We start from the raw sequence: 144,179 nt of genomic DNA, 5'->3' as shown, positions 1-144,179 counted from the left end.
CCTGGTCCTCATCAGTTACAGCACCCTAGAGCGTGGCCCCCAGCAATATAATAGAGCTGGCCCTGGTGGTTTAAGTGTGGGTAAGATGAACCTGAGCTCATGAAAGCGGGAGAATTGGTTCTGCCCCGCCCCGCTTGCTCCTAGCAGCATGGGTGAACTAGCCAGGGGCAATGCTGGAGAGCTCCCCCTGGTGGTGAGGGTGGGGCACAGGTAGCAGGCTGACTAACCCAGCAACCACAACCAGGGCTATGAGTGAACCCACACCACATCTACCCCGTCGATGATCTACTGGAGCACATGAAGGGGCTGGTCCTGCAAACCCAAAACTGCAGGATCCCCACAACACAGGACAATGACCAGATATCCAAGGAGAGTTCCAGGGAGGCCCCAGAATTGATGGTGTAGCCAAAACCAAAGGCCTTCAACCATGACTCTTTGAAAAGACCACTTGCCAGTAAAGATGTATGGACTAAAGAGTATACTGTATGACCCTATGGGTCACACTACCACTTTCACAACAAGATTTTCCCTTCTTTCTCTCTCTCTCTCTCACTCTCTCTTTCTTCTTCTTCTTCTTCTTCTTCTTCTTCTTCTTCTTCTTCTTCTTCTTCTTCTTCTTCTCCTTCTCCTCCTTCTCCTTCTCCTTCTCTTTCTCCTCCTCCTCCACCTCCTCTTTTCCCTTAAATTTTATTTCATTTTATTTGAGGAGGAGGATGCAAGGGCAGAGGGCAAATACAAAGGGGCAAGAAGATGAATGGGATTGAGATGCCTGGTGTGAGAGATAAAGAATTAATTAATTTTTAAAAAACCAACCTCAAGGGCAGGCAGCATTCTCCAAATCACTGGTATTCCTACTGCTCTGGCTTGTGTCTTTCAGGTCCCTCTCAGCTTCTAGATCTGGAGGCTGGACCTGGGTGGGCTCTCACTGTGTCCTGGCCACCTCTCAAAAGCTAGAGAGTTCTGCTTCTGAACCTTCTCTAGTAAGGCTATCATCTCTGCCTCCCCAAAAACATTTTCATCAATGCCATCAATGTGTGAATACAACTTCAAGACCCAGTCTTCATTTCCTCTTCAATAATCCCCCAGAATGCTGACCTTCTCCCTGATACATTTTCACAGTCTTGGAGTGTTTCTCCACCTTGCCACCTTCCTCCCTGAAGTCTCGTCTCCTGGTTCCTCCTCAACCAGAGCTGTTAATATGACCATGTCTGGGGATTCAGTCTTTGTCCACTTTTCAAATGGTCCTTGCTTACTGCTGCACACTTATCCTATCTCTGAGCTCACAGCTCACACGTCCAGTTGCCTGTATGACATTATTCATGGCTGTCACATACTTCAAACTTAACACATCCTCAGCTGGCTTCCTCATCTCCACCCCAAGCCCTCTTAGAAACCTTGACCCTGTTTTCCCATTTCAGCTGGTGAAGACTCCTCCACCTTCCAGGTGTGCAGTTAAAGAAAGAGTTATAGAAAACCTTTGGGCAGAGAACACAGCTCCACAGTTTCAAGATCTTGGATCTCACCAAAGATTTAAAAAAAAAAAGTTACAAAGCACTCTAACCTAACTTATCAAAAAAATAAAGCAATGAAAATGAACTCTAAATGGGAAATTGCATTTTCTATTATATTTATCTCCCCAAATATGTGTGTGTAATATATAATATCCAAAAAGACATATGTCTAGGACATACAAGGAGGTCCTAAATATGGGTAAGACAGACAACCCAATTTTGTTAATGAACAGAGGAAGAAATTGACTTTTTTTTTACAAAGATAAGCATATCTGAACTGGTCAGTGCACATAAAAATCTAATCTAACTGATCCCTGTTGTTGTTGTTGTTGTTGTTATCAGGGAAATGCTCATAAAAATATTATGGGATGTTTCTGTGCACCCATTAGAAAAGTTAAAATGAAAAGAGACAGTACCAAGTGTCAAGCAGTCTGTGAGACAAGTGAAATGATCGTCTGCTCATAGAAAGATGCTAATGGCACCAACACTGGAAAAGCGCCTGGCAGTACCTACTGAAGCAAAGCCAGAGCTGGGGATGCCGCTTTTGGCAGAGAATCTATCTAACATGCTCAGGGTCTTGAGTTCCATCGCCATGAAAAAAATAAAAAACAAAACACTTGCATATTCTATAACCATGTTGTTCCATACTTTAACATATACCTGTCAAACAGTGTCTACATATATGTATAATAACGGAAGCATACAAGGACGTTTGGGGGATAATCAATTGCAATAGTTAAAACCGGGGAACAATCTTGACTGCTCACACAGTGCAGTTCTATACAATGAAAAATGACTTGCTGATACATGCAAGACCGTAAACAAATGTAATTTCAAGCAAAGAAAACCAGATCAAAAAGAATACATGGTGTTTGACTGCATTTACATTAAATTGCAATGCACACAAAATTGATCTACACTGTTAACAGCACAAATCAATGGCATCTGGGAACAGCCCTGCAGACTGGTGGGAGCTGATCATGTCTCATTTCTTGATGTAGATGGCAGGTTTGGGGCTTGTGCTATCTGAACCGTTCAGCATCTTTTATTTCCAAGACGGTGTCTCTCTAAGTTACCCAGGTTGTCTTTGAACTCACTCTGTAGCAGCCCACACACTAAAGTGACAACGCTTTAGCCTCCCAATTAGCTGGAGCTACAGACCTGATTAACTTTAGCATCTTCACTTGGGTTCCTTCAAAGTATAGAATGAGATGGGCACCCTTCAGAGAGTGACTTATTGGGGGGAAGATACTCAGAAGGACATGCCAGAAGCAGGACAGGGGGGCAAGACACCAAACAAAGATGCGGTCCTCTTTCTGTGGCTTATGCAGCAATCCCAACATTTACTGGGGGATGGTCTTTAAAATCTACCTGTAGTTCTCTCCTTCCTTCCTATACTCTGCCAGCAAAGCCTGGCAGCCTTTAAAAGAAAAAAACAGCCAACTCGGATGCCTCCCTGCTTCAGCCAGCCCTCCTCATCCTGGCTTACTGGGTTAGCTTCAGAAGGGGGTCTTCCTGGTGACCCTCCTCAGCCCGGCCAGCAGCACAGGCAGAGAGCACTTTAAAACAGTTCAGGTCCTGCCTCACCATTGTTAATGGTCCCATGCTTCACTTCAGAGGGACAGCCTTTCAGGCCCTACAGCAGGCTCTGCCTGTCACAGCTCCAGCATCCCCTCCCGGCTTCTATTCTCCACCCAGCCCCACCCACTTTGCCCTTTTGTCTTCCAATAGCTGTGGGCGGTTCTCACAGGTCACACCTACTCCCATCTTGCAGCTTTTACCCTGGTGCTTGCTCTCCCTGTCAGGGTCTCACCACAGACAGTCACAAATGGAAGGCAGGCTTCCCTCCTCGGATATTCGGATATTCGCTAGGATGTGCCATCCTCCTTGAGTCCCTGGCTGCTGAATTCAAAACCCTCCCCTCCATTCCCACCAGTGTCCAGGGCCCCGTCTTCTCATACTGTATTCTCTTCTAGAGCGCTGATTCTTCTCTGGACATGGACAAACACACACACACACACAAACGCACCCCACAAATCTATGCTACACGGAGCCTTATTCCGTTTTTGTGGTGTTTTCTTTGGGTCTCAAAATCCCAGAACTTCCTGGAACTATCCTGATACCAGTTAACTAAAACCAAGGCTCATTGTTGGCTGTTCAAGCAGCTTCTTCAAAGGGCTCCTGGGTTAGCATCTCAAAGTGTCCCTCCCAGGTGACTCTATCCTTATAACCCCTGCTGTGAGCGATGTGTGCAGCAGTCACCTCCGCCCCTTGCCCCATCTTGGTCTCAACCATTGAGCTGGATGCCTCCCCATTCAATGCTGGCTGCATTGCTTGGCAGGCAACCCCTGGGTTCAGCTCACAGTGAGCAGAGAACATAGCTAGCTCATCTCTCCCGAGTGTTCGATGTGGAGTAAGAGCCCAGTGAGTACCTATGGCAAAAAAGGAAGAAATGAACTGAATTGAAAAGATAGCTGTAGCAGTAACTTCAAATTACTAACGGAGGTGAATCATCCTTGCCACCAAAGAGATTTCAGAGGGGGAAAAAACCCTCCTCCCACCAGCAAGCCGGTCATAGGTAGCCAGTAATGGTCATTAACTGTGGGCAATTCGTTCTACTTTTAAAAGTTCAGTCGGCGCTCAAGGAGGCTGGCCATAGATAATGAATGGTCTAGAGCAGAGGTCAGAGGTCAACAACCGGTTCTCGAGGCAGGCAGAGATGGCGGCCACCTTTCCATGATGGATGGCGGCAACCTTCAGCTCCTAATTGCTCCAAAAGACCACGCGTATGGCTCCAGCCCCAAATCACACACATGGGGAGAAAGAGAAGGACAGAAGCCCAGGCAAGTGGGTCAGTCAGCAAAAGCGGACTGTCTTGAGAAATGATGGTTGTTCCCCTCCCCACTGACTCTTCTTAAGTGTCTCTTTCTTAAGTCATTAATAACTAATTTCACAATCTCTGCATCATATGACAGTCATAAAATATTGCTGGTGCTTTTCCCAGCAAATTTTAGTATTGAGCCAATAATTGAATCCAAATTATCTATTAAGTTAATTCCTTGGTAGACAATATTTTACACTTGAGGTCATTTTTCACAAGTCCGCTGGTGTGAAGTAAATGTGGAAACAGGGATGACGCTTCCTCTCCTGAACAAGTAAAAATAAAATTGCCGGGTTCCGCCTGGAGGGTGTCAAGCTGTTGTGAATTCTTTTTTATTTTTCCTCTTGCTGATTAGAGCTAGCTCTGTGTCCTCAGACATCACCAGGCTGTGCGCCGCTTCTGGGTGGTCTGTGTCCCAGCTGCAGCTGTCTTAGGCCATTGAGTCACATGTCACCCTCTTCAGCCAAACTTTAGGAAGACTTCCCTTTTGGTATTTTAGTTATTTTAGATGAAGATAGATTCAGATTGCCCTTGTAGAGTCCAGCCAATCCACGTTCCCTTTTAAAGGGGCCAGTCTCTCACTCAAATGGTCCCTGAGACCATGTTTGTGCCAGCGGCCCCACCTCAACCCCCTTGCCTGCCACATGGCTGGCCAACTCTGATTAGACTTGGATAGTTGCCTGATGGGCGATGAGTGTTGTGATATGATGGTTTTTACTTTCTGCTCTTCTTTACCCCCCCCCTTTCCTGCTTCCCAAAGAGGCTGAATATCAAGCAGCTCACCTAGCTCACCTCCTCACATCTCCCAAGAAGTCCTCCTGCTTTTCCTTGCCCCCTCCTTATAATCCCTGCTCCACCTGGCTCCTCCCCACAGCTTCCTGTCAGCTAGTTGCTGATGCAGCCTCCCGACCACAGGTGAATTTTGTTTAATCAAACACATTTTTACATCATTAAACAAATGTTCCAGAGCATCAACAAAAGTAACACACCTTCAAATAATCTTCTACAACAACCGGGTAGTTCTTACAAGAATCTGAACTTGGAGCAACCAACCAGATTGTATTGGTTCCTTGAGCGAAGGATGTTGACACACATCTGGACTTTGCTTGGAATAATTCCTTCCCTGCCCTAGGTTCTCATGGTCTAGAAGGGTTCGAAAGAGAAGAGAACAAAATAAGAGTGAGAGGGCTGACAGAAACCCAGATGTGTCAGAGGGCTCCCAGGAGGGAACACAGAGGCCAAGAAGAAGGGTCAGAAAGGGCCTTGGAACCCTGGTTCCCACAGAGGGGACATTCTGCTGTTAGACGTCATTCCACCTTTCATCCTTATGTGGTCAGAAAGGAAAATAAAGGAAAGGAGAGGGAGGAGAAGAAGAAGGAAAGGAGAAATAAGCAAGACTGAAGAGGAGGGGGAAAGGAGGAGAGATGGAAGAGGAGGGAGGAGGAAAAGAAGAAGGAAGCTGGAGGGGGGAGAAGAGAAGGGAGAGGGTGGAAGGAAAGGGTAGCTTTTTGATCTGTGTTTAATTATGTGAGCACTTGGAGGGGAGAGCCAGACATGTCTATCAACAAAAGAACTGAAAGATAAGAATGGAACTCTGAGCTGAGTAGTGGTGGCGCACGCCTTTAATCCCAACAGAAGCAGAGGCAGAAGTAGGCGAATCTCTGTGAGTTCGAGGCCAGCATGGTCTATAAAGTGAGCTCCAGAACAGGACAGGCTCCAAAGCTACACAAAGAAACCCTGTCTTAGAAGAAAAGAGAGAGGGAGAGAGAGAGAGAGAGAGAGAGAGAGAGAGAGAGAGAGAGAGAGAGAGAGAGAGAGAGAGAGAGAGAGAGAGAGAGACTCTGAGCTAGACTTTGAGGACAGGCCCAGGGTGGGGTGTGCTAACAAAGCAAACATTTCTAGACTTGCTCCCAGCCATTTCTGTTCCCTAAGTCTCACACATCCTATGGGATCGTCACCTCCATCTCCCAGACTCTTGGTCTTTCTCCCTCTACCAAACACCATCCAGATGGAGCCCAGCTCTCCAAGAGCCCACCACCATCCTCCCTACACCATGAGCCACCTTTCCCAAAGACCTAGCAACATTCGACTTGGCTTCTGTAATTTTCGTTGCTGTAAGTTGCAAGTCATTTATGTCTTTAATCTTTCCAGGTAATACTTCCTACCTCTGAAGTGTTTTGTGTACTTTCCCAGGCTGCCCCCCCGCCCCCCCCCCCGTCTTTGGTTGTGGGCGTGGTTAGCAGGTAGAGTAGCTACATATCTTCATGGAGCACCATGTGATGCTTAAGTCCTTTCAACATTGTGTACTGACCAGCTCAGGGTATTTAAGCTACCTTTCATCTGTATCATTTCTTTGAGAAAAAAACATTCAAAATCCTAGCTTCCAGCTATTGGTGTTTCATTGCATTTTTGGTCAAAAGCCTTCATGTGATGTTTATCCTTCAGAATTTATCAAGGCCCCCTTTGTACAACAATTTATGAACATCTCTGTGAACATTCTACATCTAATCCCAAAAAGGCGTATTTTCTGTTAGCTATAAAGTTACACATTTGTGTGTAACAATACGCTTATTTCCAAGTTTATTAAACAAGTTGTTCAAATCTTCTATATAGCTAATAAATTTGTCAGCCTGCTCGGTAAGCTTGTGAAGGGAATATGTTTAAAATATTCATATAAAATGGTTGATTTATCTATCTCTCTCTGTGTCTCTGCACCTGCTTTTTATAAGTGCTTGCATGTATATTAACCATACACACACAGATATTTGAGGCGATCTGGCTAAGTATATATTTTTTCATCATTTTATAGGGTTGTGATCCTTGTATTCCTTTTACCGAAATGACATCTTTTTATTTCTTGTAACTTTTCTTCCGGTTCACATTAGCTTGTCTCTTCTGGTCGTTACTGCCAACCCTTTGCATGTGTCGGACAGAAAGCAGAGTCCCAGATCCTCTGCTCTGTCTGAATTCCAACTTCAGAGTCTCCAGTGTTGTGTTCTGATGGTTTTCCTGTGTGTGACAGTGTGTCAGTGTGTGTGACAGTGTGTCAGTGTGTGTGGAAGTGTGTGACAGTGTGTGTGTATGACAGTGTGACTGTGTGTGTGGTTGTGTGTGTGACTCTTTGTGTGTGTGTGTGTGTGAGACTATGTCTGTGTGTGTGTGTCAGTGTGTGTGACAGTGTGTTAGTGTGTGTGACAGTGTGTCAGTGTGTGTGACAGTGTGTGTGGTTGTGTATGTGACTCTTTGTGTGTGTGTGTGACTATGTCTGTGTGTGTGTCAGTGTGTGTGACAGTGTGTCAGTGTGTGTGGCTGTGTGTGTGACAGTGTGTGTGTATGACAGTGTGACTGTGTGTGGTTGTGTGACTGTGTGACTGTGTGACTGTGTGTGTGGTTGTGTGTGTGACTCTGTGTGTGTGTGACTGTGTGTGTGTGTCAGTGTGTGTGACAGTGTGTCAGAGTGTGGCTGTGTGTGTGACAGTGTGTGTGTATGACAGTGTGACTGTGTGTGGTTGTGTGGCTGTGTGACTGTGTGTGACTGTGTGTGTGGTTGTGTTTGTGACTCTTTGTGTGTGTGTGACTATGTCTGTGTGTGTATCTGATATGCACTTTTCAGGATTTTCCATTTTCTTTTTTCTTTTTTGCTGTTCATTTTATTATATTCTGATTTATTTGGTTTTTTTATTTGCCTGTTTGTTTTCTAAAGAGAGAGAAGGAAGGCATGGAGTTGGATGGGTGAGGAAATGGGGAGGATCTGGGAAGAGACTGGAGGAAGCAAAGCCTTGATCATTGTAAGAAAAAATTTTTCAATTAAAAAAATGAGTCTCTGTAATTTAAAATGTGAGCCCAACCCATCTACATTTTTGTAAATCGATATGATCTTAAAGTTTGCTGTCCTCAAAACACACCCAGTCTCTGGCCTCTCCTCCCCCCTGCACCCACACCTTCCTCACCCCAATTCAGGCCGTGGCTTCCCGCCTGTCTGCAGGCTTCCAACCTAGCTGCTCATTATCTGTTCCCAGAAGAGACGCAGAAGCCTGTCTATTAAATGTGAGGATCACATCTCTCTGCTTACACAACCCAAAGCGAAGCCGAGTCCTCACCCTGGCCTCTGGGGAAGTCATCTCAAATGCCCCTCCTGCCTGCCTCCCTTCCACACCCTCCACACTCATCACCATGGCTTCTTTCTGTTCTACACAAACACATACACACACACACTCACACTCACACGCAGTTACATGCACACACGGTGTTGCTTCGGGGCCTTTGTGATGAGCTCTCTTTCAGAATACTCTTCCACCAGGCAGGTCTGAAGCTAACTCCCTCCCCGCTTTATGGTTCAGCCCAGAATGACCTTCTCAGTGAGACTGGCTGTGCCTAACTTACTCAAATTGTAGCCCTGCCTGTACACTTGACTGCCTAATCACGATTCACCCACCCCACTTCCTATAGCATTTGCCAACTTCTAGCCTGCTGTCTTCTCACTTCAGCCAATCATCTATTTCTTTTCTTGTGTTTGTTTCATTCTTCTCTCATACATTACATTCTGATCAATTTCCCCTCCCTCCACTCCTCCCACTTCCCTTCCCTCACCTCCTCTTTTCTCAAGATCCACTCCTCTTCCATTTCCAGAAGAAAAAGGAGGAGGAGGAGGAGGAGGAGGAGGAGGAAGAGGAGGAGGAGGAGGAGGAGGTCTTCTTCAGTGGATATCAAACAAATATGGCACATAAAGTTTCAATAAGACTAGGTAGGTGCAGGCAAGAGTCAGAGACAGGCCCTGCTCCCTCTGTTAAGAGTCCCACAAGAACACCAAGCTACACAGCCATAACTAATATATATGCAGAGAACATAGCTCAGACCCATACAGGGTCCGTGATTGTCACCTCAGTCTCTGTGAGGCCCTTTAAGACCTGCTTAGTTGATTCCGCAGACATGTTCTCATGGTGTCCTTGACCCCTCTGACCAGTTCCTTTCCTGGCTTCTATGACCAAACACCTATCAAGAAGCAGCTTGGAGAGGAAGGGTCTGCTTTGGCTTACGGTTCTATGGAGTACAATCCATCGTGGAAGAAAGGCATTGCAGAAGGATGAGACAGAAACAGAAAGGGGACAGGAAATGGAGCCAGACTGTAAAATTCAAGGCTCACCTTCACTGACTCTTTCCTTCACCAAGACCCCCACTTATGAAAGGGTCCATAAATTTCCAAAATAGTGCTACCAGCTGAAGACTCAATGTTCAAACATGTGAGCCTGTTCAAATGATGAGGCTGACCTTGACTAAATGCCACCTGACTCTCCTCAATCCACAGAACTCTCTGTCTGCTGTGGTGGTCATTAAAATTATTATTTTTTAAAAACTATCTTTTCTCATTCGACATGCTAAATTCATTTCCCACTTCCTCCCCTCCTCCTTCTCCCTCCACCTTCCCCCCTCCTACCCCATCCCACCCCTCCCCATCCACTCCTCAGAGAGGATAAGGCTTCCTATGGGAAATCAACAAGTCTAGCACATTGCTTTGAGGCAAGACCAAGCCCCCCCCCCATCTAGACTGAGCAAGGTATCCCTCCAGAGAGAATTAGTTCCAAAAAGCCAGAACAAGCAGTAGAAATAAATCGTGGTCTCACTGCCAGTGGCTCCACAGTCTGCCCCAGCTATACAACTTTCACCCACATTCAGAGGGCCTAGTTTGGTCCTATGCTGGTTCCCTCACTGTCAGGCTGGAGTTGGAAGGCTTCCATTAGCTCAGGTCAGCTGTTTCAGTGGGTTTCCCCATCATGGTCTTGACCTCTTTGCTCATATTCTCACTCCTCCCTCTCTTTAACTGGGCTTTGGGAGCTCAGCCCAATGTTCCACTGTGGCTCTCTGCATCTGCTTCCATCAGTTGCTGGATGTAGGTTCTATGATGACATTTAAGATAGTCATCAATCTGACTACAGGGCAAGGCCAGTTCAGGCATCCTGTCCACTATTACTTAGTGTCTTAGCTGGGGTCATCCTTGTGAATTCCTGGGAATTTCTCTCGTGCTAGGTTTCTTGCTGGCCACATAATGGCTCCCTCAATCAAGATATCTCTTTCCCTGTTCTCCATCTCTGTGCTTCCCCCATCTCGACCATCCCATTCCCTCTAGTTCTCCTCCCCCTCCCCTTCTCTCCTCTTCCTCCCCTGTCTGAGATCTACTGTCTCAAAAAGGACCCTCTTGCAAAACCCATTATAAATACCACTGCTCTTATCTCTACCGTAAGAAAGTGTGTCTCAGCCCTAGCCTCCGTCACCACATTCGCACTGCCCATGGGCTGTGAAGCAGAGCATAGTGAGGTCCCTGAGGCAAGTCCATTCTGCAAGACTTCCTTGGTGATGACTCTAGTTCAGGAACTCCTCTCTAGCCCAGACAAACCATCCCTGGAGTCACACTTCAAATATCAGGGCCACTGTCTGAGGCTCTGCCACCTGCCCCTGCTCCTTCCACGGGAAGCCAGATCCCAGCATGACATCTTCTTGGTGGGTCTTCCTGGACCAACGCATCTGTTTGATTCACCAGTTTATTCTAACTACTTAGACCTGGAGCGTTTGACCTGTAGAAAGAATGCTAATGGGGACTTAATGAAAACTAGTATCATTCATATCACAGTCTCAAGGGCCTACGGTCCCCACCCATCATCCAAGGGAACTAAACGACATGCTACCCCATCTCTGGCAGTTCTGAGTCACAGAATCTGTCCCTCTGTCCTCCACAGTCTGCTCCTTCCTCCACCATATTCCAGCAACTCGCCTTCCCTTAACCATTTCTTCAGGGCACTTTGGGATGGGAAACCAACAGGCCCAGAGCCTTCTCTGGTTAGCCTTGTATGTCAAAAGCTTGTTTCCTTGAGACCCTTGGAAGAGTTGGATTTTTGTCTCAGAGATATGGGGTTCTCAGATGCCCTTTCTAAACAGTATTGCCACTGGCACAAAAGGGGAAAAAGAGACATGTCTGAGAAAGCCAGATGGTGGGAACAGGAATCCCCCAGCGGCAATCTCATGGATGGGTGACTAAGGACAGATGGGGACAATGGCATCTCAATGGATACCAGCATGAGCCGTTGATGTCAAAACCAGCTGGGTCTTCCCCCTCCTCCACCCTATACCCTACAGTTCTCGAGCATCTCCCTGGGCACCTAGGATGCCTAGTATAAAGAGGAACTATTGAAATCTATCGGGCTGAGAGAGAGGCAAGAGAGGATTTGATCAGAATGGGAGGGTCATGAATGGGATGACCTCTCCCCAGTAGGGCCTAGCAAAAAGGGAAATAAAGAGGAGAAAGAACCAGAAAATGTCTCCCCGGGGCATGATTTAGCAGCCAGCCAGATGCCCTGTTAGATTCTCAGCTGGGTCTCATCTATGGCCAATTCCTCTCAGCCCCACACCCTGCCTCAACTCAAACCCCATCACACATTATTCTTTCTAGCCGAATCCTTAGTCTTGGCAATCCTAAGGGCAACCTACCATCTCTGCCCAGGATGTAGCAAGAGTCAATACCCTGCCAATCAGTCAGCATGGGCTTCTTACTGGGGTGTGGGCGTAGCAACTCCAGTTCACTCTGGTGATGACAGGCAGATGCTCTTTTTCCAGAGCCACTCCCTACCCCTGGCCAGGATGCTCCTGCTTCCATCAGCCCTGATGCCCTGCAGCATCCCAAGGGCAGCCCTCGTCCCACCCCATCCAGAAGCTCATTCAAGCCCCCAGGGACTGCCTTATCTGTCTCTTGACCTCTCTGTGTGGTTCTGCCTAACATTTGCTGCCCCATTCCTCCTCCCCACCCCCGCCCTCCAGGCAAAGTCCCCTGGAGAATTACTGGGCACTTAGGGGAAGAGCGTTAATAGGAACCAGTAGGTGAACAAGCGCTGGTGCAGGCACCTCGCTTCCTCTCCTTAATTTACAACAAACCACCTCTGTTTATTGAGCCCGTAACATATTTGAACACTGACTCATAAGAGGCCCTTCTCTCAGACGCCGTATATCTGGCAAGTAATTCCCCTTCCACTGAGGTGTGTGTAGAATCCAACACAGGCAATTTACAAGGCTGTGTGGGGAGAAGTCGGAAGGAAACACTTGAGCTGTGAGCTGTCGGCCCAGCAGCCAGGAGGCTGGTCCTGCAGAGAAGTGGTCACCTATGCATGAGCACTAGTGCCCTGGAAATCCCCATGCTTGCATCCAGGAAGGCAGGCGGAGGGGCAGAGTGAGTCTCTGGTCTTTCTAAGGGACTGCTTGGCCATTGCTAAGCCTCTTTCTGCACTCTCTCCCTGCCCTCTACTTAATCCCATAAAAGGCCATGTAAGTATGGTCACCTCCATTTACAGATGGGGAAACTGAGGCCCCAAAATCAAATGATCCCTAAATCTTCTGTTTATTGCTTGTCCAAAGCCCCAAACACTCACATGTCCTTTCTCATGAAGGGACAAACAGGTTGTAAATGTTCCCTCTTTTCTCTGCCATGGTGGATGGAAGAGGAAGCAGGCTGTCTGTCATCTGATGAGAGATTTTCCCTTGAATGAGGAAAACAGGACAAAAACCATCAGCCTACAGTTCAATGGACATCAGATGAAGAATCTAGCTTCTCTCCCCAGTTTAGCAACTTCCAAGTCTTGAAAGGTAGTCACTAATCAAGCCTCAGTGCTAGGATAGGATGCTCAATGTTCATTACCCTTCACACACACACACACACACGCACACACACACCACTAACTTACACACTCATGAACACACACATACTCACAGATATACTCAAGGATACACAAATACACACACTTGATGTGGGATTCCCCTCTGTACGCTGTGACTACCATTGGTTAATAAAGAAGCTGCTTTGGGCCTATTGCAGTGCAGAACAGGGCAAGGAAGAAATTCCAAACAGATAGAGGAGGAGAGAGTAGGCAGAGTCAGGGGGATGCATTGTAGCCACCCCTGAAGGAGAAAGATGCCCGCGGGAGCCCACTGGAACCTTGCTGGTAGGCCACAACCCTCGTGGTAAAATATAAAATAATAGAAATGGGTTAATTTAAGATGTAAGAGCTAGCTGAAATATGCTTAAGCTATTGACCAAACGGTGTTTATTTAATACAGTTTCTGTGTGATTATTTCAGGTCTGGGCAGCCAGGAACGAACAAGCAGCCTCCATCAACACATACTCACAGACACACTCATGGACACACACACATACACACACACTGCCCTCCAGAGGAAAACCATAAGACACCCAAAGTTGACCTTGGCCATGAACAGGCTACACTAAGACCCAGGGGCACCAGTAAGAAACACCTTGCTCACTAGTGTCGCTCAGTCAGGCTCAGGTTCTACAAACCCCAAGGAGGCAACAGAATGATGTAGAAAGAAATGGAGCCTGAGTTCAGACTAACTCCAAGTTATGTAAGACCTCAGGTTCTTATCTGTGAAATGGGAATAGAGCAAGCACATCAGTTGGTTTTGGGTTTTGTTTGTAATTTTTTCTTTTTTTTAATCTTTAGGATCATGTAAAATGTGTGTGGAGTGGAGTGGGTAGAGGAGAGAAAGAGCTATATTGTGCCAGGAACACAGCACAGTAGGGGCTTAATAACAATGCAACTGATTATATTTCATTCTCTTTTCCTTGCTAAAATATAATAGTCTATCTCTCCGGAGGAGTTTTTGTCCCAAAACCCGATGCCCCAGTAACAGACGCTGACATTCTAAGGCTAAGACTTGCAGACCTTATCCCGTCCCTTCAGACCATAAACCCCTCCAAGTAACTCTACAAGCCCCTTCATGTAGGGAGTGAAGGGGCTCTAACATACCAGAGCATGGCACATAGACAGGTCTTGCCCTCCCCCTGCCTTGCTAAGTCTTTAGATTGCATCCCTAAAGTTGGCCACCAAGGTCAAATCCCTTATTTGGCCATTTTCTCCTCCCCAGGCTGACTACCAAGGTCCAGCTCTCAAAATATTGAAGTCCAACAGTCAAAAGCCCCTTTTGGCTACCCTAATTAACATGCCCACTTAAAGTAAAACAACTTATCCTAAATCAGGGGTTTCCCGCTTTTCCTTTATAAACTGCCATTTTCCTGTGTCACATCTGACTCCCCTCTATCCAGAGGCTGTCCTTCATCCCCCTGGGATGAATATCCCTGTACCCTCTCCTGTGTTCCCTTCCCTTCTCCCTATCTTTGTCTCTTATTCCCTGTCCTTTGTATCTCTGGAGCAAATAAATCTCCTTTGTGCTGAGAACTTGGTCTTGGGGTGTCTTGTTCAGGGAGAAGTGACTAGGAGGGGACCTGTTACAGACATCCAAACATTAGTACATCTTTTCTTTCTACTTGCTTTCCAAATATGCAGGTTCTGTGGGACACCAGCTTCAGATAGAAAGAAAGGAACCGTTATATCTCTTCCTTCTCGAGATTTTTCTGGAACCTGTATTGAAGACTTACAGCAGTGAAGTCATTGCTCTAGGAATTCCCCTGTCCCCCCTTAACTGATGTTTTTCAAAGGAAGATCCACAGTTCCTAGACAGCTCTGTTCCCAGTGTGCCTTGGCACACGAGTCATTCAATGACATACACAAGGGCCTGTCCTTCTGAGTGGGAACATGTAATAGGGAACTCACAAAACAAGGTACTGATTCCAGCAAATCTAAGGAGCAATAATGAGGATCAAAAGGAGGAGAGACCCTAAGAGCGCCAGAGCCCAGTCACCGAGGAAACTAGAGGAAGTTTCCAAAGGCAACCTTGGCTGCCCACAAAATTGTCCACTGTGAACAACTGTTACCTGGAAATGCCTTCCAGGAGGGTCAGTCCAACCATTTCCCCTTCCAAACATGAGACCCTTCCTAACAGCTTGGGTCTTCCCAGACGACAGCCCTCTTTGTTCCACTCCCACCCCCAGCAAAGTGAATGCTGTAGAAGGAGAAAGGGAAGGAAAAAGAAGTAAAGGGAGGGTAAACAGAGCCCCATTGGTCCCCAGAGTGTGCGGGAAGGCCAAATACCCTTGGAAGTGAGAACCTAAATCTCGCTGCAGATTTGGCTTAAGACCTGGGAGCACAGCCAAGAGAGGGCGGGCGGGGGCAGCAGGAAGTGGGCCTGCCCTCCTACAAGCCTACAGAAAAGAAACTGCAAATCTCCTTCCAGATGGAGATGAAGGTTGACACAGCCTTTTGTTCTGCTCAGGTGCTGATGGAGCAAAGTCACACAGGACAGCCAGGCGGAGTGGGTGGAGTAGGCATGAGCTTCATTCTACCCCGGGCTTCCGGATACCCACTCTGCCCTGCAGTCTGAGCTCCATGATGCAAGCACTCCGGTACAGCTGGCATGTAAGGCACCCCAGTTATTTAAGGCATTCTTCAGAAGCAGTTCCACGTTCTTCACGGGACAGAGATGCTATATTTTGTCTGAGGGGCTCCCCACCACCCCAAAGGTTTCTGAGGAGAGGATTCAGTGCAGTCGAGAGCAATCAGGAAACAGTCCAGGCAGTAGAGACTCTGGAGATGCCCCAAGACAACTTCCATTTTACTAGCGGGGGAATTGAGGTCAACAGGGGGAAGGGGACCACCCCAGATCTCACAGCTCCTTCTCCTTTCTCCCTGAGGTGTCAGGGCAACACTAATATCAGTCAAGCAAGGATTGGGGGACCAAGAGGGTGCGATCCAGGACAGGCAGGGTGGTGGGGAGGCATGGAGCTGTTCTTGCCAATGCCTCCCACTAGATACCTACCACAGACTGGGGCTTGGCAAATCCCATCTGCCTCCCAATCTGGGTGGTTAGCAACTTCTTCCAAACTCCCAAGCCTTTCCAAGACAGACTCCCATGAGTCCTTCAAGACCTCCAGGAGAAGCAGGAAGGACACAGACATTTTCCCTCACACAAAGAACAAGAAAGAAACAATAATCAGGAAAAGCAAAGACGATGAGAGTGGGGCCAAAGGTCAAGCTCTGGAGGGTGCAGCACCCTGAGCAGCTGGCCTTGGGCTCAGGACACAGTTCCCCCATCCCTTGGGCACAGTGAGCCTGACTGGAAGGTTCCAAGGCCTAAGCCGCTCCCTAGTCTCCTTGGCAAAATGCCAAGCTTCTTAAGAATCTAAGAGATCGATGCTTGGTGCCTGGTTCCTTAACAAGCACCCTCTCAATTAGATACCCTCTCAACAACAGCCACAAGACCATTGCCCAGTGACCAAGACCAGCCTCCTTCTCTCAGCCACTGGGATGAGACATTAGCCCTGTCATGACCTAAACAGAAAAGAGCCTGTGTGCCTACATCCAGGGTCAAGGCTGACACAGAGGAGAAGCAGCAGATACAGCGACTGCCACCCAGCTGTACATGGGACAGATAGACTAGATCAAGAAAGAAAAGGAAGAGGAGCTATTGGAGCAAAAAATGTCCTTAGAGTCCCAGGGCTGTCCTGCCAACTCTTCAGCTGGGGTGGGGGCTGTGCTCCTGGGAGGGGAAGCAGGACGGGGAACTCACTCCCCTGAAAGCCCCCACCATTCATTCGTCCTGAATAAGGTCAAAGGTGAGAGCTGAATATCTCTAGGTGGGTGCAGGAAGATGTCCGCAAAGTTATCAAGACCCCAGAGGAGAGACGGGAGTTGGCAAAGGTGATCCAGGGCATTAATACCGTTACACAGCGACCACAAAGTGCACCGGCTCTCCTTCTCATCCTGTCAGCTGAGGAAGACTGAACCCCACAGCATCCACTGGCTTGCTGGAGCAAGCATCGTGTACTCTGCAGATGGATCTTAGCCCGTAGCTGGTGCTGATGGAGGCCTACAGGGAGGAGTAGGATGTTGCTATAGCTGTGTCTGGAAGGTTCCCCAGTTTCCCATGTTAAAGACGCTTTCCTCAGCTGAAGGCATTGTGTGGAGGCAGTGGAACCTGTAGGAGGTGGCTTCCTGTGGGAGGAAGTTAGGCCATTGGAGGTGTGTCCTTGAAAGAGATATCAGGACTCTAAGCCTTAATTCTGCCTTTCCTTCCAGGTCTCCGTGAGGTAGTCAGTTTTTCTCTGCTGCCCACCCCCTGACAGTCGTGACAGTCTGCCTCACCACAGACCCCAAACAAACAGAAACAGAAACCCCAGATACCTGGAACCATAATAATAATGTTCTCCTTATGATATGACTTCGGCATGCCTTTTGTCACAGCAAGAGAAAGCTCCCAGATGTTCACATATCAGTCTGGGATGTAGGACACACGTAGAAGGATCATGATGCTGGGGGAATTTCTTCTATCTGGTCCCTATGGCCTCGTGGGCCTCAAGGAATGAGCCTTGGTAATTTCTCATTATTTTCTGAGCCTCAGTCAGCTGGTACTCCTGGGAAAATGCAAGTTTATGGGACCACTGTAAACGGGGCACTGGGACTCTGGATTCATTTCAACAAGGTTCAAGTGTGGAGGTCAAGTGTCCTAATATATCCCTTTCTTCCATATTCCCTTGTGACAAGGGCTCCAACCAAACCTGGAGCAAGGCAGTCAGCAAACCCTCACCATTCTCCCATCCCTACCCTTCCACAGTTGCTGGGATTACAGGAGCATGTCAACACCCAGAGTCTTCCACCGGTGGTGCTTCGGGTCTGAACTCCAATCCTTATGCCTGCAGAGCAAGCTCTCTTACCCAGTGAGCCATCTCCCCGGGGTGCCTTGGCTTATTTCCTCCTTTTATTTTACAAAATCAGTGATGTAATTTACATGCTGTCCTCCGTTGGTTCTCTCATCTAATAGGATACTCTGGAACTTCTCTTCCTTTCCCGCCTCCGCAGCAATTTCCCAGTTGTTCCCAGCAGTTATCCCCTGTTGACAGGAAGCTCTGGTCGTCTGTGCTATGGAATGACTTTGCATATATGTAGCGTCAAACCAGGGCAGGTGCACACTATAGGATGGATCCTCAGCAATGAGACCCGAGGGCAGACACATTGGTGACATGGTAGACATCACTGTCGTTCTGCCATAGAGGTCTTCGATTGTACACTCTGCAATAGGGGAAACTCAGGCTCCCCCACAACTTCACCAACATTGCACTTTGTCAGGAGTTGGGGGGCTTTGCCCACTGGAGAGGCAAGAAATGGCATCTCTTGGTGTCGTTTTGATTTGCATTCCTCTCATCGTCAATGGGCTACTTGCCTATTCATGGGTGAAGGTCATTTGCATTTCTTTCTTTTTGATTTCAATGTTCGTGTCCTTTGACCATTTTCCATTGGGTTATGGATCTTCTCAATTTCTCAATCTTTTTATACTAAAGGGATTAGTGCTTTGTGATATGAATTGCAAATACTTTTTCCTCACATTGTCAAATGCCTTTTGACCGAATATGGTATCTCAGATATGCAGAATATTTAATATATATACATCTATTCAAATGCAGCCATCATTTCTATGGTTGCTAGATTTTACACCACACTTACAAAGCCCATCACTATCCATCGGGACTCCAAGTGTTCTCAGGTTACTTTTACATTCCTTGTTTTTAGCTTCTAATTCTTGGCTCCATTTGGAGGTTTTCTCAATGCAATGGGGTAAAGTACAGAGCCAAAGTATTTTTGTTCCCGAAATGACTTCTCTGCTCTCCCAATAGCATTGATTAAAAATTCCCATTTGTAGGACCTGTGGGGAGGCAGGATCGAATGCCAGCCACATAAACAAGAGGACATGAGTTTGGATCCCCAGTACCCACAGGCACAAGTACAGCAGCTGTACCCTTTGCCCTGAAGAGGGGAAAGGTATAGGTTCAGGTGAACCCCGAGAATTCATTGACCAGCCAGCCTAGCCAGATCCGCAAACTCCAGGCTCAGGAAGAGATCTTGTCTCAAAAGACAAGGTAGTGAGCAATCTAGGAAGAGATTGAGCAACGACCTCTGGCTTCCACACACACAGAGACATGCATGCACAGACACGAGTTCCCACCCACCACCACCCACTCCCCCACACAAACACATTTGTCACGCTGATAGAAGATATCATCCGAACCACTACTTTCTTACACATAAACTGGACTCGTCTTGGCTCTGCTATTCTCCCCCATAAGCCTACCTAGCTGCCTATGCTGATACTGCAGGGACACAGAGATTTCTTGTCCCCTAGGACAAGTCTCTCCATGTTCTTCTCTCTTTTTCACAGATATGTTTCATATGTATTTCCAGATTACTTTCCAATACAAGCTTTAAAATATTTTTGCCTAACTCTGAGAGGAGAGGGCACTTGTGAGAGAAATAAACTTCTGCTATAATTTACCCCATCTAGAGTACTCTGTCATCGTAGCAGAACACTTAATGCTGGTCCATTCAGCACTATAACAAAATACCACAGACTGTAATTTATAAACAACAAACATATAGTTAGTATAGAGGCTGGAAAGCTGCCAAAAGATTGCAAATCTGGCGGGGGCTTGAACCTCATAATAGCACTTTCTGTGTCCCTCACATGGGAAGAGAATGCATAAAAGCATGAATTTCAGACCCCCCTCCAAGAGACCTCACCTTTTAGATCATCACTTTGGAGACTATGTGTCAACATATGAAATTTAGGAGACATATATTCAAACCCAAGTTCAGGGAGTGGAACCATGTAGTACTGATGTTGAAGGACTAAAATATCAAAATAGGCTTTGAGTCTTAAAGGTCAGAGAGAGGGGTGTTCATGAACTGCAGAGGTGAGACTCACCACAGCATTGCGGCTCGTGAACTTTTTCCTTGTCTTTGCATTTAGACCATAGCTCCCACCTAACAGGACCTTCTCCCTGGCATATGAGCTTCCTGTTGGCTCAGGGTCCATGAGATTCTAGCAGCATGCCAAGGGTGGCAGTTGCCCTCGGCTGTCTACACACTTGCTCATCACTTGTACCTGGTCCTTCTGCTGAGATGCCACCCATCAGGCATCTCTTGCTTCTTAGCCCAGCTTCATATCCAGCACTTAACAAAACTCGGGAAGCTACTTGAACCTTTCCTTCCACCAGAATTCACTGACACTCAGCCAACGGAATGATTATTTTTATATCGCAACTTGACTAGGCTAGAGGGCACCCAGCCATCTGCCTATTTCTGTGAGGGTGTCTCCAAAAGGCCTTAGTTTTTAAGCCAATAAAGGAGTATTCTGCCCTTTCCAATAGGCGTCGGCACCATACACCCCATCGAGGACCGTCAAAGACTAGAGAGGTAGAAGAAGGTTAAATGTATGTCATTCATGCATGCTGCGTGTCTAGAACTGAGCCATCGAGGCTCCTGGTCATGAGCTCAGACATACTATGAAGACTCCCGAATTTCAGGCCTTTGGACTTGCATTATGATTACACCACAGGATTTCCTGATTGTCCAGCTGCCCGAGGGTAGACCATCAGACTTAGCCCCCGTAGCCACATGACCTTATTCCATATAATACATTCTGTTTCTTCTCTGCTTGCTGTTGCTTGTTTCTCTGGGGGACCCTAATACAGCACCTCCTTGGAGCACCCCATGCAGTGCACTAGGCCCATCTCTCTGTATTCTGTCCACATTGCAAAGAAGGCCTCCTCCATTAAATTCAGAGCTTCCCTAGACAAAGGCTTCATTTGTATTCTAATAACGGCACGCAGGAGATACATGGTATGTGTTTGTTAAAAAAAAAAAAAAAAAGGAGCAAGCGACCAAACAGATGAGAAGGCCCTGGTTGCACATCTCCCCCTTCCACCACCATCATGCACACTTGCTACGATGACCTTGGACATGGTGTTTCCTAAGGAACTCTGTCCTCAGCTATGACAAGGCCATGACTGACTTACAATCAGAACAGCTATGGTTATTTTCATGGGATCCTCACAAGACTGGGCCCACTAACCTCCCACCAAGGACACAGAGAGGACGGTTCATGAGATGATGTGCACGGTCCCACATCCCTGGGTATACAGATAGCTAGCGATGGCCGAGTAGGGAGATGCATTCCTCTTGGGTGATGTAGCTGTCTTAAATCACCCATGTTCCTGTAAGGAATCCCAATTAAAGCCAATTGTTCACCAAGCTAGATGTGGGTAGAATGGTTGCTTCTGTCCTTTCTATGTGCCCGATCCAGAGTAAATAGATATCTGTTCACATCTCCCCCAAGAAAAGTCACCTGAAAACATTAAACACATCTCAACCTCAGTTTCCATGCCTATACAATTCATAGAATAATAAGTCCTCTGCACTGTTTATACAATTAAATAAGATAACATGCGTTAAATGCCTGCCCTGCTATTTGGTGCCTAAAAAGCACTGAATTAATAGCTACTGCCATCGTTGCCGCTAACGATAGTCCAGTTAATAGAGTTCCCAGCTTGAGCATTATGTCTAGCAGAAAGGTCTGCAGCTGGGCTCAGGTGTCAGGGACATTTGTTATGGACAGGAGACAGGTACTTGGTAGTGGGTATACCCTGCTCCTTGCCAACAAATGATCCCCACTCCAGATGTGTCTAAATCCCTGCCTCTGCAGATGACTTGGGGGGGGGGGGCGTTCCTGGTGTGCCCTCTTCCCAGGAGGTGCGCACTCACAGGGTGTCTGAGGACACCGGGAAGGTTCTGCAGTGTGAATTAGTACCCCAAAACCCCGGACACCCTGCAGGGAAGAATCGCAATCACAGCACCAAGAACTTTCCAGAGCGTTCATCAGAAATGCTTGCTGAACAGCAAACCCCCAGCTTCACGTCAGGTCCCGCTGGAAAGCTGCTGACAACGGCCCGGTTATGTAACTGAGACTACGGGTAATTAGCACGAACGCTCCCCAGCAGAAGTGGGAGAAACAGCCCCTCGGGCCCGCTCTGTCTAGAAGGAGACCTCAGTAAAGTTCCTGTGTTAGGCCAAGTATCGGGCAAGAATTTTGCTCCCTAGATCTATGGCATTTGGAACTTCAGACGACAGCCTACCAACTCACTGGAAAGGAAAGCAGGTCAGGGTTCAGAGGTCTTCTGGGAGGGGCTTCTCGGGTGCCGCTTCAGTCTCTGGATGGGGGGGGGGGGCGCGGAAATGGCTGGCTGTGGGGTTTATGGGTAAGACTCACATTAAGAGGAAAAGCCCATGCTGGCTTTAAATTTACTATGTATAGCCGGCTAGATTTCAACATGCGATCATCCTGCCTGTTTCCTGGGTGTTGCAATTATAGGTGCACACCATCATACCCAGCCTCCTTAGGTACTTCAAGGAAGCATTGCCGTGGGGTCCACAGGGATCAGCACATAGGCTGTGGATAAAAGATTCTGAATAAATAAAAGTTTCCCTATGTCTCAGGTCAAAAGGGATTTCCAAAGGACCAGGAGGAAGGTGGCCACCAGGGCCTGAGGGATAGGCAGGTCCCTCCCAGCAGACAGTGTGCCCACACGTCTCCTGGACTCAGGACTATATTCCAGACCCCCTTTGTCACCGAATTCCAGGAAGCTAAGACTTCCTCCATCCATGAAGCAAAAGATGCCTTCCTCCTAACCACGAAGGGTGAGCGGAGCGGCCAGCTCTCAGCCATGCAGAGTGACTTACAGCCCTGATAATAAATTGGTGGAGCGATCATAAAGAGAGGCTGAATAAATAGGTTATGCTTTAAAAGCTCTTGAGTATGGGTTTAATTTTGTACTGAGATTCACATTTTGAAGGCTGATAAATGCCATTGGTGCATATGTCCAGGGTGCACCCGGATGGGACCTGGGTGTGGACCTGCTCAGACTTCAGAGGCTGAGGTCTGTCTCCCCTCGCTGCGTGCACCCTCGTCCCACCACTTCTGTTTTTCCAAGCCTGCCTGTTGGAGTCTTTGGCTTTAAACTCAGCCTTACAAACAAACCAAAGCCTTCAAAGTTGACTCCCAGTCTTCCCCTGGAGCCATCAGACCATGTCGACCAAGGCCAAAGGTGCCCTCACCAGAAAATGAGGCCCTTTCAGCTCCTGCAGGCTGGACCGGTTGGGGGTCAGACACTGACCATCTTAAAGGCCAGCCTCAAAGAGGCACTACCTGCTCCATGCAACCCTTTGCAGCGTTTCTCCAGATGCAGGGTAGAGAGCACTGACCAGGCCCCAGGCTACAGTTCCCGTCCCAGCTCCATCATTGACTGTGTGAAAAAGAAAAAGAAAAAGGAAAAAAAACTCCCTGTTTTTCAGCCTCTCTGGCCCTCGACCATCTCCCATAAAATCCGGCTGAAAACCCCTGCCCAGTCAGTCTGCCATCATCCCTGTAAGGATGAGATGAGATCAGACAGTAAAACCATACTTCGAAAGCAGAGCATCTCCACCTGCACGTGATTCCTCACTTTTTCCTATTCAGACCCGGCTTGAATGCCACCATTACCTTCGCTGCTTCTGCATCCTATCAGAAGCCTCTACTGTGAGGACAGAGCCAGGCTCCGCGTGCCAGGCGAGGGTTCCTGCTGGTAGACAACACTGGCAACACAAAGGAGGGAAAACAGTCTTGCCCAAAGCCAGGGCCCCAAATTCAAGGCCAGCTGGGTCAGTTCAGCACCTCCCACACACGGGGAGCCAGAGTCAGGCCCCCTTCATGTCCGCAGCATTGACCCAACTCTGCTCTCCAAGTCAGCGAGGAAGAGTGCTTGCCAGCACCTTCTTATTCTGGAATCCAAAAACCAGATGCCCAAGGTTGCATTGGAGGAGTAGCCTTGCTCCACCGAGCTAACATTTACATCAGAGGGCAGGGACTGCCAGTGTACAGCACACCTTCTCTGATGGAGACATTCTGTTCCATCATAAAAAACGGCTGAGCACTTCCTAAGGGCCAAGTATTCTGTCTTCCATGTTCACCTGGTTTTGTATCATCTTCCACTGCCTGAAGAAAATATCATTACTGCTACTTAATAAGCAGGGCGACTGAAGGTCAGAGAGGTGAAGGACTCGACCAGGTTCTGATGAAGGTTAAATAAGAGAACAGCACAAAGGTGTAAGTTCTGTTTATTCCAAAGTTTATGTCTCGAGCCCCATTGACCTGCTGGCTGGAAGCTGCCAAGAAGGTTTAGTGTAGGAGATAGATATGTAGTTACTTGTTTCTGTAGCAGGTCACAACCCTACGGTATTAGTTACATTTCTTAGTACTGTGCTAAGATATCTAACAAAAGTCAGATAAAGAGGATGGTTTGTTTCCCTTCCCAGGAAGGTGCAGCCCAGCACAGTAGGAAGGCATGTCTTGGGGGTGGGAGGCATCTGGTCACACTGAGTCTGCAATCAGCAAGCCTAGCTACATTCTGGCACTATAGTCACTTTCCCCTTTAGATTCTTTCTGAGACCCCAGCCCATTGGTTGGTGCTATCCACACTCAGAGTGGCCTTCCCTCTTCTGCTGAACCTGTCTGGAAATCCTCACAGACACGCCACAGGTCTTCTTGGGCAATTCTAAATCTTGTCAGGTTGGCAAGATTAACCATCCCACCTGCATCAATCCTAAAAGCTTTAAAATGGTGTTTATAATAAAAGGTAGGTACCTGTAGCTACATAGCCCAGGATGGCCTCTTGATCCTCCTGCCTCGGTCTCCTGAGTGCTAGAACTGCAGACATGCGCTTTCACTCTGGGCACTACACTGATTTAAAAAGATCGAAACCCACAGAAGAGAAAGGAAAGGATTGCTCAGGAAAGCTGAAGTAAATGTTTTCTTTAACCGCCTGATTCACTCAGACATGTATTGACTCAGCAAGCATTTCTTAAGTTTGTTATACACTTTCAGATACTTCATGTTTTATGATAGGTGATAAGTTGGAAGGCCCAATCCCCAGCCTCAAGGAATGTGAAGTTGTGTGTGTGTGTGTGTGTGTGTGAGAGAGAGAGAGAGAGAGAGAGAGAGAGAGAGAGAGAGAGAGAAAGAAAGAAAGAAAGAATAGACAGAGGCAGAGAAACAGGGAGAATTCTCTCTGTGTTGATGAACAGAACATAAAACAATCATCCTAGCTGTGTTCAGACAGTGGAAACCCAGGTGATCCAAGGGCACTGAAGTGGTCCTCTCTCAGCCCTTGAGAACGGAAGGAGGTAGCTAGAATGAAGTGTGACTAGAGGTTGGATGAAGCACTATAGTTCTAGAACCAGCGTTTAATTTGAGTTTCTCAGCATCAAAGCACACAGGGTAAATACAATCTGCTCCAAGGTGCTCTGACATCAACCATGATGGCCTTTCTCGTACTGAGTCTGCCAGCACATACATCGAATTGAAGGAGACACTACCTGGAATGGTAAGTGTCCTACAGGATGGGTTTTCATGCAGTGCGACCCTTCAGGAAATGACCATGACTTACAGCATCTCCCAGCAGGACCAAGAGTAGGACCTGGGATGATGGCAGGTACACACCGATGGAGGAAGTTCAGCTAATAAATCCCTACTTGGCTTCCCAGCGGTCAGCACTGACTCAGCAACTGAACAGAAGAACGGAGGAGTGGGCAAAGGAAGATTGAATGCCGAAGGGAATCGGAAGGGAAACTGTACTAAGCGGCTGTTTTGCAGCCGGCGCTGCGGCAGGTGTCTCACATATATTAGCTCATTTACCATCGCAGCTCCTCAAAGTTCATGTCGCCGGTAACAAATTGAGATTTTTTAAGGTCACTTAAACACTGAGTTGATCTATGTGGCGAGCTGACCCTCAGCTCTCATCCTCCCCCATGCATTTCAGGTTTTCTTTGTCCCAAACCACTTACTTGACAAATGAGGAAACTGAGGCAGCTGAAAGATATGTGACCGGGATCTTTCTTTCTTGAGCTCTTGGAAGATCACTCTCTCCAGCAGGCCTTGTCCATCTCTAAGGAGTGGGGGTTCCTGGGACTTCTGTAAATGCTCCTTCACCAGGGAAATTGTCAGGATCCATGCCTGTTCCCAGCTCAAAGGCGTGGCCACTTCCAAATAGCACTAAGGACCACATCTAGAAGACCGCCCCCAAAATGGACACATCCTGGACCCCATCTGAAAGAGAATGTGGTGTCCCCTATCCATGGATTTTCAGAGTTTTTGTTGTTGTTGTTGTTGTTGGTTTGGTTTGGTTTGGTTTGGTTTTGGTTTTTCGAGACAGGGTTTCCCTGTAGCTTTGGAGCCTGTCCTGGAACTAGCTCTTGTAGACCAGGCAAGCCTCAAACTCACAGAGATCCGCCTGCCTCTGCCTCCCGAGTGCTGGGATTAAAGGTGTGTGCCACCACTGCTCAGCTCCTATCCATGTTTTATTAGAAGGTATCTGCCTTGTGCAGGGAGGAAAATGAGCTACTGGGGGATGGGGAGATGGACAGGCCCCGCCCCCTCAGGATGTTTCTGTCTTTCCAGCCACTCCCTCACTACCCCCCACCCCCGTGATTTCTCTCTGAGTTCATGTGCAAGGAGTTAAGGACAAAAGACTTAGCAAAATTCTCCACTAACCGCAGAGGGGGCCATCAAGGAAGATGGACCAGACTAGCACGCTCTTTGCTGCACCTGAAGCAGGAAGACAAGCTCACAAAAAGTAGCATCCATCTGCAGGGTGGATTCTCTCAACCTCTGCCAGACTTTGTCGTGGTCGTCATGGACACCTCAGGCTACAAACAGCGGGGTCATGGCATGGCCTGGTGGAGCGGGCCTGGGTTCTCTGATCCCGTCATTTTCTAGCTGCCTTCCCTCTGGCTTGTTAGTCAATCAGCTTTCCCCAAAGCCATTCAGATTTGGTTCAAAGGATCACCAAGGGTTCTACCCACTCTCTAATGGTTGCCACTGAGAGGCTTCTACCTGTGTACAGTCACACCAGTCCACACACCGCCCACCATTGTTCCCTCACGGCATACTCGACACGCAGGAGGCCAAAGAGACCTGTGGTCCCTCAGTCCCATGGAGCTGCCTTTTCTGCTGTAGAAGACAGTGCCTTTAGATCCCCACGTAGGGGACAACACAGTGTCACACATACACTGAACACATTCAAGAACATAACTATAAATGATTCTAGAAAACTACAGATGTGGAGCTTGCTGCCCCAGCTGCACCCCCTTCATCTTCAAAACATGGAGAGCAGCCCAAAATCTCCTTTGACGGTTTTGTCTTACCCCTTTGCCTCCGACTCTCAACCCTTGGCCCCAAAACGACACCCTATATGTCCCATGATCAGTTGCCAGCAGGGGGGGGGACATGGTTATTGTAAGGAGCCTGTTCACCCAAGAAGTCTGTTTATGAAGTTTTGTTTGCTCGCCCGGCACGTTGGAATCTTTCATTCTGATCGTCCTCCCGAGATGGTGTCTATTTCCTTTCCATTTCAAGAGGCAGCTGTTGATGTAAGTTAGAATGGCCCGGTGATTTCTACTAAGTGCCTCGGCCCTCTGCTGATGGCCTGGCTCAATCACACACCCTGAACAAGTAAGACATGATGTTTCCCTTCCATGGTCATTAGGAAATAAAACCCAGCAGGTTTCCCTCTTCCTCCACTGGCAATTTAACCCTTCCAGGTCCAGGCACAGCACTAGCCTCCCCGTAAGTTTACTAAATAAAATGACTGGGATGTGAGGCAAGAGCAACATGGGCCTTTGGGGATTCAGGATGCTCGGGGCTATGTGCTTTTGGCCTGGAACATGGTGCTTTCTCTCGTTTTTTTAAGTAGGAAGGTGAGGTTTGGTCAGAGGGATGGAGCAGGGCAATAGGGTAGCTGAGAGCTTGGTTGTCAGGTGGGCTCTCGGCAGCAGAACTCAGCAGACCTTGCCTAAACGGGTATCCAAGGTCAAACCAGCAAACATCCTCCCACCCTGGAGGGTCTGGTCCAACCTCATTCCTATCCTGAGTCTAAACTGATGGAGCTTGGCTGGCCACATTTTTTTGTCTATGTGCAAGAAAAGTTTACTAAGCACATTAATCATATTCTACAAGATGGCACGGTTTCATGCGGCTACCTATGAGATAAAGCCATTTTTCAGGGCAGGGGAAAATGGAAATAGATCCAGAGTCCTAGTTTAGTCCTGGTGTTAGCCAGAGGTGGGATAGAGCTCTGGACTAGCTTCAATAGTTTTTTTTTTTTTAAAAAAAAAAAAAAGGCTAGTTCAGAGTCCCTGCTCCTTTCAACATCTTCCTGAATGCTAGGCTGCAATTCCTGACTGTCTATGCCTACCCTCTTCCAGTCAAGCAACAAATATTAGCCGAGGCCCTTCTCTCTGCTAAGGACTCCTGGCCTGGGAGCTAAGCATAGATCTTGGAAGAAAAAAAATAACATCCTCTTGGAACTTACATTTTAGTGGGAGAAGGTAAGACACACACATATAGACACACACACATGCACGCATACACACACATGCATGCACACACGCTTACACACAGAGCAGAGTCTTGCATTATACCGTGATGTTAGGCAATGATGGACTACATATGTGCTAACGGAGGTACCACGAGACTCCAGTGAGCTGAGATAGCCCTGCCTCCCGATGATAACAGCTGTCATGATGCCAGAGGGCAATGCATTGCTCCTGCTTGTGGCTGAGGTATAAACAAACCTATTGTACCATTAGTCATATAAAAATGCAAAACATACAATTGTGTGCAGCATATAATATCTGATAAATGAGACTGAGCAATGGATGCTGGCTTATATGCTTGCTGTCCTTTTATCATTATTTTAGAGTATATCCTTCTGATAAACAAAAACGTTGGCCATAAATCAGCATGCCCTGTTGCTTCAGCAACAGCCTCCCACAGCTTCCGATTAACTGGACCTCTTGATTGTACCAGAGGTCATGATCACCAGTGACCGAGACTGTGTAGGGGTTAGCGCTAGCATTCTGTGACATTCACACAAGGAAATTGCCTCTCACCACATTTCTGAGAGCACAGCCCTGTCATTAAGCAGCATGTGCCTGCATATAAACACATATTCATACATGATCTGCGTATAAAAACATATGCATGTGTGGTATGCATAACACAGATGCATACATGGTCTGCGTATAAACACATGCATACATGGTCTGTGTATATAGTCACATATGCATACATGGTCTGTGTATAATCACATATACATACATGGTCTCTGTATAATCACATATGCATACATGGTCTTCATATAAATACACATGCAAACATGATTTGTGCATAAATACATACACAGTCTGTGTATAAACACATATGCATACATGATCTGTACATGTTGTACTCTACATACATGGTAGTACTCTAGAGAAACATTAGGAATAGGAAATCCAGAGACAGAGAAAAGGGGTGTCCTGGACAGAGAAGACCTCTTAGCTGACACTGAGGGGGACCTGCAGGAAGTGAGGGGGCTCACTCTCATGACTAGAAGGGTACAACAGATGGATGGCATGGTCACAGCAAAGGCCAGGAGGTGAGTGCCCCAGGGTGTTCAGGAATCAGTAGGAAAGCCACCGCAGCTGGAGCAGAGCGCACAGGGAAGACGGCTAGAGAAGAGGTCAGCAAGGTCACCAGAGCCAGAGCAGAGAGGGCATCACCGGATGTCATGAGGGTTGACTCTCACTTCAGAGATTTGTATTCATTTTAGTGGGCCTCCCTTAAAGCTCCCCAGTACATTCAAGTTGAGTCTGGGAAGTTTGGCCCCAGAGCATCGCCCAGGTACACAGTCAGTGAAGAGGCTGAATACTGGATATATCCATGGGGCAATCACTGGGGAGCGCTTGTTGGTAAAGGGGGCCTGCCTTGCTGATGTGTGCCTGGTGAGACTCTGCTCTTGACTCCATTCCCTTCCAAGGGCAGGATTGCAATGGGCAGTCGAGTGAGAATTAAAACTCTGCTGGTTCTGGGTAGATGCTCCCCTAGCCGGCCAAGGGGAAGAACGAGTCTGACCTGAAGCAGAAACTTAAAGGCCAAAACCCCCTACTTCTCTAGGGCCTAAAAACACGGATCGCAACACCTCCAGCAGAAAGGGGAGAGCTGTAGACAACCAGGCAGACAAAGGTCTGCAGGAGCAAGACAGAAGAGGAATTCCAGGAAGAGAACCATTTCATTCTGAGTCTATGATGAGCTGATTGTGCAATGAGCCTCAGCAAAGAAGGGAGACTTGATCATACAGCTTACAAACAATCCTGCACCTCTGGGCTAGGCCTTACAAGGAATGCCTACGCATTCGGTAGCCTGGCCTGCTAGCAGTAGATACAGAAAGATAGAGGAAAGGGGAAGGCTTCCAGGGTGGCAGCTACCAAGGTCTATATGACATGCAGACCCTGAGAGATCCCTCTGAGAACTGGTTCAGGGGGTCCCTGGGAGCAAGCTGTCATGCTGCCAAAAATCAACCAATCGATCATACTGATTGCAGAGAAAGTGATGGTCCTGTGATCTGTGCCACTATCCAACTCTATTTTGAAGTTGAAGATCCTGGGGTCCACACAGAAAGGCCTAGGGCCTGAGTCTTAGGATCTTCCTAAGAGGTATCTGGAAGCTGCTAGGCCTGTTCTTTCGGTAGAGTCCATTGCAAGACGCATCTTCAGTGATGCAAATCCAGGGGGGATACGGACTTACTATCCTTCCAGCTAAGACCCAAAGAGACATAAGTCTCACAGGGCTCGCTCATATCCAACTTTCCACTTACAACAGGACTTCCTAACAAGGCTGGCCACATGTACCAACACTCCTCAGATTGCTCTGGGCTATATTTGTCCCTGGCCCAGATCCATGCAGTAAGACACAGAAAGGCAAGTTTGAGGCGCCAAATAGGGTGTCATCAGTGTTGTAAACCAACAGTGCCCCCTGGACCACTTTGAACCACCAACGAGGTCAAATCTCCACTGGAGAGAGAGAGTTGGTACAGAAGCCCCCAAACGCTATGAACACAGGTCCCAAGGTGGTGTCGCGTGCTGATCCCTTGCTGCAGTGGCTTCGCCATCAGCCAGCTTCCTAACAAATTGAGAATTATGAGTAATTTCAGGCCACTGGGGGTCCCTCAAAAAGCCCTTTCATCTTCCTTGGTGGATAAACGTGAAGGGTGGATGGAGCCAGCAGGTGTCATCCTGTGAGATCTGTTCAGCCAACCAGGCCAGATGCGGGTTTTCAGATGGAACAGGGCGAAAGCAGCTGCTCTGTCTTTAATTGTCAACCCTCTATGGATTGTGACCAAGGAGAGAACAAAGCAGAGAGGTGTTTTCCCAGAAGCCGCCCTTGGCTGCAGGTGCTCCCTCAGCCCCAATCACACTCTCAGGCTGACCTCAGTGGTTGTGCAAATTCCTACCTACAGAGGTGTGCGAGAGGAACTGGCCACGCTCTGAGTGGGCCACAGGTGAGAGACATTGTGATCTCTGACCATTAGGTAGTTTACCGGCTAAGGTGGAGACGCAGGTGTGCATTCCCCCAGGGAACGACGCCTCAGAAGGCTCAGGTGGTTCTCATCTCCAGGAGACTCTGGGGTTGGCTTCCTTAGACAAACCATCCTGAAGGAGAAGAGGCCAGTGAGCGAAGTGTGTAATTGCCACCTCTACCTACAGTGAGCACTGTGGCAGCTGTCTAGAGCTCAAGACTCGTGGAATAAAAATTGAAACAGCCAAGCAGAGTGTCAGTGTTTACCGAAAGAAAGATGAATTTTGTCTCCTTGCAAGTTGTTTTGCAATAGACCAGCAAGTTCTGAAGCAGCCGGCGACATAGATTCAGAGCCCTATTGTAGGGGAAATCTGGCAAGCAAGCATGCCCTCTGCTCTCTCCCTTTGCAGACCAGGAAGGTGGGGTCCAGGAGGTGGAAGGGACTTGCTGAGAACCCTGCAGGCACACCCGGACATCTCTGAGCATGCAACTCTGCTCCCCTCCAATCCCTAACTGGCAGCTGCTCTTGCTGTAGGCATTCGGTCCTGTGCCAGCACATACAGAAGCCTCTGTGCAAACTAGGAAATGATGCTCTTCCTATCATGAGGCCGAGAGCAAGTGCACAGATGGATGAGTTGAGTGTGGCTGGATTTTAGCCTCATCCACCCAACTGGACCAATGTTCCAGTACAAGGGCACAACCTCACAGCGCTGTGTGCAGTCAGCCCCCATGCTCCCGTTTTGTTTGTTGGTTTTTCTCTTGCACCCCGGCTGCACTATAGGACCATTCCTCCCTCTCTTTCTCCATCACCAGCATGCCAGTATGTTCGCATCCCTTTCCATGCTAGCTGACCCACTCCTTCCCTTCCTCCACCTCCCCAAACTCATTTCAGCCCAATTGGTTGTCAGCCATTCCCTTCTAGCAGGCACTCTGTGCTCCAGCTCCTTTGGATTGACAGCTTGCACTCTGAAAATGTCTTGAGATATGATTGGCAAGCTACAACCCATGGATCAAAGGGAGCCTGTGTCTGTTTTTGTAAATAAAGTTTTATTGGCACATGGCCTAGTCTGGTCTTTGACACAGTGCCTGTGACAGCTGTTGGGCTACAGCAACAGAGCTGACCAGATAACAAGGCCCACAGAGGAGGAAAAAAAAATGCTAGCCAAGCTTGTTGACACAATCCAGTAATCCTAGATCCTTAGGAAGCTGAAGTGGATCAAAAGTTCTGGGCCAACCTAAGCAATTCAGTGAGTCACTAAAACGGTTCAAAAGAAGCTTAATTAAATATGACTCAGAGATATGGCGCCTGCCTGGCCTGCATTAGTCCCTAGGTTTAATCCCCAGTACAAAAAAATAAAAATACAATTTAAATGCTAACGTATTTATCACTATCTAAAGAAATGATTAAGGGGCCCATAAGCTCACCGACTTAGTTGATGTTACTAGCCAACAGATGGCAAGAGCCGACTCAAGATCAAACCTAGAACATCCTAGACTCCTAAAGGACAAAATATCCTTTGATATTTTGATATCTTTAGACCTTACCTTTCTTCCAGACTTGAGAAAAAGCACACAGACAAGTCCTCAGAAACTGGATTTGGAAGCTCAAAGCTGCCTTCCCGTAGCACGCTCCTGAAAGTTCGTGGTCTTGTAGAGACATCTCTGTTCTTACCTTGGGCCCAATGGGGGACGGCATGGCAGCCACCCTCCCAAAGGTGCTGACCTTCCCAGCGGCTCAGCCCTGTGTCTAATCGATGCTTCCTGTCCTCAGTTCTGAGCTACTGCACTTGCCCTGGCAGCATGCTTAGAGAAGGAACAGCCAATCAAAGGAGTCCAGAGAGCATGACATTTAGACGCTCTGCAGCCACTGTCCCTGGTGACTCTCAGATCAGCTCAACTGCAATTTACAAATAATACAAGCATGTCTGCTCTCTGATGTCCCCACTCTCTCTGCCCTCCCAACTCCTCCGCTTGGCAGGGTTTCTAAGAGCAGCACCCTGGAGTGGAGTGACAGTCGTACCCCGTCTATCCCAGGGAATTCAGGAAATCCTCTTGGGATGTAGAAGGAAGAGAGGGGAGAAGCTCCAAAGGTAACCAGAAGCAGACAAGCCTGGGCATCAAGACAGGCACTGAGGGAATCAGAGAGCCCCAGTATATTGACCCCTGGGGGAGGCAGTGCATGGTTTAGTGGGCACTATATGCCACACACAGAGAATAGCCCACGTATTCCTGACCATTCCTAGGAAGACAGCTTGCTGTCATCATTTTCTATGTGAGACAATTCAAGGGTACTGGACATGAAATCCTAGTTGGTCAGGGGCATATATATATAATTCAAATCACATCACTTTAAGTCCCAAATTCAGCCTCTCTCCTCTCAAACATCGGGCCCCCAAGGCAAGAACAATCTGGGGTCAGTAAACTAAGATCCCAGGTGGTCACTTTCCTAAAGGGTCCATCTTCCCACAAAATCCGTTTCCCAACAAAACCATTCATCTACTCCAGGAAATTTGAGATGGTGATGCTTCTGTGGATTACCCAGCTCCATCCTCCCCTGACCACCAGCAAGGCCTCCAGCCAAGGTCCTTTGTCACTGAGTAGCAGCCTTGTCTTCTCTTTCATGTATACACCATGCTTGATTTTATGAAACTGCAGAACTCCCTCCCCACTGCCCTGCAGGCTCCTTAGGGTACACTCAGCCCTCTATCTGCCAGTGGTCTGGTACCCTTAGTCATACAAATGATGAGGATGCTGAAGGGGAGAGAAGGATGCAGCAACAAGCTCAGGGAAGTGACTATCCCTACCTGGGCAGCTATGGGCCAGCACAATAGGTCATCTATACAGCAGTTCAGTTCAAACTGGCTGCCTGGTGGGAGGCATACGTCTGGTACTAGCCACTGAATTAGAGTCTGAGACCTACCACTCACCTTCTTCAATATCTGAGATAGATTGGAACATCCTTATTTCAGTGTCTGCAATAGGAACATGGCATCAACCTGCCTGAGTCTCAACAGAGGGAGGATTGATTTTACACAATTTCAAAACAGCATCTTGCACAGGGACACATGAGCATTTGTAATATCTTAGATGTGCACATTTCAAAACAGCCTCACTATTTCGGGTTTTGTCTCCAATGATCCTATTATGATCCCTTCAAAATGCAGGATTATCTTTTCCTGCCATGGGCAGGTACAGAAAAAAAAACCCTACTTTACACTGACATATGGGATGCGGTAAATGACATTCTCAGGAATTGATACTCAGCATCATTTGTGATCTGTTAGGTATTTGTGTGTATGTGTATGCATATTAGGTATGTGGTGTATGTGTGTTCACATGGGTATGTGAGTACATGGACATGTGTATACATGTGTATGGAGGCTATAGGTGAACGTGGCGTCTTCCTTGATCACTTTCCACCTTACCTTTTCAGACAGAGTCTCTCACTGAACCAGGTACTCACTGACTGGCCAAACTGGCTGGCCAGCAAGCTTCAAGGATCGAACTATCTTCCCGAACCTCAACTATGTGTTATAAATTCACATCGCAACACACAGGGTGCTTGGCGATCCTTATGTATGCAGGTATGGCGGGATTATAGCAATGCTCCGTCTTCCCAGCCTCTTGCTAATGTCTTCGAGAAGACCTCCGGGCCCTTTTTGTTTACTTACCTATTTTAATATAGAAGATGTTCAAGGTCGTACAGCTGGGTTTTCAGATCAAGCCATCCCTCAGCAAACTGGATATGCAGGCCTTGTCAAAGGAGTGCCTCGGGGAGCAGTAGACACACTCGTCAGGAAAACCAAGCTGACTGCTTTGCATCAGCCTGGGAGTTGGTTTCTGTCCATCTCTCACCATCTCTGGGCCTTTACCCTCTTCCTCGGAGCTCATTTAAGATTGAAAAGGATGCCTCAGGTGCTAGTCTAATAGAACTTCACAGGTGAGGCTCCCAAGGTTGAACAAGATGACAAGATTTCCCCCCTGTGTCCCAAAGGCAGCTTTTCACTACTTAGACCTACCACAATGAATAGTACCTGTCTTATTTGTCACTATTGGTTCCAAATTACTTTGACTTTTCCTTAAAAATTTCATCATTTTTAGAAGGCAAACATCAACCCCCACAGAGACCCATAACAGTAGAAAATTGGCCATGAATAGATTCACCTGTATTAACATGGAGTGTGTAGTTTTATCCCTTGGCATTTTTAACCCACTTGGTAGGGGCTGCTTGACTTAAATCCACTCCACAAATTAGAAAAGTCTCGGCCAAGAATTTCTCCAGCCAGCACGTAATCCTGAAACTTTGCTCTTCCAAGAGCAGGAGAAAGTCTATCTCATTTGGGCATTCAGCAGTCCATGACTAGAGAGACCAAGGTACACATGCATGCATACACACATGCACACATGTGAAGAAGCAACTTTGGAGCCAAGTCAAGCTACAAGAGGTGAGTCAAACCCACGAGCTCCCAGAATCAGCAGGCATCTCAGTGACTAGGATATCCTTAGCAAGAGCCTAGAGCTGACACAAGGGTCCATCCTGGCTTACTGGTATCAGGAGGGTCCTTTAGATGCATTTAGGCCTAAGGATAACATGCAAAGCTTGTTTTCTTGAAATAACAATAAAATCAGGCTCAAGCCCATCCTGGGAAACCTGCTCTATTTTTCCTTGTAAATGCAGGGTTTGAGGACTCGGGAATAAGACAATGCCACTGTGACTAGTCTCAACATAAGGCAGAGACCTGGCTCTGAAGATGAGCCCAAGTTCAGAGTGAGACCAGCAGCACTGCTCCCACGAGGTCCAGAACATTGATCACATGAACACGGGCCTCCTTAGACACCCACTGCAGGCTTCCGCAGACCCTCTTCCCAGCCTGGTGTTCCTGCTGCAAGAAAGGATGCCTGCAGAGGCAAGAGCCAACAGGAACCTGATGTCCAGGCTCTTATCTGAGCATAACCGTCCATAGCAGATGTTCCCAGCAAGTAGAAAAGCATTGAGAGATGCCTTTAGACTTGCCAAGGTCTTGGAATAGGAAACAAGAGCTATTGCAGCCTGGCACACGGACATCTTCCCTGGATGAGGAATGTTCAGGAGCCAGTGGCTAAGGGAGCTAATGTCATAACATCTGATGACTAAGGTAAGCACACAGGTTACCAAATAACTGCAAAGTAACTGAAAATTGCTCTCTGTGGGTCCCCCCAGCCTGCTCCTGGTCCTACTGTTTCTTTGCCTTTGTCTGCCCCCAGCCTCCAAGGTCTAGGCCCCAATGTTTCTTAGATGTTTTATACTTTCTGCTCCAGCCTTCTTTGGATCCCCTTCCAATTCTGTGAACCCCCACCTCCCAGAACCTTCCAGGAAATCCCTTCCAAACCTATGGAGTCTTTGCTGATTACAAGAACAATGTATTCCAAGCGGCCAGCTCAGTAAGGCTGAGGAGACTGGGAAGAGGACTGGCTGGCTCACTGTCCTTCCTCCAGGCTGAAGCTGGAGCATAACATGTCAATGTCACCACTGTGAACAGATGTTACTAACATGTGTACAATCAATAAGAGTCATTTGAGCAGAACCAGGACAGAGAAACTGAAAAATGACATCACTCCATAGGGTGACAAGGCAGGATCACAGGCAACCCTAAAGATGTAGATCAGACTTTCCCTCTCCATCCTGCCTACCTCGTGCGTGCGTGCGTACGTGCGTGCGTGCGTGCGTGTGTGCATGTGTGTGTGTGTGTGTGTGTGTGTGTGTGTGTGTGTGTGTGTCTGATGTATATGTATATGTAGTCTTAGTATCCTAGTAGGGTCTGTGTGGCAAATGGAGAAAGATAGAAGAATGGGATAGAGAAAATTTAAAAAATGGTCTTTTGTACCCCTCCCCAAACACTAAGAATCATCTTCTTTCTATAGTGAGACTCAAGGATTAAAGTTCCAGTCACACACTTCAGGTAGACCAGAAAGCCTAAGGAGACACTACTCCATTACATATAAGGTAGACAGGGCCATCCGGGCTGCATAAAAACACAAGCATCAGGGCTGGAGAGATGGCTCAGAGGTTAAGAGCATTGTCTGCTCTTCCAAAGGTCTTGAGTTCAATTCCCAGCAACCACATGATGGCTCACAACCATCTGTAATGGGGTCTGGCGCCCTCTTCTGGCCTACAGGCATACACACAGACAGAATATTGTATACATAATAAATAAATAAATAAATAATAAAAAAAAACACAAGCATCACACAGGACTGATGCCAGGCGTCTCTCTCAATGCTCCCACCCCACTTCTGTCTCAGTTTTCTTCTAGTCTTACAGCAACAGACATCAGTGCTGACCAGGAAGGTGACACAGGAGGGGAAAAGATCCCACAGACTCCGCAGACCTCAGACCCACCAAGTTAAAAAACCAAATATCCTATGTGAGTTCCATCCATCAACCACAACAGGACACATGGACCAGATACACCAGTGCATGCACACATGCCCAGTACACACATACAAATACATACGAACATCTGCCAGCCGAGCAGGACCCTCAAGTAAGCATTCGATGGGTGGTACCTGGCCAAGAATAAAGCACAGGCGAAGTCACAGAGGTGAGTCAGAAGGCAACTCGCTTCCTAGTACATTTATTGGAGCTTGGTTAAGAGTGAATGCAATCGGGAGTGCCCGGCCACAGCCCCATCAGCCCAACCGGACCAGAGCTCAGGGGGCCTGGTACCTTTCTTCCCATCATAGACAACATTATTAAAAAAAATAAACTTTACAATAATACATTTTCGCTCATCTGTAGGGTATTATTTCCATAGTTTTGCTTCTTAAAAAAATGAAAGAAAGAGGAAATCACAGGCTATATGTATATGGATATACACATATGTGGAGAAAGGAGGCCCAGTATGTACAGATGGTAGATGAATGCCTCAGAAATAAGGAAAGAGAAAAATGGAAAAGAGGAGAAGAGAGAAAGGGCAAGCTTGGGACCCACCAGAGTCCATCTAGGGTCTCCCTAGCCCCCACTCAACAGCCCTTCTCCCCAAGTGAGGTCCACCAAATGGACCCACAAAAAAAAATCCAAAAAAAGCCAACAGAGGATCGTTTCTCTTTGACTTCAGGATTCCTGGCAGGAAGGAGGAAGGAGCATCTTGGAGCTGGTGCCCAACCAAGGCTTGCTCCTTCCCTGGAGGAGCTTCCTCCTGTTAACAGCTCCTAACCCATCTACGCTACAGACACAATTGGCCTGGAGCAGCCATGGGGGTTCCCAATCCAGACTCAGACCCACTAGGCCACCTAAGAGCTGGGGGTGGCAGCAAACCATCTCCATCTTCGAAGCCAAGAGGAAGAGGTGACAAGGTCCTTATGGCCACCCCTGCTTCCTTGTTGACTGACACGCTCTGCTAGTCCCTGGGCGGGTCGGTCCCCAGAGTAGGCAGCTCAAGAAACAGCTGCCATTGTCCTTTCTCCAGTTCACACCAGGCACAGCGAAGTCCCTTCCACAGCAGGCCGTCATATGGTCCCGAGAGAAAACACCAGTGAAGAGAAAAGAGTCATCGCAGAGCCTCGAGCCCTCCTTAGTGGTGCTGGGTGGCCCTTGCCGGGGACCTCTAGGCAGGCTTCGGGCTGCCTGCCTGCTTGTCTGTTTGGTTTAGAAAAACTTCTCCAGAGAAGAAACTTGAACGGAGAAAGGTTCAGAGACAATGTAGGAAAAACAAAAAACAAAAAACTTTTTTTTGCAAGGTGTGTGTGTGTGTGTGTGTGTGTGTGTGTGTATGTTTCCATTTTGTCAGGCGGGAGTCACATCTGGGTTGCTTGAAGAACTCTTGTGCAGGGTTCCGAAGGCCTACAAGGCCAAGGTCGGCATCAGAAGTGGGAGTGCCATCAAGGCAGCCGACAGTCTTGCCCTGCTGGAGCCTGAGTAAAGTTTGATCACCTTTTTGCTCCCTGGACTGATGTTTGTCGTGAGCTGATCCATGGCAGAGGAGGTGACACACACAAAGAAAACAACAAAAACCCATCAGTAGGGCTGTGGTCAAAGAAACACATGCCGAAAGCTGTCTTCCCCGACCCCACCTCTCTCGCTGCCTAGAACCCATCTTTTGCTTCCCTCGCCCTCTGAGGGTAGAACTGTGCCTTCAGGGAACTGGGGAAGACAGGAACAAATGGGAGACTCTGTCTCTTCTAAGCCTCAAGGCCATGGGTAGCAGTCCTCAGTAAATGGACCTGTAGACCTCCACACTGGCAAACAGGCACGCTGGCAGGAGCTTGTAATCCCAGCATCCAGGAGGCGGGGGTAGGAAAACCGTTAAGTTCAGGGGTAGCCTTGAGTACAAAGTGAGTTCAAAGCCCGTAAGGACCCTAAGGTAAGGATCCTATTTCAAAAGCGGCAAGTAAACAAGAACGATTCCAAACAGGTGGTTTATCAGGGCCTGATTATTGATAGGGAGATGAGAAGGCCACCTGCTCCCTGCTCCTGACTGAGGAAACACTCTTCCTCCACAAAATCCCATCGCTGTACATCTGACAGAGCTTCTCCCTCGCCCTTCGGCAGACTGGGGTGCCACTCTTTGTTATCCTGGGCCTGTGAGTCACTCCTACAGTCCTAGGCAAGGGGCTCCACCAAGAGTCCGAGTCCTTCTCGACTCCCATGCCCCGTAACTAGAGCCAAGCAGTACCCAACCCAGTCTTAGAGGGGACTGTGGGAGGGGCCTCCGCTCAGAGCAGCTATTGGTCATCCACAAGGAGACAGCCACAGGCTCTGGCTGGAGGCTCCGCCACCCCAACAGAGTGAGTTCTCACTCAGGTCCAAAACGGGGTCAGAAGTTTGGTTGACCCAGGGGCTCTGAGTTCAACTGCTGCCTAAATAACAGTTCCTGTGGGCCCAGCCTCAAGTGCCCACCCCCCCCCACTGTGCCCCTACTCACCTCTGTGAAACACATGCTTAACTCTTTGGAGTTGTTGGCCTTCAGCCCTTGCTCCTGGGGAAAGAAGGCACGACAGGTTAGCAGGCTGTTTGGGTCCCATGCAGCATGAAGCACCCAGCTTCCTCTGAAATGCTCCGCATTTTTTATCCTGGCTCCTGTGGGCTTTTGAAGGAAACTTTGATCCCCAGCTTGCAGCATTCTGTGGTCAGTGGCCATCTACCTCTCCCAATGCTCCTCCCAACTCCCCAGAGACAGAGAACAGGCCTTTTCCTTGCACTGAGCAGTGTTTGGCTCCAAAGGCAACTCAGCTAATGTTTTATTAAGTGCACACAGGCACAAACGAGGAAATGCCACAGAGAAAACTGACTGCTGGGTGCCAGCGCATCGCCTGCCATTGCTGCTGAAGAGTTGTGGAGCGAAAAAGGATGACGAGCCCTCATCTGAGTTCAGGAGAGGAGAGAGAGCTGTAATTGATTGGTGCTGCCTGTCACGAATGTTAGGGTTCTAGCAGCTGTGCTTGGCCATTTAGACCCCAACAGATGTGTGCACCTGAACCCTCTGCAGATGAGGTAAGGGATGAGAAAGAAAAGCCGGTCTGGTAATGCTCCAAAATTCTCTACCTTGACTTAACTACTTGGCAGCAGGACCAAAGGATATGTGCAATCAACAGTTCTCTGTTGCCAACACTGTGATAGAGTCCCATGGGAACAAACTGGGGACATGGCACGTCTATCCTGGCTTCAAATAGCTTGGTTCTCACGGCCATTGTGCGGACACTCTGGCCACTAGAGGCACCTAGGAAGTCCTAGAAATTATGAGGAAGTCACTGTTCTCAGCCAGAATTATCAATAATCCCTTGGACTCCATAGGCAACCGATCATCCTGGGCGTCTGATCAACTGAGTGATGCCCCAGCTGTCACAGTGAGATCCAGGCCAGGAAAGTGTGGTCATGATCCAGACTGGAGAAACAAAAGAAATCAGACCCAGGAGGAACCTGCTCAAGACCACAGTACCAGTGTCCCCGGGTGACAAAAGCTGGCCCAACCTTCAGAGGGTCATGGGCTCTAGGGCCTTGTATCCCCAAAGATGGGCTGCTCCTCCTCAAGGCACAGTCCCAGTCCAGCCAAGCTCTGGGTGGCCACAGGGAGAACAACGTCATCTCATCTTGGAGGACGTCTTGTCTTCCAGTCTCCCATCTGGCACCCTCCCCTACTCAAATCCTCACCATATCACATCTATCCTTCCTGTGGACTGCCAAGAATCTACCTGCACCCAGTACCACTTTCATCATTCTAATCATGGGCTGTGGCAAGCCTGGCCTGCCCTCGGTGGCCCCATGGCTTAGTCCTATGTCAGCCTATTTCAGGGCTTACTAGATATGGAATTCCAGTAAATCAGAGTCAGACAGCCCCACAGCATTCAAGGACCTTGTCTCATGCCAATCAAAGGTGCCCATCTTTGTTTCATTAATGTATTTCAGAGTTACACATAAAATTGTTTGAAAATAGTCTATTGCCTTAAGAAAACTAAGATCTGAGAGAACAACTCCATTAAACAGTTACCTCAGGTGGGGCAGCCACAGCACCCTGTGACTGGACAAATGCTCAGGCAGCCCATGCAGGCTCCGTGCATCAGGACACTGATGGGCACACAGCATTCTACACCAAGATCAACCACAAAGAAAAGCCAAAAGCGTTCCTGAGCCTCAAGCCAGAACCTCACTCTCCAGCTCAACCAGAAGTATAGAGATAGGATCTGAACACACAAGCTCTATGGGGCCCCTGACCTAGGCCTACATTCCTCCCCAGAGTGACCAAGAGCCAGCAATGTCTCCCAATCAGGAAGAAGAAGCCTTCAAAACCTAAGGACAATAGATTCCGGGGCTACGAGAGCCTACCCACATGCAGTGAGGATTGCCTGTCAGATCTGCCCATGTGGCCATGGCTACAAGATCTAGAACTAACTCTCCACCTGTCTAATCCCTTTGGTCATCCGCACGTCACAGCCTAAATTCTTGTCCCAAGGTGGTCTGGAACAGAGTAAGAAGCAGGGACCCAAGATGACAAAGTCCTGGGCTCAAGACTTGGCTCTGCTGATTACCCAAGACAAACTTACTGAGCCTGTTTCTTCAGGTATAAAATAGCCTGGACAGATGTGCATGCACCCCTAAGTGGTGTTAAGGTGAGACACTGGACCCCTCAGATCTCAAAATTACCTATTCATCACACAAAGCAGCACCAAGTAATTTTTTATCAGGCAGAACCCAGAAGCCAAGCACCCAAGTGACAGGTGACAGGGAAGGCGCCTTAAGGTGAGAAGGCGCAACCCAACTCAACCTGTGGTCTGAGGCCGGTAAGGAAAGCATAAGTTGGGCAGCACCCCGCTCTCTCCAAGGACTCCCCAACCTCTCTGCACAAGGACAACTCTAGAAGCAAAAGGCTGGAGGGGGAAAAAAACCCTCTGCCCTCCTGATTTCCAGGAAACACAGCAGCTAGCAAATGGCTTCAGTGACCTCCAACAGCCAACCCGAGGCCCCTCCATCCAGTTCTAGTCACACAAAACAGCAGGGGGGAGTTCCGGTTTTTCTAAAAGCGGCACGTGGGTGGGGAGGAAACAGAGAGCTGGAAATTCTAATACCTAAGGCCAGAACACTGACTCAGATCCACTGCTCCCCTCCCTCACGGGCTGGAGCTGTGCCCTTAAGTTTCTCAGCCCCAGGGAGATGAGATGATTCACCAGGTAAGGGTGCTGGTCACCAAGACTAGTAACCTGAGTTTGGTCCCCAAAAACCCACAGTAGAAAGCTGACTCTCACAAGCAGTCCTCTGATGTCTACATTTGTGACATGTCACATATACACACATAAAAATGAATAAAAGCATGTGCGTGTGTGTGTGTGTGTGTGTGTCAGCCCTGCCTCAAAGGGCTCATAAAGACTCAGATAAATAAACCTATACACAAGGGGCTCTCTACAGCCTTAATCCCAGGAAGGGTCCCATCTTCCCCAGTCCTAGGAGAGGGATACAGGGTGGGAAGAAGCAGAGCCTCAGGCCAGCCCCCAGCTGAGCCGGGACAGACAGACCAGCTTGGCATGTTAAAGGGGGTTCCCTACAGAATAGCAAGATTCGGAGGCACTCCCCTTGCATTTCTGAGTGGGAATCCAGCAGGGAATGGTGAACAGGTCTCTCCTAAATACCTGATTTTCTTCTTTGCCTTCTGGAATGGCTGTCCCTAGCATCCTGCTCAATGACTTAGTCAACGGGTGCCAGGCTGACAATCCCTGCGGCCAGCCCTGCAGGAACTACCTGCTAAGGAGCCTCCCACCCACCGGAGCTTCATAATCCCTGCCTTTGAGCAGCATCCCTGGGTCTACAAGGCGTTTTCACATCGCCTCCCATACAGATCGCTCATCGTCTCCTCCAGAATCAAATCAGGATTAAGACAGGCCCCCAGACTGGAGCCTGTGAAAGCCCATGTTGTCAGGGTGAGGGGAACTAAACAAGGATGCTTTAGAAACTCAGAACATGAACAATGTGGGCCCATGCGATGACATAGCCAGTAAAGGTGTTTACTGTGCAAACCTGGCCATCTGAGTTTGAGCCCAAAAGAACACACAGTGGCGAGAGGAGAGAATTGACTCCACAAAGCTGTCCTCTGACATCTACATATGTGTTATGACATGTGTACCTGTGTATACACATCATACACAAACAGGCTCACTTATAGCAATAATTAACTGACTAGTCAAGATGTGAAGAATGAATTTCTCTAAGAAGAAAGAATGAGATTTGGCATTGTTAGGCACTGAAGAGCCTGGAGTGAGAGCTCTTACCATAGCATTGAGCTTCTCTGTGCCCACAGGGGATCACAGAGAGAGTATAGGCATACCAGTCTTCTGCCAATGTAGCTTCTTCACAGGTGAGCTGTCCCCAAGAAGCGTAAGATCAAGGGTACCCTTTGGGGTCATGTAAGGCATGAGAAGGGCAAATTGTGCCTGAGTCTGGTCATCTAGCAGGTAGCATAACTCAGGTCAACCTAACTGTCTACCACATCAGCATGGAATTGAGCTGACAGCTGTCTACGGAGCAGGAACCTGAGCCCTCCCCTGGCAGTAAACCAGGTAAACCCAGTGTAATTAAAAGGCAGCCAAAGATGACATGGGTATCTTCCCCCAAACTGGGGAGGGTGACTCAATGAAGGGATTAATCCTCTAACTGAAGGCATTTAAAGGCATTTGTCACTGATAATGAGACCCCAAGGTTCAAGGTGCAGAAGGAACAGTGTCTTCCCTAATCAGGAGGGTCACCAGCACAGATTGGTGAGTGGCCAGGAGGAACCCGCTCAAGTTCTCATCCTGGTGCTATGAATGTTACGTACTACTGATCAGAGAAGCCCATTGCCCACCATCTCAGCTCCTCCCAAACCTTCTAGTAATCTGTGCCCCTGCTGATGATCTCCAGACCCCAGCAGTGTGTCCAGCCAGTCTCTGAGAAGTCCTGCCCGAGCCATCTCCTGTGTTCTCCACACACACCTCACTGTTTATCCTTTGGCATTCTGGACTAAACTTTCTTCAAAATATTTTGTTCTAGGTGTGTGTGTGTGTGTGTGTGTGTGCGCGCGCGCGCGCATTTGTTTGTGTGTGTGTCTGTGTATCTGTGTCTACATCTGTATCAGTGTGTGCATGTGTGAGTCAGTATGTTGTATGTGGCCTGCTTAGGATCAACCTCTTTAGCAGTTAAGCTACTACAATGAAGGATATCACTGCTTTTGACCTTCAAGGCCATAAAGACTATATATCTTAGTTAGGGTTCCTACTGCTACAATGAAACACCATGACCAAAAACAAGTTGGGGAGGAAAGGGTTTATTTGGCTTACATTTTCACATTGTAGTGCATTAAGCCCGGATAGGAAACTCAAACAGGCCAGGAACCTGGAGGCAGGAACTGATGCAGAAGCCATGGAGGAGTGCTGTGTACTGGCCTGCTCCCTGTGGCTTGCTCTGTCTGACTTCTTATAGAAACCAGAACCACCAGCTCAGAATTGGCATCATTCATATTGGTCTGGGTCCTCCCCCATCAACCACTAATTAGAAAATGCTCTACAGGCTGGCTCACAGCCTGATCTTAGGGAGCTATTTTCTCAATCGAGGTTTCTCCTCTAGGATGACTACAGTTTGTGTCAAGTTCACATAAATCTAACCAGCACACTGCACAACCCAGAGTAGGATCAATCTCATTCACCAATGTATCTTTCCCTAGAAGCTCGTATAAGATACAGCATACAGAGTTTGTAAACCATATTGCATGGATGGATGGATGGATGGATGGATGGATGGATGGATAGATGGATGGATGGACAATTCAATGAACACTGTAAATCTTGGAGGCAAGAGGAAGGTCTCATGCCAGCAACCATCAGTACATGATCATGGGTCTGTCACCTAAGACCTCTGGGTCAGGTTCCTGAATGTTGAGTAAGAATGTTGTCACCTCCCCCAGCTAAGAAACTAAGCAATAGTGGAGAAGATGCCTTAACTGACTTTCACTGAGATCAGATTGAGGACTATCTTAATTGACATCATAGTACCCTCATCCAGAAACTGATGGAAACAGATGCAGAGATCCACAACTAGTCACTGGGCTGAGTTCCCAGAGTACAGTCGAAGAGAAGGAGGAGCGATATGAACAAAGGGGTCAAGATCATGATGGGGAAACCCACAGAACCAGCTGACCTGAACTAGTGGGAGCTCACTGACTCTGAACTGACAACTGCAGAACCTGCATAGGACCGAACTAGGCTGTGAACGCAGGTGACAGTGGTGGGGCTTGGGCAGTGTGTGGCAGTGGGACCAGGATCTAACCCTAGAACTGACTTTGTGGAACCCATTCTCTACAGAGAGATACCTTGCTCAGCTCAGGCCTGGGCAGGGGGGACTTTGATCCTCCCCCAACAAGATGATGGGACAGACTTAGTTGACTCCCCAGAGGAGTCCTTACCCTCTCTGAGAAGCAGATTGGGGGTGGGGTGGGGTAAGGTGGGGGGAGCAGGAAGAAAGGAGTGGGGGGAACTGGGATTGGTTTATAAAACAAACAAACAAATAAATAAATAAAATTTTAAAAAAGAACACTGTCACCTCATTGTGAATTTAACAAGATGAGAATTCCCAGCATGCTCACTGATAATTAGCAGACAGCAGCTGAATGGCAACTATTACATTTCTCTTGTACCCCAGTCTGTCTACTGCAATATTGTTAGGTAGCAAGTGTTTTCACGGCTGCAAAGAAAATGCCTACATGAACAAAGAGGTGAAAAAAAATGTTCTTTCCCAACTCCTTGGCCCTTGGGCTCCTGATCTTAAGGAACCTTTGGCGTTCCTTCAATGGTTCCATTTCAGTGAATTCCCATATGCTTGACCCTGATGCATTCTGAGCTCTTGAGCTATGCCGAATTCCTGTTCCCAAGCTTCAGAGGCACAGCCCTCACCTGGATAGATGTGCAGGTGGTGATGACACTGGTCCCAAGGCTGGTGCTGTCACTGAGATCATCGGGCAATGAAGGAATCTTCTCCACCCGAGGAGCCTGGGTAGCTGGAAATGAGGGACCTTTGGGAGACATGTTCACATCTGTGCCATTGCCAAAGGCCTGAATGGCATTCCCTGGAGAGAGGGCAGATAGAAATAGCAAGATCAGAGCCTGCTGCCGTCATTCCTGATGAACTTCCTTCCTAACTACTGCTCTCCCAGAGGAGCCTACAAGCTGGAGACAAATGGTTGGACACTGGAGTTTGACTTTGCTAAGGCTCCTTTCAGACAGAAAGTGTTCTCCCAATTGGTGAGGAAAATAGCACAGAAAAACTAGAAAAGACAGAAAAATCAAAATGGAAAGAAATTAGCAAAATGAGAATTGCTATAAGAGTGGAGCCATGAAGTTTAGAGACAGTTGGCCAGGCCAAGATGGCAGGAGCATCTTCTTGGTGGCCAGCACTGGAGACCTCTCTTGCAGAAGGCCCTATCCATGGCTTCCTGGGCACAGGCTCTTCCAACTCCTTTGCCAACTCAGGTACTACCTGATCCCCACCCCAGCCTCAGCCATTTTCCCTCTCCACATCACTGACTTTTCCTGGACGGCCTTCCTATCCCATACCACCAACTAGCACTAATCCACTGGGGCAATCTAATTGGACTTCTTGAACAAAATTATTCCTAAAACTCAACAAATATCTATGGAAATATCTACCTCCAAAGTCATGTCTCATTGTGGACTATGCATATCTTCCTACTATCAACAATGCTTTCTCCCCTTTATTGCCAGTCCTGAAGATGTCTTCGATACCTAAGTAAGTCCTCCAAGGCAGAACCTTGGGAGCCTATGGTGCCTTCTAACCCATCCACTAGATGTCATCTCAGACTATCTCCTAGCCATCTCATGGTTCCACCTCTAGTTCCTGTCTTCTCCTACAAGCACCTACTACAGTATGAGACTCACAGTATTAGGCCACCCATAAAAGCCATATCCTCCATAACCCCAATGACACCTACTCACATCCCGGTTGAACCGGATGCCAACACCAACTGCTGGTCAGTATCCTTTTACCACTCTGTTCTACCTCCCAACCACCATGACTTTCAGGCAAGAAAGCCCCAATGCCTTCAGATCTGCAGGAGGAGTACGCTATCTTCCAGTCCAGATACAGGCCACTCTGGTCACTTTCAATGCTGTACAACAAGGCTCTCTGCCCTGCAATCTCCTCGTCAGTCTGTGTCCTTCTAGGGAGCCCTGGGAACCTGTCAGAGTAGACCACCAGATGTCCCTACCTTGCAGCTGGCTAATATCCAACTGTCCTCAAGAGATACAGCCTCTGAGAAACCTTGAGTCCCCCCTTGTCCAGGAGGACTTGGGTATCTTAACTCTGGCACCAGAGAGAACTGCAGCCTACAGCTTCCATCTGTGCTGGGATCACAGATGACTCCAATTTACCTCCACCTAGTTACGCACGCTTTAATGACAGGCACTGAAATCTGAATCCCCAATGCCAGGCAAGGGAAGGCAAAAAATAGATGAACAGAAGGAAAAAAGGAGAGAAAGAAGGGGGGAAGAGATTTGCCAGTGTCATAATCGACAAGGGATGCCAGGCTGCAAAGACCAAAGGCAGGCCAAATTTAACTGTGACTGCTTCTCTCTGAAGCCTTTGGACCAGTAGTTAAATGATTTTTTTTTTAAGTCACCAATTCCAAGAGGAAAGACCCACTACAAGGAAAGGGTGCCTGTGGTCCTCATGGGAACTCTCAGTCTCCAAAGGAAACTGGTTGATGCTGTCAGAACAGCCAATGAAAATCATTCTATCTTGGCATCCCATGAGCTTAGAGACTCTGATGGTAGGCTCAGGCAGCCCGCTGACAGTTCTGGTATGAAATCTCCAAGAGCTCAAAACTTCAGGTCTCTAGGAACCCCTATATGGTACAGAAGCCCCACGGGTATCATTGGCCATCCCAAGAAGATGAGAGGAAAATGGCCAGAGCAGCTCTAGGTTCCTTCCCAGGTAGCATAAGTGTATTCCAACTACAAAACAGAAGGGGAAGTCTTCCCAGACTTACGGAGGCATGGGTTTTCTGTGAAGTCTCGGAGGAACTTCTCACATTCTTCCTCCTGGTTCCCACTACCACGACAATTGCACCAGGGGGACACCACAATACCAGTGGGGTTGGAGTCCACATAGTTGGGTGTCATATCAAACCCTGGGAGTGAGAAAGGGAAGGAAAAAAAGATGCGTAGACACAATAGGACAAAGGTTCATGTTTGCCCTCCTCCCCAACACCAAACAAAACTCAGGTTCCTCAACTTACAATCCTAACTCTGAGCACAATGACTCCTAGTGACCATGGAGTCAGCAGGACCAGAAAAGTCAAAGGCCTAGAGAAGACCAGTCTCTATGCTGTCAGAAGGGCAGAAAAGACCCCAGCAGCTCAGCCCCAGCCTTCAGGTCCTTGCTTTCTCCCTCACAAACGTGCAGAGTGATTCTTCTAGAATCTAAAAGATGAAGGCACCCATCCTGGGTTGGATCTCAGCACTAGGATTTACCAACTAAGTGAGCCTGGTCAAGGAACTCAGATTCTCCTAAGCATTAGTTCCTTGTCTGTGAAATATGGAGAGATGGCTCAGCGGTTAAGAGCACTGGCCGTTCTTCCAGAGGTCCTGAGTTCAATTCCCAGCAACCACATGGTGGCTCACAACCATCTGTAATGAGATCTGGTGCCCTCTTGTGCCAGGTATACATGCAGACAGAACACTGTATGCATAATAAATGAATAGATCTTTAAAAAAGAAAAAAATATCAGCTACTTAGTGAAAGTTTCAGTATAAGAGTCCCGATTGACTGATTAGCAGGGCCTAGAAAGCTGTAGCTTAATTTCCAAGGCCTTGTAACCAAAAAAAAAAAAAAAAAAAAAAACGGTCCCCTCCTAGTAAGGAGTAGCCTCCCTCTGCTTCCCCCTGGACACTACTCTGAATCTGCCACAGGCAAGGTTGTGCCTTGAGTCTTTTTCACTGACCTTGGACTGGACTGCAACACTCCCCACCCCAGTGAGGTTGGGGGGGGGGTGCACTGAAAGCACAGAAAACACAAGGAGAGCTTACCAATCATGCCAGCATAGGAGCCCAGACACGCCTGGTAGTTGTCCGCAGGGCAGCTGGTGAGTGTCCGGTAGGAGGCTCGACAGTTGGCGTGGAAGTCTGCCAGGCGGGACCTGGTGTCAGGAAAAGACCCAAGGAGGAAACAGTTTAGTCTGGCAGTCTGCTCCAGCCTCCTCCGCACTGCCTGGGGCATAGAAGCTCCACACTGCAGATCCTAGAACCTGAGGAAGCCAGGAGAGGAGGGAATAGAAAGTGAAGGGAGACGGGCAGAGGCAGGCACAGTGCAATTTAAGAAAAGCCCCAGCCACGCATCTGTAACACCAGCACTTAGAGAGCTAAAAGCAGGGAGATTATCACAAGTTTGAGACCAGCCTGAGCTACATAGTGAGTTCCAGTGTCAGCCTGGAATGAAGTGTGAGATTTGTTTTTTTTTTTAAAAAAAAAAGAGCAAAACTAAAGTCAGAGACACTGGCAATGCTCTCTAACTGGTTCCTGCTGTCAGAAAACAGAGAAGAGGGAAGGAGTGTGTCGACAGACAGCATCTAGGACCAGGGCAGGAAACTAGGTTCCACTTCCTGTCAGCCAGAGCCTTGGAGAACACTGCCCAAATCCTGGAACACATTGCGCTTCCCAACCCAAAGTGGTTCCCATGATTGCGACCCTAACCTGAAACTTAAACCAGAACTCAGGGACAAGGAGGAAGAGTCCCCTTAGGGTACGACCTCTCCTCGTTCTGGCCTGGACTCTTCTGCATTGTGTCAGAACAAAGGCCAACAGGCTGCCCCTCTCCTGCCTCCCAGGATCACCAGGCAGAGCCCACCTTGTAAAATTTTCTCTTCCTGACCAGCACGCCATTGCCCGCTGCTGTCAGTTCCTGTGACACCGTGCACAGGACCCCTCTGTGCACAGCTGTGACACACTCAGCCAGGAGCAGGACCAGGCCTGTTCTCTGCCCCTACCTCAGAACTGGATGTGAAGCAAAGTCTAACGCCCACGGCTAGCCCCCTTCCTTCTCCCTCTTACCCTGGTGCTCTGGCCGCAGTGCCTGAACTAGAGGGGATTCCTCCCTCCCTCCTTCCCTCCCTATCATGCCTATGGCAAGCATCACCTCCTACAGGTAGTGTCCTGACTGTGTGACCTCATTTATCAGCTCATCCGAGTCTATGACATTGCAAGAGAAAGCATGGTCCCACTGACACTCCAGACTTGTGGCTTTTAGAACTGTAAGCAAGGGTCTGTCTTCAGTTGCCTAGTCCCTAGTACTTTGGTACATCCCTGGAAAACACTAGGCTTTTCAAAAGTTCTGCTTTGGTCAAATCTTCCCTTGCTTCAGAAGGAAGCAAGGGCAATAGGAAAAGATAAAGGCAGAAATGGAGATCCTGCAGAATCCTGCATTTTAGAGCAATCACTAGTTACCATCTTCCATATGATGTTGTTCTGTATGACATCCCCCCAACACACACACACTCGTGCATCCACGTGGGAATGTATAGAATCTGTCTCCCACTTCCGGCGTCCCCAAAGCCACCCCCAACACTTCTCCACAGAGGACTTTTCCTATGACCACATAGTTCTGCTCTTTTTCTATCTGCAACTACACAGAAAATCTGCACCAGGTGACTCGACAGCACAGAGGCTCGCTGGCATTGTCTTCTTTAGTCTCTCCAATGAGAACACCCATTGCTAACACGGCAATTTTATTTCTTTCTTCATCCATATCCTCCAAGGTCCTGTTAAACGTGTTAAAGGATATGGTAGCTATATCCCTCATCCTTGCTCCAACTGGATTAGAGCATCTCCCCTGACTTGTGACTGACAGAGTCAAGATGGGAATGGTAAGCACGTCAATACAACATCAGAAGGGAACCCCGATGGTATGGTCAAGGCAGCATGCTCCCCACCCCCAACCCCCCCAGACTAGGGCACAGGACTTGGGTGGAATGTCACTATCTGCTTATTTCCTTACAAATCACATGATCTGCCCAAAACTGAGCTGGGGGCTCCAGCTAGACCTGTAGCTGTTGGAGCCTCCTGGACTGCTCCAGTCACCGCCAGCAACCAGAGCAGCCTTCTCCTCTGTAACAAGTTTGACTCCAAAATCAAATGGCACTGGGAACTTGGCGTATCTTTCAGCTGGCCTGGAAGTCCAAGGAGCCTCTCAAAATGTCACCAGCTCAAAGGCTGGAGAGGAATGGCAACATAAATGAAAGAAGAGGAGAGCGGTCCTTTGAGGGATCTAGGACATTTCCCTAGCAGACCATAGATCAGCCAGGCTCTGCAGGAGACGCGCCGGTGAGGATGCAAGCCAGGGAACAGACGGTAAAAGAGGACAGACGTTTTCAAGAGTTGTGGCTAGAGGGGCTCCTGAGCTGGTAAGGAGGAAGGCAGTCCAGCTGCTTTGAGAGCCATCTGTCACATGGCTGTGCTCAGTCCCTTGCCCTGTTATGTGACCTGGGGCTCACTGGCGTGTCTCTGGTACTCAGTGTCCCTGCTTAACAAACAGAAAGCTTTGTCTGCCCAGAGCTTCAATAAAGCGATGAGAGGTAACAGACAGAGCAGCCAGCTACCAACGTAGACAGGGATCATCATCTTTGTTGCCTTCTCTATGCAGATGTCTGGTCCCCAGCACTATGCCTGGGTCTGGCCAGTACAAACAAGAAAGAGCTTTTCAGGACCCACAGAGAAAACACACCACTTTATCCTGTGTCGAGATGGGAAGGGAGGGCTCCATAGACAGCTTGCTGGGTCCCAAGAGACCCTGCCCCACCCTGAGCCCACTCTCCCTTTCCATGCCATGAAGAATGTATCAGGGAGAACAGGCCCTGGAAGCTGGGAAATGTGCAGAGAGCCCCCATGGCCAGGCCCCAGAGTGATGTGCAAGAAAAGCAGCATCTCAGCCCTATGTGGCTCCAGCCTCCTGCTCTTAAAGAAGCCTGGGGGTTAGAGCCAGGACCCCAGACAAGAAACTGTACAGAGGAAAGAGAAGGGGAGGATGTGGGTTTGGACCAGCAGTTGGTGAGGGAAAGGAAGGGAAGGGAAGCAGCTAGGCCTTCTGCTGTCAGCGTTACCACTCTCGGCATTATGACATTCTGGCAAGCGAAGGGGACAAATGGGGCCATTTAGGAGGTTGCCAAGTCCAAGTCTCCAGGAGGCCTTTGATTGCTCAAGTTTTTCTCTGCCCCTCAATCTGTGATAAACCCATAGCAGCGGGCTCCCTCCGCCCGCTAAAGGTACCAAGTGGAGTCAATTTCCTTCCATGCCTGTACAAACTCCAACAACCCCAACACAATGAGAACCAACCACATGAACACTCCAGCCTAACCCATAATATGTGGGGTGCCAGCTGGTGATCTCCATCTCCTCCAGGCAAAATGTCACTCATCCCCTCCACCCTGGGATGTCATTGGTCTCTAGGATTCTGTACCGCTGCCAAGAGTTGATCTTTGGCTGGGATAAGTCTTCCACATCACAGATTTCTGCCTTTAAGTCACTCCCATACACACACAGAAAAGAGATGGGGTGAAGAAATTGTGAGCGGCAAAGACAGACAGACAGATAAACAGAGAGAAAGAAGCAGAGAGCCAGCAAGAGCACTGAAATGGACACAAACCAATTCCTATTCACTGAGTTCAGGGGAGCAGGTGGATTGCCCCAAAATCACAAGTCCTCTGTGAGCAGGCTTCATTAAGAGCTCTGGCCTATTCAATCACAGGGAAGCAGCAGGAGAGAGGCACTTGACCCTAATTTGATGAAAAGGTGGCCATATTCGATGCTGGATGCCCATCTCATTTGAATTTCAGATGAATGTGAGTTTTTTAATTATTACTATTATTATAATACATCTCAGACATACTTGTACTAAAAAAAAAGTTTTCTGATCTGGAATTCAAATTTTACTGGGAATCCTCTTATTTTTATCTGTTAGCACAGGTGCCCCAGCAAAAGGAGAAAGAGCAGAGCTGGGGATGCAGAAAACAACCCAAATAGGAGCACTCACCCAGACTGGGGGGTGGGGCACTTCTCAAAGAAATTCTCCAAGTGTGGTAACCAGGCACAGACTACCTGCACTGTCATTGGCCAGAAATTGTTGGACATGCTAATTCTCTAGGCTCCGCCCCAAACACACCCTTCCTGAAACTGTAGCAACAGAGCTAGGAATCTCTCCACTAGGCCTCCAGAGGGTGGGGTGGCAGGCTCCAGTCTGAAGGGAGGCCATCTGAACAGGCTGCAGAGTTGAGCTTAGCAGTGCTTTTCAGGTCCTGCTTTCTGGTCTCAGCTTTCAATGCTCCTACTTTACAGCCCAGCAGAAGAATTAAAATCCTAGGAGACTTGTGGCTACATGCAGAATATGCATGCTTCTGTACACATAAGTACATACGTGTGCGCGCATGAACACGTGTACACACATATATGTACACACACATATATGCACACACATACACACACACACACACACTCCTGCACCCAAAGAGACACACAGTACACAGTTAAATGAACACGCTCTTCTAACTACTTTGTGTGTGGTGTTATCCAAAAGAAAGGACACAGATCTGTGTTTTATCAGTGACATTCTGTCTTGTTCCAGGCTGTAACACCTTGTCAAATCTCTTAAGGAGTGCTACATTTTTGAATCTGAAGTATCTCCGTAGACCCACGCTTTGGGTGTATGTACGTTCCATAGCTATTGGTGCCTGGAAGGGGAATGTGGAGCCTTAGGAGGAAGGAACTAGCAGCCATCCAGAGGTGGGGCTTTGAAGGCTTTAGCCTGGTCCCTAATTCTGGCCACTCCGCTTCATTAATGATGTGAGAATCCTCTACCACATGCTGCCACCACCATGAATTCTGCCATGTCCTCCCTGCCATGACAGACAGACTGAGACTCGGGATAGACTGTACGGACACCATCTTTGGAATCAGGTGGACACCTGGCCTAGACTGGATCAACTCTGAAACCCCTTTCTCTTGGCCATTATGGTCCAAAGAGGGATCCCTGACTAAGGTTTTCCTGATGCAAGAAAGAGCATTATTTGCTTTCTGGTTTCCAGACTAGAGCACAAACATACCAGCTCCACAGTAGTGGCCTTGGGTCACATTCAAAACACTTCCATAACAATTCGAATGAAGAAAGGAAAAAAGGAGAGAGGGGATAGAAAGGGGAGAAGAAAGGGAAGAGGGGGAGGGAGGAAGGGAAAGAGACTTCCTTGCTTCCTAGAATACACCTCTATCACTCCTATATTTTATTTTGTGAGCCAATCAATTTTTTTATTTTTAACCTAGCTGTGTCTCTGTTAGTTAATTTACTTTTTGATTATTGACTACTACTTAGCTTCACTCTCTGCTATTAAACGGCTTTTTCTGGCCAAGCTCAAAACCACCAGGAAAAAGCACGCCATGAAAAGGTTAAGCAGAAGCCTAGGAAGACAGATCAGTGGGTGAAGCGCTTGCCTCATGAGCATGAGGACCCGCTTCCAATCCAGCACTCACATAAAATACTAGCATGGTGGCATGTGCTTATGATTCTAAGGCTGGAGTACCGAGACAGGAGAATTCCTGAGGTTCACCGGCCAGCCAAGCCCAACAGTGATGAGAGACCCTATCTCTGATGAAGGGACATTGTGGCTGGATGACACCTCATCTCATCCTCTGGCTTCCACATTTACCATGTGCACACACCGCGGTCACGCCCCAAACAGAGACACACCAAAACATAATATCAATTAAAAAAAACCTGCCCTTGGAGCTCACGCCTGACAAACTGTCATGCACACCCCAACCCGCCCTGGACCCAGACTGGAAACACCTCAGTCCCAACCATCTGTAACCTTTCCCCTGGCTCAGGAGCACGCTCCAGCCAAAGTAAAGCCTATCTAAGGCAGCTTCATCCCTCCTGCTCCCGCAAAATACCACATGAAACACAGCCAGCAGGAACCTGGACAAGCCGCTCCCCTCCCCCGCAACTATACAACTACCATGTTTATCAACTGTATACAGCTGCCATCCCCTGTTTACAGTCCTCTGAGACTGAACCAAAGCAAACTGGCCTGGCTTGGCACAGATATGGACAGAAAGCACTCCCCCAACTGACCAGCTATGAGCAACCCAGGAAATCATATGCACACACACATACACACACATACACACACCCTCCCACGCCTTTACCTGCCTCTTCTTACCTAGTCTTCTCTGAGTTGCCCAATCCTCTGCTTACCTCCAGGCTCCAGCTTTGTGGGCATTAAACATTTAGCAAGACACATTGAACAACCACCTAACTCCAGATGACCAGGTCTCATCAGGAAAACAAATGTAAGCAATACAAAAAAAGAATAAGGAGAAGGAGGAGGAAAGAAAGAAAGGTAAAGAAAAAGAAAACACCAGTCCCATAACCATGGTCCCCAAGAAGAAATTCAAGCCCCAGTGCTAGAATGACCTCTGGACAGTAATAAACTGACTGTAGCCCAAGTAAACACAAACACACATCTGAATGAAAGAAGGACACTCATTCAGGGTATGAAAATAGAATTCAGGGAAGAAGTAGAAATACCAAAGAAGAAAATTAACCTGAAATAAAGCTGGAAATGAAACTCTCCACTAGTCCAATAAAAAGTTCAGCGGATAGTTTCGCCAGCCAAATGGATCGTGCAAAAGACAGAATATTTGGGCTTAAAGACAAATTAGAGGAACTGGACCATTCAACCAAAGAAAATGGAAAAATGAAACTTTAATGCATGAGCAGATGATGCAGGGTCTGCGAGACACCAAAACAGGCCAAATCTGTTAACTATAGGCAGAGAAGGAGAAGACTCCCATGTCAAAGTCAGAGAAAACATCTTCAGTAAAGACATAAAATAAAAATTTCTAAATCTTGGGAAAAATAAGTTCATACAGGAGTAAGAAGCCCAAAGAACACCAAATAGGCAGGCCCAGAAAGAATATTTATTCACAACAGCATGATTAAAATACAAAAAAAGAACACCCCACAGAATAAAAAAAGGACATTGAAAGCTCCGAGGGAGAAATGCTAAGTCACATACATACAAAGGCAGGCCCATCTGAATAACAGTTGATTACTCAGAGAAATCTTTAAAGCCCGAAAATCTAGGAAAGATAGATTCCAGGCTCTGAAAGATCATAACTGCCAAGAGAGAATATTAAACTCAGGAAAGCTATCTTTTATAAGTAAAGGGGAAATAAAAACTTTCCATGATAAAAACAAACTAAAGGAATTTATGACCATTAAGTCAACTCTTCAGAGGATGCTGGAGAGAACACTCGAGACCGAAGAGGAAGATAAATACATCCAAGAGCCTATAGAGAAAAATAGACAATACCAGAGCAATTCATCATCGAAACTAAGAAAATCTCACAAACCCATCAAAACTACAGAAATTAATATACACCTTTCAGTAATAAGTCTGAATGTTAATGGTCTCAACTCCCCAATAAAAAAAAATACAGACTATCAAACTGAATTAAAAAACAAGATCCATCTTTGCTTCTAAGAAGCATACCTTACCATCAAGGGAAACATCACCCTGAAATAAAGTTATTGATGGGAAAGACTGCTACAAGTACTGGACTAGGAAGCAAGCAAGCAGAGCTGTTCTGATACCTTAGAAAATCGACTCCAAACCGAATCTGGTCAAAGGAAATAAAGAAAGACACTTCATGCTCACAAGGCAATGCTTATTAAGAGGACATCAATTCTAAGCATATGTGCACCAAACACAAGAGCACCCAATTTTAGAAAACAAATTCTACTAGATATAAAACAACAAATTAGCCCCAAAACGGTAATCGTAGGAGCTTTGATACCCCAATCTCACTCACAGACAGGTCATCTTAACAAAATTTAGATAGAAAAACATTGGAATTAAATGGCACCAATAATCAGAAGGACCTATTGGACATCTATAAGACATTCCACTGAAACAGTAAGTAAGACACATTCTTCTCAGTAGCACGTAGAAGAGTCTCCAAAACAGACCACAATTCAGGACACAAAGCAAGCCTTAACAAATATAAGAAAAATGGACTCTGGGAAACTTGGCCCCGTGGTTAGTTGTAGATCCCTGTATTGGCTTCCATCTGTTTCTGGATGAGAGTTCTAGCTTCTGTGGGGTTGTGGACTATAGGCTGGTTATCCTTTGCTTTATGTCTGATCTCCACTTACAAGTGAGTACATACTATATTTGTCCTTCTGGGTCTGGATTAGCTCACTCAGGATGGCTTTTTCTAGTTCCATTCATTTACCTGCAAATTTAAACATGTCATTGTTTTTTACCACTGAGTAGTACTCCATTGTGTAAATGTACCACATTTTCTTTATCCATTCTTCGGTTGAGGGGCATCTAGGTTGTTTCCAGGTTCTGGTTAATACGAATAATGCTGTTATGAACATAGTTGAGCACATGTCCTTGTGGAGTAAGTGTGCCTCCTTTGGGTATATGTCCAAAAGTGATATTGCTGTGTCTTAAAATAGACTGATTCTTAATTTTCCAAAAAAAAAAAATACCATACGGATTTTCAAAGTGGTTGTACAAGTTTGCACCCCCATCAGCAATGGCTGAGTGTTCCTCTTACTCCACATCCTCTCCAGCATAAGTTGTCATCAGTGATGGAGGAGCAGTAATATGAATAAAGGGGTCAAGACCATGGTGGGGAAACCCACAGAATCATCTGAGCCGAGCTAGTGGGAGCTCAGTGACTCCAGACTGACCCCTGGGGAACCTGCATAGGACCAAACTAGGCCCCGTGAATGCAGGCGACAATAGTGTGACTTGAGCAGTATATGGAGGCCACTGGAAGTGGGACCAGGATCTAACCCTAATGCACGAACTGACTCTGTGGAGCCCATTCTCTATGGAGAGATACCTCCTTACTCAGCCTGGGAGGGAGTGGGCAGGGGAGACCTTGGTCCTGCCTCAACAAGGTGATGGGATAGACTTAGATGACTTCCCAGGGGAGGCCTTATCCTCTCTGAAGAGCAGATGGGGGTGGGGTACAGGGAAGGTGGGGGGAGGAGAGATGAGGAGAGAGGGGAAACTGGGATTGGTATGGGAAAAAAAAGTTATTAATTAATTAGTTTACAAAGACTAAAAAAGCAAATATAAGAAAATGGAAATAACTTCCTCTATTCTGTCTGACCACAATGGAATAAGTCTAGATATCAAGAGCAAGAAAACTTCACCAAGTCCATAAGCACATGGAGACCAAACTACTCTATTAAATGATAATTGGGTCACTGAAAAAAATCAAGAAGGAAATAAACATAAAATCGAATGAAAATGAAACCACATCATACCAAAGTCTATGGGAAGTAATGAAGGCCGTCCTAAAAGGAAAGTTTGTAGTGCTAAGTGCCTATATCAAAACTTCTAAATGATTTCAAACAAACAAATTTAATGATGCACTGTAAGGCCTTGGAAAAACAAGAGTAAACAAATCCAAAGTTAGTAAATGGGTGAAAATCATCAAGATCAGAGCAAAAATTAATGAAATAGAAATTACATAAACAATATAAAGAATGAAATAAAGATCTGGCTCTTCGGAAAGATAAATGAGACTGACAAACTGTTAGCCAAATTAACTAAAGGAAAAAGAGAAACACCTAAATCAATAAAATTGAGATGAAGAGAGAGACAGAACACATACCAATGAAATTCGGAAAATCACAAGACATATCTTAAAAACATACATTCCACTAAATTGGAAAATTAAAAGAAATGAATGAATTTCTCAATGCATATGACCTACTAAATTCATACCAAGATAAAATGAAGAATTTAAACAGATAAATAACCAACAATAAAGCAAAATCAGGAACAAACAGTCTCCAAACCAGGAAAGCCCCAGGATTTCTCCTGGGTTAACACAGATGCAAAAATCCTCTGTAAGATGCTCGCAAACTGATTCACTGCAGATTTTCACCAGACCTCTGAAAAAGAACTACAACTAATGCTATTTAAATTATTACAAAAAACAGAAAAGGGGGAAATTCTTCCAAACTCTTTTTTCTAAAGCCAGCATTACCCCAATACCAAAACCAGACAAAGACACAATAAACAAAAAAGTACACAACAAACTCCACGATAAACACGGTAGCAAAAATTCTCAATAAAATACTTGCAAACTGAATCCCAGATCACCTCCAAAAAGATCACCCGTCATGATTGAGCTGACTTCACTCCAGTAGTGCCAAGATAGTTCAGCATCGCTAAATCAATAAATATATATTCATACAAATACTGCAAACCTGTTAAAAAAAATACTATGAAGAGCCTCTGGGCCCCAGGGAAGAATCTACTGCTGCTTGGCCAGACTGACATAGCATCAAGTCACCTTCTAAATGCATATGCTTGTACCCACAGTCAAGGCTACTCGTGCCCTTAATTAGAGAAGCCTTTCTTCGCAGTAAATGGATGCAGAAACCCACAGCTGCACACGATGCTGATATTAAAGGATGGTTAAGGAGTCAGTCCTAAACAAGATATTAATGCTCTTTTGGTTAGTCTTATCAATGTGGCACAGCCTGGAGGAGACTCAGTTGACGGACTGACAAGATCAGATTGGCCTGTGGCCATGTCTGTGAGTGATGATTATTGATTGACTTAGAACAGCCCAACCCACTGTGGGCGGTACCATCCTTAGGCAGTTAGGCCTGAGTTTCATAAGCTGTGTGAGTGTGAGAGCAAGCAGTGTTCCTCCATGATTCCTATCTCAAGTGTCTGACCTGGATGACCTCAGAGATGGATTGTGTCCTGGAAGTGTGAGTTAAATAAACCCTTTCCTACCCATTCTCTTGAGGACCAGGGAACATTGTAGAGGGGGCAGGGGGTGTTATGTAAAAGCCTTAAGTGACAACTAACAGATTCTGGGAGAAGGGATCATAGCAGACATTTGTAAACCCCTTGATGAGCCCACCAGGCTCTGATAGATAGTTCTAAGCCTGTATTCACACAGACAGCCCTGGCTAAATTCTACTATACACAAAATAAAACAAAAGTCATGAATCTGGAAGACAGATTTATAGAGAAGTGGGGCTTGCTAAGAAGGGAGGTAAATAAGAGAAAGTGTGGGGTTAGGGGGATAACCAGGATGGTGTGTGTGTGTGTGTGTGTGTGTGTGTGTGTGTGTGTGTGTGTAATGGGTGTGTGTGTATATATGTATTATATATATGTATATATGTAATATATATATATATGTGTGGTGTGGGAAGTCCTTCTGTATATGTGTTGCTTTTATTGGTTAATGAATAAAACTACTTTGGCCTAAGGCAGGGCAGAATAGAGTAAGACAGGAATTCCAAGCAGATAGAGGAAAGTAGGCAGAGTCAAGGAGACACCATGTAGCCACAGAAGGAGAAAGATGTGAGTCACCAGCCAGAATCTTACTGGTAAACCACGAGCCTCATGGTAAAATATAAAATAATAGAAATGGGTTAGTTTAAGATGTAAGAGTTAGTTCATAAAAAGCCTAAGCTATTGGCCAAGCAGTGTTGTAATTAATATAGTTTCTGTGTGATTATTTCAGGTCTGGGAAGCTGGGAAATGAACAAGCAGCCTCCGCCTATACACGCACACACATATATATAATATATATTAAATTATTAAAGAACAAATTTTATTAAATAAAAAATGTTTACATGGGGATACAGCTTAGTGGTAGAACACATATCTAGAATAGACAAGGTCTTGGGTTCTATGCCCAGCATGGAAAACAAAATAATCACAGACCAAGAACAAAATCCCCAGAGGTCTGTAATCCATGCAAAAGAGGAGGATGCTAGGAACATTTCAACAAGAAGTAGACACTAAGCTGAGTTCTGCAAGAAGGCAGTGTGGACCAGGAACTCTCTGGCCAGTTTAATCAGGGAAGAGCTACTCGGAAAGCCCCCAACACTGCTAGAAGATACATCACTATCAAAAATGACAAGAATGTGGGTTATGCCTGTATCTAAAATTTTAAATATGTGATCACATTAAGGGATTAAAAAGCAGCAGCCAGCATGGTTTATGCCCCCCGGTTACAAACAGGGAAAATGTTAAGCTGAGAGTTGAGGAAACTCATAAGGAAATTTCAAAAGACACTGTTCATTGTGTTCTTTTAATAAACTTGCTTGGAAGTTGTAATTATTTTTTGAAGTTTAATTGAACAAAGCCTTGGGAATCCTGACTTATTATAAACAATAATTTTTCTTGGCCTTCTCTTAGAGAAAATGTTCTCAGTTCTGAGACTATCAGCAAATTCAGCCCATTCTACCCTGAGATGAAGAATCAGAAAGGCCAGCTCTTGACCCTCAAGCAGCCCCAGTTAATGGGAGGAGCCATGTTGGAGAGAGACTTGGTGCTGACCACGGAAAGGCTTCCAGACATTTCCAGACATGAAGCTGCCCGTGAACTTTTCTCTTTTCCTTGAGATCTTCCATCGAAGGACCCAGTCATGGCACCCAGTCTCTGACATGACCACCCACCGGGTTTGAACCTTGGCTCAGCTGGGTCCGAATGACCTACTCAGGTCACTCAATGAGGCCTTATTCCTCACCTCCTAAATGGAGGTAGCAATGGCACTTAGCTCATGTGGGCCTTAGGAGGATTCAATGAACTACCTGATGAGGGTGTGGAAGTGTCCAGACAATGTCTGGCATAGTGGATACCCTGCCAGGGTTTGCTAGTGTGGGGATAGATGTGATGGATGCCACTAGCCTGGGTAGAAGTTCTGTTCCTCCACGCCACTCACAATACCCCTGACCAGAAGGTACCACACAGCACTTCACTGGCCTCTCTATGATGGTACCCTGACAACAGTGCTCCAAAATTAGCCACAGCAGCACTGTTTTCCAGAATTCACTGCATAGCACTGTACCAGGCTAGGAGACTTAAGTTCATACCCAAACTCTGAAACCAGTAGGTTTTCCTGCTGTGTTGTCCATCGCTTGCCCACTTGTCTCAGCCCCTCACTTCCACCCTACAGCATTCTGAAGCCACGGGGATATAGTTCTCTTCCAGAGCCATGCCAGAAAATGACTGGGTGCCCCCTTCCTCCATCCTCATCCAGCCTAAAGGGCACGCCATCTCTTCTCCAGGTAAGGCAAGAAAGTGTCCTTGGGAAATACTGGCCTGGAAGAGGCTGTGGGATGACCGGGAACACTCAATCAGGCCTAGTCCACCAGCAGAAGACCTGGATGCCGACCCCGGCAAAGGACCCACACCGTCCCTTGGAATGAGTCAGCAGGACCTAGGAGGGGCAAAGGCTGACCCACGTCTACCTGGGTCTCCACATGGGGATGCCCAGGTACAGCCAGCATTCAGGTCACACCTTTCTCTTAGAGACTGACTTTAGATACAGTCCTTTGTGTCCTTCAAAAACATACCCTTGTTTTTTCACTTCTTCCCCATCCCTTCACCTGTGTTCCAAACCTATTATTACTGGGTAAGAGGAGAAAGGAATTAAATGTATGCATCATTTGATTTTAATTGAAGGACTGTTCTATTTCATTGAACTGCTAAGTAAGCCGAACAGGAGATTGTGTTTACATAAGCAAACCCCAAGTCACTATAGACTTGCTGTCACATTAAGTCAATACTTATGAAGGCTCCCTATTTAATTATTCAGTGAGGATTGACTTATTATTGTGTTAAGAGTGTGGTTAGCCTTGAGCTAGGTAGCCAGCCAGCTGAAAGATTTCTTTCAACTTTCTCTGAATGCTGATATGGTTCTTGCTCATGGGGTGAGGTTAGGTTTCTTCCTCTTTCTCTCCGGGCCCCTGCCTCCCTCCAGCTTCAGAGCAATGCATTTCAAGTCCATCTCTCTTTAGTTGGGGGTAGCAGGTGATTCCGGGTGGTTGACCTTTCAAATGGTCTCCCTAGGATGGGTAATTTGCCCTACAAGCTAAATCCTCACCCAGTTAATGCGTCTCTTCTTTGTATAGCCAACTCCAGCTTTTATTCTTCCTATTTCTAACCGTGAGGGGCTCCTACTCCAATCCCAGAGCCTTTGCCTGCCTTGTTGTTCCCAGCATCTACCCTCCCTTCAGCCTTCTCAGAATGCATCTCTCCACTTTGCATCCCATACAAACCCCATTCATTCCTCCACAGCACACTGCTTTAAAGGGACAGAGGTTCAGACGTGTTCTTACATCAACTTAACATGGGGAGGGAAATCCAGATGTGCATACTTCACCTAAGCTTCAGACCAACCAGAAACACAAAATGACACAAGAGCTGAGAGCCGCTTGAACCCAAGTCACCCTGGTTCATCCCCTTTCTGTCGGTCACAAAATCGACATCCTTGGATACTGAACTTATACTTCTTTGTTTAAGCATCCACATCCGTGAAAGGATGCTAGGGGACTCTGAGAAGAGTAACAGAGACTGTCTAGGAGCATCTGGGATTAATGCTTAGCATGTTGGCCTCAGCTTTTGTGAGTAGCCCTCTGTATATTGAGAGTAGCAGCCCGGTGGAGGAGAAACCCCAGGAGTTCTGTGGCCCAACATGTACCACCCTGACTCCCGACCGTAACTGGAGTAACCTCCATCACCTCGCCTTTCCTCAGCTCCTCCTCCTCTCTCCCACCCTGAAGCTAGGTAGCAACATCAACGGTACATTTATTTCCCAACCTTGTTTCGTAAACCTCCTTTAACATTCCCCTTGCCAAAAATACCTTCCTCCAGCCATGTCCTCCTTAAAGATCTCTCCCAGTTTCGAAAATTCCACATTCAGGTCACATTCCATCTCTTCCAGAAAGCCTGAATACCTTCATCTATCTCTGACTGTGCTCCATAAACTCCAGTCATGGCTCGTATCATCTACCATAATTTACATGTTTCTTTTTCTATGTACCCAAGGCTGGCCTCAAACTCTAATCCTCCTGCCTCTGCTTCACCAAGAGTCATTCATTTTTCATTTTTCACTTAAACAATGGGTTCTTCCAGAACAGAACCCACCTCCTTCATGTTCTTCAGGGCCCAAAGGTCTCTGTGACGCACAGCAGTGACTCATCGGCCATTGGGTGGAGGGAGGGCTAGATGGAGGAATGAATGGAGATGAAAGAATGAATGGACAAGCACAGGGGTGGGTGGGTGTGGAGATGTGAATGAGTAGCTGGGGGTGAGCGAGTCGGGGGGGGGGTGGCTGGATGGATAAATGAAGACTACATTTGAAAGAACGAAGGGCTTCCCTCTATGCAGCAAGCAATCCGAGAACACTGCTCCCCTCGAGAAAGAAAACCACAGGCGGATCCCTAGTTGTCAGCATAGCAGAGTGTGTCAGAGCTGCATGTCCTTGGGCACTAAGACAGCTTAGGCCCGAAACACTCCCTGCACTGAGTTTGTCTTCCCCCTTCCCGTGATCCTGCCTGGTGGCTGTTACGACTTAGAAATGTCTCTCTGCCGTCTCTGGTAATAGCCATCCACTAAAGGAGACCCCAGCGGCCTACAGGAATTAACACACATTCTTAAGCACCACTCTTAACATGAAGAAGTACCTTGGGGACCTACAGAAGAGAAGCCAATGTGTCCCTATGGGAAAAAAGGGAGCTAGTTAAAATATCCATTCTCCAGCAAGCGGAAGAGTAAAGGGGCCAGTGATGGAGCAGAGTATTGAGGTCAAACACCTGCGCTTACATACCACGAACCCTCAAAGCATTGCTGTGCCTCTTAGTGTCCTGGTGGCTGTGACACATATGTCCGCAAGATATACTGGGGGAAAAACACAACCATATCTACTAAAACCTTCTGCAAAGTAAAATGTACTGTGTGCACACATATCACACTTCCCTTCTAGGAGAAATAAAAAGAGAACATGTGGTTGAATTCTCAACTTTGCCTGGCTGGACAGACAAGATCCCTGTGCAAGAGATGGAGGAAGAAGGGACAGGTGAAAACAGAGCGTAGAAGAAACCTGTGTGGTGCAGCATGAAGCCACCAGGAAGCAAGAAAGAGCAGGTATGGCTGGAGTCTGCTCTGAGAACCCTTGGGCCTTCAGCCCCCTCCTCCGGGGCCTTCAGTCAAGCCTTTTAAAATGAACGGCATAAACAAATATTTTCCAATCAGGCAAATATCCGGGCAGCTATGCCACCACTAGGCCTCCTTCTCATTATATAGACTAATGAGAACACGGTGCTTCTCAGGAGCAATTTATCAAGGCAACATCTATTATAAATGACATTTTTCCTGAACTAACAAAGGATGTGAGGCTGGAGAAACTGGTTAAAAGGAAATGTTTAGCTGATTCCAGAAACCATTTAGACATTAATTACCAACCCCTTGGCTGGCCAGCACTTTCTCCTCTTTGTGCTATTTTTCTGCCCCGGACCCCCCATCCTGTCCACCCACCTCCAGGTGCCTAAGCCAGGATCCTGGGAAACGGAGCATCGCCAGCTCTGGGGAGAGAGCTAGCTGCCTTTTGGGAGGGCAAAGTCTTAAGCAGCAGCACTGGAGCATAGGAGACCAGATTATTTGTGGTCCCAACTGCTGATGCAAGAAGAAAAATACAGCAAACTGCAGCTGCTGAACTCAGCTTTTTTTTCTTTTTCTTCCTTCTTTCTCCTTCGCTGAGGTTAGTGTTTTACAAAAAAAAAAAAAAAAAAAAAAAAAAAAAAAAAAAAGGCTTTGAAACAAAAATAAAATCTATAAACTAGGGGGCTTCTAACCTGTCAGCATAAGGTCAGGCCCACAGACTGCTGCATTCAGGATGCATGGAGCATGGGCCCTTTAGATTACCTGCATGCAGGAAGTTCTCTGTCTCTGTCTCTCTCTGTCTCTCTCTCTCTCTCTCTCTCTCTCTCTCTCTGTGTGTCTCTCTCTCTGTCTCTCTGTCTCTGTCTCTCTCTCTCTCTCTTTCTCTCCCCTCTCCCCCCACACACATAAAACATACACATACATTCAAGCATGCGTACACACAACACATGCGTACACACACAGGCCCTGCTATCCTGACAGATGCATATAATGCATACAAGGTCACTTACCCTTAGATCAAAAGCCTTCATCCCACCCCTGCCCCTCACCCACCCCACCACACACCAATCAGGAGCCTTTTTCCTAGGTCCTGCCTCTCAAGCGTTATCTCCCTATCTCCCCTTTAGTTCGACTACAGATCTCCTTCTGACATCATAGGGCTGGGTTCCAGGTTGGCCCAGGAAACACCATGGGCTGTGTGTAGTGATGACCACATGGAACAACAGAGAGTGTGGCAACTGATGGTCAGTGCCCATCAGAGAGTGGACTTGATGCAAATCACGGGGGACACAGCAGATTGCTCAGGCCAGAACAGCAAGGAGCCACTGAGACCCAACAGATGAAGAACTATGTTAGTTTCCTCGTCACTGTGATGAATTCTTAACAAAATCATCTTAGGGGAGGAAGGATTTATTTGGCTCACAGTTCAAGAAATATAGTCAATCATGGTGACTGGAGTGTCAGTCCACGGCATCAAAGATCTGTGACAAGGTTTGCCTCTATGTTACCAAATAGGAATTAGACCAGAACCAGAGCAGTCCTATAATCCTCAGAGCCCACGCCTTTCGGCCCTGAGTCCACCAGGACACTATATACATAAGATTTTGCAAACTCCCAAAAGGGTGCAACTGGTTGGAGACCAACTGCTCAAATACATTTGGGAGACATTTCACATTCAAACCACAACCTTTGTCCTCTAGAAACTTCTGCTATTCGGAACTAAGCATCAGGTCCCTGGAGCTTCTGAGGATTTGGACTAAAACATCTAGCTTCAGCCAAGGAGGGTTCAACTGTGGGCAGAAGAAAGATATTGACAGCTACGTCATGATACAACATCATGCAAGGTGAAGAAAGCAAGGAGGCAATTCCTTAGCCTATTAAGTATTCGCTCACATTTATCTTAATGCCTTCAGACTCAAACCATGCAAACTTCTCATTTCCACTGAGGTCCTTCATACATGCCCCCTAATACCCTGCCATGCCTAAGGTTTACGGGATGAATGTAGAACACAAGATTACAAGGTACAAATGAAAGAAAACCCCAGGTGGAAACTGAGTCAGGAATGTGGATGGGGCCCCGAGGAAAGACGACAGACCAGCAGGGCCAAAGGAAGAAAGTTGGAAATTAATCTGGCAGTGGGAAAGTACGGAAGGCGGGTCCTGAAAAGAGAATCAGGAGATGCCCTAGAACATCAGGATGCAGACGCCTTTCCAGGACAGCCAGGCTTCAGCGCAGAGAAGAAGGAAGCCCCTGAGTGTCCATCACCAGCCTTTCATTCTCTCCAAGGGGTAAGGAGTAGGGAATCCCTGGGTCAGCTTGAAAAGCCGAAGGCCCCAACAGCATCTTTGACTCGGAAGATACATTCCAAGACTGCTCATTTGTGCTCTTCCGGCCACCTGATAAGTGGCCAATCCTTGGTGCTACAGGACATTAGCACTTCCTATAAAACAACGCAGTTCCTTAATCCCACTTCTGCAAATGATCGAGGTAGAGAATGTCATCTCAGTGTGTGAGCCAGGGTGAAGTCCCTGGCAAGGGCCAGGAGGCAGGGGCTGACTCGACAAACAGCCCCAGCAGAGGAAGCCAAACAAGACAGAATAAACAGGCGGGAGGAGCAGAAAGGAAAGAAAGCCAAAAAAAATGCAGCCCAGACCTGGGGAAACAAGAGGGTGGCCTACTCAAATGGACCACATCTTCAGCATCACATGGGTGAGGGGTAGGTGCAGGGAGTAAATCAGGTTGATGACCCCTAACCTCAGACCCCTGGGAATAATTCTCCTGCCTCCTACACAGGGAATGAGCCTGAGCCTGCAGATGTTCCTCTACAGGAGCTGGGCATTTCTTGGAGTTCCTTCTTGCTGCCCAGCTAAGCCTTCTGTGTGTGTCCTAATAGGACATCTGCATTTCATACAGATATTTTGGGAAGTGGCCATGTAGGAAAGCAAGAATAGAACTGACTGATCATCACTCTGACCTGGAGGGCAATGAGTTCTGATATGTAAAAATCTACAGGAGTGAGGAAGACAGGCAGCCACATGGTTGACACAAAGGCTATTCTTCAAATGTCTGGTAGATACATTTCTCTGAAGTAGTACAGCTGCAGATAACGGGCTGATGAACATATAACAGAAGCCTTACACAGAGCCCTTCTGGACAGAAGACAAACTGGAAACGACAAGTCAAGACCAGGTAGCTGGTGGTCTGCAGGAAAAGGACCTGTGCAGAATCGGGCCTGGTGTCAATAGCGGATCTGTGTACACAGCACAGAACATGAATGAAGTCAAGAATAATCATGTCTAGGGCATTTAGAAATTCCTCAGTCCGGTTGCCCTTTCTCAGAACACACCCTTAACGATGACTCTAATATGGGTGGATGCATAATAGGAGGGAGAGAGAGAGAGACTCTTTAGGATACATTCTATGATGGCGCCACATGGCCCAAGCGTAACCCTAGACCACTGGCTTTCCAAGTTAAGATTTCCTCCCATTAAGTCTGTATTAATTATGTTTCTGCTGCTGTGGTAAAATGCCCCAGCAAAGCAGTTTAAGGAAGAGTTTATTTTGGCTCATAATTCCAGGATACAGTCCATCTTGGTGGGAAAGTTATGACTGCAGGAGTTTGAGGCAACTGGTCAACCCGGCATCCACAGTCAGGAAACACGGGTTGAGTGTAGGGAGTATAGTAATGAATGCTGTCCTCAGCTCACTTCCATCTCTTTATACAGTCCAAGATCTAATCCCAGGAAACGGTGCCACTCACAATGAATGAGTCTCCCTGCCTCAACTATCTAAATCAAGAGACTCCCCCATCAGGCATGCCCAGAGGCCTGTCTCCCATGTGGCTCTAGATCTCAAGTTGACAATGGAGAGGAATAACCACCCCATTGTCATAGCACAAATCTTTCAAATTCCTCATTCCTGACTGATTCTATCCAAAAGAGAGCAGAAGACAGGTTACTTCTTAGATGCATGTCCATTAGCATATCCAGCCAATCCGCAGATGTCAAAGAGACAGAGATTCATATCCACCTATATCAAAGAAGATTCTAGAGTTCCTCCCAAAATTCAGCTCTATTATCCAAAGGGTTGCTGTAATGATGAGATTGAACTGGCTGAGAGGTTTCAAGAGGACAAGAAGGCCAGAGTGGAAGTCCTACAAAGAAGCCCAGTGCCTAATCCTAGGCAGGGAGAGGGCCAGGCTGTGCCAGCCCAGGTACTTGAACTAAAACCTCTACTTTGCAAACTGGTATTTTTATGCTATTCATGTTTTCTATAATTATTTCTTTTTAGCCCTGCCTTTGCATTTGCTGAGAAACCTACCAAACTAATAATAAATAATCACAGCTAACAATTTTGAGTGTTTACTGTGTCTGCTGAGCACTTCTAAAAGCATTAATATGTTTAATCCTAGTAAACACCCTGAGATAGACAGGCAGTGGCAGAATGCCCCAGGTGACAGAGAAGGAAGGTGACACTCACAGACGGTGACCCACAGCTCCACTGGAACGTGCTGGGACTAGCGCGGAACCCAGGTCTATGAGCACAGCGGGGCCAGGATTGCTGGGTCCTTCAGAGGGATGGGCAAGGCTGGACGCTGTTTGACATACATTGAGCATTGCCCTTGGGGTAGGGAACAGGGTAGTGGCAACTGAGTCCCACTGAGACACCAGGATGGGGCTGATGGCCATGAAGGCAGAGCCACAGCTACCTGACCTTGACCAATGTAGCCCTTCCCTCGAACCACCCAGGGGCTTCTGAGACATTCCTAACGTGAAGAAGCTTGGCTCCACAGAGAGCCAGCCCATCTGCTCTAGGTCTCTGTCCTCAAAATCACCCTTCCTCCGGCCATTTCCTCTAGCGAGGATACCGCAATAGGAATCCCTCGTCCCTAGCAACCTTTCCCAGGAAAGCCTCCCTCAGCTTCCTCACCTGCCCATCCACACCCCTCCCGTGGGCCCCTTGGAATGTTATTGTCAAGTTTGCCATGTTCCGTCAGCCTTGCAGCAGAGATCACAAAGTGACACGTCCATTATTCTCTGGCTGGTGACTCCCTTGGAGAAGTGGGAGCCTCTGCCTGGAACAAACCTAAGAAATTACCACAAACTGTGTAGCTTGAAATGACAGTTCCTTGTCCTCTGTTAACTTGAGAGACGAGATGCCCAAGCTCCTTTTGAGGGCCAGGTTCCTTTTGAGGGTTCCACAGTGGACCCTTCCCATCTCCTCCAGCTGCTGGAGGCACAGCGCTCCTTGGCTCTTAGTGCCATCGCTCCAATTTCCAGATGTGTTGTTGCACGGTCTTTTCTCCCATGTGTCTCTACCTCCTCCCTTCCTCCACAGAGATAACAGTCATTAGAGTGGGGGCCCATTCTACAGTATGGCCTAACCTTCTACTACGGCATCACCCTAACTGATTCTGTCTGAAATGCTATTTCCAGATAAGGTCAAGTTCTGCAGCTCTAGGTGGACATGAATTTGGGGAGAGGCTACCCATTCTACCATCTTCATGGAGCCCCTCCTAATCCCAGCTACCTTTGACATACTTCTCCCGTCCCAGGTTGAAGCAGATATAAGCCCAACTGGCTATGTGAGCAGCCCCCAATAGAGACAGAGTTTCAATTCTCCAAGGGTTCTAATCTCTATTGCTCACCTGGGACTGGACCCTGGTCCCCAGGATAACTATAAGAGGCTTGCCTTGCCTCTGCTTTCTTTGAGAATGCTAAGTGGTTGTCCTGGAGATGAAGATGGGGTCCACTGTGAAGGTCCTAGGTGATATCATGGGGAGTGGATTCTATTCTGATCCCCCACTTCTCTGAGCTCTTCCAGAGCAGACTGTGTGAGACTCTGAGCTCCCTTCACAACTCCCAGAGAAACAGGCCAAAGGGGAACCATGTCTGCTTCTAATATTCCTGCAAACCCATCCTACCGCCCCAAGGTTAGGAGTCCCACACAGGACAAGGGCAATGGTCAGTCATGGAAGAAAGGCAGGTGTCGCTATTGCCTGCTTGGCCACAGCCTGCAGGCTCCACGCTGGGCCTTGCTCGGTCTTTGAGGCTTGGGCCAACCCATCTGTTCTGATCACAACACAGTTAATCTGCAATGACATTCCATTTCCAGAGTCTGTCTGGACTCACAGAAAATATTTTGATTATTTTCCCAGGGATATGCTAATGAGGTTATTTGAACAGTAAGAAAAAATAATGCCAACTGGATGATAAGACAAGTCTGGATAGCATATACAGAGAGATGGTGGATAAATCCAGGCACCCTTGATCTACCGTGGGCAGACTTCTAGAGAACTCAGACATGATGGAGTTAATCAGGGGAAATGAATGAGCTTGCTGGGTTCCCCAACCTGGGAGCTTCCTTCCTAGGCTAGGTACAGCACTGACTTCAGGAACGAGCCCAGGAAACTGTAATGGTTCGCAGCCCTCTCTAAAAATGAAAACTGGCAGGAAACACAGGGGAAAATGGATTCCTAAGCCCCACACCTGGAGATTTTGTTTCCACGGGTTTTAGGAGAAATTCGGAATCAGGGTTTTATTAAGCACCACAGCTGACTGATGTCGGGGGCCAATGGACTTTGCTTGGAGAAACAGTGAAAATAATGAGGAGCTTGTGCCTGTTCAGATTTCCGCTCCACCTTATAACTATGTACCTTGAGGATGTTCAGCAGCCAGCTGGAAGACACCCACCCCAACACACACAGTCCACTTCTTGGGGCAGATCAAGACCCAAGTGCAGATCTGCTGCCCCAGGGAACAAGCTGGGTCCTGTGGCAGGGCCAGCCCAGGACATGGCAGCCACTCCCCATATATCACCTCATCTTCCTGAGCCTTGATGTAGCAATAATAAACCTCTCAGCCTATTCTGACTATTCCATTGGGTGTTTTGGACAGGCATCCCTTAGAGACGCTTGCATGCCACAGAGAGCAGGGCCTGCCCCTCTACTTCAGGTTCATGGGGAGCTGCCATGGTCATCTGGAAGCAATCTAAGTTGGGAAAAGATCCTAGAAGATGAAACTGGGGTCTGGGGGCCGTGTCCTTCTGCCTCCTTGTATATATTCTCTTTCTACAAACACAGAGGATCAAGACTTCCGTATGGAAATGCATTATATAACAATGTTTGAGTCAACACTGGAGAGCAACAAGGTTCCACAAGTGATATCATAGCATCCTTCTTTGCATGAATGTGCTCCAAGATGTTCACATGACAACAAAATTGTCTAGGGACACAGTCAGTATTCAGGTGTATCCCCACCATTTAGCAACAAATGACTGTGATTATTAAAGACACGGCCATTTCCTTACAGGTAGCACCTACAACACATAGACACTTTGGGAAGACACACAGGCCAGTCTACAGACACACTTGCACCGATAACCTCTCTCGTGAACTCCATGCTCCAGATCACTCAGGAAAACACACTCACAGTGAGTTTCATGGACATAGATGGAGTCACCAGAAAACCTCTGTGATATTCCAGCCCCAAATCCTTAGGGCCACATCCCTCCCTAATCTGCCAGGTCCCATGTTTTGGGGGCTTACACAGAAGGTGGCCCCAATACTTGTTAGATAAAGAAAATCAAATGAACTCAGAGATATGAAACCCAGGACACCCTAGAAAGGATACCCGTCACGCTAAGCTACCCCAGGAAGTTCAAAGAAGAAGAGAAGCTGCAGATGCTCCCCAGTCCCAAGAAAGAAGGATTATAAAAGGGTTTCCTTGTGTTCACAGCATAAGAAGAGACATATAGAACCATTTATCCCAGTCCCTCACCCCAGAAATGAGAAGCTAAGTCTAGAAGAGAAGCAGCCATCCCGAGGTCTCCTTTCCAGTTCTTCTCTGCACTTGAGTGAATGAAGGGTGAGAGCAAGAGTCTGCATTAGAGCTAAGTATGAAGTCTTTGTCCCCTGAAGCACTGTCCCCTTGTTCATATCTTCCTTGGTAGCACACATACATAGTACTCTCAAACCTACAAACAGAACTATGTGGATAGTCCCATACAAACTTCCTGCGTCACAAAGCATGCAGAATAGCAGCAAAATGCAAAAGCCCTTTTTTTTCTACCTTGACAGGTAGAAAAAGATAATAAATGTTATTACTTAAGGCTAAACTCACAACTCTCCTCAGATCCTGTGATAATTAACCATCCATCTTCATTGTCCACTTGACTTGATTGAGAACCACCTAGGAGACTGTCTTCGTTAGGGTTTCTATTGCTGTGATGAAACACCGTGACCAAAAAGCAAGTTGGGGAAGAAAGGGTTTATTTGGCTTACACTTCCACAGCACTGTTCATCACTGAAGGAAGTCAGGGTAGGACCTCAAACAGGGCAGGAACCTAGAGGTAAAAGCTGATGCAGAGGTCATGAAGGAGTGTTGCTTACTGGCTTGGTTTGCTCAGCCTGCTTTTTTACAGAACCCAGAACCGCCAACCCAGGGACAGTATCACTTACCATGGCATGGGCCCTCCCCAACTGATCACTAAGAAAATTCCTTACAGCTGGATCTCATGGACGCATTTCCTCAACTGAGGCTGCTTCCTCTCTGATGACTCTAGCTTGTGTCAAGCTGACACACAAAACCAGCCAGGACAGAGACACATAACTGGATTTAATAGTTGGAGGAAGGAAGACCCAACTGAAGGTAAGTGGCAACATCTCATGATCTGGGCTTCCAGACAGACATAAAGGCAGGGGAAGGAGAAAATCAGCTCAACACCCACAATCTCTTCACTCCCCTCCCTGATCCACCACGATGTGAGGAGCTCCATGGGCCCCACCATGCTCTTCCACGATGGTGACAACAGCTCTTGTGAGCCGTGAGCCAAAATCACCCTTCTACTACTGACAACTCAAGAACAATGGGAATGGGTTTCTGATCCTACTGCACGCACTGGCTTTGTGGGAGCCTAGGCAGTTTGGATGCTCAACTTACTAGACCTGGATGGAGGTGGGGGTTCCTTGGACTTCCCACAGGACAGGGAATCCTGATTGCTTTTCGGGCTGAGGGGGGGGACTTAAGTGGGGGAGGGGGAGGAAAATGGGAGGCGGTGGCGGGGAAGAGACAGAAATCTTTAATAAATAAATAAATTTAAAAAAATAAATAAATAAATTTAAAAAAAAATCACCCTTCTTCCCATGAGTTGTTTTTGGCCAGGTATTAGTCATAGCAGTGAAACAGAACAGGTAATATAGAGTCGGTGCTCCCCCACTCCCGCTCTCAAATTCCAGAAATAAGGTACGTCTTCGTTCAGGAGGCACAGAATTTGGGGCAGTATTATCTGATTCCACCTCTGTTGTTAAACAAAGGCTGAGAGGGTACATGTGTTCATTCTTCAAGATGTTCAACTTAGGTGTGCATCAACAGATGAGCAGAGAGTGGAAATTGGGTATATGCATATAAAATGGAACACTACTCGGCTCTAAAGAAAAAATGAGGTTTTAAAAAATCACAGGAAAATATATGGGCTTAGAATATATTGTGTTATGAGGTCGTACGGTCTCAGAACAACAAAAAAAAAACCTGTATGTTCTCTCTCATACACAGAATCTAGCCAATAATGTTAAGTATCTATTTAAACAAATTTGTGTGTGGGTGCAACATAACATGAAGAAAACAGACCAGAAAAGGCTTAAAATAAGGAAAGGGGGAAAGGCTGAATGAAGTTAATGGACACAAGTTATAAGAGGGGATAGAATTTGTTTGTTTTTCTCGTTCTAATTCTGTCACATGTTTTGTTGTTGTTGTTGTTGTTGTGGGTAGTGGATGAGTGCATAAAAAATATTCAACACTAAAAGTGTAAAATTTAACATGACCCTCCACAGTGTCTGTTCAGAATGCCTATTCTAACTGTATAGAAGTTCATTGAGTTGCATAGACTTTGAGTCTGATTAATTTTGATGTGTGATGTTTTTATTTATTTGGAATTTTTATAATAAAGTTTATTTTAATATTTCAGTGCTTGAGATGGACAGGTTTAGGCTCAGGCAGGACCCAGAAGTTCTGACCCAGTCTCTTCCCTTCCAGTGTTTCCCGCCCTCACTCAGTCTGTGCTGCTGTCGTGACGCAGCATCCCCACCTGGCCCCATGGTACCCTTGGGTACAATGGTTGTTAGTGACACCATCACCAACAGCCCAAGCATCATTTGCAAGGCAATCCCATTCTTGCAATCAGTGATCTACGCTGATCTATACCAGTGTTCCACACAACGAGACCGAAACCACCCTCACTCTGATGCCTGGGCCCACCGAGAGTGAGGAAAGGACAGAGTAAATTACCCCAGTACTGGCCATCATGGGACACAGAGGACAATGTCATTCTATAGAGACAGGGCAGAACCTGAGTGGTCTACTAACCTGATCTACTCACCTGGTCTATCTCAATAAACTAGTCTACTTCCCTCCCACCAGCCTTTCAGGGAGCTTTCTACCCCCTTTTCCAAAGTCATCTTAAAATGTGTTTTTTAATCTAAAGGGCTCTACCGGAACAGCACATTTGTAGGTCACTCATCTGGCAGCCTTCCAAGAACAAGGAAGTCGCCGAGATAGGCAAGATGAAGTTTGTCCACTAAAAGAGATCTTTTGCTCCTAAGAAAATTGGTTCTCTCTCCGCTTAAATCCTCAGGCCCCCATGCATACGTAATTCCCACGCTCTCCGTCATCTGGTTCTCTGTTCCTCAGAAAATGTGCAAAGGGGAAAGGTGACAGGAGGAAGAGCACAGGAGGTGACAGAACCTTCAGCAGAAACAGCAGCCAACACAGAGAGGACAGAAATCAACAGAAAACCACCAGTGGTCCAGCGGCTGCATCTCCAGGGATAACTGGAGTATGGGGGAACCGCTCTATAGACGTCAGATGCACCTGAGAGCATCACTTGCCATCTGTACAGTTTACCTGGTCACCCGGGCTGATCCTGTGTCATTGGGAAAGGTTAGGGCAGCTGCTACAATATCTAATTTAGGAGACAGACCACTCAAGAACTCCATAGGTGTTCACTGCACTCCACGCCAGACCATGGGCCAGATGCTGGGGTTAATGAGCTGGTCAACGTGCTACCCGGTCCAGAGCTCACAGTGTCACCATGAGGAGAGTCACATGTGAGTGGATGACATGGTAGAAGACAGCTGAACCTTCCCTTCCTACGGGCTCAGCAGATGGAGGAACATGGAAAAACAGTAAGAGTTTTCCTTTCTTCCCCCTCCCCCTGTCACATAGCCATTCCAGGAAACGGGTAAGACTTTGAGACTAGAAGACTTGAGTGTCCCTCATGCTAAAACAGAGGAGCATTTTCAAAGGCCTCAAGATGACCAGTCAAAAGCTAGAGATACTTGAGCTTGCTAAGTGGACTGGTCATCAATTTGGGATAGGAAGCTCAAGGTTGGACTGTCCTGAGTCCCAGCTCCCTAGGATACAGATAAGGGTGCTAGTACACAGGGAGCCTGTGGTCCTGAGGGAACTACCTGGGGGAGAGGAAAGGAGGAAGGAAAGATCCTTAGGCAAATTTGATGCCAGTAGACGTCACAACCGTGGTGCATGTGAATGTGTCCAGAGCGGAGCATTTAACAAGTGCTGCCAGGTCCACAAAAGAAACCCACAGCCCCATGAGGCTGCAGGAGGAGCAGAAGCCCAAACTGAAGTCTGCCCCTGCCCCATCTAGGAGATTACTGCAGGCCCCAGATCCAAAGCTTCTGCCTATGAGACTGGATCCCTACAGCCAGGCACAAGAGTGAGCCCACTGCAGCAGAATCACAAACACCATGAAACACGAGCTGACCCCAGAGCATTGCAAAGAGAAGTCCATACGCTCAGCAACTGTGATGTCCCTAAGAATAGCTCTGATGGGACTGGAGCTCATCACTGCACCAGTGCAGGAAACGGAGAAGGCAACTTCCTGGAAAAGACAGAGGTACGGCAAAGGGGGGTGACCACAAAGGACCTCTAATATGACTAGGCACTTCTTGGAGAGCCAGCGGGACATCCAGACAAGGGTCCTGCCCCTGCAAGAGCCTAGAGACAGGAAAAGGGAAGTGAGTTACATATTCAGGGAAAACAGAAAGCAGTAGGCATGAGGGCCAGGGTTGCCAGAACCAGATTCTTCTGGAACTTGCGTTGAAGGCCCTGGGATTAGGGAATGGGAGGATGCAAGGGGGTGCAATTCATTCTACAAACATGGCCAATGGTTGCTCACTGCCAGACTATGTGATTGTAAACTCCATTTCCAGACGGCTTGCTTGACTGAAATCCTATAGACACCGTGGATCCTGCAAGAGCAGTGATGCCCCCACCCCAGGTGCCAGTTTTCTCACACTGGACCATTCTGTGTCCAACTGGGCACAGTCTGTAAGTTATGCCTGTTCCACCATGCACCCGACAAATAAGCTGCTACTACAGAGTACCTTCCTCTGGTCTCTTAGAAGCCCAGGATCCTGCGAGGGGCGGGGCTGCTCTTCACCAGGTTGGGCATTATCACGACTTTCCGCATCTACCCGTTACATCTCACTAATATGGAGAGTGGGAGCACGTAGTGCCACCCTGGAGCATCCGCCTAGAGCCCCAACCCTGATGCTCTGCGCATCTGCATCTCCAAGGAGAGGGGACTAATGGAGAAACAGCTGGGCTATGCCTGCCTTTTCTGCACCTGGCAGGTTATCCCAGGTCCAGCAGGGCCCACAGCTGAGCTGGGCCCACTGAAAACTGTGCTCTAGTTAAAATACATCTATCTGCAGCACTCAGAAAATAGCCATCCACAGTATTGCTTTCAGCTATAATGGAAAACTGATGGCTTTTATCTCCCCAACTTTATGACTATTGATGGGATAGAGGCTGAGGTTTGATGACCATTTAATAGCCGACCCTGCGCAGTTAGAGGAGCATCAGAAAGCAATGAAAGCGCCGCGATGATTGTCTGGCAGAAAATTCGCCACCGAGGTCCAGGAAGCAAAACAACCACCTTCCCCAGGCTCTGACACAAGAAAGGGGGAAAAAATTCAAAGTCATCATCATTTCGTTTTACCCCCTCCTTTCTGCCATTGACCTCTGGAGTTTGATCCAAGGGGGAGAGCAACGGGTGGGAACCAGAACAGGTCTGAACTCTCACGGAGAAAGGAAGGGGACTGGGTGCTAGGGGACCCCCACTTATGGGTTCCTCGAGATCTCCAGATCTCCCTACCCAGCCTTCAGCACCCCGTGGGCTGGCCGGCTTCTGGCAGTATTGTGGAGACTCAGGAAAGTGTCAGACTCACTTGGCTTGAGATGAGAGAAATGGTTTCTCTTTTGCCAGGCTCAGGCTGACCTGAAGTCCAATCAGTGTTCAACCTTCTGCCCACAGCCAGAAGCCAAATGCCTCCTCCCACACACTGTGTGTAGCCAAACACCAAGCCTTCCTTGCTTTTCTGCTCTACCCACTTCTACCCAACCCGCTGTCCTCCCTCCCTTCCTGCTGGGACAGAGCTGGTCTGTAGGCCAGCAGCGGGAATGGACACAATACATTTTTAAAGTCTGCAGCATTCTGAACCAGGGAGAGGGCTCGGTGAGTAAAACGTCTATGGTACAAACATAAGAACCAGGGCTTGGATCCACAGCACACATGGAGAGGGCAGGTATGCTAAGTAACTACATAAACAGGACGGTAAAGGGGGACCATGGGGCAGGGACATGAGAGAGCAGAATAGAAGGATACAAAAGATTTGAAATGGATAAGATGGGGGGAGTGTTATCCCCAAGGAGGGGAGCAACTGATCAGTCCCATCCGGCTGTAAAACCTATGAAGCACAATGGTGACCAGCAAGGCATGATAGCCCTAAGGATACAACAGAGGCACTCATAGCTCGGCAGTGATGAACAGCTTGGTAATGGAACTTAAGGTCCGCTCAATAGGAAAGAAATCATGTCTGGTACTCGAAACCTAGCCAGTTACCTGAAACTAGTGAGGCCATGGATCTTAGAGAAGAACCCAGCACAGCTGCTCTGCTAAACCAGCCTAATTCTCAACTGCATTCTAAAATATATCCTCAAACCCACAGGTAAGTGCAGCTCTCACCAATCATCAAAGAAAAATCTATGTGCAACAGAAGGAAATCACTACAGAAAACCACAACTCATCAAAAAGCGTGAAAGTAAAAGGTGGCGGTGGTACACACCTTTAATCCCAGCACTTGGGAGGCAGAGGCAGGAGGATCTCTGGGTTTGAGGCCAGCATGGTCTACAAATCAAATTCTGGAATGGCCATGGCTACACAGAGAAACCCTGTCTTGAAAAAAAACAAAAAAAAAGGAGGAGGAGAGGGCTGGACAGATGGTTCAGTGGTTAAGAGCACCGGCTGTTCTTCCAGAGGTCCCGAGTTCAATTCCCAGCACCCACATAGCAGCTTAGAACTCTGTAACTCCAGTCCCAGAGGATCTGACACACAAAATTAAAAAAAAAAAAGAGGAGGAGGAGAAGAGAGAGAGAGAGAGAGAGAGAGAGAGAGAGAGAGAGAGAGAGAGAGAGAGAGAGAGAGAGGAAAACAAGTGATTGTGGGGTCCACAGCCCCAGGTAATATACTTGCAAAACAACATCTATACCTAAGGGTCAGGGAACATAGTGGAAGATGGGGCAGAAAGATTTTAGAAATCAGAGGACCAAGAAATCTGTGGAGGGAATGTGTCTTCTAGAAATGACAGGGAAGCTACACTCATAAGTCAACGATGGCTGCCTTGGCAAGCACTGAACAACAACAGCATCCACAGACATGCCAACGTAGAAAAGGGAAAACTCATGGAACATCACCCCTAGACAAAGAAACACAGGCAACTGAGCAATGCTGAGAGAGTGGGGAAAACGTTCTTCCTCAGGGGTGAGCCACCTAGCTAATGATGCAATACCAAGGGGTCAGGGCTGGAATCATGTACATCTGAGTAACATTAATGGACTATTTATGCATCTAGACATATATGTGTATATATATATATATACATCAAAGAACAAGAGGCCATGATTTTGGGAAGTAGCAAAGAAGGTATATAGAAGGAATTGGGAAAAGGAAAGGGAAAGGGAGAAATGATACAATGTTTGATTTTTAAATAAAATTTCAAGAAAGAAAAGTAAATGATGTGTTGCCACCCTTTAAAAAACAAAAATAATTTGAGCAATGGTAGAACACACCTTTAATCCTGGCACTTTGGAGGCAGAGGCAAGCAGATCTCTGTAAGTTTGAAGTCTGCCTGGTCTACAGAGTGAATTCCAGGACAGCCAGAGCTATACAGAAAAACCAAAAAGCCAAAAAAACAAAATAAGTAAAATAAAATTTAATAATAAAGGCATTTGTAGCATCCCACTACTAGGGGATGGGGCAGAGAGAGAGATTAGAAGGAGTCAGATCAATGGCTAGTGAGTAGAGCCAAAATGGTGAAGTCCAGGAAAGAGATACTACCTCAGAAAATAAGGTAGAGAGGAAAAGAGAAAGAATACCCAACCACCCAACCTTTCACACACACACATACATACACACATACTTTTAAAATTAAAGACAAACATTACAGTATTCCAAGTATCTAATCCAAAAATCTGAAATCTGAAATATTCCAAAGTCTGAAACATTTAAGCATCAATATGATATAAGAAGTGGAAATGGGCCACCAGGAAGGTTTATCTCATGAAAGAGTTGTTGGAAAGTCCACATACAATTACTTCCAGCCTGTGTATATAAGGAATGTGACCCATATGTGAAGGTCATGTTTACACATGTGGCGATTTAAATGAGACTAGCCCCCAGAGGATCATGTACTTAATTGTTTGGTCTCCAGTTGGTGGAACTGTTTAGGAAGGACTAGGAGGTGTGGCCTTGTGGGAGGAGGCGTGTCACTGGGGATGGGCTTTGAGGTTTCAAAAAGGCCCAGCCTCTCTGTGTCTCTCTATGCCTCTGTCTATCTCTTCTCCCTCTCTCTCTCTCTCTCTCTCTCTCTCTCTCTCTGTGTGTGTGTGTGTGTGTGTGTGTGTGTGTGTGTGTGTGTGTGCATGTTCTGTGGCTCAGATGTGAGCTCTCAGCTTCTTCTCTAGCACCATGCCTTGCCTGTCTACTGCCACGCTCCCTGCCATGATAATGAACTAACTCTCTGAAACGATAAGCAAATCCCCAACTAAACAAACAGAGTTGGATTTTACCTGCACTATACACACACGTATATATGCAAATACTAAAAATATTTTATCTAAAACACTTCAGTGCCCAGCAATTCAGACCAGGCATGCCCAGCTTGTTCCCTCACCATCCCCAGGTCTTACAACCCCGCCTGATGAACAGGGCTGAGTCACTCAAGTCCATTTTGTTGTTTCCTGAGACAAAGGGTCATCACTACGCTGCTGAGGCTGCCTTTGAACTCCTGCTTCCCTTTCCACCAACCTTCAAAGTGCTGGGATTGCAGGCACATCCTGCTCCAATTCTGTCATTTAAAAAAAAACAATAAATAAATAAGGGAAGACTCGTGAATGCTGCATCTCGCAAGGCTGGAGGGGGAGGGGTTGCCTAGGGCTTTGACTCTGTTGGGTTCACCTTCTGCCATATCAAGCTTCCTCAAAAGAATAGGACACTGTCCAGAGAGACAAGACTTGACCTCTCACCCAGGTCCTTAGGGTTCTCAGCCCTGTGACTTTGAACAAATAACTTTACTTTTCCATACTTCAGCATCTTCATCTATAAAATAATATTATATTGGGATGGTCTTCTCTATCTCCTCCACCTGTGCAGGGAGCAGTCCTGCATCCTTGGGGCTTCATGAGCCACAGTTTCGGGAACAGTCGTGTCCTCTTCAACAAACACCACAGCTGTCACCTTCCCTTTCAGCATCTATACCTTATCCTGGCAAGAATAAGACTGAGGCATACTAAAGACAGAAACACCAAGACCCCACCGTTATCCTCCCCAACCCCACGTCAGACACCACGGCACTGGACTTTCTACCAAGCCACTTATTTTTCAGTGACCATGCAAAAGTGACCAAGGAGAGTGGGCAGAGTTGCCCATGGACAAACAGTGAGGAAGTAAGGGCCATCATGGCTCCCCATTCCCACCCACTGCAGACGCTGTAACTGGTCCTATCTGAATTTTTTATACACACACACACACAGCTCCTTAGAGGAACAAGCACACACACATGCATACACACACAGCTCCTTAGAGGAACAAGCCCAAATGAAATCGGGACACAAAAGCAGAAACCTAGCAGTAGGGAACATGACCAAAAGAGTTTTCTCCTCCCTAAGCTCTTGACCATGCCAGCCAGGGGAAGAGGGACCCAGTAGGAAGGCGCAGGTGTTCCAAACAAGTTACCTTGCACCAGCTTGTTTCCCACCTGCCCACCTGCTAGGAGATAACAGCCCACTCCTCCCTCCAAGCAGGGCTCTAGGCTTCTTTGCACTGGAGGGAAAGTCACAGCTTAATAGCTACAACTGTTGCCTGAAGTCTTCCAAGCTCAGGGTTTGTCACACTTGGTGGTTACTACTTGTTAGTGTCTTAGGGAATTCAAATTGTTCCTGAAAATATTAGGGGAAAGTTCTCCAAAAGCAGGCAATCATCCTCGCTCACTCATTTAAAACTCCCCCAGTGGGAGTGTTGGGGCCGCAGGGACTTCACATCATAATCTCATCACTGGAAGGCTGAAGCAAGAGTATTGACGTGAGTTCGTGTACAGCCTGCACTACATGGTATGTTCCTGGCTAGCTTGGATTACAAAGTGAGACATTCAAAAGGCAAAACAGTAATAATAACAATAAATTGAAATCACTTTAAAAATAAACAAAATGCCCCCAGAGAAGCAAAATCCTTAAGGAAACAGAGCCAAGAGAGTGTCCACCTCAAACCTCAGAGGCCCAGCATGGCCCACACGCTTTTACTCTCTCACGGGGCCTCTCACCAGCCCCTTCCTGACACAGCCTTCCGGTTTGTGTTTTAATGATATCAACACACAGATCTGCTGCTGGGGGCATCATCTCTCCTGGAGTCTCGGGTAAGCTAAGGAGGCTTCTATATCTCTCTAAAACCCATCCACTCAGGCCAGTCCTGGCGTAGCACAACTGTTGTTAAAGGGAAGCAGATTCTGTGCCCCATAATGACCACTGAGCATGAGCCACCACCCCAGCTTTCAATCATTTCTCCCAATGAATCCATAGTGCTTTTACAAATAAAAACTAACTCGATCTCCTTTTGAGAACTAGAAAGGAAGTTGGGTGGCGGTGGCGCACACCTTTAATCCCAGCACTCGGGAAACAGAGGCCGGTGGATCTCTGTGGGTTCGAGGTCAGCCTGGTCTACAGAGTGAGAACTAGAAAGGATAAAACGGGTGGGAGAGGAGAAGCAGGCATCCTCCTGGGGTGCACAGCCAGCTCCTTGCCGAGACAGAAATAAGGGTATCACACACTGCCTTGGAAGGGACTAAAACAAGTCTCTGACCCCACACTCATCGGAAGCTGAAAGAAGCCTCTGCCTCTTTTTCTGTATCTCTGAGGACAGAAGCTGAACCCCTAAAAAATTCATTTTTCCTGATTTCTTGGTGTCACCACATCAACTATAAGTTGGGCAGCATAGGTGTCTCTTAGTCCCCAGGGGATTGGCTCCAGGACACCCAATGATAACAAAAACACACACAAATCCTTTATGTGAAATGGTATAGATTCTGCATTTAATCTATATAATCCTCCTACATACTCTAATCATATCTTATATGGGGTTACTTAAAATATTTAATATAATGTTATATGCTAAATAGTTATGACTTGGTGTCATTTGTTATATTCTTGTATGCTGAGGGTTTATATACATATGTGTATATGCATATATATACATATACACATACATACACACACACACACACACACATATATATATATATATATATTCCATCGATGAGTGACAGAATCCATGGGTACGGAATTTAGATGTAGATCCAGAGGGTCAAAATGATTCATTTAGGATTTAGTGTAACTCCCAAGCTATACTAGGGCCTGCTCCACCTAACTCCTTTGTCCTCCTATCAGGCAACAAGTTGAGAAAATCCTTAATCCACAGGAATTGGGAGCCTCAAATTTTCCCTCCCTACACACACAAGCTCTCCTCATCCTGTTGGCTCTTTCTGCTCCAAGCAGAGTACACACACACACACACACACACACACACACACACACACACAGCTAACCATGCTCTTCTCCTCCTCAGCCCCTTTCTCCCTGAAGCCTCTGCCCCGAGGCATCCTTCCTCCTTCCTGACCTGGCTACTGGACTGCTCTCCTCACAGCCCTCCCTGGCTCTCCAGGGCTTGCCTGCAGCACACAGTTTAATCCTCACAACTCTTAATTAAACCAGGGCTCCTCTTCATGGCTGCTAGTTCACGGGGGCAAGCCCTGCCTCCCCAAATGAGCTTAGAGCTCTTTGAAGGAACGCGTGTTTTCTACGTGCCCATGCACCAGGCCGCTGCTCGCGGCTTTTCATGAGTTATTTCCCTTAATCCCATCATCTCCATCCAAGCCGCTGCCTCTCTGCTGAACTCCCAGATAACAAATACCTTCTGTATTTGACACTGACACTTGCACACTCAAAGGCTTTCAAACAATAGCTCTGAAACCCAAACATCCTCCCCCTTCTCCTAACAAATTTCTTTTTCTTCTCCTCCCTTCTCAAGGTGATAGCTTCACCAAAACCAGTCAACTAAGAAACCAGAGACCTGGAGAGCCTCCTGGACTCCCCTTCTCTGCCTGCCTCCAGTAAGTACTTAGAAACTGACCCCCAAAGGACACCACGTCATCTCTATGACCGATTTCTCTTTGCTTACAACCTGCCTTGCCCTCATCTCAGGCCCGGCACAGCAAGGTCTCCCATTGGACTCCATGTCTCCAGCCTCCAGCCCTCTCCTGCACAGCAGCATCTTTCTAGAACGGCAGTTTGGGTCATGCTCTCCTCCTGCTTAACTACTTCTTGGTTTCTCATTGTCTTCCAGAGGAAATGAAGCTTGCTAGCAAAGTACAGATGGGCCCCTTCTATATCAGTCCTCTTTGATACATTCCCTCGACAGGAAAGAGAAGGATCACCTCAAAATACAAGTCTACTTCGCCTTCAAACTAAGGAGAAAAATCACCTCCAAGAGGGCTTCTCTAGGGACCCTACCAGCCTTCTACCTGTAGCTAGAACTAGCCTAGCGGTACCATTGGACACCCAGAGAGACAACCCCTGTATGTATCTTCCTAAATGGGCTACAATGCTACATGCAGTTCCTGATCAAAACCCGGGACTGCGTGACCCATTCGAGACACAGCTCTCTGATTCTCTTCTTAAGCACATATTGGTGACAAAAGTCTAGCCCCCAAGGACAGAAAGGACTCACTAGCTCAGGAAGACCTGAGCCAGGCAAGATAGGAGCAGATATTGCAAAGTTCCCTATATGAGCAGCAAATGTTTGCTGTGCACGTGTGTGTGTGTGTGTGTGTGTGTGTGTGTGTGTGTGAGAGAGAGAGAGAGAGAGAGAGAGAGAGAGAGAGAGAGAGAGAGAGAGAGAGAGAGAGACTCGGTGTCCCCATTCATCAGTAGGACGGTGGGTGTCACTAGCAGCCTAAGGTGTTCCCCCAAACCAGAAAACCTTCCATGGTAACACTACTGGTAAAAGGCCCCTGAGTTTTGCAAGACACCTCCGAAAAGGGCCCCATTATGGTTTGAAGCTAAAATTACTTCCATATTTTTAAAAGCTTTTTCACCAACTGCTAGTGTTATCTTGGGAGGCCCTGCCTGGGTCATTCAAGACCTCTGAGGGTGATATTCTCTGGCTCCTGCCACACTCTGCTTCTTGGTTTACCATGAGATAAACGGCCTCCATCATGTGTTCCCACGGCCATGAACTAGTCCATCATGTTATTCTCACAATAATGTGCTGGAACTGCCTAAATGCATGAGCCAAAATAAATCATTCTCTTGTTTCTGTCAAGGCATGTCTCACGACAATGCGAAACTGTTGTAATCAGACTTCCTCGTCAACTACCAGCCCCCCAAAATAATGACGTGGAGATTTATTATTAAACTTGGCCTTTAGCCTAGACTTGTTCCCAACTAGCTCCTAGAACTTAAATTAACCTGTTTCTATTATCTACATTCTGCCATGTGGCTTTTTACCTCTCCTCCATTTTGTATGTCTGACTCCCTCTGTGTCTTGCCGGAGGTTCTTACAGAGCCAGATTCTAACCCTGAATTCCTCCCTGCCCAGAAGTCCCACCTAACCCCCACCCCTGCCTACCTATTGGCCCTCTGGCTTTTTATTAAACCAATCACAACAACACATCTTCACACCGTGTACAAATATCACGCAACAAACTGGCAGAGTCCTTGAAGCTGGAGTATGACTCAAGAAGGGTGTGGCTCAGCGTCCTCAGGAGGCAAAAGTACCTCACCTCTACCAAACAGAAAGGCAAAGCGCTCCTGATGTTGGGCACAGGAACGTTGCACACCATCCTTAGAACACCTTGGGGAAAATTCCATCATAGGAGCCCCAGAACACCCTTCAAACCCCTTCAATAAAACACTAAATACCTCCTTGTGGAAGACTAGAATAGCTGGGAAGGAGAGGCTAGCTCCTAGGCTGCTCTCAGAGGAGGGACCAAGAGAGAGATGTCTTCCCAAGTTGAAGGACTCAGGTCTGGAGCAGGAGAAGCAAAGTCAGCAATGACCATATCAAGGACCTTCAGAACCCAGGTGGGGATGTGCTGGACTCTGAATCGCAACACACATGCTCTTCAACTTGAAAGGGAGTTGTATCCCCATAAACCCATCATAGGATGGAAATGTCAGAAGTCACACCTGTACTTCAAACCATCATAACTTAGCTCAGCTTGCCTTTAACATGCTCAGAGAACTTACATTACCCTTCAGCTGGGCAGAATCACCCAACACAAAGCCTATTTAATAATGAAGTGGCCAGTCCCTCATGTGGCTCTCTGATGAAGCACCCTTCAGAGGATCAGTTAGTCCATCACTGTGGTCCCAGGGATGGCTGGGAGCTGTGGCTCAGTAGCCACAAACCAGGGTCATGAGACAGGATCCAACGCAGGTTTAAAATTCAAGAATATTCTCTAGTGAGTGTGTATCACCATTTGTGCCATTGTAAAGCTAAAAGATCCTATATCCATCCTAAGGCTGAGGTTTAGCAAGGTTACAGAGGGACTCTAGCCAAAGTCCTTGGACCTACAGAGTGCCAAGGTGGAGAACCCAGGATTACCTGTGGCTGAAGAAACCTCCTGCCCACCTCCACTTCACACCACACTTCCCAGATCCAATCTAATGCTGGGTATCTTTAGCCATCCTTCTGTTGAAGGACAAACCTTTGTCCATCCCTCCGCCATCTGTACTGGCAAGCCATGACCAAGTGATCTGACTTTCCTTAGCACTAAAGCAGGTTTCTGAAATCACCAATTTACCAAAACTGTTATGGAAACATCACCACAGCCTTCGCAATCCTAAATACCATGGTTCTCTGGGTGTCACAGTCTGTAAGCATCTCAGAAGCATATCTAACATAACTGTCTACTTCTTTCTTGCAAGGAAATGTTCTTCTGAATCCTGGACCTCATAAGACTAATGACAAACATCCATCAAGTACCTAACAGGTCAGGCACATCCTCAGTACCTCTCCTTTCACTAGACTCTACCCAAGAGGAGCTTACCCTCCCCCAGTTTAAAATACCACCACCCTACTAATAACCCCAAGAAATTACCACCCCAGTCAAGCACCAGAGATGTCTGGAAGCACCAAAGCACTAACCATAAACCTGACAGTTATGGCCACGCCTTTAATCCCAGCACTCAGGAAGTAGAGGCAAACGGATCTCTGTGAGTTCGAGGCCAGCCTGATCTACAAGAGCTAGTTCCAGGACAGGCTCCAAAACTACATAGAAAACCTGTCTTGAAAAGAAAAAAAAGAAAACACTAACCATGTCCCAAACAAATCTACCCTCAACCCCAGATCCTGTCCATCTGAAAATAATGGCTCCACGCCACTGCATGTATGTATCTTTATGTCATCCTGGAGTTCCTCCATTGTTGGGGACTGTGGACCCCCAGACCCTGAATTTCCTGTCACCCCCTGCCTGCTGGAGTAAACACTTGTTTTCCTACGCTTGCAGCTGCTCTGAGCAAACAACTTGTTTTGCAGCTGCTCTGAACACAAGACTCTCAGGAGTTCCTAATGGCAGGGAGTGGTTTCTGGTGGGCTTGCAGCTGAGAGTTAGGGCATGGCCATTAGTCAAGGAGAACCTATATAAGCTGCCTTGGAACACAATAAAGAAGGAATTCTTGGTGTTACCCATGTCTCCGTGTGTCTGTGTGTGTTTCAATCTCCAGGCCCCTGCCTGACTCACGAACCGTACCGTAGCACGTAGAGCAGGCTTTGCGCTACACTCCATCACCCTTACTCTCAAACCCATCTCTAAATCTCTCTGCTGTATCCTCTTATCTCCTGCCACACAATCATCGCCCTGGTCTGAGCTGCCAACATTGCTGTCCTAGTGATGCAAACATCACTTGCTCTCGGTGTCCTGTGGTCACTTGCGCCCCTCCTGATCTTTCCACACATCAGTCATCTCACTCAGTTTTAGTGAGATTTCGCCTCAGCTTCAGAAGCCCTTTCCACCTGTTCCCAGAATCAGTCTAACCTCCTTTCCAGGACCCCTGTGCCCTGTGCAGTCTGAGCCCTGCCACCTTACAATAGCACCCCAAGCCTGTCCCTGAGTCACTACGCCCCAGCCGATGCTAATTCTTTCCTCCCTGGAGCCTCTGCCCATGGCACACCCTCTGCACGAATGCCTCTTTTGTCTGTCTCAGTCTGGCTATGCATTCCTCATGTCTTGGCTTATTTTTTAATAGATTACAATTATTTATGTTTTGTGGTGGGAAGCGCACATGCCATGGCATCGGTGTGTAGGCCAAGGGACAATGTGCAGAGTCACTTCTCTCTTCCCAGCAGAGAAAGAACTCCGATCACTTGGTGGCAAGAAGCTCTACCCACTGAGCCATCTCAGCAGCCTGAGATCTCAGTTCAAATGTCTTCATGACCTCTGTCCAGATAAAGGTCACCCCCTCCCTGCCCCTATGATGCTCTATCTCTGTATCCTGTTCACTGCAACTCTTTTATTAAGGGCGGGTATACCTTATCCAAAATTGCTCAGGACCAGAAGTGGCTCAGCTATTGGATCTGGGAATATTTACATATACATACTAAGACATAATAAGGATGGGACACAAGTCCAAAAGGGAGATTTGGTTTTGCTTTGCACACATGTTAAACAGACAGCCTGGAAATAGTTTGGGCGGTATTTTTAGTGCACTTGTGTTTGGACCGCAGCCCATCTCCTCGGGTTAAGGATAGAATGAATGTTCTGCTTGTAGAATCACACTGCCATTCAGACAGGTTCCAATTTGGGAACATCTGGCATTTCCAATTTACAGATATAGGATGCTCAACCTGGATCTACCTGTCTGCTTACCTCTCCACTGTGTCCTCCATTGGACTCTGTGTTTTAAGGGGGTGTGGTCATCCCTACAGTGATTTCCAAGATACCTCCTGTGTCTAGCGCAGTGCCTGGGGCAGAGGCAGAGCAGGGACACAATACAGACTTCTTAAATAAGGAAACCAAACCGGCACAGTAGGAACACAGGGTGTGAAAAGGTGGAGAGCTCGTCAAGACAGGAAGCACCAAGTACCAAGTGAAGGATGCAGAGAAGCTCAAGAGAAAATCCACACAAGAGCCAGCTGCCAGAAGAAAGTTAGGAGGTGAGGATGAAGCAGGCTTGATGGAGGATGGGTTGAAGCCCTGGGACTAAAGGCGTATACTTGTGTCCCAAAAGTCTTATGTGAAAACCCCTAAAGCCCATGGTGGAGTTTGAAGTTGGAGTATTTGGGGGTGATAACGTTAGAAGTCATAAGGGTGAGGCACTACTCACAATGGGATTAACGGCCTAAGAGGAAGAAAAAATCTCTCTCCCCTCTCTCTCTTCTTTCTTTCTCTGTTCTATACACACACACACACACACACACACACACACACACACACACACACTCACACACACACACACACACCAAGGACAAGACTACAGGAGAATATAACCAAGAAGACTGTCTCTGTCTCACTGGGAATATGACACTCGGGTACCCAGATCACAGACTTCCAGCCTCCCAAACTGATAGAAAACAACATATTTAAGTCATCCAGGCTATAGCACTGCATGATAGCATCCCCAAAATGACTAAAACATCAAGCAGGGAGCTCACACCAACTGAAAGTTGAAAAAAAAATCATAGATACCATGGAAACGACTTGAAGCCAGGGTAACTAAAGGCAATGCTGTCTAGCCCTATGTGAGTAGATACAGGAAGGCACACACACACACACACACACACACACACACACACACACACACACACCTATAGGAAAGAATCTGGTATGAACTGATCACGTGGGCTTGTATCCTGACACTCCCTGAACCAACAACATCTCCCTGAGGGGATCTTCCTCCACCCCCTGACATGAGGTAGGTATTTAGTCTCAGCTCTTCCAGCGGATCCTTCACCACACAGGGACTGCACTTCATCCATGCTCAGCATGAATTTTGTGGGGCCTGGGTGCCTGGAATGTAGGATGGATGGGGAAGGCTCCTCCATGCGGCCTTGCTGCTAGGTCGCCAGAAGCTACAGCAGGAAAGTTGCAGACTCTATCATCCAATCTAGGTATGTAGGCTGGAGCATCTACGAGTTGATATCGCCCAGATCCTTTTCTAAAGTAACATTCAACATTTCTGTCTTGTGTCAACATACCAGAGGAAGTTCCAGAAAGAGCCCGTTCCTTGACCCAGAATGAAGAAGAGCTGGGGCTCCATGAGAACCAATATGGGTCATGTGACAGCAAAGTCGCTAGTGCATTGGCAGCCCACAGCCCCTCCCTCCTCAGGCAATCTCAGCTTGGATGCTTTTCCCTGATCCAAGCCAGAAAGGTTCCCAAAGAATACTGAAGCCCACCTTCCCTAAGAGGGACCATCAGAGTGGACCTAGGAAGAAGCAGAGAAAAATTAGGGTCTCCGAGAAGCCTAGTGAAAAATGCCATCATCTGAGGGTGGAGATTCCCACCCCTACTACAGAGCCAGCCAATGTGATGGTACTATGAGACTCCAAGGTCCTCCAATTCCCTTATCATGAACTCTTCAACACAATGCCAGATTCAAAATAGATGATCAACGGGACATGATAAGATGAATGAAGAATGGTCACAAGACCCCCAGCCTCCTAGCTGGTTGATTGCCTTAAGAATCACTAGCTGGGTTCCAGCTAAGATTTATCCTAACCTTTCCAGGCAGGAGACAGACATCGCTAGTCAGTAACAGCTCTTTGCTGCCAAATCAAGGAGGAAATTCTGTATCCATCCCCAAGGAATTGATGATGCTACCAGAGGAGGTGGAGGTTCTTAAGCTCGAGGAGGCCTAAGAACCCTTCTAGAATCTAACAAGCACGATAAGGTTCTCTCTCAAATGTGCACCCAAAACCTGGTATATCACAACAAGAGACAAATGGGGTGCTCTTTAAAGGGAAGCAAACGTTTGGAAGTCCTTAGCCTCCCTACCCCCTTGAAAATAGTCTTTTGCTGCCGTTTGGAGATGGTCTGCTGAAAACAGCAGCCAACACATCCTATAGAGTCAATGAGAAGCACATTCCAAGGAGTCAAGAATCAAACCCCAGTTTAGGACAGCGCGAGAGAGGGAGGCAACCTCCCTCCACTCCATATCCCAACCATCCTCTCCCTTAGGACAAAGACAGCAGCCACAGCACAAAGTGGCCCAAGACTGTTGGGGTAGCCCCAGGCTGGAGTCTATTTCTGCACATCCTCAGCATCCAGAGGTTAAATCGCAGCTCTTTAGATGGCATGGGTCCAGCAGGAGGTTATTTATAGCCTTCTGGCAGACCAGGAGGAACAGAGCTCTTCAAGAGGCCATTTCCAAATGCGGCCTGCAAGAGATAGTAAGACAGCAATCATCCTCCCCACAACCCCACAGCCACCACAACATGCACTTGAACACACACACAATCTGAGCACATCCTTACAATGAATGCAAGCTGAGAAGATAAAAACAATAATGTTCATAAATTTAAAAATAGCTCATGAACCACAGGACCCTGGAGAAAGTCCAGTCAGATTCCACAGACTCATTCCAGAACTTTCCCAGCTTTCTAGGCTCCCTATCGGAGGCTTCGAAAGGAAATGTCTTCCCCTGGTCATCTTCAGATCTTCAGTTAGCTTAAGTCCACAGCCTTGAGGCTCAGGGTTGGAATGGGACAAAAATCAGAGAGTGGGGTCTCTTAAGGGATGGCCATCTAGATACCCTGTGAACACAGCATGACGTTTCCACTCCCAAAAGCTCCATCTGGCCCTGATCCAGAGAGCAGTGAAGGATTCGGAAGAGCTTCCCATAACTCCAAGGCCCACCTTGCAGATATCCCTATTAACCAGTGCTTCTACAAATGCTAGGTCAAGGGAAACCCGCACTGGTAGCCACTTAACAAGACGGCACAGCAGAATCCGCTGTACATCACACCTGTAGAGTGCAAGCCTGAGCCAGCCTCCCAGCACATCAGCGGACCAGCTCCCGTGTCATGCCACCTAGGCTTCGGCAAAGCTGCTCTAACTCCAGCATTCCTGGGCCAGGATTGATTCAGGAAGAAGCCTAGGGATGTATGGGTCCTCTCCATAGAAGGAAGGCTAGTGGATGAGGCAGGACTGGATGCTATAGAAACAGAGCATATGGGGGGCTGTAGGGGATTCCTAAGAATGAGAGCTCAGTTTCCAAAGAATCATCCCCCAGAGAGGTTTCCCCCTTACTCCCATCTAGCCCATTTTATTAGCACACCCAAAAGAGAGAGGGTCCTCTGTTCCTTCCTGGGCACAGCGAGAGTCAAGCCCAGTTTGATGTTCTCTAGTTGCCCTTTCAAGCCATCTTTGACCTCACAGAACTGAGATTAGCACCAACAGGACCACCAGGGACTGCTGGGTAATGACGCATGGGTCTGAGGTCAGAGCCATCAGGAACTGCTGGGCAGTGATGCATAGGCCAAAGGTCAGAGCTGTGGGCACTAGACAAAAGATAGTCCCACTTTTTCCTTCTAGGTCATCCTGGGAAGCTCCTTCAAAGAAAACCCTTTGAGACTGACCCCGGGAGCAACAGGAAGGATCCTGGAAACCACCTGGAAAGACTCCAGGCCACACATCTGGACAATGAGAAAAGATCCCAAAAGATGCCTTGGATAAGTATCTTTGCTTGATCAGTAGAGAAACCAAGGGCCCAGGGAAGGACACAGCCCACTAGGAGGCCATTCAGGAGACCACATGCAGGTCTCCAGCTTGGAGTCCCACCCACTCCACCCACCACCTGCCTGTCACTCTGCATTTCCATCTCTGGGTTCTCTCCAGCACACCTAAAGCTTCAGCTGAGTCGAGAGCCAAGGCCCCTGCAGGAATCTGGCTGTGCTGTGACATCCCCCAGTGCCTCTGCCAGACTCATCCTAGATGCAGGCTCTTTCCTCATTCCTGCCCTTCCTTCTCTGGGATGCCCTGTTGCATCTGTACCCTGGAGGGTGTGGTGAATAAGACAGGACCCAAGCAAAGATGGATTCAGGATGTCCTGGTGGACAAAGACACTCACATAGCCTCATCGTGAGCCAACACGAACTTCCTACCTGACAAACTGGGCCACAGTCCCAATCCCGACGAGGTGGTGTTGTCTACAGACCTCTGCTGTGCAGTCCCTGAAGTCCACAAACGCAAGGGGCTCATTTTCTTGGTCAGTCCTCTATTCCTCAGAGGCCTCTACCTGGACCCTCAAAATGCCTAATGGCATTTAAAGATCTTTTCTGATTCCACCATGTGCTGTCTACCCCATAATTCTCCTTATCATGGCTGCCCAACTCCAGGAAAATAAGCAAACAATCTTTCTGTTTCTTTGATGACGAAGTCATCAAAATACTTCATGGTCCTCCATCTCAAACATGACTTCCACCACCAGAGGCACAAGTCCTATAGGCCACCCATCCTTCCTCAGAACGATACTGACAAGTACGCACAAGATCTTATCTGCTGAAGGCTCCTAACTCAGATGTCTGAGTAGCTGGACTCTAAACACCTACATAGGCACCCTGCAGCCTGCTGGCTTTCTGGACGAACCTGGTTCACTGCTCAGAGCTCTGCCAGTCCATACAGTCAAGGCTTATGCTTGCTCCTTCCTTGTAAAGACCTCGGTTGCCACCACCAACCCCTCTATTGTAGTAGGCACAGGCCTATTTCAAATTCCTTCCTCTGTTATATCTAATGTACAGTTTTTTAAAAAGCAGACTCAAAAGTCTATTTCTTTGCAAGGCTTTCCCCGAGCCCTGTAGCTAGCTCAACGCTCAATCCCTTCTCTAAACACTGTGAGAGCTTGCTTTCCAAACCAAACAAAAGTGGAGCCTCCCAGTCCAGCTGCACACAGGCCCAACACCCCAGGGACAAAAAACAATATAAAAGCTCTCTTCCATCCTATGTTCTCCTGAAGGCTCTAGCCTCAGCCCTGCAGCCTTCTGAAGAAAACAGCTTGAACCCGGTACCTCCTCTAACTCCTCAGCACCTGGAAGCTAGAAGACTGGAAAGCTGGGCAACAGCCATTGGCTTTCAGCACACACAGAGATAGGCATGCACACATACACATACGTATTGAGGCAGATCCCTCCCTCTTGAACCCCCTTTCTTCTGGATTCTGAGTTGCTACTTCCTGGTTTTCCGGTAACCTCCTCTGCATCCCTGTCTTCTGCTGTACTGTTTCGGTCCTTCTCTTCCCTGTGCATGGGCATTTCCAGTAGAGACAGCCCCAAGTCCCACACCAATGGCCTCACTTACTCCCTGACACTGATGATGCCCCATTCGCCTCCAGCCTAGACTCCCTCATGGGCTCCATCAACCCTCCACAGTACAAGACTGGACTTTGATCATAACCAAGTCCTCAAGAACACCTATATCCATCCCTTCTCTGCAGCTTCCTGACTGAGCTCCGGAATCACCCGGGCAAGCACCCCAGATGCTACCATAATGGTCACTCTGGTCCCTCAGAAACTGCATGTCCGATGCCTCCCCCAAAGAATAATTCCATTGACTCATGGTTATTCAACTAGGAAACGAGCAATTGCCAAACACACATCCATCCAATTAGTGTGTTGCTGAGTGTTCCCCAAGGCCACACTCTAAATTCAGGAAGAGGTACAGAATTATTCTTGCCTCCAGGAGACTTTCAGACAGACAGACAGACAGTCTGGTCAAGTCTACTTATCATCTTCAATGAAAAAAAAAATCCCCTTTTCTTCATCCCCTACAGCCATTCCCGTAGTTCAAGGTGATATGCCTGCTGTCATTCGGGCTGTGCGATCATAGTGGTAAGAAAGAGTACTACACAGTCCCAGCTATAAAGTGGATGTGACCTGTGACCTTGGGCAAGAGACTTCCTCAGTCTGCTTCCTCCCCTTCAATGTTGACAACAGTGCCTGCCTACCTCAGAGATTTTCTTCAGGGTTAATAGGTTACAAGCATGAAGCCTTTAGACAGTGTCCAGACACAGTAGACAGTTAAGACAATCACAACCTTCCCTTCTCCAGCGGTCCCCCAACACCCACTTCTGAAGTTCCCATCAGCCCACGCTCTCCTTCAAGTTTCTCCTGACAGACTCACCCCTGGGCCTTCTCCTCCTCAGTCCTCAAGGCTCCATCAACACAATGATCCTCCTCAGGACTCCCAGACTTTGTCAGACAGCCCTCCCCTGGGCTCCCTTCTCTGCAAGCCCCAGCCACGCTCCACTGAGTTGGGACCACATCTCCCTTCTGTGGAATGTGGGCCCTGTTGAGAGCAGCGTGTTCTCCTCTCCATGGCCAGGACTGAGTAGCGAGCACTGCACATGACATGGCTCAATAAATCAATATTTCGCTGACAGGAAAAGCACAACAAACGCCAAAAAAAAGTAAAAAGCGAATTTCAACTAGCTATAACCAAATTTTGAAAACTCATACCTAATAATTAGGCTATACTTATTAAATATATTAGCTACATGCCAGGCTCTGTGCTAAGGCTTGGATATGTAATCATGTGCACACCAGTGCCAGGATATTACGTATTCCTTGTTCACAGATGAAGCCATGATAACACGGGAAATCTTAAAAACTGACTTAAAGCCACACAGGATTTGAACCCAGGACTATCAGCCTCCAGAACCCAGTCCTCACTGAACACTAGCGTGGCTTTGCTCTCTGTCTGCAGTGATCTGGCTCTTAGATCATATTCCTCTGCTGGGACATGGGCACGGGCTTCCCTTAAAAGTGGAGCAAAAACCTCTGAAGGTCCCTTCCTCCTGTTAGAAATCCATGACTTGAAACTGTAAGCTCCTGGGGTAGTTAGTTCTGGCATCCCTTGAAGTATTCAGCATGAAGCTGCACACAGTGTAGACAAATAATAAACTCACACTGAATGGAAGAGCTGGGTGACGGACAGATGAATGAATGTTATAGATGGACCGATGAGTGGCTGAATGAATAACATGAATGGGTGACAACTGATTCCACCTACGACCAACCAGTTTTAGCCTTCTCAACACCTTCTGCCAGGTTCATTCATGATCATAATTCAAGTGACCCTAAAATACGGCCCAACCACACGCGAGCACCCCTAGTCAACAACCAGAGCTTCAGCAGTTCTTACCGGCATAGGTGGTCTATACGGCACAGGGTACGCAGGTCCAGGCAGTTCGGCTTCTCCTTGTCCTCATAGGAGCAGCTGGGCAGAATGGTCTGCCGGCGGCGCTCAGCGCATGCCTGGTCCTGACAGGAGCAGAAGAGCATGCGGTAGGTGTACTCGCTGGGCACGCGGTCAAAGAACTGGCGCAGGGCCTTGTGGCACTTGCGGCGGTTGCAGCGTTCTGTGGACGAGATCTCGCGGTTGCAGATGGAGATGTAGGAGGAGCGAAGCTTCTTGCAGTTGTCGTTCAGGTTGCAGGCCTTGGCCGCATCCAGGCAGTGATTGCTCTTGGCACTGACCACCGGGTCTGCCCCTGTCCCTGGAGGAGGAAGGAGAACACTAGTCAGAGGTGCATACGGCCACAGCGGGAGGGCGTGTGTGGACACTCAAGATTGGTACCGTAGGCAGGCTCCTTGCCTCAGTTTCCTAGTCTTGGAATAAAGATCATTTCCAAGAATATATGGCTGTAGTGAGTATTAAAAATGTTAATATGCAGGTGCCCAAAGTACAGGAGACAGTTCCAGGAAAGGGGTACACTGTAGGAAACAGCTCCAGGAAAGGGGTACCTTACACATGCAAGGAGTAGTTCAGAAGGAGACTCATCCCAAGTTCTTAGACTAACCCCAGCTTCAGATGCTTAGAAGTGGTCATTCATGGCCCTGTCTACTAGGGCAGGAAAAACATGTCTGGCTCAGAGTCACATAAGTAGGGGCCCCTGCCAGTCCTCCAGCAGCACAGTTCCGTGGGACTTTGAAGAAGTAGCATCACTGGCATTTGGAGTGGGGAACACTCATCACTGAGTTCTGTCAACAAGGATTCAGAAAACACCCTGGCTGCCCTCCTCACCCCTACCCTTGCAACCACCAAAGCTATTCTTCTGTGTCCAGAAGGGTGTGGTTGCCACTGCTGCCTACAAGGGAGTACACAAGTCTGCTAAGTGTGAAGGGCAGACTGCCCCAGCTTCAACTCTGACACTGTTGGGTGTAAAACCAACCACGAGCCAGATGGGCTGGGTCTCTTGCCATACTGTTGTGGCTTTCTGTTTAATACAGTGGGGGAGATGTCTGAGGTACACACCAGGACTCCCAGGAATAGCAAAGCTACTCCGTGATGGCTGTCCCAACCTCACAGATCTCCATTGTACCAAAAGGATGCCTGGCAGAGAAACAATCTGACTCTACCACCCACCCCCCACCTAGGAAGACCCTCTTGTCCAATTTGGTGACCGGCAGAAAGAGGGGCAGGACCCCCAATCTGTACATGCCCACCTGAGATCTTCTGGGACCAATCAGGTGAGCGGTCACCCAACCCAACCTGTGTTTTACAGGTAAAGAAAATGAATCCTGGGTGGGTACGGGACTGCCACAGCCATCCTGAACCTTGATGGAAAACTAGAGGCAGAAGCCAGTTGCTCGGCACCATCGTGTGCCTGGAGAATTATCAGCCTAGACCAGAGGCAAGTTCTTCTACCCTGCCATGTTCCATTGCCGGTGCGGTTGTCTATACAAGAACCTGCCATAGGGTAGGGAAGGCTCAAAACTGGGCTGGTAGAAGCATGACCCCGCTACAGATAAGTGTGGTGACTCGGCATTCGCATGTGCAGTTCCTGGTCCTCTGATTGCTGGGTCATTAAATACCTATAAGGTTCTACCTCTGCTGGGTGCCGTGATGGGCACTCAAAACTTTAAAGTATTAAGAAGTCCCAACTAAAGAGCTGACTACTCCAGCCAGGAAACCAAGAGACAGAACCAGGACAAAACTAAGCCTTGTAAAACGGAGCCCGCCTTCATGCCCTGGCTCAGCTACACATCAGGGCAAACAATTCTTTGCCTCAGTTTCCTTGTCTGCAAAACAGTACCTGCCACAAAGCATCTTTGTTAGCATACGAAAATGCTCATAACTTTCTTTGCATCATGAATTGGTTCTGTCTTCTAGAATATTCCCATTGACTATATGACTGGCTGTCTTTAATTTGGGGGGGTCTCCTAGTGGTCATGTGGTTCCCTTAATGTCACCCCATTTTCTGTTCCCCTTTAAAGCGGAAACTAGTTGTCTTACCCCATCTGTGTCTGGCTCTCCTTGCATTTTCTCTCAGACCCACACCAGCCTGGCAGCTCCCACATCATAGATAGGAACCCGCAGACCCAGCCTTTCCAGCTGGCATACCTGCAACCCTGTGCCCAGCAGCTTTTTCACTTCTGCCTGAAATCTCCTTCCTTGCTTGTCTTCATTCTGTCCTCCCCGATAACTCGCTGCTCAGGTTGTTTTGTTGGTTCTTGTCTGTGCTCCCCAGGGCCCAGCCCTCCTTTCCAGGCAGTTGGGGCTATCATTTTATCTCACGTCATTAAACACTGTCTGTCAGCCTCCTTCCACATCCTGAGACCTCTCCCGCAAACCCCAGATTCATCTGTTCACCTCTACTCAACAATACTACCTGAAAACCCAACACTCTGTGTCAAACCCATTCTGCCCTCTGTCCCCGTGGCTCAGATAACAATCACCTGTATCCTTCTGAAAACAGCCACACCAAAGCAGCTCAAGCCAAAGTCCTTACCCAGTCCCTGACTCCTCTCTCCTTCACAACCACATCAGGAAAACCAGGAAATCCACCTTCAAAACATACCCAGAACACACCACTTCTCACTGCCTTACAATCACCTTCCCCCAAGGTCACCACCATGCCCTGTCCCCCAACTTTCATAACACCCCACAATGATCTTCTCTCATCACAGAAACTGGCGCGAATTTCAAGAACCTCAGGCACAAAGGTGTGTCCCTCCAAGGTTCCAGGACATCCACTGGCTTTACTCAGTGACTTCAGCATGAACTACAAGGCTCTGTGTTTGCATTGTCCAACATGGTAACCACTGGCCATTGAACTGGAAAGATTAGGAAACACATCCCAGATGCTAAAAGGTTATTAAGCTAGACAGCATCTACTAATAATTTCTTTGCTTTAATCGCATGTTGGGATAATATTTTAGACATGAAGTATTAAACATCGTATCAAAATTAACTTCACCTATCTTTTTTCCTTTTGATGTGGCCACTAAAACATTTAGAATTCCATGTGCAAAAAAAAAAAAAAAAGAATTCCATGTGCATGGTGTGTTGCGTTACTTTTAAGCAGCACTGTTCTGTTCTGCTTGGCCTTGCTGCCCCTGCTCCTTCCTTTTGGTCACTCAACTTCAGTACTAGCTGCCTTGATCTTCCTGGGGCAGACTAATGGTGGCCTGGTCTTGGGGCCTCTGTACTTGGTGTGTCCCTGGCCTGCAAGGCTCTCCTCTTTCCCCAATGCTCATAGAGCCATACTAATTAGATAGCTCTCTGCTCAAATGTTAGCTGATCTGTGAGTTCTTGCCTCCTGGCACATAGCACCCCCAGTCCTGCATCTATCCCCCAAATGGTCCGTGTTTACACAGCACACATCAGCAGCAGCCACCGTGTATATAAATGACTCATTTTTTATCTTAAAATAAGGCAGAGGTTATTTATCCTCCATGGACCAAAAGTTTGGTGCATGAATACTCAGTAAGTATATTCCATATAAAGAAAAGAATAAATGTTACAATAACAATTTGGGTTTATAAAAAATGCTTACAAGTTTGTTTGTATTTTGAATGAAGCACAATTGCCACAAACCAAGTAACCATGGACATGGTTACATTTATTCAAGTATTAATGGTGGCCTAGGCAAGAAGAGATCGGGAGGCAGCAGTAGACAAGACCAGAAGTGAACCACTCACTTTAACGCTGCTTCGCCAGGAGCAACCTTGTAACTCTGGGAAGAGCAATGTCCCTCTCTTTGTAGTGAAATAAAGAGGAAGGGAGTATGGGCAACAGAAAATTATTTGGTGATAAAAGGAAATGAGCTGTCACACCATGAGAAACTCACGAAAGCTGCAGGACATAAGATGCTGAGTACATGACATTTGGGAAGAGGGAAAACAATAGAGATGGTAAAAGATCAGAGGCTATCAGAAGCTAGGTGGGGGAGGGAGGGATGAATAGGCAAAACATGGGGTATCTTCAAGGTGGTGAAATATTTTAAATGATACTGTAATGGTCATCAGGTAATATGCATGTATCCAAAGCCCAAGGAGTAAACTCTGCTGGCAGCTATAAGCTCTGGGTAGTAACAGTGTATCACTGTTGTAACACAAAGTTGTAACAAAGCAGCACCAGAGTAGGGTATTAGCAGTAGGGAGGCTGGGGAAGCTCGCAGTGGGTTTCTATCTTCCTTCAATCAGGCTGTGAGTGTGAAACTGCCCTAAAAAACTTTGGATCTCTTTTAAATGGGAACTGGAGCAGGATATGACAGCTCACTTCTACAGTCCTAGCCCTCTGGAGGCTGAGGCAGGACGATCAAGTTCAGCTACATAGTGAGTTCCATGCCCTCATAGGTTGGGGGAGACCCTGTCTCCAAAAGGGAGAGAAGGAAAGAGAAAAGATAAGACAAAAGAAAAGAGAGAGAGAGAAAAAACAGGTTGCCTTGAAATTAAGGCAGAAAAGCATCAAGATTTATTTTTCTAATCTTTTCTCAATAAACAGCTTTTAACTAAGGTGAAGGCTCAGTATGTAAAGCGTCTGCTACGTAAACATAAGGGCCTGAGTTTGGATGCCCAGGGCCCACAAAGAAGGAAGGAAGGAAGGGAGGGAGGGAGAGAGAGAGAGAGAGAGAGAGAGAGAGAGAGAGAGAGAAAACGCAAAAGCCAGGTACATCTATAACTCCAGTGTTGGGAGAATTAGTGAGCACAGGATCCCTGAAGCACACTGTCCAGCCAACCTAGCCACCCAATAAGCTCCAGGGCCAAGGAGAGACCCTGTCTTTAAAAAGAAAAGCAGAGAAGTGATTGAGGAAGATTCTTGATGCTGATCTGGCCTTCACATGGACATGTGAGCACTCACATGCACACGGAGGAGCATACGCATCACATACGCACATACAACACATACAAATTTAAATAGATTCACGCAGGCATACATATGTTGGATATGCATACAAACACACTACCCCAGCCACTAGGCTGCCACCTTGCTGAGCGAGTTGGAGACAAAAGAGCCGCCCATCTATGCAAATGCTAATACTGAGCTCTCCTGGATGAGGTCAGGGTACAGAGAGGAAAAGACCTGTCTGGAGTCGGGGGACATGGACACAGTGATTTCCTTGCTAGAACTAACAAAGTGAGTCTGGGGAAGTAGGAAAAGGGGTCCTAGGCAGAGGGGGGCAGTCAAACAATGGCTGAGAAGACCACAAAGAAAATCATGCCTAGAATGGAGAAAGAACAAGGAAGCGAGAGGGAGTGCTGGGTGGCTGGGCGGTTAACTTGGCCATGCTGGAGCCTTGACCTCGGCAGCAATCCTGTGAGATGCTGTTCCACCTTTCAGCAGTGCAAGGACCCAGGGATGCCTGTCAGCACAGAGGCTGATGCGGCCTGCCTCTGTGGGGCTGTTCTCCCAGACCAGACAGTCCTTCCTGTGCTTGTCAGATGCCGGCTGGCTGGCAGGAGTGAAGAGTGAGCGGCCTGGGGCCAGGGGGGGAGCGGGGAGGGGTGGTCTCTGCAGAGGAGCAGTTGACAACCACAAGCAGAGCAACAGCTAATTTAGGCCTGCGGCTGCATCCAGGTTCCCCCCAGGTGCTCTGCTCCCCTCCTCGCAGCAGTGTTCATAGCTAATGCCGGTGTAATTATAGCCCCAGTGGCTTCCATTTGGAGCTTGAATAGTAAAAGTGTTTGCTATGGGGTGGGACATGTAAACCCCTGGGTCTCAACTTGGTAAATTTCCTAGAAAAAAAAAATCAAGAAATGCAGCAGTGTGAACAACAACTGCCTGAATACTGGGAAAATACCCCTTCTGTGTCTGCAGGGTGCTCCATTGTGGAAGATACCCCTTCTGTGTCTGCAGGAGTGCTCCATTGTGGAAGATACCCCTTCTGTGTCTGCAGGGTGCTCCATTGTGGAAGATACCCCTTCTGTGTCTGCAGGGTGCTCCATTGTGGAAGATACCCCTTCTGTGTCTGCAGGGTGCTCCATTGTGGAAGATACCCCTTCTGTGTCTGCAGGGTGCTCCATTGTGGAAGATACCCCTTCTGTGTCTGCAGGGGGAGGAGCAAATGGTGGGGTCCTCCATTGTGGAAAATACCCCTTCTGTGTCTACAGGGTGCTCCATTGTGGAAGATACCCCTTCTGTGTCTGCAGGAGTGCTCCATTGTGGAAGATACCCCTTCTGTGTCTGCAGGATGCTCCATTGTGGAAGATACCCCTTCTGTGTCTGCAGGATGCTCCATTGTGGAAGATACCCCTTCTGTGTCTGCAGGGTGCTCCATTGTGGAAGATACCCCTTCTGTGTCTGCAGGGTGCTCCATTGTGGAAGATACCCCTTCTGTGTCTGCAGGGTGCTCCATTGTGGAAGATACCCCTTCTGTGTCTGCAGGAGTGCTCCATTGTGGAAGATACCCCTTCTGTGTCTGCAGGGGTGCTCCATTGTGGAAGATATCCCTTCTGTGTCTGCAGGGGGAGGGGCAAATGGTGGGGTCCTCCATTGTGGAAGATACCCCTTCTGTGTCTGCAGGGGGTGAGGGGGGCAGATGGCAGGGTGCTCCATTGTGGAGCAAGCCAGCTCCTCAGAACTAGCCTAGCTGCCCACTTGAGCAGGTCAAGATCTCAGCACACAGCCAGGTGCAGGCAAGCCTAGGTAACAGGTTTGGGGCATTCTGGCCTGCCTCATTTCATCCTACCCCAAAGCCTCGCTCCTAACACCTGGAAAGAAAGACAGTGGAGATTCCAGACACAGATTTCTATCCCCAGGATCCCTCAACCTCCTCAGCCTACAGCTCCAAAATAAAACCGTATAGCAGACAGGGATGAAGATTCTGGAAGCTTAGGCCCTCTCAATCCCTATTCACTCCCTGTGCAGATAGCTGAGACCACACAGATCTCAACAGAGACTTGGGAGCTAAAAATGAGTGCCAGGCCCTTTGACCCCGGGCTGCCTATCCTTGACAGATGTTGCCACTGAGGCCCTATGAGGGTCCTCTAGGCCTGTAGAGAGAGAACCAAAGATGGGTGAAATTGTGAGTGGCAAACAGCTGCCCAGGGGAGAGGGAGGCAGGATTTGATGGCACTTGGCACTGTCCAAACCTCAAGGAATCTCTCCTACCAGCAGCTCCAGCTCCCAGAGATACATCTTGGCTTCTTTATCCCTTCCCTTGTCCCTCCGTGTAAGCCAAGGAAATAGGGACACAGCTGGCTGAAGAGGGGTAGTGGCCTCACCACAAAAGGTCTACACCAGCCTCCTACACCCCGGGGAGTCAGTTCTCTCTTCTTGCCAGGAGCACCCCCCCCTGAGCTAATGGTCTATCCTCAGCACCAGGCTGTCCCCAGGTATGGCACCCACCCTGCAATCTGATATTCCCTGAACAGCTGTTCTGCATTTAACAGAGCTGAGTTTGCCAAACAGTCACCCAAGTATGACCCACCATATTTAGGTCCTTTTAACAGTATCACTTCTACTTAATAGTGTGTGTGTGTGTGTGTGTGTGTGTGTGTGTGTGTGGTACTGTGGGCTAATTGCATATTCTACCACTGAGATAGTCCCCCAGTCTTTTTTACTAGGTTACTCAGACTAGCCTTGAACTCATTCGATGGTCCAAAGAGCCTTTGAACATGTAATACTCCTGCTTCAGCCTCCCACATGGTTGGGATTAAATCCTGAACTATTAGACTCCCTTAATTATTTAGTGAAATTTTAGGTTTTTCCTTAACTAATTCAATTGCTACAGCTTTCAGTTCTTCCACAGATAGGTCTCACATGAGAGCATCTCATTAGTTCTGGATCTGACACGTTAAAGCCACTACGCTCAATTTGTTTATCAATTGTGTGTCATATCCATCTCAAATTCCAACTTTACTGTGTATGCACTCAGAGGCAGGAGACTAGCTGTGAGCAGAGATGCTCAAACTTCATAATCTCAGGCATCCACGAAGCCCACCGAGTTACAGGCTCTATGGCTGGCACTTGAATTTGCAACTACCCTATGATTCTAAACTTCCTTCCAAAGTTTGAACCCAACACCTAGAAACAAACCCCAAGTGCTGCTAGTGACCACACCCAAATGCACATCTATGGACTCACAGGCACACACACCTAGTACACCTAGCTCTCCACGGACCAGTTTCACCTGAGCAGAAGGTAGCCCTGTTTCACCTAAGTGTGATTCTCAGGCATCTTTTGTTCCTCCCATCTCCTCTGTATCATCAAGGTATACTTTCCTATCACAAACAAATAGGCAGAAATAAGAGTCTCAGCCTTCTAAGATTCTCACAAGGCACAGGGACCTAGGTACTTCAAGTTCCCTTCTTGCCGGGAACCTTCCCTTCTTGCCCGTGGGTCACTAGTCCCCCAACCTCATCTGCACATGTGTGCACACAAAGGCTCTCTGCCAACAGCACCAGGGCCTGGCAGTTAGCAGTCAGTCAAACAGAAACCAACCAACAAATATTTTCAAGAACTGACTAGAACGGCCTAGAAAGATGGAGTCCTGTTTTCCAGGGGCTTTCACGCCAGTGACAGAAAACCTGGTAATAAAACACATATACATTAAAAGATTCAAAGGGTTGAGACATGTGATGAAGGAAATAAGAAAATTCAGAAAAGAATGATGGAGAGAGGAGATATAGAGTATCTGCCAGGAGGGGACATCAATTTGAGAACGATGAGTAGGAGTAGATCACACACAAAAATCCAAGGTCAGAGGATTATGAGCAATAGGAAGGTCACATACAAAGGCCTGGAGAAAGGCATGGTTTGGCATGTTCCAAATCCAAAAAAAAAGAATAAATGAAAAGAATGGGGTGGCTGAAGCTTCTTGAACAAGGAAAATATTAGAGGAACAATAATTTGGAGGGGGCAGTGAGGGCCTTGTAGAGCAGGGTAAAGACTTTAGGGGTTTCTTTTAGGTTTTTGTTGTTGTTGTTGTTGTTGCTGCTGCTGCTGCTGCTGGTGGTGGTGATTTTGTTTGGTTTGGTTTTTCGAGACAGGGTTTCTTGTGTATCTTAGGAGCCTGTCCTGAAACTTACTTTGTACACCAGGCTGGCCTTGAACTCACAGAGTTTCTCCTACCTCTGCCTCCTGAGTACTGGAATCAAAGGCATGTGCCACTACTGCCCAGCTAAAATTTTAGGTTTTAACACTAAAATGAAAAGCACTTGGAGGAGGGAAGGAGGAGACACAATAGCTTCTTCATCAATACATGGAAGGCTGGTATACTGAGAAAGGAGGTGGGAGAAATGGACTACAGTGGAGAGGAGTGTTTCCGTAGCAGGCCAGAGAGGTGAAGGCTGGGGCAGGTGTCATTGTAGCCTATTTTTATTTGGCACATTAAGTGGAGAATATCATAGCAGGATTGGCTGGATTTTGAGTGGAAGGAGAGAGAACTCCAGAAGACTAGAGTTTCATCTGTCAGGTAGATGGTGCTGATTGACAGAGAACTGACAGAGAATACTAGGGAGGAAAGAGGAGACTAGAATTATTTGGGTATTTTTAGGACGAAACCTGGTTGGTATGAGAGAATTCATAAGTAGCCAAATGGAGATGGTGACAAGACAGAGAATCAGAGCGCCATCTGGGCTGGAGACACTAAGCTAGCCATGTCATAACTCACATGAGTAGCCACCCAACTCAACAAACTGCCTAGGCTGAGCTTGAGAAGAGAGATGAAAAGGTCCCGGGATGGGCCAGAACTATGGGTGCCAGTGTGTAGTACAGACTGAGAAGCAATGGAACTTGAGTTGGAGGAAATCACAAGAATCTGGTGTCATGAAGTCAAGAGTTTTATGAAAGGAAAAGAGAGTCAACCGGACGGTCAACAGACTGCAAGCAGTTAGGGGTATGCTAACAATGAGAAAAAGAATAAACAAACTCTGCCAAGGCAGGGTGGATGACTGGAAGACAGAGGGGGGGGGGGAGGAAGGGCAGGAGAAGAAACAGAAGTGGGGAGCCCATGGTGTGATCTATCGCCTTTTGCCCTCAAGAGGCCACCCAATTGCAGCTTCAGTTTTGCAACCAGCAATCTCTGAACTCTCTTCCAGCCCAGGTCAAGGGCTGCTGGGGAGGCAATAGCACTAATTAACAAACTTGAGAAGACTCCAAGTTGTCTGAAGCTCACATTCTAGAGCAGAGGAGATCAGAATCAAAGACAAACAAAAAAATTCCTCTTGTCTCCTAGGTTCCGTCCTCTGCCTCTGGTTATTGTTAAGAGTGAGTCCTCTGACCTAGCAGTGGCTTGGGAGGTGGAACCATCGAGAGATGGGCGACTGCCTGGTATAGCAAGTGCACAGAGGTTATAGGAACTTCTTTGGGCTTCATCTGTCTCATGTGCAAGATGGGGCCACAGTGCTCACACTGTATGTATACAAGTGACATCCAAGGTGAGACAGGATGATGTACACAAGTGACATCCAAGGTGAGACAGAGTGATGAAGACAAAAATACCCACTGGGGCTTGGATGTAAGTCGCATGCCCACACAAGGGCCCATTGATGGAAAATTTGGTTAATGCCTAGCTACTAGCAGATGGCAGAACCTTTGAAGGTGGGGTTGCAGGGAGGTCTCTTCATCATTGGGTGCATGCTCCCGGAAGGCAGCGCTTATGAATGGTGGTTCTATGGAGAGGGAGAATTGTCTTAAAAGCCTGAGTTTGACCTCATCCTCTCTTCTCAGGTCCAAGAGGTAACCATTTGTTCTACATATGACCCCCCCATACTGTTGTGCCCTTTCAAGCCTTGGTCCTTGACCCTCCCAAACATTGAACTAAATGAGTTTTTTCTTCAGTAGTCAACTGCCTCTAGCGTTTCCTGATAGTATTACAAAGTTCATTGCCAATGTCCCTTTGAGTCTCTAATTCGTAGTATATAAGCAACAAAGGCCTGCCTAGAAATAAGATTCCCCAGCTGGAAAGTACCTCCTCCCATCTCTCCATCTCTGCAACATCCATCACACCTGTTGACAGAAAAAGCCAGATCCACGTGATCCTGACTTTATACACTATGACCATAGGGAAAAGGTCCTTCGGACTCCACCTCCATGAACAAGAGGCAATCTCCAGAGCTTCTCTTCTCCATGGAAATCTGACAAAGCAGAGCATCAGACCCCTTCTCAAATCTGGCCCCCACCCCTGAAGCTCTTAATCAATCTACAGAAAATGGTACCTTAGATCATAGGGCCATGCCAACACTCCACCTCCCATTCCCCTCTGCTGTCACTCAAAGCCCAGAGAACCAAGAGGACCCAAATCTTCATCTCCCACTACCCTACATGCCCAGAGCACTGCCCTACCCAGATAGGCCCAGGAAGTCTGAGTCCAATCCAGTGACCCCAGCACAAAGCCACAGGGGCTCTTTAGAGGAAGCAGACATTTTGAAAGCATGTCAACCCACCCAAAGTCAACCTGATGGAAGACAAAATGCAGTAGAAATCAACAACAAGAGTCAATCTGAATGCTTTTGAATACCTTGTTATAGTTTGACAATTTTTAACCACAATTAAAATTTATTCTCAAATTCCTCAAAGGCCAGATTAATCTGGATTTTATAGTTCTGGAAATTTAAATTTTAAGTGTTTTCCCTTGTAAAGGGACTTTTTAAGTCATATTTGAGGTCTCTATATCTTTGAAATATACTTCTGGGACATGGGGTTTTCATATATACAACAGAGGCATATCAGTCTCAGCTCTGTGTTTATAAAAGCTGAAATTGAGGTATTTTATATTGGTAGGATTGACCTTCGGCATTTCTTCTTGTGATTAATGGATGCTGACATGAGGCCCCAATCTGTTAACTAAAACTTTGTTTACTGATTATGAAATAGACTTTTCTCACAACAGGAAACATACATCAACTTACAACCCTTAGCTTCTAAAATACACTGAATACATCTTAAAATACAGTTACCAAGCACATTTTCAAAACACTCAAAAGCCATGGAAACCATTCAACACGAATCTCTAAAATAAATTTTTCCAATAATTCAAAGCATTAAGAATAGATAAATAAAAACATTTGTCAAAACCAGCGACTTCCTCATTTAACACACTAATCATGGAAGAAAAGGCTGGTCAGCTGGTGTGCAGATTAACCTCTGAGTCCAGGGTAGAAAGGGAGGTCCTCTCTTCTGCTTGCCACATTTCTATGCCATCCGTCGTCCTGTGAAGGTCATATCACCAATCTCCCACCCCACTCCTCTGTGGGGCTGTCACCTATCAGTGCCCCCATTCTTTTAAGAGTGACTCCTCCTTTGGCTAGTCATCTCTTCCCATGCCATCCTTGGGTCCTCTCCCCCACAGAAATGGTCTTTACAACATAATCTTCCTGCCTCCATGACCGTTTCCCTCTCCCCTGCTACCCATTGCCACAGTCATGGCCCCAGCCTTGCTTTCACTAGGTCTGTACCAGCATCCCAGCCTTGGATAAACTTCTCCCCACCTCTCCAGCTTTCCCTCAGGAATTCCTACTCCTAGCAAAATCTGTCACCCTCCCTGAGACTTAACCACTGCCCTGACCAGCCTTCCACCACCCCACCCCATCCTCAGACATTCCTCTTACAGGCTTAACTTCCTGGCCTCCAAGCAAACACATCACCTCATCAGTCCCTCTTCTGACACACTAATCTCAGGGAAGCAAAGCTTCCTTCCATCTCCAGGCTGCCCAACAGCTTAATGTCACTCAGAGACACACCATCCAAAATGACCGATCTGACTTTAAATGCCTCTACTCACGCCTAAAATGTCCTGTAAAAGCTACTTCACAGTTTCTCCTAACTCAGTCTCCCTGAGCTGTTTCTTATCTCTTTGCTCTTGATCTGACAACATTATGTTTTACTATGTTCAGGGTGCTGATAGATAGATAGATAGATAGATAGATAGATAGATAGATAGATAGATAGATAGATAGATAGATAATAGACAGGCAGACAGACAGATGATAGATAGATAGATAGATAGATAGATAGATAGATAGATAGATAGATACCAATCAGGTGATCTGTAAGTAAAGAACTCCCCTCTAGAGGTTGGGAAGGCCAAGATCAAGCATTCGCTTTCAGTTCAAGGACAATCATGTTTCTCTGTGTTATTGTTTGTCCAAGGGGTATTACCTAGTTTCCTCAGGAATCCAACAACCTCTTCTGTCCTCCACAGGTACCTTCACACACATGATGCACATAAACTCGTGTGAGCACACACACACACACCACACTCATAAAAATAATACATGGAAACCCTCTTAATACTCTCCCCTTCGGAATTAAGATCCCAACCCACGAACTGGGTGGGAGAGTGTGGCTTACACAAACATTTGGAACACAGAACTTTGCCTCATATTTTATAAGGAAAGAGCTGGGCAGAATCCCTCATTTCCCTTCCCTGGCAACAACCAGTCTTTCTCACCTGCAACCCAGCTTTGCCTTCTGTTACCATGGAGGTGGACGTGTCCCTGCCAAAGGCCACCTGGCCTCTTGTGCTTGTGAGTGCCATGTGGATCTCATCCCTCCTCACTGCTCAAGGACATCCCTCTTGCCCCCTCCACTCTCCTCTTGTGCCCTCCAAGTCCTCCCTGTCATGTTCCATCCAGCGCAGTGAACAAACACACAGCCATTACTACCCGTCCGCAACTAGAACAAAGCCTCCCTTCGGCCCACCAGTCCCCTTTACCTGTTGCTCTTCATAATGAAGCCTGAGGGGGTGATGCTCCCAAATCTATCAACCCACCTCACTCTCCCTATGGGTTCAGTAGGAGGTTGGGGTAGCACCATGTGGACAAGGGATGTGGGTAGTCATGTCTCCAAGTTTCTCTTGTTTGACTATAGCTATATACCTGGCACCCCTTCACTTTCGACTCTAACAGCTGGTACCTACCCAGTCTTCCTCTCCCAGCTGGCTCTCCTCCCCTGTAACCCTCATCTTAGCCCTCCACTTTTTAGATTCTAGCCCCCATCTCTAAACTTCTGCTTCCTCAGCTTCAAATATCATCTATACACTAGTATCTGTCTATAGATCGCCCCTGACTTTGGCATTTCCCGGTGAAGGTCTACCTGACATCTCAGTCCTAACATAGACTAAATGGAATTCTTGATCTCTGCCCCCTCCACCCCAGTCTGTCCCTCCCCTCATCCTTACCATCATAATAAAGGGCAGCATCACTGTTGAACAGGCCAGAGATGTGGCTGAGCCACAGTTACAGTTCCACACACCTCCACACTCTATCCCAAGCCCATCCGTTAGCTCCATGCTCCTCTGACTATCTGTCTCTTACCTGGACTTCAGCGGTAACATCTTAACTGGTGCCACTCTTGCCCATGCCCCTGCCTCCTCCTCACCATCCATTCTCCCTGGAATAAGAGTAGTTTTCAAATGCATATGTGGTACTGTGCTGCTCAAGCATCTAAAATCTTCCCAGTGATTCCCCGCCACTTCTCAGCTAAAAACACCCAACTCCCAACTACCTGGTCTGCATCTTTTAAAGATGACTCCACTTACCTCAGCATTCGCCTCCCATAACGCCACCCTCCGCCTCACTCAGGTGTGTAGCTACATGGACTCTTGCAGATCCCACCTCCACACACGGGTTGCCCACTGGGGTCTTCTCATACCTGTTTCAAACCTGCCATTCCCTTGTTCTCCCCCATGCTAGGCTCTTCTTGTGAGTCATACCTAGGTATTCATATGGCCTCACCCAGCATCTTATTTTCGTGTTGGCTTAGCGATTGTCACAGTTATATCTTTCCTGTTCATTTGTTCCTTGGCCTGCCTCTGGTTTTCCCTCTCTGCAGCACCTTAGCTCCATAAGAACAGGGAGTCTTTGGTTCAAGTTATTAGTGTACTTTCTATGTCTAGACAAAGGGCATGGAATGCCAGAGTTTTCTGGGAATATTTAGGAACAAATGCCTCTTAGGAGAGGGCTCGTGGAAACTGCCTCCAAGTAAGGATGTCCCAAATTATATACACACTTAAACCTAGTTCTTTTGTAGGCCAGACCAAAATGCCTTCCTCTTTTCTAAAGGTCCTCAGTCTTCGTCCCTAAACCATGTTCTCAGAACTTTCCAGAAAGACAAGAAAGGAAGCTAGGAAGAGTGGCTGCTCCCTATGGGGCAACAGTTTAGAGTCTGTTCTGACTAGGAGAGAGCCATATCTCCAACCTCTACCTTTATACCTCCCTGACTCTGTCCCTCCTTTTCCTTCCCGTTATTTCTGCAAGCAAAAAGCTGTTGTCCCAAATTTATAGCCACGCCTACACACACCACTACACACACACTGACATGCCATGTTAACACACCCAACACCCATACACATCACCACACCGACACATTAAACACAATTATACTAGCCATGTAAAACCACACAAATGACCCAATATATTAATTCACAACTGAACAACTACACACATTAAATACACACATTAAATACACTCCTTACACTTACTCTCACAAAACCTACACTCCACACACACATACACACATGCTAGCAATTATTACACACACACTATCCCATATATACATTAAACACATACACAAGCCACCCCAAGTACCACACCTACATACTAACTTACACAGCTACATATATATATATAAAATAAACACACACATAAGGCATCCCATAAACACATAACACCACACATTCATACATACTCATATATAACTATACATACTTATACATACACACCCAATAGGTACATTGGGTGTGGATATATATATATATATACACACACACACACACATATATATATACACATATGAAGGCTATCAATATACAAGACACACAAGCATACTCACATATACACACAACATGTATCAACACACATTGGCTCACATATACCACCTCATGCATGTATACATATATATACACACACATATATACACATATATGCCACACATACTTACAAGCTCTATTCTCACTCCACACTGGCCTCTTTGTGGTCCTTTCTCTGTGATCCCCACATGCACAGGATCATATGGATAGATGGATGGATGGATGGATGGATGGATGGATGGATGGATGGATGGATGACTAGGAAGGTGAGTATCCAGTGTGGGAACTCACATCACTATTGCCTGCCTTCCATAGACTGGAGTAGGTGCAGTCAATGGCTAAATCAGGGCCCCATTGTTGTGCAGAATCTCAAGAGAGCCAGCGTAGGAATTGATGACAACAGAAAGTGTCCAGCCAAGAGCCACTTCACATGCCAGCTACCAGCAGAGCCCCAAAGAAGCAAGCTGGTGACTGCCTACACAATGAAGAACATCAAAAAGAGGCCTCCAAAAAGGCCTGCCCAAGCTACAGCACCCAAAGTTCTACCACTAAAAAGTGTTTCTTTAGGTTACATTTTTTTCTCTAATGGTTCATTTTTCCCAGAAGTGTCTTCCTTGAACACAAAGGCAAGCAGAGATGAAGTCACCAACACCCTGATCACACCTCAGCTCCAGCAAATCCTTCCACCCCCTGACAGGAGCCTGAAGCTCTCTGGCTTTTACAGGGACAAGAAGAGAGGTACACAGATCTCTAAAGCTGGAATAGTCCTAGGTGTGGACACTGGCTCAACCTCTACTGGTCCAAGCTACCCAATAGCATGACCACAGCCATGGGTCACTCGCCCCCACCATACCAACTGATGGTCCCCGAACCCCTCTCCCTGGCTAGCAGAGATCTCTGCAAGGGGGGGGGGGTGAAAAGGGTGACAGAACTACAGCTAAAGCCCAGTTTTCAATGACACCCAGAGTCTCTGACAGCTGTTAGAAGAAGGATGTGATTTTGAAATTTAAATAACACACTTCTGCATTCGGCTCAGGGAGACAACCTGAGGATAAGCAGTTTATCGCAAGAGCCACCATGAAGCCGATAGGGAGGGGCTGTGCTCCTCCACATCCTCCAGCCCACCCACCTGCTTACATCCTCCATTCCATAGCTGTCTCACGGGAGTCTCTAGATCACACTGCCTGACTGCTGGACAATAAGGCAAAGACTGAACCTCCCTTCACTCTGCAGAGCCCAGGCTGTAAGGCCCATCCACACCAGGGAGCTAGAAGAGGCTCAGAACCCTTGAGGTCCTCTCATCGCAAACTGACCCAGGCTTCCCAGCCATGATGCTGTCAACAATGTCAGCTAGAGAGCTAGAGAGCGAGCTAGACCCATCAGTAAAGACCTCACTCTGCGATCACGAGGACCTGAGTTCAAACCACAGAGCGGTTGTGAAAAAGCCAGGAGCCACTGTGTACACTTGCAATCCTGGTGCATACTTATAATCCCGGTGCGAGAGGAGGCAAAGGCAGGAAGATCCCTGGACGCACTGGCCTCGCAGCCTAACTGCTCAGCCAGCTCCAGGACAATGAAAGACCCTCTCTCAAAAGCAAGGTCACTGTGCCTGTGAGAAAACACCTGAGGTTGACCGTTGGCCTCTATACACAAGTATACACAAGGGCATGTACACATGAACATCACACACACACACACACACACACACACATATACTTACATATATATGAACCCACACACATACATAGAAAGAAAACAGAACTGCCATTCCCAGGTACCACACCTCATCTTCCAAGACTTTCCTGATATCCTCAGGCACTGTTCATTGCTGCCTCCCCTAAAATCTTGGGTAAGCATCTTGTCTGAACCACGTGGACAGTAAGTCACCTATTGGGGCACCTTGGTCAAGTGTCTGCATGTCCCCCTTTATAAACAATTAGGACACAGGTCTCCCCTTGTACAGCAGTGGACAGCGTGTGTCTCCAGCATACACTTCATATGGACTGAATAAAGTGGTATTCATTTCAAGGCCCACCTTGACCCCCATCTTCTCTGTGAACATTTCTTGCACCCCTCAAGGCATCCTTCATCTCTGCACCTGACAATAAGACCCAGAACACACGGAACATCTCACAGTTGCTTGGAAACCTCAGTTACCTTCACCTGGGCAGGCCTAACCCTCCTACTGAGGTCAGTCTTTCCCTCCAGTCCCTGGACCGTTATCCCAGTGGACACCATCCAGGGTGCTCCTGTGTGCCACACGCCACATGAAGAACTGTCCTTCTGTCATCACCAGACACAGGTTAGCTGACCTACTCTGGTTCAGGAGAGCCAAGTGACCCAGAGGTCACACAGCAAGTAGAGCAAGGCCACAATTCAACGCTAAAACTAGCCGACCTCGAAGTCCACATCGTCCTTCACTCCGGGGCTCTAGGGGGATGTGTATAGGTGTCATGCACAGGGATAGGTCCCCAGGAGGTATGGAGAAGAATGCAGACACAGGGCACAGAAATGCGTGCACCACAGTTACACACATGCTTAAACCCTAAGAATGATGGAGCACCACACCATGGAACTGAGACCACAGTGGTGTCCCCTCTCAGAAGCCTCCTGCAAGGTTGCTTGGACATGAGTTCTCTCTTATCCTGAAACCCCAAAAGAAAACAACTGGAGCCACCAGCAAAATTGTCCCTGCCTCCCTCTATGATCCATCCAAGCTGGACGGTCAGCCCGGGTAGACACAGCCAGCCTCCAACACTCCAGTCTCAGAAAGCTCCTGAGCTCAGGTCTCTCACCAGCCACTGTCTGTTTCACCCAGTCACAGGAAGATTATCATTGTGTAAGACTTTGACTGAGCCTTCGGGCCACTGTCCTCTAAAATAATCACCCCCATTCTAGCCCCCACAAGCTCTATTCTGCTGTCTGAGGTTTGTCAAGCAAACAAGAGGTACACATTTCTCAAATGCTATCTAGGCTGACCCTGCCACCATGTATCATCTGACCTTAGAGAAGTTACTGTGTGATGATTTCAAATAGCTAACATATTCCCGTGTAACACGATAGGCAAAGTGCTTTCCCATGTTATCTCACTTGGTCATTGCAGAACTCCTAGAAGACAGGTGTGTCTGCTGACCCGTACACATTTCTAAGGAGCTAGGCAGAGCTCGAAGTGGAACTTGGCCCCTAGTCTATGTCTGCCCCTTCTCTCTGAACCTCAGTTTTCTTTACTGTTGGGTATTTAGGCTCCCTTCCAACTATAAAAAAAAAAAACAAAGTGAGAAGCTGATTTACAAATACACTTCAAACATATGTATCGAGCAATACTCGTATGGGACATAGAGACCCTGGAGACTCCCTCAGGGATCTCAGCCAGAAGGTAGAGTCAGAGCCTAATGACATAGTACCACCAACCCATCACTTCTCTGTATCCCTTAGACATGGCCCCATAGCTCTCAGAGACACCCTTGCTTGCCCAAACCAGTACTTTATGCTCACTGATGCCCAGCCAAGTCCTTCGCTCTCCATTGGGCCCACAGCCCTACTAGCTGCAGGTCATCTACCACAACCTTTTTTTTTTTTTTTTTTTTTGATTTTCGAGACAGGGTTTCTCCGTAGCTTTTGGTTCCTGTCCTGGAATTAGCTCTTGTAGACCAGGCTGGCCTCAAACTCACAGAGATCTGCCTGCCTCTGCCTCCCAAGTGCTGGGATTAAAGGCGTGTGCCACCACCGCCCAGCCTACCACAATCTTTTTCAGAGAAACTCTCCACCTAAAAGTTCTCACTTCCTTCTCTTTTTTTTCACCCTCAACTGCCCCCAGAAGCCTGGGACAAGACTTGCTCAATTTCAGCACCTTGACCCCTGCATCCGTCTAGACAACCTCTTACCGCCATTGCCCAGAGCCACCTGAGAGAAGATTACCAACTAGCAAACCCAGTTTGGTCTCCACATGCAGAAGCGACATTACCCGACCCATTTTCACTAAAGTCTCTCCAGTACCCCTGAAGGTATACAGCATACACCCAGTTTACAGATGTAGCCACCCCAGTGCAAAGAGGCCATAGTGAGGTCCAAGAATGCATGGTCCATGATGATCTGCATGCTGAAAGTCCTCCCAAAGCTCATGTATTGAGTTTCCAGTTGGTGAGGATGCTCAGAACTAATAGGACCTTCAGAAAATGGGGTCTAGAGGGAGGAAGTTAGGCCATAGCGCATGCCCATGGAGTAGGTATCAGGATTTTGGATTTTCAGCTTCCATCTTCCACACTCTTCCACCACAGTCCAAAGCTTACCACGGGTCCAAAGCAACGTGGCCAAGCAACCATGGGCTGAAACCATGACCCCAAATAAACTTTTCCTCCTTCTAAATTGTTTATCTCGGGTATTCTGTCACATTCTGTCACAACGATAGAAAGCTGACTAACATATTTAGCAGCAAAGACTGGATTTGTTTCCAGGACTGTTGGCCCATGTTCTTCCCCTATACCAGTTGCCTCTTCAAATGCCCTGGTTTTTGTTTGCAAGGACAGTTTGAATTTAAAAAACAAAACAAGGCCGACTGCTCCATGAAATATTTCTTTCTTCTCATGTTAAAGTATAGGCTTCTAACACTCCCGTTGCTATGGGTCAGTCACGGCCACACCGCTGATTCATCATTGAACCCAGGGCCTGCCAAGAAAGCCTATGAAGAAGGAAGGGGAAAGATAAAGCTGTGCCTTTCCCAGGGCATCTGGCAAGCAGAGGGTGTTGTAAAATTCTGGCAGCCTTTCTTGACAACTAAATCCCAGAAGGACTTTCCAAGAACTCCAGCAGAGATGAAGGGTTCACCCTCCAGGATCTCTGTAACAAACACAGCCTCAAACCTCAGAGCGGAAATGGTAAAACACAAAGGCAGGCGGACCCCTAAGATCCAACAGCCTCCCTCTTTCCACAGGGACCCAGCTAGTGGCAGCGAACTAAGAGGAGGGCACCCAGACCTGGCACTTCCCAGCAGAGACATCACAGAGAAACGGTAAAAGGGCTATACACAGCCGAGCAAGGACATACAGATGTGAGGAGACGCCGCTACCAACTACATGTCATCCTCCAGGGTAGCACCCACTAAGGCCCAGTGCTCTGGTACAGAATTTCAGGTCTCTCTGCCCATGGAGAGCCAGGCAGAGAATTATGGCAGCCTAAGGTCCAAGCTCATCTGTACTGCCTACTGATGTGCCACTTCTTGTATGCATTTGTGAGACAAAAGATGAGGGAGTTCAAACTCCTGTCTTCATCCATCACAGAGGGGAAAAAACTCAAGTCTGGAGCTGGGAAGACAGGTGCCCAAAGCCTCTTGTGGGATTTGAGGCACACACCACGCATGAGTCTGGCCTCCTGATTTTGGTTCTCACCTTCTTTCTCCTGACTCCCCACAATGGCTTCCTTGGTTTCCTAGAGTAGGACCCAGGCCAGGGCCTCTCCTCCCCAGATACCCCTCCAGAGAGCGTTGCTCCCTGGCCCAATTTCAGGGCTGGTCTGGGTGAAACTCTCTAGCAGAAAATCTTTATGCAGCAGACACTGACACTCTGCAAGACAGGGGTGTTGAATAGACAGACAAGGAGACCATTGCATGAGCAGCTCAGAGTCATCAACTTGCTACCTGCTGCTCAGTGATAACTGGGCCAGACATGATGGCTCTGGAACTCCATGTTCTAGTCTACTGACCACCAAAAGAGTCACCAGGACCATGTGCTAGTTACTTTTCTTGTCATTGTGGCCAAATACCTGACAGAAATCACTCAAAGGAAGACAAGTTCATTCTGGCTTAGTTTGGGAGGACACAATCCATCGTGGCAGGACATTATAGGGGCTGGAGGAGGTTGGTCTGTGAAAATGGAAGCTTGAAGTAACAGGTTTCATAGAGTATGGGCCAGGAGTCTGGGGGCTCAGGCCAGAGCAGGGCTAGATTATAAGAGGGCCAACCTAGAGTGACTTTCCTCCACCGGCCGTGCTATCTACAAGGCTCTGCAACCTCCCCAAATAAAAACACCACCAGACTTCAAACACATTAGCCTACAGGGGACATGACACACCCAAACTATAACGGAGCACCATAGCATCCAATGCCTGGCTCTTAGGGAGGGCACTGGACTGGAAGACAGTCCAAGTTATCAGGGTCAGCAGGTAGCAGCAGGTAGCCAATGCTGGCTCTGTGAGCTGCATATCCAGTGATTTCCTCACTTGTCTTGTCAACCACTGTTTCCCACAGAGTGTCAAGTGTCTGTTACATAAAGATTTCCTGCTGGAAAGATACTCAAGGATCGAATCCAGGAAGCAATAGGAGCCAGGGTTACGGTGAGGACCTTAGGCCTCCAGCAGTCACAGAGCAAACCCCAAAGCACCTGTCTCCACGATAGTCATCAGATGGCATCTGATCAAGGAGTAGCGGGCACATTGGGTACATTTAGACTTCCAATATGTCCCCACCACAGCAGGCTATGCCAGCGTGCCCTCATCCTGGCTGTGAGCATCAGAGCACAGTCTCAGAAGGACAGATCCATAGAGGAGTTATACTCCAATCTAATGAGAAACCATGAGACTCAGAATGTCAGTTGGAAGGGGTTTTAGTCAGTCAGTCATATAAGCCAGCCACATAGGATGGGCAAAATTTGTAAGATAGTTAACACTGTACCTACAGCAGAGCCAGAAGGACGCCTGCTCTAAGCACAAAGCTACTGTTCGGTAGGACCCTACTGGGGAGTCTATAATAGTAGCAGCCAAAGGCAGAGTGTTGTAACTGGCCAGCTTTGAGATCTCCACCTATCTACTTCTACCATCCCTAATCACCACCAGGACCCAAGACCATGTCCAGATGACCACTCTCTGGCTACTATAGTTTGAGTACTTGTTTATTTTGTTGTATTGAGATGGAGTCTTATTCTAGGATGTCCTCAAACTTACTATATAGAGCAGGCTGACCTCCAACTAGCAATTCTCCTGCTTCTGTCTTCTAAGTGTTAGGATTAAAGGCATTTACCATTCTGCCTAACTCTATAGTTTTAACCTAAATGGCCCCAAATGTTCATCTATGAAGGACTTGGGCCCCAGGTTGGCACTATGAGAAGGAGTTGAAACTTTAGGAAGTAGGACCTAGTGCAAGGTCTTTAGATTACTAAGAGTGTGTCCTCAAAGGGACTATGGAGTCCTGATCTCTTTCTCTTCTTCTGTTTCATTTCCCAGATACGAAGTGAGAAGTTTGGCTCTATACCACAGGCATTACAAGATACTGCCACGGGTGCCCAGTAGTGAGTGAACCAATCCTGAACTAAAGCCTCAGACCCTGGGAGTCAGAGTGAGCCTTTCTTCTGTAAGCTAATGACATTGAGTGTCTTGTATAGTAACAGAACCCAACCAACACACTGGCCAATATTTCCCTTCTTGTGAGAGTCTAGGATCTCTTCCACCAGGAACACATACCCCAACCCTCAGCCAGGGTCATCTTAAGGAGGCATATTCCGTGGAAAGGAAGGTATCTTGTCAAAGTAGCAATCTGGTCTTCCAAGTGCCCGAAAATAAACAGACATTCAAAGCAGCCATCCAAAACTAAAGGCCATCCAAACCTCAACCCTGTGACACAAACTTTATTTCTTGGTACTTAATTTCTCTACCTGAAGGAATTAGTCTTCCCTCCTTCGAGGGATGATAATAACAGAACATATTTGACAAGCATTCTCCTAGAGACTAGGAAGGCTTTTGGCTCACACTTTGAAACTGTGCTTCTTAACAAGCCCCACAGGGGACACTTGGCAGTGTCTAAAGACATTGGTGCTGTTCACACCTTGGGAATGTGTAAGTGCATCTAGAAACAACTCTGGGGACAATACTTAACATTCCACAATGCAAAAAAAAGAAAAAATGCTGATAAAGCCAAGGTGTCCCCATTGCTGCTATTAAGAACCAGGATTCAGAGCAATAGGAGTCTTAGACTGTTCCAAAGCCTGGGACCCAGATCCCTGTACTCAGACTCAGAGAACAAGCTTCAGGCTGGCCACTGGAGCCTGTAAGAGCTGACCACACATGGGGGTGGGGCGTGGGGAACAGAGAGAAAGTAAAAGATGGGGAATGCTGGCCCCCGTGCCTCCTAAATGCAGGAAGGAAGAACGAGAAGAAAGGGTCACAAACCTCATCTAGTTTTTTTTCTAATGTTTTTAATGTATATGTGTATGCATGGACATTTGTGCATGTACAGGTATGTGCATGTTTGTTCATCTTCGTACCGAGGCCAGAGGATAACCTTAGACATTATCCTCAAGTATCCAATCCACCTTCTTGGGGATGGGGTCTCTTTCTGGCCCAGAGATCACCAATTAGTCTAGGGTGGCAGGTCAGCAAGCCCCAGGGATCCTCCTGCCTCCACCCCTCCAGCCCTGGGGGTTACAAGTTTACACCACCATGCTCAGCTTTCTTACATGGGTGCTGGGAACCAAATACAGATCTTCACGCTTGCAAAGCAAGTGCTTGACAAGCTAAATCACTCCTCTTACCCTCATTTGGCTCTCAAGCACACACTCAATAGGCAAAGCAAGAGCCCAGCATGGTCTTTCTCATTCCTCAAGGAATCACCCAGGAGCAGGTGATTCCTACCTCAGACACCTCTCTGGTAGCTCAAGCAGTGGAAAGAAAACCCAGAACAGCCTGGGAAGCGGCGACACTGATATAGCTGGGGACCCCTCGTCTCGTTAAGGACCAAGCATGTTCAGTATTTCAGAGAGTCACTGGATTGGGGATATTTGCATATCCATAAATGAGATATCATAGAGATGGGACTCACACACAAAACTGGTTTGTTTCCTGCATACTTGATGCACACAGCCTGAAGAGAATCTTACACAATACTTTCAGTAACCCACTTTTTCACTTTGCCCCATCACATAAGGTCAGTTGTAGGGTTTACCCCTGTGGTACCATCTCGGTACTCAGTGTAGTCTAAAATTTATAGCAATGTTGGATTTGGATGTCTAGGATGAAAGAGCCTACATCTATACCAGCAAACATGACCAGTATTTCCAGAACATACCCAAGAACCCTTCAACATGGTATGTGATTTACAATCCACTGACTCACTACTAACCCAAACAGATAGGGGCTTCTTCACTCACAAGTGAGGAAATTAAGGCACAAAGAGATTGGTAAACAACTTGACCAGAGAAAGTGCCAAACAGAAGATCCAGAGAAGCAGAAAGCTAAACACAGATGAGATTGGTGACAAAATATCAGAGTGGCACCAGGTTTCAGATTCAAGATCTATCCATGACCATCAAGGAGCCAGGCAAATGCTTAGCACCAGGCACTACTGAAGGAGGAAGGCCGGGTGGCTTCCTCAAAGCCAGGAGCCAAGGCTCAAAAATGGTAAGGAGCAGGCAGGGGAAGAGTGGAGTCAACAGAAGACCAGGAAAGACACCTGAGTCCAAGAGATGAATGACCCATGCCACAGGGATGAGAGGGGGGAAAAACAAGCCAAGCACCAGCAAGGATCACTTACCTGAGAAGATTGAAGCAAGCCTGAAGATGTCAGAGAGGCGCGAGGTCACGGGTTCATAGGGGGAAGCTTCATAGAACTCCTCACCTGGAAGAGAGGTGGGGCATGAGACACAGGCTCCTCCTCTCCGGTAAAGCCCTCCCATCAGACAACAACCCTACCTAAAAAACTTCCACCAACACACCCCAGGGGCATCTAGGATGTGAGAGAGGCCAGCCCTTGCCAAATTGGAAAATGCTGTGCAGGCAAGTTAGAGGTGAAAGTTCAGTGTGTCGAGATGAGCTATTTCTCACCAATCAGAGCAGGTGTGACTGCCTGACACATGTCCCTGCAGAACTTACCCTCTTTAAAGGAGTCTAGGAGGAATAATAGCCTTTGGAAGGTCAAGGGCAAACCACAAAATCTGGAGACAGGGGCCCTACTAAAACTTTTAGCCCAACTTCCCTGTTTCACAAGAGAAGGCTCTTGGGTAGCTGGGCAGTGTAGCCCTGGGAGTTGAAGTCTCACACAGCTTCGAGTGGCAGATCCAGGGCTCAGGGATCTCCTGGAGACCACACTCATAAGTTTCCCTTTGCCTCACATCATGTCACCAGAAAGAGTCTAGCTAGGGAGATTAAAAGTCACCAGGTGAAGGGTTTGACCCCATACGCCTATTTCCCCAAACCCTCTCCACTACCTGTTATCCCTGTGCCTCCTCAGAGTTTCAAGGTACAGAGTTTCAAGAGGCTTGCAGTAGAAAAGCAAATAAATGGCAGGAAATAAATGGCCCAGGATGCCCAGGAGACCCCCACCACATTATCAAGAATCCCATACCCTCTGCGGACACCTTGCGAGAAAGGAAATATTCTCGGGAGACCTGACCAGTGAGGAGAAATCAATGCAAACTCACTCAGACTGAGTGTGTGGTGATAGGGAGGGGCAGACAGGGGGTGACCCACAGCCTCACCCATTGATTTCCTATCCAGCAGGGCCTGGCATCACCGGCAGGCACCCTTGCCTACAGAGAGCTCGGGTGAGCAGCATCTGTGAAGGATGCCCCTGGAAGAGGGAGCAGAGACTGCCTCTATAAAAGGTACCTTCATCTGGCCCAAGAGGCCACAGAGAACCAGGACTAGAGATCCAGCTAGCCCTGGGATGCTCCATAGCCACTGAGTGCCTTCCTCATTAGAGAAGGTACCTGCAAGCTTGGGTCAAGATACCCAAAGCACAGGGAAGAAGCTCATGCCCTCCCATTCACAGGAGTTCTAGCCTGCATTTTGCCAGAAAATGCTGTGCACCAGGCAGCACCCAGAACACACAGTCTGTGTCCCGCTAGGATCCGCTCACAGCTTCATCCATTGCCTCTCATGGTCTAAGTACCCTCCAATCCACCCACTGAAGCTTAACTTACTCCCTCCCAGGAGACTCCCAGGAGTTGGGCCCCAGGCATTGCCACATATTAAAGACAAACAATGTAAGAGCTTGGGAATTGCTGTTATGATAAAAAAAAAATAATAATAAAGTTGCATTGCACTTTCTACATGCCCATAGCCCCAAGCATACTTCACACACACTAACTTACTCTCTTCTTCACTGCTCTGTGAGCTAGGCACTATTGCTCCCCTAATAGTGCTGACAAGGAGCAAGGAGCACAAGAGAAGTCACGTGCTCCAAAGTGCCTTGGCTTCATTGCCTAGTAAGCTACAGAGCCCAACTTTAGTCTTAGGGTGATGGTACTAGGGTACAAGGCCCTCTCATGTTATGACACTCTCCCAAGTATCATGTGGCTTTTCAAAAGGCTCCTTGGTTAGAGCACTGTTACCAGTGCGCTGTTCCCCAGCGCTGCCCAACTGCCCCCTTGCCTGCCTTTGGGAAACACAGCCTTCGGTCTGGTTGTAGGACAGCCCACGCCACTGGCTAGCCAGGGGTCCTCCCTTTCTAAGCCCCCTGTCATTTAAATGGTCTGTCCCTGAAGCTGGAGCACCAGGAACTATCAAGCCTGGGCCACTGAAGCCCGATCCAGGTATCTGGGAACTGATACCTGTGGTGGCCCTTTGCTCTTCATGGTCTAGAGATCGGGGACTCTGAATTTCAGAGTCACCTTCGGAGCAGCATTGGTGACATCCCCACTGTGGCCATACATGGTTGTAGTGACAGGAAAAGAAGAGACCCCCACACCTATTTCCCAGCCACAGAATCACCCTCAGCCCAGTCAAAAGGAACTTGAATATGGTGTAAGGACCCTGGATTCAGCCACCAGCTTGCTATGTGACCTGGACAGTCATTCTACCCCTGTGACTCAGTTTTCCCTACAAACAGGGCTAATGGGTTACAGTCCTGACTCCCTAAACTCCATAGCTACCTCTTGAGAGGCCATATGCCTGTCACACTGGTTTACCTTCCTCCAGGGCCACCTCAGCTCCTGCTGCAGGTGTGGGGTCCTGGAGTTGGGTAGAGGAATCAAAGACATGGGCAAGTTCCACCCACCTCAGGGTCAGAGGGAAACCAAGAATCGGAGGAAGGTCCCATGTCGTCCCTCCCCATCATCTCTCCTCTCTCAGTGTGGTTTGTCCTCCCAGGCCCAGCGCAGCTACTAAGTATTATTAAGGTGTATGGAGAAGGTACCTACAGCCTCCCCAGGGAAACGGCTCAACCTTACAATGAATTATTAACTCTCAGGCAGACCTTAACCCTCACAGGGATATAACCTCCTGCTCAAAGGCCTCCTGGCTTCTCCTGATGAATCCTGAACAGTAAATCTCCAGCCCTGAGACCTAGGAGAAGAAGCAGCCTCTTAGAGAGAAGAGGCAAGCGTCCGCAGAAAGAGGCAAGCTGGGATGCTTTTCTGGAACTCTCCCATGGCAAGCATAGGCTCTACAGTCTCCATGGGGCCAGCACCCTCTGAGGCCTACAGTGGTGTTAACAGGTGGTTGCTAAGTGAATAAACTCAGGAGTCCCCTCCAGACATGGCCCCAGAGATAGCTATGCGCAGGGAGGTGTTCCAAGCCCAAAGGGCCCTTGAATATCCCATGGCATTGACAAATGAATACACACAGCATCATGCTCACCGCTGCCACAGAGACATCTCCCTCCTCCTGCTTCTGATCACAGGCTGTCCTGCACACAGGCATACCTATGCCAAAGGGAGCCCCCAAGGTGATGAGACGGCTCCTGCTAAGTCAGTTCTATTGCTTCCCCTATTTGTTGCTCTGCAGCCAAGCGGGCCCACCTCTGCCAGCTGTCTGAAGACCTAAGTTCAGTCCCCGCTGGCTCACAACTGTCTGTAGCTCTCAACTCCAGAGAATCCTACGTCTCTGGCTTCCGTGGGCACCTGCACTCATGTGCTCAGAAACCTCAAGCAGACACACACACACACACACACACATACATAGTTAAAATAATAAAAATAAATGCTTTTCAAAAGCTCTGAACTCAGAAATGAAAGGCAAAGCTATCCACTTCCAGAAGCAGGAGGCTTCATGGCGTGCAAGCCAGAGGCAGACTACTAGGTATACAGTTCCTCATGTCGTGTATGGAGAAGCACCTGTGTGTTAGGACAGCCTTGCCTTCCTGGGTGCTAGAGAGAAGAGGCCACCTAAGGCCTAGGGAATCACTGTTCTTGATGGCAGTGATACAATTATTAAGTGTATGAGCTTCCTAGCCATATGTTCAGAGCATATCTGAGCCATCTTGGTGACAATTAGGGACCCCTCTCTCTTAAGACTCTACTGTTGTAGCTGGGCTCCTCCCTCCTTTCACCCTTCCCTTCTGGTATTCTACAAGGGAACTCTTCTCTCATCTTAGGCTACTGAGCCACTTCTGTCCCTAGTCCCACCCCTGTCCTCACTCCCAGAGGCACAAATGCACAGAGAACCTTCCTGTTGTCTTCCCCCTGCCTCTCCATCACTCCTAACTTCCTTTGGGGTTTAGACAGCCCCACCTTCTCTCACCTTTAAAAGAGAAAATAGGTCGTCCCTCTGTTCTCCACACACACACACACACACAGAGAAAATAACTTCTGGAAGAAGTTATCCACATTCATCATGTCCAATCCTCTGCCTCCACTCACTCCCTAACCAGGGCTCTGTTCCCAGAAGCCACCTAGGAGGCTTACCCAAGGGGCATCAGGGATATCTCAAGTCTTTCTCCTGCTTGACCTGAAATGTGTGAGCTATTGAGAGTCTTCTGTTTCCTTGGTGGTCCTCCCAATCCTCTTCCAGAACCTTCTCAAGCACCTGTGCACATCCCCTCCCCTCATCTGCCCTTTAGAGACAGCAGGCCAGGACCTCTTTCACTGTCCTCATTTTGGGACTGCACCCCTGTCTTAGCTCCAGCTTCTAAACAAAGGCTCATGGACACTCTAGAATCTCTCTAGAATCACATCCTTCCCTGAACTCCATACCTGCATGCCTACAGGGCTTGACCAATGACAGATGGGGAGCCCCAGAGCAAGACCACACCCCCTGCCTTCTTCTACTCAAAGCCTTGGCAGGCACAGGAAACTGGGGGTCTTCCTTGGCCACTCTTTCCCTCCCCATCTCCCAGGCAGTAGTTGACAAAACCTGTTGATTCTACCTTGTTCAGAAGCGTGCACATCCATTTTTCCTTGGTTGCCCTGTCCTGTTCCTGCCATTGTCCCTGCCTGGGGTCACAGTCTCTCCAACCGACTGTCTTCCCTAGAACTCCATGGACATTCTTTTGGAGTGTCAATCTGATCACCTCCCTGGAAATCTGAATTAAAACCATTCAAGTTTCCCGTTGCCCAGCAGATCTTTTTCCTCCTAGCCCCCAGCCCTTCCGATAACAATGGAAGTAACATTGTCCAGTTACTTCCAGTTCTTCTTGAAGATTCAACTCTCAGGCCTGACCCTAACATGCTTCTCCCTCCACCTGCCCACTCTTAGTATGTCCTTCACCTGGGTGGTGACTCCATCCCAGCCTTGAGACAGCATCTTCCCAGATGCTTTAGGTTTTTTAACAAGGGCTTAACCGCCCCTCTGAGGCATTTCTACTACGCCCTGGACCTTTCCACAGCAACACTTAGGCCTTCAAATGGCAAGTTCCCCCTTTCTTATTGCACTCCATCCCAGGCAAAGGCAACCCCTGATTCCTGACTATTCCAGTAGCACCAAGCAACAATGCCCTCTCAATACATGCTTGCGGAATTAGTAAATGAACATCTGGCCGAGGTGACCAATCATCCTGAAGTGTGTGCAGCTCTCAAGGTCCTGTCTAGACTGAGGAGTATCGAGGAGGTGTCACTGGGGGAGGGACTCCCAGGTTCTGTCTTGGGCAGGCTTGAGGAGAGCTTGCCTAGAGACATGGGACCTGTTGCTCATGTTCCATCCTGAGCTCCTAAGGTCTGTATAAAATACCTAGGTCAGCCATTAGATCCTGGGACCACGTGAAGAGAGCAAGTTTCTGGGCTCAATTCCCTGCGAAAGAGCATCAGAGTGGCAGGGGCTGGTACCTCCTGCTCTCTATCTGCCTGGTGCTTCTTCCCTCTCCTGGGCACAACTTCTGCTGCCCTTACTTGCATCCCGCCATCCAGCTCATCCTCCATCTGTGTCATTTCCCTTCCTCTACCGCCATTGTCCTCCTAGGAGGGGTCCTTACTTCCTCTCGATTCTAGCTTCTCTTACGGACTTGTCAAACAGGGAGCAGATCCTGTCACCTTTCTACCAAGCCCTCCCTTCTGTACCCCTGGCTGGATTCATCCTCTTCCCTACCACCACCCTTCCTCAGGGCCCAAGCCAGGCTTACCCTCGGTCAGCCCCAGATGGATGCTCCAGTAGATCTGCAGACACTGCAGCTCCTTCTTCATGCCCCGCTTGCAGCGGCAGTCATACAGCGGGCTTTCCTGCAAGACCTCCAGGGCCGCCTGGCATTCCTTATTGGCCAGCATGGTATTGCGATCCCGGCCCGCCAGGCACTGCCGAAGGGTGCGGTACCTGGAGCTGCAGTTGGATTCAGCCGCACACAGCTCATTGGCCCGGACACAGTCCACTGGGGGGCGCCAGCCGTGGAGCTCAGAGCCCTGCAGGGAGGAAGGGCTGGCCAAAGAGCGGAGGGTTTCGTCTGGGTAGTGGGGAGGGAAGACAAGCATGAATGAGGGCTACCACAGTCTCCGACCCCAAGGCAGGCTTAAGGCTTGAAGGAACTTCTCACCCACTTTTGTACCAAAGTACACAGAGATTAAGGTCAACTCAGACCCAACCTAGTCAGCCATGTTCCCCTACAGTCATGGTTCATATTCATTTCTTCTGAGCACAGTCCTAGGCAGTGGCCTTCACTGAAAACTGCAGGTAGGCTAAGACGCCGGTAGTCCAGACAGAATGCCATGCCCTCAACAAGGAATGGTAGGGTTTATACAGCGTGACCTCACTGCATCTCCCAACGTTCAAACCTTGGCTCCATCCAAGGCCTTGGTTTGAAGGCACTGAAAGTCAGGTAGCCTTCAGAGACCGTCTGAGCCTTCGAGAGACCCAAGAATCAAGCCTCGCCATCACATTTCAGGGACACTCAGGTCCAAAGAAGGGAAACAACTCAAGGTTGCACACAGAGAAGCAAAGCCCTCCAGCCCTTCGTCTCATCATTCCACTGTTGCTAGGATCTTAGAAGACAACCAGAAACAAGCCTAACCCTGCGGTCCAGGAGGCCCAGGAGGAGGAAAAGGAGACACCCTTTAGGCCTTGCTTTTCCGTATTTGCCAACTTCATTCCAGACAGTGGCCTGACCAAGTGGCTGCATAGCCAAGTTCCACCCCAGCCTCCTGCGAAAGAGAAGGCATTAGGCAAAGCACAGAAGCAAACCTGCTCTCCTTGGTGTGCAGGCCCTATCAGGACTTGCCTCCCCCACCTCCATCTCTCAACTCCTCTTGCTTCCTGTCTCCCAAGGGCTCTGTTCTCAGCAGACCTCATCAACTCATCACCTTTTCCCTTCTCCTCCCCTTTCCTTCCTTTCCTCCCTATCCTACTCTGAAATTCCTCTCTCCCTCTTTTTTAATTCCTTCCAAAAGAAAAATAATAAATCAATTACAGAAAAGAAAACACTCCCCTCCTTTGGGTCCTGCCTTCCAGCCTGAGCTGGCTTTAACCCACCCTTCTTATCTGCTTCCCACAGTACCCTCAGAAGGGAGGGGTTTGAAGAGTGGACATGAAGGGCAGAGAAGAAGCTGGTCAGACCCTTTTAAACCTAAGCTCCCAAAATGGTTTCCTCCGGATATAGACGACATCTTCTGTCTCTATGTCCTTCCTTAACTCCTAACTTCAGACCCTGCCCCCCACCAAATAAAAAACGCCATACCACTGCTACAGCAAAGACTGCCTTCTGCAAGACCCAAAGAATAATTTTTGAGAGGTGTCCTCTACTCCCTCCCACTCCAAAACAGAATAAAATTCTAGGCCATTAGTCCCTTCCTCAGAATACCGCAGAATCCCCCACCCCTTTCTTGCCCAGCCACTCTCAGGCCTTCTCCCTAGGAGGCCCTGCTCACGGGGGAGCTACTGCAGGGAGACAGCGACACCTACAGGTAGAGCTGCACGCAGCAAGCCTGTCACTCCCCAGAGCCCCTGGTGGGGGGAAATCATTCCCAGAGAGCCTTAGGCCTTTCCCCACAAGGAAACAGCAAAGGAGATGAAGGGGAGCTGGACTCCCGATGGAGGAGGCTCCAGTTAGAGCAAAGGAAGATTTCTTCTCTCCTGACCATAATCCTGCCTCAGAACAGAAAGAGCTGAAGAATGTAACCACTCCGAGACAAAACAAGAGGTAGAAACCTGTACTGAGTAGGAGTTATGGGAAGCAAGGTCGGCGGGCCCAGGCACTAGTCTTGGATGTGTCCTCCACGAAAGCTGAGGTAGCAGCTTTCTTTCTAGGCTTCAGCAGATTCCAACGTTGCTTTGCAGGACTCTAGTGCCTCTGGGCGGCCCAGGAGCAGCTGAACCACCACACCCCAACCCCATCCTCCCCCCCCCCCAACTTGCACCTGTCTGCCTCTCTCAGCCAGTCCTGAGCTTCCACTGACTTCATCCTACAGATTCAGAAAGAGGTAGGTCCACCTTCCACCTGACTGAGCTAGAGGCTGGACTGTCTGAGGGGGCTTAGAATGGACATACAGACATTCAGAGCTTTCTACTGGCTCAGAATTCACACTTGTTTAAAGTCAGCCTAGAAGCTCCAGAGAGTGCAGCAATAAAGCAACTCACTCTGCCTGCCCTGCAACTGAGCCCAGAGCCCCCAGGATGCCCTGAACACAAGTCTCTGTTGGCTCCCGGGCCAGTATCAAGAGACTTCCCATCCTGTCAACTGGTGTTTGTGATATGCTCTGCAAAGGACCAGGACATGGTTTCACCGACTGTCCTAATCTCTGGGACTCAGCTTCAAAGCTCCCAGAAGCAGCCATGCCCGGACAGAGAAAGGGACTCACAGCAGCCAGGATTCGCTAGCCAAGAATCCAGAAAAGTCTAGCTTCCTGGCCTGAAGGAAGGAAACTTGGGTCTATAGAGAGTAGGTACTGTGGAACAGTTCCAGGGAGCACAGGGAAGGGGGGGTCCAGATTGCTGTCCTGCATCCAGTGTCCCCTCAAGAGCCAGATGCATGTGCTAGAATGCCACCGGGGATGGGCCCTCTGCCCACCGGGTCCCCATCATTTTCTACACTGCATTCTCTCCGTGTGTGCCAACACTGGAAATGTGAATGGCTGGGCTAAAAGGCCCTTTCTCTCCACTCTAGTCCTCTGACACTAGATCTCACTCAGAGCCTTTGAAAAGGCATCTGAAGGCCCTCGCTGGGACGGGGGACACTCTTCACCATGGCCCCAGCCAAGCCATTGACTTGAGAAGAAACCTCCATTCTGAATTGGCTTTCCAACTGGTTCCCAACTATAGTCTTCTAGGCAGGGAAAGGGCCATTGGATTTAGGTTTCTTTCACAGCACTCCATCCTATCAGAGCCTTTCAGAATCCCACGGTCTGTCATTGAGTTGAGCCTTTACCCAGCTTTGGAGAGGGACATCTCAAGGGAGAGGGGACTGAAGAGTCATGACCCAAGGAGATGCCAGGCAACCCTGCCCCCTCCCACGATGGTAGACATCTCTGCTATGTGTTCATACTCCACACACATGCCTTCACACACGCGTACACACCCATTATGTGCAGGATGTCCAGAGCCACTTCTGTGGAGAGCTGCCTCCTCAGCTAGGAACACCCCATGTGCAACTTGACATCTGATACTGGAGGGGGCTGTTCTCCTCTACTGATGGCCCTCAGAGAGGACCCCTACACTGGAAAGCATGAACCCTTGATGGTGGTGGGGTACAATTCAATAGCAGGTAATCTGGCAGGTTTTGCCTGAAATGCGATTTTCTTTTCTTCTTGGCTCTGAGCATTCTGGGCCCCAGAAAGCTGTGTTGTCAGACCATCAATGAAGAAAAAGGTCAAATTTTGTGACAGTTCGTTCAGAATGAGCGGCCACTTCCCTAAGGCTGCTGGAAAGGGTGGCAGGGTGAAAATGAGCCCAGAACATCTCCTACCCTCAGACTCTGTCCCTCCTACCCCACAGGGTTACTGCAAGCCTGGTGAAGGCCACACCCCGGGGCAGGGCCACATCCCCTGAGAATGCATTGCTGGGAGGTGGCAAGTCTGTGAGCAAGGGAAGGGCCCAGGATACAGCCAACACTGGCTCTACCAGACTACAAATGCGCAGGACCAATCTGGAGGGCACTTCTTAGACCATGCACATCTTCCATAACCTCCCTGTCTGGGTTTTCCATAACCCTTGCTGCTGGAGGTAAAGATGATCCCCTGATCCTTGCTTGGTATTCTAGATCACTCTGGACTACCAGCAAGCCATGACCCCAAGAAAGCACCTGCACAGATCTCTCTCTCTCTCTCTCTCTCTCTCTCTCTCTCTCTCTCTCTCTCTCTCTCTCTCTCTCTCTCAGAATCCACACACAGCCTTGTAAACATCTTTTCTTCGCCTGTGCAAGAGGAAATCTCTATCTATCCCAAGAAGCTGAGATTTTACAAAGTATAAGGGGAAGGGGGAGGCTGTGCTGGAGCTGAGAGCAGTGGGGCAGCCACTCCTCCCTGTCACAGACAAGGGGACTTACTGGATGAACAGTAAGTGGTCTTTGTTAAGCTCTGCCCCCCCCCCCCTTTGCATACATTCACCACTCCATCTTCTTCCCAAGGAGCAAACTTTGGCCTCCTCCCCTCCTGTTTCCCCACGCCCCTAGCTTCAAGCCCCAGGGAGGTTGCTCTGAAGGCCTTGAACACCGCTTTGCAAGCCTGCTCTCTGCCTACCGTCTGGCTTGGGTATAGGTGGAAAAAGGAGGCATTGGGTAGGAAGAAACTTGCAAAGTGCTCCAGAGAGTGAGGAAATAGGGTGCTTTCCTGAGGCTGATTGGCAAGTGGGAGGTGACTACAAGGGCTCCCCGTGAGCGTCCAAACCAGGACCTCCTGCAGAAATCCAGTGACTCAGAAGGCAACCAGGAAAGGAGGGGCTGGCGTGCTAGCTCCCAGACAGCCTTTCCTCTCCCTCCTTTCTTCCACGCTAAGAGTTGCAATTTTTTTCTTCCTAAGTTGCTGCAAATTGAACCCGTTATTTTGAGGGAAATGAGCGTTATCACCGCCTGCAAGTAAGCGTATGTGCGCGCGCGGCGGCGCGTGAGTCCGTGCGGAGATGGTTTGAATGTTGGAAGTCTCCTTCTCAGTCCTCCGCGCAACCAGCCAGCTACCGCACGGCTCCCTCGTTCAGAGCCTCCCCAGAGCCTCCCCCTGCCCGGAGCCCCGGCCCTGTCTCCCAGCACGGCGGCGCTCTCCCGGTGTCTCCCGTGGCGCCCTGCTCGCAACCGCCAACCCCACCCCCGCGTGCCCAGCTTCCAGGGGGCGCCTGAACGCGCGCAACCCGGTGTGGCCCCCAGACTCGCCACCTGCAGGTACTCACCTAAAAAGAAGAAGAGGCAGAAGGCGTTTGCCAAGATCATGTTAAATAAATCCCACAGTTTTGTGTGCGTGTGTCTTTCTCCCTTAGGTTTAAAAAATAAAAATAAAATAACAACGATAATAATAACCGCCAAGCAATGATAATGACCCCCAAATCCAATGCGGAGATCCCGAGCCGGCTGTAGATCCCGAGTCCTGGGGTTCTCGCTGCTGGTTGCAGGGGGTGGGGTGGGAGGCGGGCGGTGGGCTGCCTCTCGACGTCCCCCTTGCCACTGAAATCAAACACACGTAGCTATGTGTCTGGCTGCCTTCTAAGCCAACAGACTGGTCCTGAGGTCAGCCCAGCCCTCCGCACGTCCGGGAAGGCGTGAGTCCCCGCGGGTCCAATTCCCCTGCACTTCCCAGGAGGGGACTGGAGAGGTGGGGGCGAGGAGATCTAAAAGTGAAGGGCTGGAAGAAAGCAGCGAGGAAGGGGGTCAGAATAAATGCAAATAAGAAAGAAATCCACCGACGGATAAGGAGCAATCCAGTAGGAGCTTCTAGGATGGGAGACCAGAGTCGCTTCTTTGGCACCAAGACGAAGAAAAAGATTCAAAAAAAAAAAAATCTTCTCCAGCTAACCCTTGCTCGACTCACTTTTTTCTAATGGAATTCCAGTACCGGGGTGCCTGTGCTTGCGTGTGTCTTTCTCGACTCCCTCCCTCTGCTCTCCCTCGCTCTCGCTCTTTGCTCTCGATCTCCACTCTCCCTCGCTTGCCTCTCCCTCCCTACTCCCTCTCTCTCTCTGCTCCTCCCTCCGCCCGCTCCCTCCCCCTTCACGGCTCCCTCGCCAAGGCTCTCACGCCTCGCCCCACTCCTCTGCCCCGGGCTCGGCGCTCCGGCTCCCTGGCGGCAGGCGACTCGGAGCGCGGGAGCGCGGTGGAGCAGCGACACTCTGCCGCAGCCGTGGAGGAGACTCAGCGGTGGTAGCAGCAGCAACGCAGCGGTGGCGCTGGCGCCAGGGAACTCTGGCCTAGGGGTGAGCTCCACCGCTGGCTCCCTCCGCTCAGCTGCCCACCATCCTGGGACCAGCCTGCCGCCTTGGCCAGAAACCGATTGGATCCCCGGGCTAGTGTCCATGCTCAAACCGACAAAGCCCATGCAGCCTCCACGCCCCCTCCTTCCATGAAATTTCTCGTCCCTCCTAGATGAGGGTTTGTGCCCACCGAGTGCCACTGCCCCTGCACTGGACCCCGAGGGCCATGAGATCTTGGACGCCTGGGAAAGCTGAGAGACGCTAGGGGACACTGAGTCCCGGGTGCGGGAGCCATCCTGGATGCATGGGGGCAGGGCAGTAGAGGGAGCCCTGGCCTGGTGGAGGTCTGAAAGAGAGCATCACTCTGCGAGATGATGTATCCCTCGTGGGAAGCGGATCTAAGCAGCACCCCAAAGGCACAGGGTACCCAAAGACTCCCTGTAGGCCAGTCCTTCAAGCAGGAGAGCTGGAGAGTAGCCTGCAAGCCTGGGTCTAGCCCCGCGCTCCTGCACGAGTGTTCTGCCCGCGGAAGCTTGGGAACTTTCACCGCACACTGGCGCCTCTCTTGCCAAACCCCCCACCCCCAACACACACACACACACACACACACACACACACACACACACACACACACACACCAGCTTTGCAGCCATTCCAGACTTTTCTTTACCATGCCCTGGACCAGAAAAAAAAGGTTGTCTGGGCGTCCCAACCGCCTCCTCCCAGGCAAGTGAACCAGACGGAACCGTGCGGGAAGGATCCAGCCTGGATGCGCACTCCAACCTACTGGGGTGGCCCAAAACACAGAGCATCCAGGCCTCCACTTCCCACCTCCGCCCCCCACTCAGAGATAGCTTGGGCTCCCAGAGCGAGTCGGGAACTGTTGGCCCCTCCCCGCTACCCGCTCGGAGGCTGCCGGGGACTTCTCCCCAAGCCGAGAAGGGGACAATTGATCCATCTGTCTTTGGGCCCCCTCACCCCTCTGCTCACTGGCGTGTTTTAGTCACGGAATTTACAATAAAAGCCCAGAAGCACCGCCGAAAAAGAAGCGTTTGGCTGGGAATGGGTTGAAGGCGAAGTGAGGTTGCTGACGGAGGTGGCAGGGCAGCAAACAGACAGGCGGTGCACAAACCGCGGCGCCCTCAGGATCATACAACCCACGCACACTGAGCACCCTAATTCCATGTTCCTCTCTGACACACCCTCGGCTGCCCTAAATCGCTGGCTTTTGGCACCCCTGTGCCTTGCATGCGGCTCCTCGCACTCTGAGTGGCAGGGCCTGGTTTATAGGGTGTCTCCTCAACTTTCCACGCTGCCAAAAAAAAAAAATTAAGAAAAAAAAGCAATGAAAGGTGGTCAACATCCAAAACTTATTTGGGAGTGTCTTTTAAAATGCATTGTTAAATACCAGCGATAGAGTAGAGGAAGTGCTAGAAATCCATTTAGTGTGGAGAGGATCACTCACATAACCAGCAGTCTTGGCTGCTAGTGGGAAAGCTAGAGAGAGCAACTTCCATCTTGTGGATTTAGGCGGGCAAGCAGCTTTTCCCATGTGTGGGAAGCACCTAATAGGTGTCTCATCCAGCCCAAGGAAAACAATGATCCTAGACCCTACATGCAATAATACCACTGTGATGTCTGGGTAGTGGAGGGTTCCAGCAGAAAGTGAGCAATCGCCCAGTTCTGAAGCAACAGGCTTCTCTCTGTCCTTCCTCCGGGGTGATTCTGTTTTACAGAATGACCTCCCAAGGTCTCCTAGGTTCTTTCCAAAACTTGGGAAACTTACAGATCTGATGTCAGCCAGATGTTGGCAAGTATAGGTTAAAAGATAAGAAGCAGACAGCGGTGGCAGCGCACACCTTTAGTCCCAGCACTCAGAAGGCAGAGGCAGGGGGATCTCTGTGAGTTCGAGGCCAGCCTGGTCTACAAGAACTAGTTCTAGGATAGGCTCCAAAACTCTAATGAAACCCTGTCTCGAAAAACCAAAGAGAGAGAGAGAGAGAGGGAGAGGGAGAAGAAGGGAGAGGGAGAGGGAGAGAGAGAAGCAATATGAGTTATACCTCTAGGGACTCTTAGCTCAGAAGCCAAACGCTGGGAGCTTTGTCATTAAATAAATAAAGCCCTTTTCACTCACTCACCTACATCCAGAGCCTTCTGATGGTCCAGGCATTACCTACCTCCACTCATTTGTATCCCTTAAAGATCTCTCTTTCAAGTAGACCCTAGAGACTTTAAAATTACTGCTGAGCAGTCCTTCCTTTACTCAGACGGTATATATCGTACCTCCGTTTAGCTCTAGCTGAGTATAAGGAGGAAAGGGCTCCGAAACATCAATTTTGTCACCCGCCTATCGTTAAGTGTACTGAGAAAGCAGCAGAAGACAGCTAGGGATGAGCTCTACTGAGTTCCCATGGGAACAGGGATATGGAATTCTGATAGTAGGAGGTGAGCGACTTGAGATGCTTCAGGCCTTCCAGACCACCCAACCCTCACAGGGACAATGAGAAGCACTCACCGCCACCACTCTTTGGCTTGTGTGACTATGGGACATATTTACCTTGAACCCTCTTTCCTCCTATCTGCACCAAGATCCACCATCATCTTCCAGTGGCCAATCTAAATTACTGTTAGATAGAGCTCAATCCATTCACCAGGATCTACTGGGGAGAATGTATTAGGCATGGGGCAACTTAGTCCCTCTGAACCTTAATTATCTCACATGTAAAGTGGAGATGTTTCCTAAAAACAACTTTGTAAAAATTACGATACTGCCCACAAAGCCGCTGGTGGAGTGCCTGACTCACTTCTTCCCTCCTGGATCCAAACTGAGAATAAGGCTATAGGATCTAAGTGTAATGAGAAGCAGCGAGTAAAAAACAGCAAGGGTTCAAGAGAAATCGAGGGTGTTTTCTAGAAGATGGGAGCAGACCTTGCAGGAGGAAGTCATCGGAGACAGGGGTGGGGGGTGTGGTATCCTTTGAGAGATGACACTCTTAGATACCCTGTATCCTTTTCTGTTTCCATGGGCACCACCTCTCTGTACCTGTGCTTGAAGGATGCCGGAGCAGCCCCTGAACTCAGACTGAGCATCACAAGGTGCAGGGGGAGAGAAAGAGGGCATGTGAACCTGAATGCCTCTTCTTTGCCTGGTGGAGAAGATTTCTCTCCAAAGCAAGAGCACTAAGGAGTAAGAAGACACAGAGTAACCCACCCACATATAGGGCAGAATCTCTTCCTTTGGCATAAGGAAGAAAGCTCTGGGTTGCCTTTTCCTATAGATGGAAACCAACTAAGAGTTTAAAAAAAAATGGTGGCCCGCATCATGCTAAACACACCAGGAACCACAGAGGTGTGTTTCCACCACAGGACAGCAGCCCAACCCAGGACATTCACCGCCAGCCAACCAGAACAAACCTACCTGATATCTCATCGGTCCTCAGAACCTCACCAAAGACTGTGGGAATAGGACTGGGTGTCTCCCTCAGGGAAGCATTTAGAGATGGAGTTAGTCATGTCTTCGTGAAAAGAGAGGGAACAACCCAAAGGCAAAAAGAGAGGAAGAAAGAAAGTGACGCTGTATTTCAGAACAGGTGTCCAAAGGGATCTCACTGTTCATGGGAGCGAGACTCACTCTGGAGAGGTAAGCAAATTTGTCTAAGGACATTTCAGGTGTAAGAAATGTCCTTATGTGTGAGGTTGCTGTGATGGGGAAGGACTGAGACATCCAAGAGTTGAGAGGGACCAAGAGCACAAGTCAAAGAGGTCTGGTGGGAGGAGATCTAAAAGATCCAGTGGGGAGTGACACATACCAGAGGCTGTAGACTTGAACCTCTAGGAGCCACTAAAGGCATTGAGCGGGTATGTGCCATACACTGGTGTGATATGACAAGTGTATGAACCGTGGAGACGTTGGGGGGCACTTGTGACAGTGTCAGCCTGAGGTGAGGAGGGTCCTAACAGGAGATGGCAGAGGGCATGGAGAGGAGATGGCTGCCAGAGACAGGGCATTTCTAAAATGAATCAACAGGATGCTGGTGACAGCTTGAACACGATGAATGGGGGAAGGAAATTGCCATCTACTCCAGGGCTTGGCTAAGGACACCAACTCTCATTTTGCAGGCTTTGTTATGGGGAGTGGGGGGGGGGCGGGTAGTTAACTTGCTGGTGGAATATAAGTTCATACTCCTTTAATTCTAATAATAGCCCCATGGGCTAGGTTAGTGGTTTAGCTTACACAAAGTCCTATTCTAAGTGGGATAAAGTCAGGCAACTGAAATTGAGGGTACTGCATTAGACAATCCGGGCTCCATACGAATAAACAAAATGACAGCAGCTCTCCTGGCCTATAAATTAAGAACATCTGAGATAATTCCCTTCTCCCTTCCCTGTCTGTGTAAAAAGAAAAAAAAATCATGTTACTCAAAGTTCTTTTTGTTACTTATACTTTGCACCTGTCTGGCTTCACCCTTGGAGTTCAAGACTTGAGACTAGAAAGGATCCTGTCCCCATAAAACAGCTTCACAGTGTCCAGCCCTGTGTTCTGAGCCCTGATTATCCCTCTGATGACAGGAGCACCCCAACTAAAATAGCCTTGGTCCAAGTCATTATGGATCCCAAGGTGTGGCCCCCCAAAAGGAAGGAGCTAGCCTAGGGATTAACTAAACCTTCTGGTTCTCAGAGAGGGAACAAGGCTTCATGCTAGGGTGAGTGAGACCAGATGAGGAAGAGAGCATCCTGCACTCAGAGGCATTGATTCCTCTAATTGATTTCAGTCAGTGTTCTTAGTGCCTCTCATCCCCTGCAGAGGTAGGATCTCTGCCGAAGGTAGACTCTCTCTACTTAGCCCTTTCTCAAGCCCCAAGGACTGTTCTGTGGCCTCACGCATCCCAGGGAGCCCCCTCCCCAAGTTCCAGTATAGCCCATTAGAGAAGGAAAAACCTGCTTGTTACAATTTCTTAGAGGGAAAGGTGTGGGAAGCAGGAAGCAGCTGCCGCCTTAAAAAGCCACGTATCCTCTGGTAGACACACAGTACCCCTCACAGAAGGAACACCCTCCCCATCCAGATCTTACGGCATCCCAGAGAAACATGGTACCAAAACTAGACTCCCTTCAAAGTGGACAGACTTGGGTTGAAGTCTGTCCGTGACACAGCTAATCCACGGCACAGTCAAGGTCACAACATATGGCAGCAAGTTTCAAATCTGGGGCCAGAAAGCCAGTCCTCCTCACCCTATGGTAGGGAGTGAATTCTGACTGTCTTACGGAATTGGGAAGGAAAGAAAGAATCCAACCTGCTGATGTGTTATATCGCTCAAGATTTCTCCGGGACGGGTGACTGTTGGGTGTGGGGTAGGGGTGGGCAGGGGAAAAGTACCCAAGGCACTTTGGGACATATGTCCTCCAAGAAAGCCTGGAACGGCTGGTGACCTGAACTCCCTTCATCAGACCTCAAAAAAAGGCTACACCCCGCCCCGCCCTTCCTTACTATCTGCACACTTAACCATCACAGCATAAGCAATCTAGGAAGCTGCCCTTGCGCAGAGCTATGTATGGCAAGCTAAAAATCCCAGGCCTTGTCTTGTCTTCCCTGTGCCTTCACTCCTCTGCTGCTGGTGGCTGGCATGTCTTTACCACACCCAGCCCTGTGCTAGGACCAGCGCTGTACTTGACAGCCCCCAGCTGCCTGGAACAACCCGGCTGCCTCTCTCGGGCACTGGCCATCTGCCAGGTTACTCAAGGCTAAGACAGACAGGGGCAGCGACTGCTTCTGCAAAGACTCCTGAGCAGCTCCTGCTGCCTGGCACCCCCAGGAGAGCTCTCAGCCCCAGGGACTCCCTACTGGGACCATGTCTTTATTTAGCCAAGCCTGGCAAGGAGGTGGAGCATCGGCACTAGGTCTGAGATGGACTGTCACTCAAACGCCCTAGCTCTCTATCCACGGTCTGGAAAGTGGTTCACAAGGGCCTCTGGACACAAAATGAGAACAGGAGTGCTGCTTTCTAAGCAGAAGTTCCTTCCCAGAAAGGGGGGACAGGTGAGGCTGAAATATTCCCTTCGGGTCTATATGTCTGAACACCTCGTCCCCAACCAGTGGCTCTGTTTGGGGGAGGTTGTAGAACCTTAAGACTCTGCCTAACAAGCAGAAATAGACGGGATGGGCTTTGGAAGCTATATCCACCTGGGATTCTAGCACAGCACCCTCTAGCTCCTGACCTAGCAAAATGCAAACAAGATTTACACAAGTTCCCACCAACACAGCCACCCCCAAAACCATAAGCTGTAATGGATCTTTTCCTTCAGGTTGTTTCTGTCACAACAATGGAGGAGGGTGTGTGCACCGTGAGAACTTCTGCTCTCCTGCCTATCTGTACAGCATCTCAAGGCTCTCCGTTCGTCTTCCATCTAATTCACCTGGAACTGAGCCAGCCCGTTCTGCCCCCAGCTGGCCATGTGACCTTAGATCCTCTGGGATTGCAGTCGCCTACACTGCTGCCAACCTCGAGGCAGGATGATCAAGCGAGATGCTGAACACGACAGCACTTTGATGCATATGAGACACTCTGCACGGACAAGAGACTATGAAGGGTTTTTCGGATGGCACACATCTCTGAGCAGTGAGTTCCGGAGCCCACCTTCCAGCGTCTGTTTTAGGAATGAGTATCCCATGTCTACTGCACATGGGTCTCTTTGGGAAAGAAGAGCACCCCCTTTCACAAATGGACAGACTAGGCCTTTTGGTCCCACTGTGGGTATCCCTGTTAGCTTTCCTCACACCCGATTGGAAAGGTTCATGGTTTTGTCATACCCCTTCAGGCCAAAGCTCTACGCAAGTAGAACCTGTATCTTCATTGTCACTATACCCTCAGAGGCTGGTACATAGATATTTAAGAAGTGCTGGATGGGCCAGGCTGTGGTGGTGCTTGTCTTTAATCCCAGAACTCAGGAGGCAGAGGTAGGTGGATCTCTGTGAGTTCCAGGCCAGCCTGGTCTACAAAATGAGTTCCAGGACAGCCAGGGCTGTTACACAGAGAAATATGTCTCAATAAACCAAAAAAAGAAAAAGAAAAAAGAAGTGCTGTATGGGTGGATAGATGGATGGATGGATGGATGGATGGATGGATGGATGGATGGATGGATGGATGGACAAATGATGCCTCTTCTAGACCTGGTATCATCTCCTCTTTCCTGTCCTATGAGTTTCTAAGACCTAACTGATTCATGTAATAAATGTATTTGCTTCCCACTGTTCTGTTCTCCATAGGAAAAATTGATAAATCTGCAGAGGATTTTTTTTTACTGTTTAAATTCTTTTAATTCAGACTAGATTGGCTTATGCTCTTGACTTTAAAGCCTAATTCTACAAAGATTTAGCACATTAATGGGAGTTCAACCCTTTGGAATTCCTGCTTGACCCAATAAGCCTCCTCTTTCTTACACATTAGTGGTGTAATCCTCCAACCCTGCACTCTGGCCCAGGGACCTCAATAATTTTCTTTAGTTGTAAGAAGAAAAAAGAAGCACCAACTTTAATTCCAAGCCTGAGTGACCCCCCCCTCCCCAAGCATACATAAGAAGGATGCAACCCACAGAAAATTGGTTATAAGAAACCTGCAGAGGATTCTTGTTCCCTGCAAAAGAAACCTCCTTCCTTGCTGTGGTCATTCTGTGTGTGCAAGGAAGGAACAATCAAGAATCAGTAGTCAGTGTCTCCATTCACCTGATGTCCCTTATGCTCCCCCCCCCCTCCACCGAGGGACAACTTGGCCAAGGACATCTTGAGTTAACCACCTGACCTTCCATCACACTGACCAAAGCCAGCTGCAGCTTTGCAAGTGAGTCTGGGAAACAGATCCGAAGCCGAGTAATAATCTATTTAGTTCCAGTTGCCAATGCGGCATGTGTTCCAGAACCTGCAAAGTTGATCAGGGTTTTGTTGTTGTTGTTGTTGTTTTGTTTTGTTTTTGTTTTCCTATTTTGATATCAATAGCAATCAATCATCAGATTTGTCAATGCCTTCTTATTTCTTCTCTCTCTCTCTCTCTCTCTCTCTCTCTCTCTCTCTCTCTCTCTCTCTCTTCTCTCTCCCTCTTTGAAACATATGCATTTGGAAGAAATGTTAGCAGAATCTGGGCCTTAATGCAAGCTAATGGCTCTCTCACAGGCGAAGCAAGTCACCAGAAGAAAAGGGTTGGAATGAAATGAAGAAGCAAATCCACAGCCTTCTTGGGCCACTCCCTCTCCTTACCACACACTTGAGGTTCATTGATCAAGCGGAGGCTGCTCATAGCAGCTCATAAAACAGCTGCATTAGGCACTTGGAGCTTCTAAATTCACTTCCTTCATTTGTGAGTGCCAGTTCCATGAATCCTGAGTCCCCATCTCTCTGGGATCCTGGTGAGGTGGCTATATAGCAATTCCCTGCATCCTTCAAATGGCACTCAAGCTGACCTGTCCCTGCCCATCCACGTGAAAGGACAGTGTGGTATCTATGATACATTTAAAAAGAGAGGCACTTTCCCACATCCTTGGGGATAAGAAGTAAGGGTTTGTAGGCAAAGACCACCCCACTGGACTCCAACTGCTCATTAAAAGAAATTCCTGCCAAGAAGGCTTGGGGGAGCAGGCATTCCTTCGCAATATTGTCACTCGGGTCTCTGGTCACAATGTCTGCACCAGGTATTCCATACACTATCATCTTTGACTTGGATAAGGAGACAGAATCTTCCCTTTGTCCACAGGGAGCAGCTAGAAGTAAAAGGCAGAACAATAGATAGGCTGGATGATACATCTCTTAGACATCTAACCTAACTCGTGTATGGTCATGAGTGTATGTCAACCCAGAGTGCATGGACTCCTCAATCAATGAGGCAGGAGAAATGTGAGCTAGGGGACAGATGGCAGGTCAGAGGTAATACATATGTTTGACATGTGATAACCCATTACTCAGAACCCATATAGGCCCATCCATTAATACTGGAACCAGAAGGACTATCTGATGGACGTCACAGGGGATCAAAGTAGGGCATTCTGTGACCTGCAGAACTTGGGTGCTTGATTAAGCCAAAGGTCCTTTAAGGACATCTGAATTTGACTCTCTTGGGGCCA

At 48.0% G+C, this 144,179-nt stretch overlaps 1 protein-coding gene across 2 annotated transcripts; it reads right to left on the bottom strand.

Moving 5' to 3' along the window:
- Positions 1 to 38,137: 38,137 nt before the first annotated feature.
- Gfra2 (GDNF family receptor alpha 2) lies at positions 38,138 to 135,920 on the bottom strand. Of its 2 annotated transcripts, XM_075949528.1 has the most exons (10): positions 135,745 to 135,920; positions 134,061 to 134,509; positions 128,881 to 129,195; positions 123,142 to 123,225; positions 97,793 to 98,147; positions 50,077 to 50,186; positions 49,038 to 49,178; positions 46,927 to 47,099; positions 40,443 to 40,496; positions 38,138 to 39,484 (listed from the first exon to the last, which is right to left on the bottom strand). In XM_075949528.1, the coding sequence occupies exons 2-10, from the start codon at positions 134,098 to 134,100 to the stop codon at positions 39,362 to 39,364; spliced, it is 1,395 nt and encodes a 464-aa protein (XP_075805643.1). In that variant the 5' UTR covers positions 134,101 to 134,509; positions 135,745 to 135,920; the 3' UTR covers positions 38,138 to 39,361. The 2 variants fall into 2 exon arrangements, with proteins under 2 accessions (XP_075805643.1, XP_075805644.1); XM_075949529.1 differs by lacking the exons at positions 123,142 to 123,225; positions 128,881 to 129,195; positions 135,745 to 135,920 and having other exon boundaries at positions 134,061 to 134,810.
- Between the last annotated feature and the right edge of the window lie 8,259 nt (positions 135,921 to 144,179).

This window comes from Microtus pennsylvanicus, chromosome 15 (genome assembly GCF_037038515.1).
Source record: "Microtus pennsylvanicus isolate mMicPen1 chromosome 15, mMicPen1.hap1, whole genome shotgun sequence".
Classification (NCBI taxonomy): domain Eukaryota; kingdom Metazoa; phylum Chordata; class Mammalia; order Rodentia; family Cricetidae; genus Microtus; species Microtus pennsylvanicus.
This window is presented reverse-complemented; position numbering and strand designations above follow the sequence as displayed.

Bases quoted from the DNA above. Each gene is read 5' to 3' on its own strand.
- Gfra2 (XM_075949528.1), bottom strand. From the start codon at position 134,100: ATGATCTTGGCAAACGCCTTCTGCCTCTTCTTCTTTTTAG. The intron at 129,196-134,060 runs GTGAGTACCTGC...CCCACTACCCAG, and splicing joins CTGCCTCTTCTTCTTTTTAG to ACGAAACCCTCCGCTCTTTG. The intron at 39,485-40,442 runs GTGAGTAGGGGC...GCCATGGATCAG, and splicing joins TAAGCATGTGTTTCACAGAG to CTCACGACAAACATCAGTCC.